We start from the raw sequence: 135,809 nt of genomic DNA, 5'->3' as shown, positions 1-135,809 counted from the left end.
ATGGCACCGGAGGTGATGCAAGGAATGGCGGTATCATATGCGACGGACATTTGGTCCGTCGGCGTGATAGCGTTCGTTATGCTGATGCGGCACCTACCATTCTCTCCAACAAACGACACACATACGTTGGCCAACACCTCGGAAAATCCCGTCACACTGGCGATGGCGTTCGCCGACCGTCTGCGCCAGCGCATGTCACCGCAGGCGCTCGACTTCATCCGTCGATGCACCATCCTGTGGGTGCCAAGGTTAGTGAGGTGGCCCACAGCGGGGCTCAACCTGCAGGGTTCAGTGTCAATTCAGTTCAATTGTTGTCGTTCTATTTTGCAGCGATCGCCTGACGGTCGAACAGTGCCTGGCGCACCCTTGGCTGGCCGACGCCCCGGACCCCTTGTGGATGCTGCGTACGCTGGCGGACGTCTGCGCTACAGCATCACCAGCCAGTGCCAACCAACCCAGATCAAGCCCAGAACAGGAGCGCCGCCCAGTAGCCGCACTAGATTTGCGCATGAGAGCGGCTACAGGAGAGCGCGACCGCGTTCGGGTAAGTGGCGGGACGAGCGGGATAACGAGCGCACTCAGGCAACATAGGCACCGGCGCGTGCGACGGTCGACGACATCAAATATCGAACCCCGTCCAGAGTATCCCGATACCGAGCCAGCACCGCTGTAGGAAGCGCCCTTTTCTAATGTTCTACCGATTTGTAACTAACAGCCGAGGCCCCTTCAGCATGACGCCGAGCCCATCACGCCGACGGACCAAATGTCCGTCGCACGTGACACTGCGTCTACTCGTACCTCCACCTCCAGTACCTTCTAGTCAGTGTCGATGGTCGCGTAGTATAAGGACTTCTTCGTACATCATTCGGGCGAGACGAAAGCAGCACTTTTTGCGGCTTGAGGTCGAGGTGGGCTATGCTCAAATTGTGCCGACTGCCAGAGAGCACGAAGAATATCGCGGATACACATTTTGACGTTCTGCTCTGGAATTATCGGCCGATTGCGGAGTTACCAGACGAATCTTGTGCGTGGCGCACGATCTGCTCCAAGTTGGAGCATAGCCATAGGATCATTTTTTTAAATAAAATAAATATGATAAATACATTTTAAGTCAATTTAAAAAAAGATAGTAACGTTCAAACGACGCAAAGTAATCTGCACACCACTCTGCTTTGCTCGTTTCAGTTACCAGAAGTTAATAAGAATTTCGCTACATGTCACAATATGTATATAAGAAATGATTGCTACGAAATATTTAATATTTATATTAAATTAAGCTTACCGTTACTAGCATCGAAAAGAAAATGCGAGATCAAAGGCAGTTGTTGGCAAATACTTTAGTATTTGCACATTTTCAGTTTTATATGATTATATCTGGGGAAAAAATGAATCACCTGAGCATTAGGTCGTTGTAATTTGTTCCCAAATGTTGATACAGATGCTTTATCTAGCACAAAACTTCAACTCTGACCCGCTCGGGTGCATAAATGTTAGCCTTCGCGAGCAGAATGGGAGAACTTACTAGCCGTTAAGAGTTTGAACATAAAGACAGCGCACAAGATGTCGAACGCCTGTGATTAAGAGGACGAGTACCAGGCAAAAGACAACGTACATTTTAACAAGGAAGACACTGAATACAATTCTCAAAATGATCCTCAATTTACACTGGAGAACACCAACAAATCTCGTCCTAAGCCTTGCTGGCTCGCAAAGACTATCGTTTGAAATTAACAAACTAAAAGAAGCCATAATCAACAGGTGCAATAATTCTATCCAGCCAACAATACAAGAGCTAATTATTTGAAGTTCTTATACTTAACTAGTTGTAAGATGTTGTCAGTTATTAGTTAGTCAGTTATGAACTTGAAACGAAGTTGAAAATGTGGGTGTATTCCGACTTTATTATGTCCATTTTATTACTCTATTCTATGACAATAAACAGTTTCTGAGACTTGCTACGGTAACACACACAAGTTGTTTTTATTTTGATACTTAGCTGCTGAGTCTTGAGAACGAACCTGCAACGCGAGTGGCAACACCCGTGACTTGCGTCTGTAAGCCAGCGCCAGTTAATGAGAGTTACAGTTATTATAATAGTTATTCTTTTTCCACACACACACACTTTGCTTTGCTTTGCTTTGCTTTGATTAGTGCGTAAATTGATACCTATAACATAGATCATCAGCCAAAGGACTTACCAAAATACTATTGGAGCAAACATACGGTGAAAACACCTTCCCTGCTATCCTGCTGCTACATGTTTACGTGTGAGTAACTTCAATTCAGGTTCCTTCCTCTTCCTATCCTCCTACAGCCCTCCAACAGAGACACTACTACTGTTGTTTTCACGTTCCTGTCTAACCATTTCTAGTGCCAATGCGCAACATCAGCAGCTCGATGGCAAAGGTACAGCACGCCAGCAGCAGACCGGCAAGGAGCAGCAGGTAGCTGCTGCTCAGGTGCGTAAGCTGCAGCACCTCCGCCTGGCCACTGTCGGCCAGGGTCGGCACCAGGAAGCGCGCATCGAGGTTTTCCGCGGTCCAGCGGGACATGAAACCGGTGGCCAGGATGCGGCGAATGTACCAGTTGAACACGCCCACCAGCGGGCTGGAGCGCTTGAAGTACGCACTGAAGTGGAACGTCAGCAGCTTCTCGCCCGCCGTCCGAAAGTTGACCACCGAGCGGTCCCGCTCGTTGAACTTGATGATCTCTTCGCGCGTGTACGCCACAGCGATCCGCTCACCGCTCGCCAGGATGCTCTCGAGCAGCCGCTCCCCGTCGGATGCCTCGAACAGCAGCAGGTGCGTCCCGTCCAGCTGGTGCGTCCCGGAGCCCTCAAAGATCCGGTGGTACAGCCACTCGGTCATCGCGAACCGGTACCCACCGGCCAGCATCACCTCGATGCTGCTGATATCGTCCAGCGGCGTCGCGGCCGTCAGGTAACCCACCAGCGATCCCTTGTAGGACTCGCGCAACAGCGTCGAGTGGATGATCCAGAGCACAAGCAGAAACCTTGCGACCGAGCGACGTGGCAGCACCGGAAGCGAGTCTCCGATCAGGGCCCGCCACACATCCAGGGCTAGGCGGCACGGGAGCAGGCCACAGCAGCACCACACACCCACCAGCAGCAGCTCCGCGGCGACCAGGAGCCAAATGGGCCAACGGAACGGTTGCAGTAACCGGCCGACGCCGGTCTGCGGTGCGAGCGCTTCCCGCACCGCCAGCACGATATCGCTGAAGTAGTAGCTCCGCGATTGCGTCGTCCTTGACAGCAGCTCCGGGTACGGCAGGTACCCACCGAGCGTCAGGTGCGCCGTCCCGTCCAGCAGCAGCTTCATGGCACCGTCGGCCGTTCCGTTGGCGTAAATGCGACCCCAAATCTGCCCATCCGGTGGCTGGACGATGATGGGCGTGAAGTTGAGTTTGACCGCCAGCAACTCCAGCAGCTTACCCTCGATCCCGGACAGTTGTGGCCGTCCTGCGCCGGCGGCGACGGCGAACTGCATGAACGGGACGCGCACGAAGCTCGAGATCCGGAGCGGACAGCCGTAGAAGTTACGCTCAAACCGAACGTACAGTGCCTGGCCAGTGCCGTTTGCTGCTCCTGCTTGCTGCTCCCGGTGCTGCTGCAGCCGGCCATTCACGCACCGGTCAACGACCCGTGGCCGGATGCACTCGCAGCACCCATCGGCACCGTACGGGCGGTAGGTGTACAGGTCGATGCGGCTCGCACTGCCGGCGTCCGCCGATCCACTCAGCCCAATCAGGACATTATGAATGCGCAGATTCCACAGCTCCCGCAGCGTCCGCTGGATGTCACGCTGGGTGTTGGCCGGGGCGGGCAGGAGCAGCAGAAAGTAGCCCCAAAACTCGACGTTCTTCGTCGCCAACCGCGGCACGTACTCGTCCGTGAACTGGGCCAACGAGTCGAGCACTATCAGCACCAGGTTCCGGTAGTTGTAATCGGTGGTCGCTTCGTACGGTGCCAGGTTTACGGTGAAGGGCGACGACGACGAGCCGGTGCCGGTGCCGGTGCGCTGCATCAACCGGGGCAGCAGGCGATCGAAGAGGTCGCGCTGGAAACGGGCTCCTGGTGCGCGCTGCTGGAGCGCGAACGCATTCACCTGGTGGCTGACCCGCGGCCCGTACCGGAGTATAATGTCCCCGGCACAGGCGGCCCACCGAGCACTCAGCGCCAGGTCGGCGGGTGCCGTGGACTCAGCAAGCGCGCCGAGTAGAGCGAGCGGCCACAGTACTCTGGACGCTAACATCTGGACCTGATGACGTCAGACCAGTCTTTGGAGTCACTGGAACACGGAGTCACGATTCTCGAAAAGAAGTGTAGTAGTTCCAACAACCAGTAGGTCAATCTAGCGGCACACTAGCATGCCGGCAGGATAGCGACCGGATACTGACTGCAGAACGACATCCGTCCACATCCGTTATCCTGATGAGGGGATTCGAAAAAATCGATCAATCCATTTCATTAACCCATTATCGCTGATCGCTATCGCGCGCGCCCCAGAAAGTGCAGACGTCAGCATTGCATGCATCGATGCAGTTAATGGACGCGTGATTACTAGCACCTCCCCCCCCCCCCACCCCCCCGCCACCCTCCCTCAAGGTCATGGGTTGCAGGATGCATTCCTGCAAAGGGGGTTAGTAATTGGCTCGGGTGACTCGGGCGTAGGGGCGTAGTTGGCGACGACCCGCCAGACGACGTCAGTCGGTCGTCGATTGTGGTCGGTCTGGACGTAGGATCTGGACGTAGCATCTCCAATCGATGTCGATGTCGCTCCCAGCTGTGACCTGGCGGTAATGTTAATCTCTGTTGCTTGGCGCGCCTGCTGAACGCGGCTTGTTGGCTCTATTGTCCGGGCCCGTGTACCCTTTTGTGTTCCACAGTACAATGAGCCGTCGCTAATGAGCCGAAGGGAATTGCCCTTCGAAGCGTTGATCCTGGAAACGGGGTAGCTTATTTGCGCAATGCAGTTGGAACGGTGGTTACCTCTAGTACCGGTCTGTGCTTTGCTGGCCGCGGGGACATCGCAGACTCGGCGTCTGCTACGGCCAGCTGAGCCTGCCGATGCCGTTGCCGAGCTAGTGCACGTTGTGGTACAGGTTCTGAGGGATCACTTTCGTCACCCATTCTATCCGGTACAGATCTACTGCGGCTGGCTGGACGTTTGCGGGCACTCCACCGACTTTCTCGACCACGTACTCGGCTTACTTGGCGACGATTTCACCGTAGTGTTGAGTACGCCCCTGAGTGAGACGACTGCCGACTACCGGGGTAGTACTGCGCCGCCGATGCGAAACCTGCTCCTGCTGGACGGCGTCGGAACCGTTGTTGGCAGGATGATGGAGGACTTGAGAAGCGACCCATCGGGCCGTTACCTGATCGTGCTGACGGCGGAAGACCCCGCGGCCGGCCGGCTAGACCAAATCTTCGCCGAGCTGTTCCGGAACAATATCATCAACGTGAACGTGCTGGTGCGCCAGGGCACCAGGGTGGCAGCGTACACCTACCACCCGTTCTCGCCGGGGCTCTGCCGTATCGCACGGACCCACCTGGTGGCGACCTGGCCACCGAACCCGGCCCGGGACTCGGTGGATTTGTACCCGGTGCGGCTGGCCACCTTCCACAACTGCACCCTCCAGGTTGGTTCGTTCGAGGTCAAACCGTACACGATGCTGCTCCCCAAGGTCGACGGCTACCTGGAGCTGGGCGGTTTCGAGGGTGACCTGCTGCGGGTGCTCTCGCAGCGTCTACAGTTCCGCGTCAACATTACCGAGTCTCCTGGGCAGGTCCAGTGGGGTACGATTGGTCCGCCGGGAAATAGCACGGGCACGATGAAGCTCGTGCAGGACGAGCTGGTCGACCTGGCGATCGCCTGTATGGCGGTGGACCCGACCCGTAACCTGTACCTCCAGTCGGGCGCCATCCACTACACCTCGCGGATACTGTTCGCGGTGCCCCCGGGTCGTTCGTACTCTGCCTTCGAGAAGCTGTTTCGTCCATTTCGGGCCGCCAGTTGGTTGGCGCTCGCCGGGAGTCTGGTCGTGGCCGCTGCTCTGGTCGTTGCGCTCGCCCGTTCGTCCACGTCAGTCCGAGGACTCGTGTACGGAAGCGACGACGTTCGGATGACACCGCTACACGCACTTTACGTGCTGTACGGTGGCGCGGTGGCTGCCGTACCGAGCCGCAACTTTGGCCGCACCCTGTTCGCGCTGTGGCTGTGGGCAACGTTGGTCCTGCGCGCCCTCTACCAGGGCTCGCTGTATCGGTACCTCCAGCGGAGCGCACATTATCCACCGCTGGTGACACTGGAGCAGGTGTACGAGTCGTCCCTTGACCTGCACATGATCAACATTGCGATGCGCTTCTTCACCGACCGACCGGAAGTGCGTGGGCGGGCCCGCTTCATACCGCCGGGCCGAGACACGCTCGGGGACATGGTGTCGGGAATGGCGGACCGGTATGGCGACCGTGCGGTGGTGTGCCCGGTGGACGTGGTGGCGTACTTTAACCGGCGGTCCAAGCGCGCCCACCGCCGGGCCCGGGTCCACATCACACGCGAACCCATCACCCTGTTCCCGGTCACCATCTACTACCACAAGCGGTCGATGTTGACGCCCGTCTTCGATCGGCAGATCCGCATGATTGTGCCGAGCGGGCTGATGCAGTTTTGGGTGAGCAATTACGGTGACTACGACTTCTTCACCGAAGGAGCCGGCGCCGGTACCACCACCGCCGCCGCCAATGGTCCCCGGCCGCTCACGAATGTCCATCTGGTCGGGGCGTACCAGGTACTGCTGGGAGCGTACGGATTCGGGCTGCTGGCACTGCTGCTAGAACTGCTGGCCGGACGCATCCGCTGGTTGGGTCAGCTTTTCGATTGCTGTACCCTTCGATACTAAAAAAAAAGAGGCACAAGGTTCCCAGCACACCTCGAACCAACGGGCGTCCTCACCAGGGCGGTTCATCGTTGGCTGATAGGGAACGGGAGAAAAGTTGAGTGAAGAACCAGAACCAGCACTACTCACACTCCAGGTCATTAACAACCAGGAAATAGACAAATTTGATAGCAGCGTGCAAACACAGTACACAGTGAACAGTACAAGTTGACAGAAAAGAAGGCAGTAGATTTGGTACGTGGCCAAACGAACACAACAGTTAGTCTCGCACCGGAGAAGAAGTACGAGGGGAAGGAGTGTTGGTTAATAGAGCGGTACGTCTTTACCGGTACCAGAGAAGCGATAAGTTTATAAGCGACAAACGATAAGTTTGATAACCGCTCTAAAGGACAGAGGGCGCTGAAGAGACGCAAGGAAAGGGTCACCGATCGTCCGTGACCGAGTGTCAGGCGAGAGTGAGAGGGCAGCGCTAGAGAAGAGCAAAGAGAGATGACTGGCAAAAAGGACGCTAACTCGCTCGTATTATTCCTTCGTGATACTAAGTTCGCAAATACTAAGTGCGTAATAAAAGGCGAATTAAAAATACACTCGTGCGGTGCGGTCTCCGAGTAACTAAATCCAACAGAGCGTTTCTGAGTTTAAACGTGGTCGCGCAGTAGCCTTCAATCAGGATCCATGTCAAAAACGTAAAAAACAGACACAACACCTAAGAAATCGTAAAAAATACCGAACATCGTATTGGAAAGTCATTTAATCACCTAACGAGATTTAGTATAAAACCTAGAGCCATCTCATTGAACAGTATAACCAATATTTTGACTGAAGTTTTGGGTTACAGAATTCTCTTAGCAAAATGGGTTCATTGGGAAATCCATTAATTAAACTTCGAATTGTTGGAGTATCCATACCGTATTTACTAGATTTGGCCCCGACTGACGACTTCCATCTGTTTTCAAACCTAAAAAAATCATGCGTGGAAAGCGTTTTTCATGAAACGATGACGTCACGATAGCTGCGGAGGCGTATTTTGAAGGCGTTCCAGTTTTTCACTTCAGGGATGGAATTTATGAATTAAAGTCTCCTTGAAACAAGTGTGTTGATGTTCAGGAAAGCCGTACTGAATAATAAATGGTGGCGCTAGGCGCTAGAGAAGATAAAACTGTGTCCTTCTTATCGATACAAAAAACTTTTTGAACAATCTAGTAAAGGTAAACATCTTCACAAGTTCCGAGCCGAAACGCTTTCGCAAGAGCAAAAAGCTCGAGCTTTTGCTCGAAAGCTTCTTCGCTCTGGCCGCCGACCGCGACCCGAGCTTTGGTTTGGTGTGAAAAGAGTGCCATCTAGCGGAGAAAAAGTGCAACCAATCTGCTGAGCATTGGAGTTCCACCGAAAGACAGGTTCGGAAAGGCGAAGTCAGGTTCGCGGGTCAGGTCCGTCGGTCGGAGCTCGAAAATCTGTTCCGTCCGGCGCGCTCGGATCACCGCTTTCAATCGGCTTTTTTCGTGTAAACTTCAATCGTGTTCGGCGGTGGACCTTTTTTCTGGAAAATAGAAGAAAACAACAGAAAAAAAAAATCGGCCTTCGCGAGAGAGCGGAATATAGCGGCGGCAAAACACATGCTTCCACAAATATTCCGTAGTTATGGCCCCGCCGTCGCCGCCGCCGCGTGGAGCTTGTAAAATGTGCCGCGAACTGAACCGAGAAATCCCGCGGAACTCTGGTTCTCTCTGGTGAATAATTGTGTGTGAAAGAATGTGTGTCGCTCGTCGGTGTTTGTGCATTCGCCCGCTCCAATTGAGGCCGTTGCCACCGCGGCGGCCGCTCTCGCTATCTGTCCCCGCTTCCTTCTTTAGTTAGTTAGCTTTTTTTTGTGCTGTTCGCGGCGCAACGCGGCACCGCAAACAGTCTGTCAACTTTGCTTTTTCCGTCCGTCTGTCTGTCTGTCTGCTCGTCCTGCCGTCCTTGCTGGCCGTTCCGGAGAAAGGCTGAAGCCCGGGGAGGGTTCGTAGCACTTTTTTTTTCCCAACCCATCGGAGCGTTTGTGTTTCTCGTCTCTCTGTGAGGTGTTTCTATCGTCTCTCCGTATACCGTGATCCGTGATTGTGCGTCCGATCGACCCGCGAACCAGTTTCCTTAACCCCCCCACACACCAAAACGGGAAAAAGAGACAGGTACTAATATAGTGTAATGTGGTGTGTGCATATACACTGAGTGCGCTACACACCACTTGGTGCCTTTTCTTCTTCTTCTTCTTGCCCGTTGGACGCCATAGGACTTGTCAATTAGACACTGCTGCTGCTACGGCGAGGGTAAAGCCGCCCACCTGCGAGACAGAGGCAGGCAACCGAGGCCGAAGTGCATTTGCGTGCGCTAGAGAGAGAGAGAGAGAGGGAGCGAGAGACAGAGAGAGAGCGGAACAGATGGAATGCGAGAGAATTCGATGTAAACGTTCTCCTTCACCGACCCACAGGACGTTTCAGGCAGGCGTTACGTGTTGAATCGTCTTTTCTTTTTTCTTACACAAACACACACACACACACTCGGTCGGTCGGTCTTTTTCTGTCCCACTAGCGTTGCCTCCTCTTTCCCACTGCCGTGTCGAACCCCGTACCCTCTTGTGGCACACGCTCTGCTGCGGTCCCTCGCCGTCTGTCGCGCTCGTCGTCGTCGTCGTCGTCGTAGTCAGTGGCCGAAAATTTGCTTAATAAATGTGCTGTTGTGTTGTGTGTTCAGTGAATCGCTGTTTCCATGCGCCGCTGGTATCCTTGTACCCAACCACCTAACCCCATCAGTCAGCCTGCCAGCCCAGCCGAACCGCTGTGCCCGTAATATTGCGATTTAGTGCGTGTGATGTACATATATATGTATAGTATACCGAAGGCGCGCGTGTGCGCAGGTTACTGCCGCCGCCACCGTGTCCGTTTGTTGTGATTTGTGATCGTGTAAGAGCCACGGCAACCAAACGGTAATATGATGTTACTACCATCACCATCGAGAGAACCCCAACAATAAACAACAATACCAACCGGTCAACAAGCACTGGGGCGCTACCTGCCGACGACCCGTAGACGGTCATTTTTTGATGGTCACGCAATCAACAACCAACGATAACCTTCTTCCAGCTTGCTGCTGCTGCTGCTGGTGCCTCCGGATCCGTTTAGCTCCCGAGCCACAGCACAAGGCCGAGAGGCAACGAGAGAGAGAGACAGAGGTGCCAGACCCGACCTGGACCATCAGCCGGACTTTTGCTTGCCGGTTTGCTTTTTAGGTTTTCCGATTGCGCTGATGCCTCTGATCCCTCCCTGAGCTATAGGGGCCACATGAAGCCTGAAACGGACCGTAAAAGCAATCAAAGGGGTTAATACGTCCGCGTACGACGTAAACCCGAGCGTAAACACTGTTTGCAGAAGGGTTTATAATACAAGCAGAGCAACAAAAGCTAACAAAAAACGGAAAAAAATATTCAGAAATCAAATTACCTCTTCGATTTCTACTTTTTCGGGCCCAAAAACACGAATGTAAACACGTTTGACATTTCGTAAACAAGTTTGACATTTCGATCCGACCACGTTTTTATATTTAAGGCCTGCCACACGAGAAGCGTAAACGGTTTTGGCATTACAGATTGCTTTTACGCTCCGTTTTACGCTACGTGTGGCCCTCGAGACCGGCGTGACCGGGGTGCAGCGCGGGTTGACGCGAAGGGGGGGAGGGGGGGGCCGGGCGCCAGCCCCATTGGTACAGAGTAAGCAATAGAGAGAATTAACATTGTCTCTGTTGCAGGTACCATAACACCAGAAGAAGCATCACTTATCCCACCGGCAGAGAGGATGCCCGGAGGAGAGAAGATTGCCGATGCTGATGCGATGAAGGGCCGGAGGGCGGAGATTAGACACTCCAGCTCCCCTTCATCGTGCACAAAAAAGGTGGAGGCATATGGCAATCAGCTGTTGTGGCGGCAGAGGCAGCCCAAGCGAAACAAGTTTTCGTCTGTCCCGTCCGGCAAATCAGAGCCCCTTCTGTCAGGTACACTGACGGACGTGGTGACCCGCGCGCTGACGTTCCCCGTGCCCTTTTGCCGCGATAGAATGGAATGCGCGATAGAGAGCCGGGAATGCGCAGCCTTTTAAAACGAATGATCGGGCGCGAAAAAGCGGAGCTCCCGCAAATGACGAGCAAAACGTGAACCTTCTTCATCGAGTGAGTTGGTCGTTGTGTTGTTTATGTTGTTAATTGTTTTGTTTTTAACGAACATAGCCACGATCCAAGGGTGCGCTGATAGAGTGCCAACTGACTGACTGGTTTTCTGTTGCCTCGGAAGGATCTGCAAGGCCGCCCTGTCCCTGTGGTGGTGGCCCCGTACGCGGCAAAAGATAACGTCGTCAGCCAGCCAACATCAGCATAAAATTGTGCGCCCCAAGCCCCACCCCCGCCAGTCGGCCCGCGCGACATTGTTGCGCAGGAAAAGTGAAATTAACAACAAATGGAAGAAGAAAACAATCAAGACACACATCGATCGATGTTGCAAAGCTATGCTAATGGTCGGCTACCGCGCTGACACTGCTGGACTGCCAGTGTCGCACGCATACATAAACATGCGAGGGCGCGCACGCACACACACAGCGGGCAGGCAGGCAGAAGAAGCTGGCGCAAACGCATTTAGCAACCCAACGCCGCCGCCGCGTGCGCCACTCCGATACGCGGCTTTCTCTTCTTGAATTCACACACCCAACCAACCTAGTCCTAGAGTCCCATGTGGTTGATGGGATGATAGAGAAAGAACAAGCGAAGAGATGGGTTCGGAACGAGGCGATGTTTTTTTTGGTGGTTTTACTTTTTGACAATATCTACGCGATAACCACCTACCCTCGGGCGGGTAAACAGCGAATAGAATCGAGAGTACATCGCGAGGATCCACTCCGCTCTTAAGAGATGAAAGAAGCTTCAAGCTCCAAAGTCTCTATAAGGATAATAACAACAACATCCATCGCGCGCGCGCGTGAAGGGCGATCGGGTGGCGCGGAAGCAATGCGATTTGAATTCAAAACGGAAAGTGCGGCACCTACCACCCTACCTACAACCCACCCTGGCACAAGCATCTAACCCCCCCGGGAGAGCCGCAGTCGATTTTTGGGGTATGTGGTGGAGTTGGAGAGAAAATTGTGCTGATTAATCGTGTATTGTACACACACACACACACGCGCGTGCGCGCGGCATGTATACCACCACCAGCCCCGGCATCGACACGAAACCGTCGCTAGCCAGCCAGCGAGCCAGCGGGAGAGGTAGTGGTGTAAGATGGCTCCCGATGCATCACATTTCGCCCCGTCTTACTCACCCCGTCGCGATCGCGCAACACAACGGGACGGTGTGGTGGGTGCAGCAGGGGGTTGCCGGACGCCCCGCTGACCGCCACCGCAACCCCACAGGCTGTTCGCGCAGGTTCTCGACCACGGAGCGCGCGCGCGCGGCCAACATCGCCGCCGCCGCCGCGAGAACGGGGCGCGAGTGAACGTAGGCGAGCCTGTGCGCGTGCCTGTGTATTGGTGGGCTAGTGTGTGCGCACCACCACCCGGGCGCTGGAATGAAATAGAGCGCATTGGAATGTAAGCATCCCCGCGCGAGCTGAGTGCGTTCGCGCGAATGGGAAAGTCAGAATAACGGTGTGTGCCTAGAGATTGGTGTGGTGTGGTGTGGCGGCGGGTCTAGAGCGACACAAAGAGAGACACGCGGGCCCCCGCGCGCGCGCGCGCATAGCTAAACCCCGTTTGCTCCCTTCGTGGCCGCTCCTGTGTTCGTTCGAATTCGAACAATTAAGCGACGACAACTCTCGATCAACACCGTCGTCCCCGTTGGACATATGTTGGGCGATATATATATATATGTTGCATAAAGAGAGCTGAGCCGCCCGTCACACCATATGCACAGTTATGCGCGCTGGTGTGGTGATCGGAGTGATGGCGATGGCGGCGTTTGAATGCCTCTCTCTGGGTTGGCAGCGAAGCGAAGCCTCGATTAGATACCCCACCATCACCCCCCGGGGGGACGGACACGTTGGCAAGGTGCGGCAGCGTGGCTCTCTAGCAGCAGCGCGGGCATCGGGTTTTAGTCGCACAGCCTGTTTGTGTGTGTGTGTGTGTGTGTGGTGGGGGGCTTGTAGCAGCAGCAGCAGCAGCAGCACTGCTGAGGACGGACGGAGGACAGATTCTTTAATTACTCTACGCCAAACCTGTCGTACCCTTCCACCCCCGGCTCCCCACACATACACACACACACGTGGGGGGGGATGGCGCAGTATGTGTTGCCGTGCCCCTCGCGCGCATACCTTTGTTAATTCCTCGTCGTCTCCTCACAGCAAGAGCTGTTCAAAGATTTAATTGGCCACAAGCATTCCGCTCGGCCTCGGAACAAGCACGCTTGCGGGGTAGGGTGGGCAGAAGTGGTTGAATATTTGGAGCAGTAGGAGGAGAAGGAGGAGGGTGAGGTGTGACCCTGGTCGCGGCCGGTATAGCACACGCCGTGTGGTGATTAAAACAAAGCCTTTACCAAGCAGCCAGCAGCCTGCTGCTGCTGATGATGATGATGATGTGGCGGTGGCGACGGGGCACCGGTCGTCCGTCGTCCTGCAAGCGGGCGGGCTGGTGGGCGAAAGCGCCGTGTGGGCGCCGATGTAGAGGCTCGGGTTCGGGGTGTCATTCCACTCTCGGGCAGCAGCGCAATCAACGCACAACCCCCCCACGTTCTCCTCCCCCCGGCGGGGGGTGGTGGCCAGCTTAGGTGCGTGTTTCATGTTTCGACGCACCGTAGCTGTGACGATCGTTTCGAATGATCGGGGCAGCCATATGCCAATGGTGTGCCTTCTGGTACTCCCCACCCTCTCCGCTTCATTCTTTCGCGTGCAATCCCCCCCTCTGAGGTGCAAATCATTGGTGTGGGCCGGTGTGTTAGTTCACATCACACGGCGTGCTGGAGCCGGCATTCCATCGGCCGGCGTCCAGAGAGTGGTGGTGGGGCTGGTCCGGTGGCAATCGGCAAGTAGGTTCGGCGCAACCCACCCAAAATGCGATGCTGCCTGCATTTCGTGGAATAATGAGCGCACAGTGAAGGTACACCAGCTAACGGTTAGGCTGTCCAATAAGTTCGTACGGCGGTCGATAAGAAGGACACATTTTTATGGTTTGAAATTCACTTTATTGTTCAGTATGGTCTGCCTGAACATCAATGCACTTGATCCAACGAGTCCCCCCAACTAATAATTTTCATCCCTGAGGGCAAAAACTGGAACGCCTTCAAAATACGCTTCCGCTGTTGTTATGACGTCATGATTTGATGAAAAACGCCTTCCGCACATGATTTTTTTTTTGATCTTAAAACAGATGGGAGTCGCCAGGGGCCAAATCTGGTGAATACCGTGGATACTCCAACAATTCGAATATGGATTTTTGCCATTTTCAAAATACTCTTGGGTACATTGCCCTGATGAAAGAGGATGTTTTTCTTCGTTCAAACCAGGTCTTTTTCCACAAATTTTTCACTTTCAGTTGGTCTAAAATGTTACAACAATAGTCCAATTTTTTTTTTTTATAAATCTGCAAGTAATCAATGCTAACAATGATTCCATTCGCATCTCAAAACTTTTTTTCGGCGATTTCGAAACGAAAACGAACTCATTTCGGAGCCGAAGAACCGAAGGTTCACGCCACTCCTTAGTCTCTTGTTTTGATTCAGGATCATAGTGAGAGACACAGGACTCATCCACAGTGATGATTAAATCCACTTTATCCCATCGAAAAAAACCACAAAATGTTGTCGAGAAAGTTGCATTCAAATGCGTTTTTGTTCCATCCTTTTGTTCCTTTTTGGAACCCAATATTTCAGTAAAAATATTGGTTATACTGTTCAATCAGATGGCTAGGCCTTATACTAAATCTCTTTCATTGATTCGACGATCTACCAACACGACATCCTGTATGTCGTCTACGATTTCTCAGGTGTTGTGTCTGTTTTTTTATATGGATCGTCTTGAAGACTACTACCTTCCACGTTACAACTCAGAAAACCCCCTTTTAATCCCCCCTAATTAAAGGTGAAGAGTCCTTATACACGTTCAACATTCGTTCATAATTTTCCTTTGCTTCTAAACCTTAAAAAAATCAATCACTGCACATGTCGATACTAAATGGCTTGTACAAAAAAATAATTAAGTGACTGATTGAAATGAAACATACGTCTCATGCGTTCAAATGAAGAGTGTACCAAAAAAATTAGGCTTGCAGCAGCGCCCTTTGTTACCGACCATACGAACTTATTGAACACACACTGCTAGTACATGCAACAATCAGCAAAACACGCAGCATACCATCGCAAATTCAACCACCGAAATTACACCACACCGTGTCGGTCCGTTCGGTTAGGGTGGTGTAGAGTGTCTTCCATCAACCCGGCGTCTGGCTGGCGCTAAATGAGAGCTCTCGAGATACGCGGCATGGAAAAATGGAGTTGGACAGTTCAAAAAGGCGGCTGCTCCGTCGGAATCGTCGGAACGCGGAATCGTCGGAACGCGGACACACCGCTAAGCACTCGGACGATTTCCCAATCAACCCCAGCAAACCCTCTGCCCGCCGCCCTGCCGATGGCCGAAGCGCTCCGACTCCCACGCATGGACGGCACTCGTGACGCGGCGATACATACCTTCGACTTCTCTCTCTTTCTCTCCCTCGTGTGTCTCCCTCCCTTTCTCGACGCCTCTCCTCACGCCCACCACCCGCCGCGCCTCTTTCTTCTGGTGTCTCTAGTCCGGTCCTCTCCTCTTACCACCACCTATTATGGTTGTCCTTTTTTTTTGGTGTACTTTAGCTAAAGATATCAGTACAAGATGTTTCCGCGGTTAATTTTTTTTTGTTTGGTGCGTTCGGTACGTGCGTGCTTGTGCAGCTGGATTACGAATCCTTGCCACGGGCAGAGGGGCAACCGCGGGGCCTCGATCGTGTCCTCGATTCGTGTCGAAGTTTTAAAATTTCACCGAATGCGACACCACACACACACACACGCACGCACACAGCCACCATACAGGGTGGTGTACCACCCCCCACCCCCCCCGTCACCGAGTAGAGTAGTTTCGTTAGTTTGTTATTGCATCTCCCGTCCCGTATAGCTTAAACCGGTTGCGCTGCTGCGCACTCAAATTGATATGCACACCCGCCCCCCCCACCCTGACAGAGAATGAGGGGGAGAGGGTTGGCGAACTGACTGACCGTAAATTCGGTCCAGGCGTGTGGACTGACTGTGCGTGCGTGAGGGCACGGGGAGGACCCACTCAGTGTTCGTTTGTTTGTTTGTTGCAAGTGCAGAAACTGATTGAGATTTTGTTTTCCAGCCGCCAACCGCCGACCACCGACGACCGACGACGACACGTCGCTTGAGCAAGTGCACTGCAGTTTCGTTGTGTGTGAAAAGGAAATATAAGCAAATAAAGAAGAACCGCCGGAGAGCGCCGAAGACAAGAGCCGCGCAAAATCGGTGGCGCGGAACAGGTGTTCTGCGCGTGCAAAAAAACTCTTCCTCTGTGACCGCGAGAGAGGTGAAGAAAAGGGCGGAAAAACAGCGAGCCAACCCCAGCAAATGAGCCCTTCCTCCCCACCCACCACCACCTACACAGCCCTCTAAAGGGTGGCTCCAGAGAGAGAGAGAGAGGGTCCAGAGTGGCGCGCGAGTGGTGATATTTTAAATTTTCCCGAAGAAAACGAATACGAAAAAGCGCGGCGGTACCACTAGGCGGTGCACGATCGCGCGCAGTAAGTGAAGTGTGAATGCAAACGAAAGAGAGAAAGAACGAGAGAGATATAGAGAGAGCAACACTGCTGGTGTAGTGGTGGAACAATTTTCAACTGCACCACTGCCGTTGCTGCTGCTGCTGCTGCTGCTGCTGCGTCCGAAGATAGCATCTGTTGCCGCCTGATCCGCGTTTCAAACGCCCCGGGGCGCACCCCCGTCGCACAACCTCTTTCAGCCCCGCTTCAGCGTGGTTTTGTGGCCGCGTCCCTTAGCTCATCCGCCGCTCGCTGCTCGCTGCACCCCCGATTAATCGGTTTCCAGAAAGCGAAAGACGTCAGCTCGAACCGTGACAACGCGCATCAACCGAAGAGTTCAAAACTTTAAGTTGGCGCTTAAACAATAAATAATCCATAACAGCGTGGCTTTAATACAGTACGGCTCGGTCCGTTCTACAAAAAACATAAAAAACAGTGTGGCGCGAACGTTTTTGATTAAAAGAAAAAAAGGAAACCAGCGGCAAACAGCAACGTAGCCCCGGCCCGGAACACACGTACAAAACAACCCACCCGCACCACCCACCACCCCTGTCACAGTGTAGTCTTGCTGCGCGTGCACGCCCACGTGTGCACGTACACCTCGAAACATTGAATTATGCCAAAAAGATCCAGCAATGCAGATTTACCACTCGGCTGGGAAGTTAATACCGACTACGATGGCAAGGTTTACTTCATCGATCATATCAACAAGAAAACGACGTGGATCGATCCCCGCGACAAGTAAGTGGATCCCCGCTCAAACGCATTCCTTATTTTGTAACACATTCCTTATTCTAGCATTTGGCTCTCCTTGGGTTGCCATGAGTTCAAATTTCTTTCCGCGCAAATGAGGTACGATGAGCATCATCGAGCGGTGTCGTTTGACACGGGACACGGGAAAACCGGTCCAGATCTGCTCTGCTCAGATCATTACATATTTGAGACGGCCCACCCACACACACACACTATTTATCAGCGTTTCAGTAACATTTGGTTATTGTGGCCATTAATCTGTGGCTGGTTTTGTGGAAGTCGGTGGAAGAATAGGATCAAATAGGAGTTCTTGCAATCTTCTTCCAACGCCATTTTGCTGCATGAATTTGGTGGTTGGAATTGGGAATGCCGGCTGACGGGCCTGGCTGACTGATGAGCCACAGGATATGTAGCGTAGATATGAATCTTCTGTATGAATGTAGATAGGAATCTTCTTTTTTTATCTCTAAGCCCCTTGAACGGTGTCACTTTCGCTTGGAGCAATAGACCCTTCCGGATGATAGTGGCGAGGGCAAGCAATCCCCCAGCTGAACTGAGCAAACAACATATTCGCAACAATGTGCGATTATACCATTATTCAAGCCGCGCGCGCGCGCGACATGTACACAAGATATCTTCGTCCTGTGCGCCTCGAAAACTCCGGTGAGCCGGTCCCGTGGATGAACTAAAGCCTATGAGCCAAACCAAATTATGACGAGGAGTGCCCCGCGGAAAGAGAAGAATCAGAAGGCAGCAGTGGACTACGACGGCCAACGTGGACATGATGATAGTGGCTTGGAGCTTAAGCTTGAGCGCAGTTTGTGATAAATCCGCGACCACACATTGACATTGCGATTGAGGGGTGGTTAGCGGCGGGGGTGTGTGATGGAAGCGTAGAGGACCGCCACAGGAATATGGATGTTGGATGTTATCAAAGAATGGGGAGCTCCGTTATCTAATCGCATGTAACATTCTTCGCATTCACGCGTGCTCTCTGTGCTGTGGCGGGGAAAAACGGGTCTGACAATAAGGCGGTGGGTGGGTATGGTGCGCGACGGGACGGAAGTAGCGCGACCGAGATAGCGCGAAGATGCCAACGTGTGTGTGTGTGTGTGTGTGTTGACGTTGAATGCCGATCGATTATGGCTATGATGCACAGCCTGTGTGATGGTGTTACGAGGTCTGCCTACGAGCCCGTATATATGAGTCACGTAAACTCTAGGAATGATGAAAGGCACAGGGGTACGCGGGCTTATTTTTTCTGGCAGCCCCGGGCTCTGCCGTCCTGAAAAATCTATTCACCCAAAAGGCCCGAGTTGCGCCGGCCCTCTCGCGGTCACTATTATCGCCGTTATCCTTTTACTAACCAACCGTGTGCGGTGTGCTGCGTTCCCTGACCTGCCTCACCATCTGGTGGAGTCCGAACCGGTGAGCAGCGGATCAGTGGTGTGGACGTTTGAACGGACGAGGGATCGAACGACGCAAGAAGCAAGCGCGAAAAGATCACGAAAAGGAGGGACCGCCGGGGGGGACCATAGGAAGCTCTCGCGCAAAGAAATGCCGAGGAGGAGAAAAAAAGACCTATAAAGAGTAGAGAATATGGCGAGGAGACTGCTGGGAGATGTCTGCTGACAAAGAAAGGAGCTTCACTGCGGCGCAACCCGCGTCTACACCTCCGAGATGCAAAATCCACGAACACACGAAGCAGTCAAATAATATTGCAAAAACTTCGCTAAAGTTATGGGATGTTACTTCTCTGTTGTTCTGTGTAGCTCGCCACGCGACGTTGGCATCCGGATGTTACTCGTTCGCGGTGTCAGTATTCAGTATTTGCACTATTTGCAGCTGTGTATATTATTTGTACAGTGCATTTGTAGATGGAACGATGGAACTGTATGACCAACAGTGTGAAACTCATCGATAATGGGATGTGTGGAAAAGATTAAACAAACGCCCGAAGGCGATAAGATTCCAAATTTTTATATCGGGGGATTCATTTTACAAGGGATAAGATTCCTAAAGATAGTGATTCCACCCTAATGCCCTAATTACTTACCTGCCCTTATCCGGCTACTAGCAAACCACCGAGCGGATACCGATAGAGCTGGTGGATAGTGATAGAGAAAAATAAGGAGGCCAAAGTGGAGACCGACCAATGGACGCAATTGCCTTGCCCCCCGCCCCACATTAATGGAATTCTTGAGTGTGGGAGGAGCCCGAAGAAGCGCGTCTACCACTGATCAGATTTTTACCACGCGGGGTAGACCCTTGACAAGATGATTGAGTTTCGCTAGAGCACTTACACGCTTTTTCATCGATTTCAACGCCACATATGTACAGAGTGTTCCATCACGATTCAATTATTTAAATGTTGAAGCACTCCGCTATTTGTCAGACGATTTTGATAAGTGAACAAGATTTTTTTAGGGTATAGGATGCCGCGTTTATTCATAATTTCCTCGGAGTACAATATCGATCAAATAACCGCCTCCATTGGACACACCAGAAGCGGCATTTTTCATTGTATTTGACAACATTTCGGTAATAGACAACGTAATAGCAGCAATTTCTGCTTGTGATGTTAGCTTTCAGCAATGGTCTTCGGTAGGCTCTGGCATACACCTTACTCTTCGAATAGCCACACCGGAAAGATGTCAGAAGAAATTGCACAACAATAAGCACCCACATTTTTCACCGTTGTTCCAATAGAATGATTACTTTCAATGTTGCTTAATTATTTTCACATACATTGACGTTTCAGAATTTGACGTTTCAATCTGGATCGTGATGGAACATATACAGGGTGTCAGGGATAGGATAGCCAGTGTAAAGTTGTAGGAGACTAGTACGAGACCACTAGTCCCGGTCGGCATACCGGCCAAATTTGCAAATCTTGTAACAATCACCATGGCCAGTGAGCCAGGACAAGCGCTCTCTAATTCCTGCTTCGCTACGACAACGCGCGATTACGGGAGATTGCGCAAATGACACGGCCAAGCTTGTTCTACTCTGTATGGCCAGCCAGATCTTGACCTGTGCTGATGGCCATACGTCCATCCATACGTCGAAGGCGCTCCGCTGTAGCTCCGACTTACACAGAGCAGAGATTGAGCAACCTGTAGCCTGTAGATACGCTAGAACGGCAATAGGGCGGCATACGTGAGTCGCCTCGAGCCTATCTACGGTCAAAGGTTAGCACTAACAACGACGCAACGATAAATACGGCTCGGTCCGTTGGTCTAAGATTAAAAAACCCACATAACGGAGGAGATTCGCGATGCCCCGCTAGGTCATTCGTGTTAGGTATATGATGCTAGGGCATGATATTTAGTATGCATACCGGTAGTGGTTTCGAGAAGCAGGATTGAATAGGGAAAGAGAGAAATTTACAGCTGAGAGAGGGAGATGGCGAGCGCGAGCGAGAAGACAGGCTGTTCTGCGCCCCAGAAGCAGCGGATCTGCGCACGGGGCTTGTAAATTGTACCACAATTTTGCCTAGTGTGTTATGTGGATGCCGTAGCGAACCGAAAGTATTGTGGACCAATGGGCCATTGCGGGGAGGGTGCCTGGAACTGGCGAGTGGTGGCGAAGGGGGGTGGCAAAACATGCCTCCCCCCCCGAGGTTGATAGAATGCCAAGGTCGTTCGGTTTAAGTTTGTTTCGGTTTAATCATAATTATTCCTTACCCACACCACACGGCGGCGGCGGCGGCGGCGGCGGCGGACACACACAACACATATCAGGGCCCCGGTGACGGGTTTCCGCGGCGACCCCACGGTGACTACTTTTTCGGAACTCTGTGTCGTGTGTTCAGTTCTGTTGTTTTTCTTTCCGCTTTTTCTTTTGCTGGCCCGCTTGCGGCGCAGTAAAAAACACATTTCCTCGGCTCTCCGGGCCCCATCGTGTTTGTGTTATCCTTGTTTTTATGTTTTTTTGTGCCCCGCACGCCCGCAATGCGAATGATCCGTTTACGAGTATTTGTCAAAAAGGATAACATACATAAGCTAGGGCCACACGAAGCGCAAAAGAAATTTGTAATCGTTCGTAGAAATTACAAATCGTTTACGCTTATGTCAAAAAGTTTATACGTCCGCGGAGACCTTAAAAACAAGCGTAAACACTGTTTGCCAAAGGGTTTGTTTACAAACAGAGGATAATGTAAGTTGTTATTTGTGATGTTTCTCTAAAATTTGAAAATGAATCTAACAAAACACAAAAAGAATTATTCAGAAATCATCTTACCTCTTCGATTTCTATTTTCTTGGGCCCAAAAACACGAATGTAAACACGAAACGGCATCGATTTGGCATTACCGATTGCTTTTACGCTCGTGTGGCCCCAGCGCTTTGCGCTTTGTGTGGCCCCAGCTTTACAATACAGATCGATCTCTTAATAACAAACTGAAGATGGCTGATTTGGCTTCTAATTCGGCACTACGTGTTACGGTTTGTTTTTTGTACTGATTGTTTGTCTTGCCTCGTAAAAAATATACAAATAATTCCTGGCACCTCTCTTCTCACATACCAATGGTACCATATTTATCGCATTGTTTCTGTTTGTGCATCTGCAAAAATGCTGAGTGTCAATTGTGTGTGTGTGTGTGTATCAAAAACAAGAAGTAAGAAGAAGAAGTATGATGGCACTGGCACACCATCCGCCGCCTAGAAGAGGAATTTATTCTCAAATTGGAAGATCGTTCCAATTGGTAGGAATTATCGTTCGATTGTGTGATGGGGGGAGGGTAGGGAGAGGGGGGGGCGTTATGGGGTATGCAGTATTGTTGGCTGTGTTGGCTGTGGTGGTGCCAGTAAAAGATTGTAATAAAACTTTTACGACCGGAGCCGCGCAGTCGCGCTCGTGTTGCGCGACTGCGCGACACATATTCCGAGACGATTCCCCGCCTGGAGACACCGGCCGGTCCCCTGCACCCCGAAGTTGACGGCCACGGGAATCATTCCCAAGGCTTTCATTCTCGGTTCTCGGCAAACTATCAGGAGGGCGCGAAACGTTACCCTTCTCCGGGGCGGGGGGCAGGAGCGAAGCAGAGCCGTTGTTTATTGCAACATAAAAATTACCACCAAACCCCGCTGTGCTGCTCATGTTCCCTTTTACGTCAAGGTTACTTGTGTCTGGTTTTTTTTAAGTTTGTTTGTTAAAAACCTCTGCGCCTCCGTAGGCGGAAATCATTACGCGATAGTTGCGGGGTTTCGCCTTGCCTCCGGTTGAATTTTCATCGCATTTCGTCTGGTGTTTGGATAAAAAATTATACGTATATACATGAGTAACTTACTGTGGAAGATTACAACCTTTCCCAAGAATGATGAAATACGAATAGTGATAAATGTTTCCTCTTTTTGTTTTTACACAGGCACACGAAACCGGAAACGTTCGCTGACTGCATTGGCAACGAATTACCGTTCGGATGGGAGGAGAGCTACGATCCACAGATCGGTACCTACTACATCAACCACAACATACAGTCGACGCAGCTCGAAGACCCGCGCCTGCAGTGGAAGAGCAAGCAGGATGAGATGCTGCGGGAGTACCTCTGTTCGGCCCAGGACACGCTGGAGGCAAAGAAGGAGATTCTGAACGTGAAGACACAGCGGTTGCACCTGGCGCAGGAGGAATACAACCACCTGAATGCTCTCGCGGCGAGCCGCACTAGCAGTAAGTAGTCGAGTAGCACACACAACGCCCCCGCCCGTTGGGGTAATCTAATAATTATTCAATCGTTTTTCTCGTTCTTGCCTCTCCATCACTTAGTCTGCTCATCGACGAGCTCCTCGTGTACCAAGTTTGACCCAGAACTGCTGCGGGCCGATCTGACGATTGCGAAGGAGCGTGTGTTTCGGCTGAAAAAAGAACTATCTCGAATACAGAAGGAGATGCGCAGCACCCAGAAGGGTGTGGATACACTGGCAAGGTAAGACGAGATCCGTTCAGGCGGCGTTCAGGTTGTGTTCAATTATTAATTTACATTTTCCCTGTTATACCACCCGCGTCTGTGTCTGCAGCGTGGAGCAGAAGCTAAACTCTCACGTAAACGGTTGCTACAACATCAGCGAGGCGCAGGCCATCATGGAGGAGGTGAAGAAAATCCAAAAGTCTCTGATCACCGGCGAGCGGGAAAAGAAGGAGCTAATGAAGAGCCTAGCGCAAGTGAAGGACGATTTGACGCGTTTGCAGCTACGCCAGGAGAGTCCGGACGCGTCCACCTTCAACCTGGCGCAGGACCGGATCTGCGCCGCGTCGCAAACCGACCTGTCGTGCGACAACTTTCCGATGGGGGCGCGCGAGATGGCGAAGATGCGCCAGCGGTACGATGAGTGGCGACGCCGCGTGAAGGAGATCCAGGAAAAGCTGGCGGCGCTCGAGGAAAAGATTCGACCGGGCGAGCTGGAGTCGGACCAGGACCGCTTGCTGCTGTTCCAGGAGAAAAAGCAACTGCTGCTGGAATACCGCAGCATCACGCCCAAATCGCGCTCGCAGTCGGAGATGAAGCGCATCCACAGCGTGTGCCGGCAGCTCGAGTCGGACCTGAACATGGCGTACGAAGAGTCCAACCAGTGCATCGCCAACCGGCTGAAGCTGCACGAGGAGAAGCAAGCCTTGCTGCAGCAACTGCTCGAGGCACTCAAGGAGTTTACGCACCTGGAGAACCAGCTGAAATCGCTGTCGGCCAGCACACTCTCGATCAGCAGCAGTTCGAGCCTGGGTTCGCTGTCGACGGCCTCGAGCAAGGGGTCACTGAGTGGGCTCAGCTTTACCGACATCTACGGTGATCCGCTGTCGTCCGAACCGCAGATCGACATGGTCGACATTAATCGGCGCGTCCAGCGGCTTTTCCATCCGAGCTCGGACGTCTCGCTGTCGCCGCGTAGCAGCCTGTCGGCGGAAACGCCACCAGCTTCGCCAATGAAGCTAGATTGCGAAGGTGGTAACGGTGGTGGTGTTGGTGGTGGAGTGGTCTCTACCGCCCATCTGTCCGGTCACGTTGCGGCCAAACAGTGTGGCGTGCTCCCTGCACACAGTTACGGCGGCGGTTTGCCAGAATACAGTTTCGACCGGCAGCGGCTCGAAGAGCAGCTGCAGGACTTGAAGATTCGCCAGCTCGGCATGGCGCCCCTATCGCCGATCTACGAGAAGCCACCGTACTTGGACATTGCGCCAACCATGCTCCTGAGCCGTTCGTCGTCCACCTCGAATACGCGCTCCGTCTCGACGACGGTGAGCGATGAGTCGGTGGCCGGTGACTCCGGTGTGTTCGAGGCGTCCCGTGCCCTGCTGCCGAACCGAGACTGCGCGCAGGTGCAAATCGGTATTCGCTACACGGCCGGCGACAGCACGCTGTGCATCACCATCGAGAAGGGCCGCAACCTGACCGCACTCTCGCTGCCCGACGACTGTCAACTGTTTATCCGCGCAATACTGCTGCCGCCGGGTGCAGCCGCTACCGCTGCCTCCCATTTCATCCGCACCGACACGGTGACCGATTTCACGCGACCGCTCTTCAAGACGATGCTGGTGTTGCAGTTGCCCCTCGAGAAGGTGTACACAAAGTCGCTGCACGTCAAGGTGATGGTACAGGTCGGCCAGTGGGAAGACTGGGTGGGCAGTGCGCAGGTTAGTCTGGCCGAGTTCAGTCCGACCGATGCGTCCAGCAAGTGGTACAACATTATCAGCCGGCAGTCGATGAGCGAGTCCGAGCTACTCGACGGACGACTCGCAGTTGGTGGTTGCCCGACCGAAGGAGGTGAAGGAGGAGGAGGCGGAGGAGGCGAAGGAGCAGACGGAGGAGTTAGTGAAGGGAGAGCTCGACTGGCGGGGATGATCAAAGAGGAATCGTCCGACGAGTCAACCATCATCTCTTCGTCACAAACATCGACCTTAACGCGTAACCAAGGCCAGGACGAGTTGCAGGCCGTACTGGAACTCACGTATGACGAACTGTTGCGAGACGAAGAGGCAAACGATGAAGAGGACGATGAAGAAGGGGACGAAGAGGACGACGAGGACTGCGAGGACGAAGTGATCTACGGAGAAGACGAGGAAGGTAGTGAACTGAGAGATGCAGTTAGTAGTGAGTGTAGGAGGCCAGTGTTTCTCACTACCTCAGCCAACGGAGTCATAGAGACCGAAGAGAGCGAAACAATACAAGAGGCAGACGATAGTGTTGGTGGACCAAGCGTAGGTAAGTACAGTAAAGCGCACAGCACAGAGCCAGGAAGTAACCAGTGCGAATCTAATACTGCTTTCGTTGTTCCCTTTTCGCTCGTTAGAAGCTACTGACCGAATGATACAGGAATACATGAATAGCGTGAAGGAGGCTGGAAAAGGTGGTAGCCGTCGTGCGGAAAGCGAGCGAGACGAAGTGGTAGTATTGGACGAAACGTTGACTGCCATCGAGCTGGCCGACAAGGAAACGAATACTGAGTGTGCTTTTCTGCCGGAGCGAAACCGGCGACGGTTTAACGATCCGGCTTATCGCGCCTCAACCACCACCATCGAAGAGGGTTCGGTTGTCGATGATCGGTTGGTGAAACGATCGCAAACTTTTTCACCAAGGTACCCGCACCGGGGCTGACCGGTGTTTTTTTTCGATTAAGGTTAAGGGATGGACACAACAAAAAACAAAGCCAAAGAAAAACAACTCAAGCATTAAATTTAAATGAGTGACATCAATTTGCTGTGGTTGTGTGTTTTGCTGTGTCCTTTTCCCAGTGTTTTCCGTGAGTCGAAACATTCACCCATACTGTTCTTTTTTGTGGTCCTGTTATTTTTGCAGTGCCGTAGCTAGTAAAACCAGATACATCTGCCGGTTGAACCGGAGCGACTCGGACTCCGCCATGCACTTCAACAATCCAGTGACGCCGCACCCTTTCAAGCGAGGTTCAGTCGAACGGCGTTCTTTGCGCTACCACAACCGCGTCTCGAAGATCTACCACAGTGGGTGTTGTTACGCTACGCGTTCGCCGGGTCCGACAGTGTATTACTTATTTATCTGTTTGCTTGTAGAAATGCACCCGGCTGTACCGCGGACCAGTCTCGATTTGGAGCTCGATCTGAAAGCACAGCAAACGAAACTGGAGACGCTGACAGACGAGATCAGTCGATTGCGTGAGCTGAAGTACCGGCTAGAGCAGGCGCGTGACAATAACGACGTGAAAGTTGCTGCCTGGGCACTTGAAAACGAGGACTTTTTGCGGCTGGTAAAGAATGTAAACGCCGTCACACCCGAGGAGCGACAGCTCGCCAAGTTGATGATGAAAACCTCGAAGGAAATCTACAAGCTGCGCAAGACGAAAGTCGGCAAGGGAAAACTCGATTCGATATCGTTTAAGTGAGTCTGCAGCGGCTAGCGATTTTGCTGATTCACAGCATTGCAACTAATTTTGTGTTGCTACTCCACTCCGTGTTTGCAGGGAAAAGATGGCATTCTTCACACGACGAGGTGTATCGGTTCCAGAGCTGCCTACGGAGATCTTTCATCAAAACGGGGAAGTGCACGGCGTGGAGACGATGAGCACCGGCGTTGGGTGCGGCGGGGAATCAAAGCCTGGTAGCAGCAAACCATTGTTAGGAACTTCGGCCTCTCAAACGCCCCGACAACGGGAATGTTTGCCCACGGATAAGGACTGTACTGGTGGTGGGGGCGGCGCCGGCGGCGGCGGCTGTGGGTCAGACGAGTCTGAAGGAGGTACAACAACGCCGACCAACTGCGAATCGGTGGAGGAAGAGAGTGCGATCGCGTCTACACTCAATAGCGAAGGTCCTGCTGACAACTCGTTCTCCTACAATGACGTAGATCGAACGTACGGCGTGCAAGTTTGAGTGTGACCAGCGGATGGCCGATCAGGCAAATCGTGCTCCCTCTTTTCTTGTATGCACCTCCTGCCACATTTGACACCTTACTCCTACGCAAAACTGTTGAACTCTTGAAAATGACCAAAGGTTTTGCATGCATTTAATTGTTAAGCTTAATTACGTTGTTTTATTGTTTTTTATTTTGTTTTTATTAACACAATCGCTGTAATCACCACTTGCGTGCGTTTCTTGGCGTAATTCCATGTGCATTCTTCTACCGCGTTCCCCGAACCGCCTGCTGTCTCTAGCCACCTCCCCGTCACCTTAATGACCACCTAGTAAAAATGACCAAAATGTAAATTAATCATATCGTATACATTAGCCAATCGAATGGGCTTTGGCAGTGAGATTAAGTTGAAGTTGAAAAGTTGGAAATGAGAAGTAAGGAGCTGAGCATAGAATATAATGAATTGAATGTGAATACGGCTTGACCTGCCCGTACATTACAACAAAGCAACAACAAAACAAAAACAAAATCGTAAGTTCGACTTCCATACAATAATTTGTCACGAATTAAAAGAAATCAAGACACGACGCTACGGCTTATGGCGTTTTGCGCAGGGACATTGCAATTAGTTTCACATGATCACGTTTCGTATGCGTATGTGTTCATTCCGTTGGGTCGTGTGTCCTACGTGATCGAAGGTGATGAAAGTTCAACAGTTAGAAGCTAGGTGCTCATCAATTCGGTTGCCGAGCGATACGCGAATCAGAAAGAGTTAGATTGACTAAATGTACCCAAATCGCGCGATTTTAAATTGAAATTTAAATTAAAGTCAGAGTGTTCGTTGAAAGCTGGGCACGTTACAGCGAGATTCTGCTGGACCTCGGAACAGTGTGTAGTTGCCAACACAATGTAACGCCTGACAAAAACAGGTCGGTAGTGAATAGTGTTAAAGATAATAGCTCGATGTTTTTCAACAGATCGAAACAGAAGATAAAATGAAAACAATAGGTAGAATGTGCATTAAAGAGAAAGAGGGGGAGAGTATTAAATGCCAGCCATGCCGCATGTAAGATGCTGCGACAATCATAAGCGAGTGCGATGCGTTATGCGATACGTGAAAAGATGGCCCAAAGAAACACGGCATGACAGGAAGTCGAGGAAGAAGACAAAACCGAAGGTAAAAGTCTAGCTAGGAAAAGAAAACCCGATACAGAACAAATGACGATGACGACCAGGACACCAACAAATTGAATAGATGGAACGAAGATGATAAATAGCCACCGCCCCTCTCACCCAACAATACTACAACTTAGACTCAGTCAACCATATTCGGTCGACAAAGACGAGTTGCGAGTGCTCATCTAACTGTTTGTTTTAAGAGTCAAATCCAAACGTGCAATAGTGACAATTTTCAGACAAATGTTGTTATATATACTTATTTTAATACTAATTATTATATTTTTATAACGATCATTATTAATATTAGTCATTACTATGATTATTAATATTATTATTATTATTATTACAACGATTCCTAATTCGCTTGAATATGACGTTGCTAGCGAGTATGCGGCGTTATCATTGATGTACCGCTTCTAATTCCTTCTCGGCGCCTTTTTGTTGCTTTCGTTGCACATCAATCCCTGCTTTCGTTCGGGTCATCCCTGCAGGAAGCAAACAGTGGTCAGCCACCGCATTAGCTCTCAATTTTATCGCATCGTAAACAAGCGCCGGTTGTATTTGAAAAGTGCCTTTCTCTGTGTTCACTCCCTTTTGATAGAGTGCTCATTTTCGTCACATTTGAATCTTAAATGTAATCTAATCTAATCTGATCATTAAATTTAATCCTAAGCAACGATAAAACAAAAGCTTTGGGTACAAATCAGTTGGGACAAGTCTGTCGCATCAGTGTTTAAAACCGTTAATATCTCATACTATATAAGGACGGGGGAGAAGAAGTTACTAGAACGCTGAGAAGAACGAGGAGTGGCCTCGACCAACCAGCCCTTAGTTAATCTTGTTGGATTTGTTAAAGCTTTGTTAAACAAATTGAAATAGAAAATAAAAAAGCAACAAATGCAAACGCGGAAGGACAGAGAAATCGAAGTGCGAAATATACGAAAGGAAAATGTTTATTGAAGAATAAAGGAGGCCAACCGAAACAGTGCAACGGCGCGGATGCAAGCAAGCGAACTGTAGATAGTTTTGGGTACAATTAAACATAATCAAGAAAACAATAAAAACAATGACTAAAAAGGAAATAAACTCGGAAAACTTATCCGCAAAACTGCGTATGCTCACGTGCAGCAAAATCAGCTATTTTAGCGTTAAGTAGTGGCAGATACAAGGGTTGCTGACAGAGCCGTTGCAACATTGAAATGTGCCTTATGGAAAGGAAAAAGTGGAAGCAAACGAAATGACAGCAAAGGAACGTTAAGAGTAAATTTTAGTTGCGTGAAGACCGGAAAAACGATGGAAAGTTGGTTTGTTCGTTTTTTTCTTCATTACTAGCCGATTCTAGTTTTTGATTATGATTTTACCATATTACTAGCCGCGAGTGTCGGATGAGCGGTGGATAAATGTTAGTTAGGTTTTTTTTTATTTCATGGCCGCTAAGGAAAGAAGCAAGGGAAACAATCCAAAACCTTTGTTGAACTTTCTTTAAACACAAAGAAGTTCCAATAGTTGCGTCTAGGTATGCGAAAACGCAAGTTGTTGAACTATTTTGCGACAAACCACAAACTATAAAACGAATTCATACACATTTTGAATTAAATTCATGCAACGGGACTCTGTTCGTTTTCTTGTCTCTATGTGTGTGTGTTTATATATGTTCATATAAATGCATAAGTGACTCAATGCACACCGAACCGTGCCGTTCTCTTATTGTACAATTCATAATATTCAGTCAGCGTTTTTTGGCATGATAAATAATATATATAAATATATATTCGCATTAAAGTGTCTTCTATCGCTCGCGCTCTCTACCTCAACGGGTTTCCAGGTTATTTATGCGTTTTTGCGACACATCTGCGTTTAGCAGGCATCTGAAAAGCACAACTTATTGGTAATCGGCATTGCAACTATGGCAATTCAGGTTCGTGCGGCTCGTCCGTAGATCATCCGTTTGCGATGTACCGGTTTGTCGGTTTCTAAGCGAGTAACTTGAGCAACTTGAGTGCAAAACTTTAAGTTGGTGCTGAATGCGGCTCTGCCCGTTTTTAGGGTGGCCCATTGAAGGTTCTGTTTTTTCATTTGGTTATAAAATAAAAATGGCTTAATATTTTTCGATGCTTGAATGGTTGAAGGTTGAAGGTTGATTGAAACCAAATGTCGGCTAAGTTTTCATCTTCAATTTTACCAACGAACCAATCAGCCAACATTGCTCGCTAGCGTACACCTTTGACGGTTCCGGCGGCTCGTTCTTCATTCGTTCATACGGCGGCCGATGATGCCGCCAGACCAAAATGTGCACCAAACAGTAACTGGTTTTGGATGCATAGGCTTCTCTTGCACAACGTGTGGGTTTTCCAAACCCCTTAAAAGCGACAATTCTGTTTATTAACAAAGCCACCTAGGTGGAAATGAGGTTTTCAAATATCGTACCGTTTGAGTTGAAGACCTACCACTTTGGAAAAAAGTTTATCATATTTCCGAATTTTCTGCAACCACAATTGTATTTTGGTGAAATAAATTTGGTGAATCAACCTTTCAAATAAAGTGTTCAAGCATCGGAAAGTATTACGCTGTTTTTCCAATAACCAAAAGGAAAAAGAAGCTAATAAATAATAATAATAATATGACAATTTATTGACCGTTGCACACCTGGATCTGGATACGTCTGAAGAGCACGATTGGTACGTTTTTTTCCGTTCCATTGCAGCAGGCACCGGCTGGTTTTTCCGTCCGTCGTCCGTCTTCCTGCCTCGTACACGAAGTGTGATCCTGTGCCCCCGCCGGTGTAGTGTCACTGGCCGTATTTTCGTGGTTTGTGACTATTTTTGGCGCTGCCAAATAAAGCATTTGAACCTTCGGCAGTGCATAGGCGTGTGGGGACACATATTGGACGAAACTGGGCGGCCTTCTTCCAGGTGAAATTAACGAAAACCATTAGCGCACTCAGAAGGGTGAGGGTTCGAACTGCCGTTTTTCGCATAGAAACCCATTAATCGGTGCAGCGCAGACGGATAGTTATCTGATGATATGATAATAGCGTAACATAGTCGCAGCTATAACTATAATTGGTTGCTTTAAGTCTAGAACGGTTTGTTCGTTGACTAGCAGACGTTTTGTGCTGGTTTCGTTATTCCTCTTGAGATAATTAAACAATGGAAAGTCTATGATAAATTTATCGGACATTCCTTTTGACTCACTGGCCTCATCTGCCAGTTACTGATTGCGATTAGTTAGGCAGCAATGCAAGTAACAAATTTTAGGCATCAACTAGAGGAGCAGAAATACAGAGCATCAAAGATTCGATTGCGTTTTGTTTTATCGTGATCGGTGCCCGTAGAATAATCTTTAGTAGTGCGGTGTGGATGTCCATCATCGTTTTTAATAACGGTGACACAGGGAAGTCACAGGGATCACGAAATCAAACGTACATTGTCCATGGATGGGTTCAGCACACGAACTTGCTACGGTGCCAAAAATTGACGATATGCGTGGGGGTTCTCTTTACTTAAATCGTGTCTTCTTCCACAAAAAACTCCAAAAGGGCCCCTTTCGGAGGACTACACTTCTAATGGCTATGGCGTTTCCAGGTGAGCCAGTAAAAGGTCCCATTCAATGACGCCATTTTAAAGTTATTTTGTCAATAAAAACGAAGAAGGAACACGGTGTTCTTACGGTGTTCGTTCGTTCGTGTGGATCGTGTAGGCCAGATCCGCCGTGTGGGTCGGCGGTTGTGGTTGCCGGCTAATGGCAGAGGAGCCAATCGTCGAGATCGTGTGAAGATCGTGTGGATCGTGAAAAAGAAATAATTCGGCCTACAGCTGTAGGGATGATGATGCGATGCGTAGGCACGCGGTGCTGAATGCAATGCAGCCCAACGACACGACTACCCGAGAGTCTGGGGCTTGATCGATCCTGATGCGCCGGCGCGCCGGCGCGCCGCCTACAGCGCGGCCGGCTTATTTTCCCGATTCCGTTGCCAGAGAATCCCTTTCCCGTATGTCTCTGTCTCTCTCTCTCTCTCTCTCTCTGTCTCTCTGTCATTCTCGTGCTCCTGATCCGGTCTGGTCTCGGGCAACCGCGTGTCCAGAGCGCAGTAGTAGTAGCAGCGGATCACCGGCGCTAGTCACAAGGAGTTGCTGTGTCGCTGCTGTGCATAACGCTTCGTTGCCCCAAATTGTCCTCCCCAACAAGCTGCGCCTCGTGGCTGCTAGTGCACAGTGAGTCGGCCGGATAGCGGATAGCTGTACACGGAGAGGAGTGTTGTAGGTTTGTAGCGGTTTTACCGGTTCGCCGTGTGGGTAACCCCGGGTTCCTGCCCATCGCTGGTCGGTCGGTCGGTGTAATGTTGCTGTCGGCCACCCTGCCTCCCCCTATCAATCCGTCCGTGTGCTGTAACTGATCGCTCAGCAACCTCCTGATCTTGACAATCAACCACCGCGCGTAATCAACCGCTGCCGTGCCGTGGAGGTGCGTTCGTGCGTGCGTGCGGTGCTGTGACAATCGGCAAAACACGCGTATAGTGGTGTGCCTGTGTGGTTCAATGTGTCCCCTCACACGTACTGGCCGGAGCGGCTAGGAGCCAACGACCGATCGGCTAGAGGTTCGGGGTTCCCTAAAAATAGGCAGTGTAGTAGTCGAGTCCGGCATCCAGTCCATAGTCGCAGCGAGGGAGGCGGGAAACCCGGACATGGCAGGATGTGGTTTCTTGGGAGGTCCAACTCCAACACTCCAACTGCGGCTAACTGCGGTCGTTGTTTAGACACGGATCCACACGAGCTGCTGATGGACTCCGTAGGCGATGAACTCCGATGCTGGTGATGCCCTTTCGGCGGATTCTTTCTTCTGTGCAGTCGTCACCGGCAGTCGGTGGATCACGCGGTTTAGCGGGGGGCTCGTAGTATGGGCTGGGGGGGTGGGGGCAAAGTAGAGCAAGAATTTTCTGGTCACAAAGCAAGCAGCGAACAGAGCGGACACACATACGTGAGCGCTGCCACACATTGACACACTGACTATTTATAGCACCTGGTTCACCGGAGAGAGTAGCTGCCGCTGGTGTTCTACACAATTCGCTCAGCCGTAAAGGTTAATAAATGGTGCGCGCTACGCGTTCGTCGTCGCAAAGCACACAAAACAGAGAGGGAGCTAAAAGGAGAGAGGGAGAAAGGGAGAGAGAGAGACAGTGAGGAGAAAACCAGGAAGCGAGGCTGGTTAGCTAGGAACGCACACGCCACCAGAAAAACACAACACTCAGGCTGCTGTGCCGGTTGGTTGGTTGGCCTGGTGTGAGATGAATCACTGTCCTTTGGGTCCCACGCACCGGTGCTGATGCGCCTGATTCACCTTCTCACCCCGTGCTGGTGATGGTGGAATTGGACGCTGGTCCCTACCCCGAGCTCCTAACACCCCGAACAGACGACGGAGCGAGAACTCCTGACACGAGGTTCTGCTTGGTTCATTTGCATTTGAGTAGCACGCGAGAAGCGAAGCAACTAGACTAGAGGCGCAGTAGTCCGGACGGGAGCATGTCGGACACGGAGGCGGACGCGAATGGGAGCACCAACGGGGAACCGGCGGGTGGCACGGCGGTTACCAACGGCTCCCAGCCGCTGCTGCCCTCACAGAAGGTTCTCGAGGAAGAGGAAGCGGAGCGGATGGCCGAGGAAGAACGAAAGCGCAACCGTGAGCCGCCCATCATCTTCACCGAGGTCGATGTAAGTCCACCCCGGTTTTTTTCCCGACCGACCCCTCCCTGTATCTCCCGCGTACTCTATATCTCTCTCCCGTGTCTCTCGTAGTCGAAGCTGGAGCTGGAACGGCTGGTGGACTTCGTGGACGGTAAGCTGTCGGAGGAGGAACAGGAAGCGGTCGACCAGCTGCACCAGTACCTGCTGCTGGGCGAGGGCGCCTGGACGTTCGGCGACTGCTTCCTGGTGTTCGTCGGGCGTATCTTCCGCGACCAGCAGTGCTTCTCGACGGACGTACGCGTCCACCTGCTCCGGGCGCTCGCCAATGCCGCCCTCAAGGAGGACATCATACTGCTGCTGCACCAGGACCGCAAGGACCACGTGCTGATGAACTTCGCCCAGGACATCGATCGCCATCCACCGGAGGAGCAGCAGTCGATCGCACTGTTCGTAAGTAGCCTTACTCCAAAAACACCACATCCGTTCCTTGCCACCCCGCCTCTGACTGACAACCGCCCTCGCTCTCGCCTGTGCAGATGTGCAACCTGTTCGAGAACAACAACGCGTCCGAGTGGCTGCTGTACATCTCCGAGTGGAGCTACAACGGCCAGACGACGTCCAACATCCGGGCGACGACGAAGGTGGCCGTCCACTGTCTGCTCGCCACCTGCCCCCGGTTGCAGGACATCGGTACGGCGCTCGTGCACAACGTTGCCTGCAAGGAGGTGAAGACGGTCGTGTTCGACGACGTGGCGGTCGAGATATCGATGGCGCTGCTCCAGTTCTTCAACAACGCACCCAACGAGGAGCACCTCTTCCGCACGATGAAGGCACTGGCCAAGTTCGTTCAGGTACCAGGACCCACCAACAGCAACACCACCACCACCATCTAACTTTTTCCCTTAATTACCCGCACCCTCAGGTCTCACCGGATGTGCCCCAGTTTGTGCAGATGATCGGACCGCACCCGAAGAACTTCAAGGGCAAAAGCGAACGGGTCGACACACTGATCGAGCAGATCAGCAAAAAAGTACGCTAGCCCACTAGTGCGGAGGAGCTGGAGAAGGAGGGGGTCCTGGGGTGGGGTGTTCGGTGGCGGCGGCGGCGGTGGTGTATTCCCGGTCCCGCATCTCTAGAGTCACCGCGCCGGTGAGCGGCGACGGCGAGGTGGTATTAGGGTGTTTTAGGGAGCAGGGACGGTCACGCCATTAGATCAGCCATCAGATACTTTCCCCACCGCAGTCCCCACCACATTAGATCAGGATCACTCGATGTAGTGATGGTGCTCTGATGATAGAGCAAGGAGCATTTGCCTACTACGGAACGGATAGGGATAGAAAAACATACATATCACATGCACTCAAATCCAGACACACACACGTACACACACACACACACAGTTATCAGACATTGTGTGCAATAACACCCGCGGAACACCCCCTTTACTAACTGACGAAACATACAGCCGACAGAGCAACAGTCGAGACAGAGAGAGAGACGCAATAAAATATACGTACAACCCAACGCCCCAAATGGTATCTGACGGTATTCGCGTTTCTGTGGGTGTTTTATTCGGACCGGGTCAAGTCGGTCGGAAGTGTGCTCGGCAACCGATGGCATGTACTAAACACTGTCAAAGCGAGTAAAGCCTGTCCCACTTAGAATCGGGAAAAGATGTGCGTCTTCTAGCAGCGGATTTCAAATGTGTTGACAGCTATGTCTTTAGTAAACATTCGACTTTCAGTGCTACGAAGAGGATCTGTCTACGAAGAGGCTACTGTTCTTTCCTTGCATGTGCAAGCATCCAAACAGGACACTTAAGGACAAAACCTAGTCGCTACAACACGCGCTGAAGTTGCAGAAGACTGGAAAGGTGATGCGGGATGCTGGCAAGAGATGGCGAGAGATTGGAACAAATTGGCCGCTGAGGACCTGACCAGAAGATGGCGCGCATGCCACAGAATGTTCGCGATTTCATCCGACAACCGACAAAATAAAGTTCTGAAATTCTTCTCAAAAAGCACAATAAAATACCTTCATTTTGACACGCTGACATGTTTCCTAAGTCAAACGAACCTCGAGATAGAGCCAATTCAATTGTTCCTGATTCTAAGTGGGGCAGTCTTTCAACAAAACTTGGTGTACTTCGGTGCTACAAAAACCGGCTAACATTCGAGTAACTAGTCCCGGGAACTGCCTGCTGGGAGCGGGAGGAAATGATGCGAAGCGTGTGTATTCCACAGAACACGCTGTTCGCGGTGGGGGGGGGGTTTATACCGAAATCTGGCGAAGTACCGCCAAATGGTGCTGTTGTGACGTCGCACGCCCCCCCTCCCCCGGACGCAAACTCAGTTGGGTAAACGCGATGAAGAGTAGGTGTAGGTGCCGACTCGCGAACACACTCGCGGGTGCAGACAAACATCCATTTAGCCTTATTCTATGCCCCTCATCATCACTATGAGATATGTGGTGGGTGAGATGATTGAACCGTTTCGTATTTCGAGCCAGACGCGACTGCACGACGGACTGCAAACATCCAATCTGGCACAAAGATAACCAAATGAGAATGGCGGCGACCTCATTGATAACACGGCAGATTCCCACAAGATGTTGCCGGATAGCTCTCTCTCTCCCGTGAGAGATGCCATCTCGCTGAACAAACACACGCAGGGCGGTAGCCCGGCACCCCGTCCCCACCCAGGCAAGGGGGGTACCTTCTGGACCACTTGGCTTGGGAACCACTCTGGTGACAATCGCGCAGCCCTTCGCTGCGATATTGAACGTAGTTCAATTCGAGTCGAGAGGAACTGAGCCTGGTCTTGAACTCTGGTTGACTTCCGTCGAATGTGCGTGTGTGTGTGTGTGTGTATGTGTGATTAGAAAGCTCACTATCCTCCGACGATGGCGGAAGAACCGGAAGAACTGCAAACTCTGAAGGGCCGTACCTTCTCCTACGTTGACCGGAAGTCACCGGATGCCACCGGTACTCCTCCCGGGGGGCGCTCCGTTCGGGGCGTGTGGAAAGGGCTTGTGGGGCGTTGTGGCCCAATCCAGCGCCGGCTACCGATACTGGGCTGGATTCGACGGTACGATCGGGCCGACGGTGTGGCCGATCTGATCGCCGGCCTGACGCTCGGTCTGACCATCATCCCGCAGAGCATGGCGTACGCGACCATCGCGGGTCTTCCGTCGCAGTACGGTCTGTACGCGGCTTTCATGGGTAAGTCAGCGACCCGACGACTCAGTCTGTGTGACCGTGACGACTGGTGCACGCTCCCCACGCTCCCCAGGATCGCTGGTGTACGTGTTTCTCGGCACCGTCAAGGAGGTGTCGATCGGACCGACCAGTCTGATGGCGCTGCTCACGTACCAGTACACGGCGGGCCGGCCTGCCGAGTACGTGGTGGTGCTCGCGTTTGCCGCGGGGCTCGTCGAGCTGGCGATGGGGGTCGGGCGGCTCGGGTTCCTCGTCTGCCTAATCTCGGTCCCGGTCACGTCCGCCTTCAGTTCGGCCACCGCGCTCATCATTATCGGGTCGCAGCTGCGCAACTTGCTCGGGTTGTCCCGCGGCACCGGCAGTGGCTTCTTCGGCACGCTGCTGGATGTGACCAGGCAGCTACCGGAAGCGTCCGGTCCCGATACCGCCCTCGGTGCGGTGTGCCTCGTTGCGCTCGTAGCGCTCCAGCAACTGCCCAAGGTACGCGGAACTGCCGACAGATGGCGTCGCACGCTTTGGTACGTATCCCTTGCCCGGAATGCGCTCGTTGTCCTTGCGTGCGCCATCGTCTCCTTCTACTGGACGACGCCAGTGGACAGTGACTCCACGTCCGGGGCCACACCCTGGCGACTCTCGGGGACCGTCGAGCCGGGCATCCCAACGTTCGAGCTACCGACGCACGTCACCAGCAGCGTCGGTAACCGGACCGTGGGCTTCGTCGAGATGGCGGTCGAGCTGGGCGACGGGCTGCTGCTGGTACCGCTCGTCGCCATCTTGGCCAACGTGGCGATTGCCAAAGCGTTCGGTGAGTCCCCGCTACCTTACGCTCACCCGCGCTCCTTTACTACTACTGCCCCCCTCGCCTCCGTATCAAGCCTCCGGCCAAGCGGTGGACGCCACGCAGGAGCTGATCGCACTCGGGCTGTGCAACATCATCGGTTCGTGTTTCCGCGCCATGCCCACCACCGGAGCCTTCACCCGGTCGGCCATCAGCCACGCGAGCGGAGTCCGGACGCCGCTGGCCGGTCTCTACTGTGCCCTGGCCACCCTGCTCGCCCTCGGGGTGCTGACGCCGTACTTCTACTACATTCCGCGCGCCACGCTGGCTGCCGTGCTGATTGCCGCCGTCGCCCCGATGCTTGACCTACCGATCGTGGCCCGCCTGCGGCGCACCGGGTCCCCCACCGACCTGCTCGCGTGGACCGTGTGCTTCGGCGTGTGTCTGCTGGCCAGCGTCGAGGTCGGGCTGCTGTGCGGGATGGCGGTCAGCCTGCTCGAACCACTGCGGGTGTCGATCTGGCCGCGCTGTCACTGCGAAACGGTACACGAGCCCCGCCAGCGGTTCAGCTTCCGGCGGGTTCGCCCCGAGCACGGGTTGCTGTACACGAGCGTCGATCGCCTCCGGACTCTGGTGTTGGCCGAAATGGCAGCGGCTGAGGAGGCGGCAAAGGAAGCGGCGGCCGGCGACGACGAAGACCCGACCGTGGCGATTGTCCTGGACTGTGGGCGGCTGGTGGCGCTGGACTATAGTGCGGCGAAGGCGCTGAAGGACCTGGCCGACGAGGTGACCCGGCTTGGCGCGACGCTGCTGCTCCGCGACGTTCCCGACCGCTGGCGGCATCGGCTCGGGCAGCTCCACGAGACGGAGCACGGTCTGACGTTCAGTCAGTGAAGAGAGAGAGTTTTTTCTCCCTCAACTTTGTCACACCTTTGTCACAGGTTTTGTGCAGAAAAACGAGGCGCTTCCGGATGTGAGAGAGAGGGGCGGCGGATAGTTTTTTTCCAACGGAATCCAACTATCGAAGATCGAAAGAAAGGACGAAAGCCCGCAACCAAGGCAATCGAGTGATCGAACCAAAGTAAACTTTCCCCTTAAATCGTGGATAGTTTTCAGCAAATTGAGCCGAAAGCGCTCAAGAAAAGCAAACTTTATTTCAATAAAGCCAAACTATTAGGTGTAGCAATTAATTCGTGCGATTTTTATTCGGCATTTATGATCTAGCTTCAACCACAAAACGTATGACTACCTGAATGAAAGTATTGTCCGTCGTTAGCTACTACTTTCTGCCATCTTTTAGGTAGTTGCTCCACTCCGTGTCGATAGAATTTCTTATCTTTAGGAGCGATCCAATCAAAGACCTATTCCCGTCCGATATTTTCCCGTCCGATATTTTCGGGATAGGTTTTGACCGGTTTTGCGTCTTATCAGCTCAGCTTATCAGCTTATCATGTCTTTTATCCCATTCTTATGGCCAAAGCTTTGCTTCAAATCATGCATTTATTGTTGTCGATGGGATTGTCCATCGATAATTTCATTAGGTTCCGAAAGCTCGTAGTGCACCACGCCTTTCGTATCCCACCGTATGCACGGTATAACCTTTCCGCAATGAATATTTTGCTTTGGTTGCGATGGACCTGGTTAGCCAGGCTGTATCCAGGGCTTTTTTGGGTTTAGGAACTCCCCTTTTCATCACCAGTAACGATTCGGTACAAGAACCTTGTCCTTCTTTCAATGTCTTGTTTTCCAATTCTCGTGGAACCCGTAAGGCATTTTAATATTTAATTCATTCTAACGGCATTCCCACGGCACTTAGACGATGGGAAACTGGTGTGTGGTCAACTCCTAACCGTTTCTGACGATCTGACATGCATTCTGATCGAGAAATGCTGCCAATTCTTCATCATCATTCTCTACTCTACTCTACTCTCTACAGAAGGGGCAGGGCTCCTTCTGATCTACTTTCAGCTTCTGGAGGCGCTTCTTCGTGTGGATCAACAGAGAGCTGGTTTGTCACCACAACCCAGGCGTAAACGCAGAACTCCCAGGGGCTATTGGCCCAAAGTTGGCCCAAATGTCCTATCGCAGCGCGCGCTGTTTTCACTGACAGGTGGCCACCGACCGCGACCGCCGACCGGTGTCCACTCTTCTGCTTTGGTATCGAACCTTCCGGAATCGGAATCAAGCCAAACCCGCAAGCCAAACCCTCTGTTCGCTAAGACTAGTTTGGTAGCGTCACATACTTCTGCTTACTGGGCTTTGACTTCTGAAGATATTTCGGACCCCTTTTCAAATCAATGCGAAACGTTGGCACACACATTGGCGGCGGCTCTGTGTTGCGATAACCCTTTCGCGGTACACTTAGCACAGCATAAAGAAAAGCCGCCGAACCGCCGAAAGGCGGAGGCGAAGGCGTTCCATGAGCAATTTCTCTTGCGGCGCACGCGCACTCATGCCGCCTGCCACACCAAATGCAATCCCGGGGACACGATTCGCAAATGCATCTAAGCGTGGAAAGCGTGGCAGTTGCAGTTGTTGCATTCCACGAGATTAGTGGGAGGGGGATGGGGGAATGGGGAGAAATGTGGAGGGAACCTGTGGCTCTAACGTCGTGGCTCACGACACGAGTGGGTCTTGTTGTTAGAGGCTCCCTCTCTCTCTCTCTCTCTCTCTCTCTCTCTCGCTCTCACTCTCGCTGGGCGCATGCGCATGTTGATGGTCGATCGATCGTCCGCGCAGAGTGGCTGGTTGGCTGGCTGTGGTCGGATTGGGTGGCCAATGGATCGCTTGCATTATGCATTATATGCGCTGGTGATGCAGCGCAAAGCCGTCATGCCACGAAACCCTTTTTTGCGAATCTGTGACCCCCGCACGCACGCACGATGTGTGTGTGCGAGTGTGTGTGTGTGTCGGTGTGGCTATCCTTCTTCTTCGGCGCCGCCGCCGTCGCCGTCGAAGGACCGGCGGGGATACCGGCGTACCGCACCAAAGACTGTGACGCAATCCCTCCGCAATCGCGTAAGCGCCAGCCGCACTTTTCCTTTCGTCGGTGGTGCCGTCGAACGCAGCACTTCTTCCCGTCCCGGTGGCTGAGGGGGCGGGGGCGGGACGGGACGGGGAGGTGGGGTTGCCTGTGGCCCCGGTGGACAGGCTCTACTCGGACCGCGGGCACGGAGCCCTGGCACGCTATAGCCCGCGCATCTATTGCGCATATGCGGGGTCCGCAATGGGCTAGGCGAGCACCACCCGGGGGCGGTGGCAACGGCGGTGGCGGCGGTGGAAAAACTGGTCTACGGAAAAGGCTTTCGGTTTCGCGCCCGCGCGCCCGCGCGCCCGCTGCGCCAGCACCGTGTGTGTCCTCCGAAGTGCTTGCACCTCAGGCAGCCTCTAGGTGAAGAACGCATCGTGTGTCGGAGTCGCCGACTCGGTCTGGGCCACCGTCCGGCCACCGTCAGTTGTCTTTCGGCACGCGCCGTAAACGGATCAAACGGAGCCAACGAGCAACAACCGAGGTTTCCAGCGGCACGACAGAAGGCGCCCCTACGCTACGCTGTGCGCAATCAACCTCTGCAACCTCTCCGAATCCCCGGAACTCCTCCGGATCGCTGGAGTTGGACGCTTGGGGACGCAACACCAGCTGGCCGGCGGGGAGGGTGGCGGGGGGAGGGGGTCTAAAACGGTAGCCGGGGCCTCCGCTCCACACTCCACACACACAGGACACGACCGATACCAGCTATCAACCGACCGACCGACCGACCCAACCCAGCTATCCCAGGCGAATCCCACCAGCAGAGGCCACTCACGTAAGTTACCTAGCGTCTACAGGAAGTGTCCCTCAGGAACACCTTTCCGCCTTTGGTCCCGTGTGTGGTCCGGAGATCATATCCCGGGGGGTCCGGAGTTTCGGAAGCAAGGTTCTCCAGAAAGTTCCAAGAACAAGAAGACGGGTTCTGTTTCGCCAGAGCCTGTGAAGGGAACTCAGCGGGGCCTGAAAACTCCGCGAACGAAACTCCCCACCCCCGGGAGACCCTCCAAGTTCACCCAGTGTCCAAGAAGTCCAAGATACCGCCGCCCCAAGTCCGCTCCCATTGTGTTCTGTGTGGCAGCGCGCTACCAACCGTGTGTTACGCAACATTGGCGAACGAACATGGATCATCTTTCATCAGATGTACGTGCGTGTGTGTGTGTGTGCGATTGTGCAGATTTTACGATACTACGGTGGCGGTGACATGACCACATCTCCGAGGGCCTCCAGAGTCCCCATCATTACGCAGCCTCCAACGCCCGGGAATGTGCCCGACTCATGGCGACCTCCTCAACTGCCTTACGTAACGTTGTGTTTGTGTGTGTGTGTGTGTGCAATTGCATCGTAACCAGGGTAGGATCTCGTTGCATCTGGCTGGCTGGCTGGCTGGCTGGCTGGCCAGGAAAGCACTTCTAATGCAGCCGCGCTTTGGCTACACCTACAAACACACACGCACAGACACGAGACACCACGGCACAAAAAACCTGCTCCCAGCTGGGTTGGGATGGGACAGGACTGGACTCCGGGATGGGACTGGGCCCGGGGACGAAGACTGGACCGGACGAACAAGATCGTAGATATATGGTGCCATTGGGTGGGGTGAGCTTGGCGAGATGACGGAGCCCCTCAAAGCCTTCATTAACTGCGCGCTATTGCCTGACCCCTCTCTATTCCTGATGCTCTTCCCACCCACTCTCACGCTCGCAGGTCCCAGGTCATTAGCGTGTCAACCGAGCGTAGCCAGATCCGATAGTAGGGCGATTGGCCATCAACCAGTGCGGAAATCATCATCGTCGGCAGGTCAGTCGGTGTTGGAAGCCTGGAGACACTACCTTCAGAACCCAGTTGGAACTGGACTGGCAAAGGCGCGCGCGCGATGATCTGTGCAACCCAACCATCTGGGGCGACCGAGGATGGTGTGGATAAACCCTGGCACAAGGCGGCACCGGTCGTGACCGATCTGAACAACAACGAAGTGCCGGAAGCTGGGCCAACCGATGCCAGCGGACCGACGGCAGGCTCGCTCCGGTCGTTCTACGACGGCCGCTGTGTGTTCGTGACGGGCGGCACTGGCTTCCTGGGCAAGGTGCTGATCGAGAAGCTGTTGCGAGCGTGCGGTGGACTGCGCACCATCTACATCCTGTTGCGCCCGAAGCGCGGGCTGTCAAGCGAGCAGCGGTACCGGGAGTTCGTGCGGCATCCGGTCTTCGATCGGCTGCGGGCCAAGACGCCCCAGCTGCTCGAGAAGGTGGTGTGCGTCGGCGGTGACATCTCGTTGCCGCAGCTCGGGCTGTCCGAGCGCGACCACCAGGCACTGCTGGAGCAGGTGAGCGTCGTGTTCCACGTGGCCGCCACCGTCCGCTTCAACGAGGCCCTGGCTGAGGCGGCCACCCTCAACACCGTCGGCACCAAGCGGGTGCTGGAGCTGTGCGCGGAGATGCTCCAACTACAGGTACAAACAAACCTCCTACTCCAGCCTGCAGGCTCCATCGAGTTACATCTTAACATCCATCCATCCATCAGAGTGTAGTCCACGTCTCGACCGCCTACAGTAACCCGTGCAGGAGCGAGGTCGACGAGGTGGTCTACCCGGCACCGATGGACCCGGACCAGTTCGTCCAGTGCGTCCAGATGCTGCCGGGCGAAGTGTTGAACGCGATCGCCAGCAAGCTCCAGGGTACGCACCCGAACACGTACACACTGACCAAGTCGATCACGGAGCAACTGGTGGCGGGCTACGCCGGCCGCTTGCCCGTCTGCATCGTGCGGCCCTCGATCGTAACCGGAGCCGTCGCGGAACCGTACCCCGGTTGGATCGACAACGTGTACGGCATTACCGGTAAGCCACTGGTGGGGTTTTGGTACTGACTCACTGACATTCAGACGCGATCTCTACACAATTCGCCCGACAGGCATCATGATGGAGATCGGACGGGGCACGATCAGCAGCATCATGTGCGACGAGCGCTGCACCATGGACGTCATCCCGGTCGACATCGTCTGCAACACGCTGATCGCGGCGGCCTGGGAGACCCAGCTGAGGTAAGCGACGCGCCCGGAGTCGCCTCTGACCCGACTCTGACCTGACCGTTCCGTTCCGTTTCCTATCCGCCTCGCAGTTGCCCGTCGGCACCGCTGCGCGTGTACAACTGTACGTCCGGCCAGATCAACGGCATCAAGTGGCACGAGTACGGCCGCCTCACGCAGCAGTCCGCCGTCCGCAACCCGACCAAGTACGTGATGCTGTACCCGGGCTTCCGCTTCCGGACCAACCGGGCCGTGCACAAGCTGGTCGAGCTGCTGCTGCACTTCCTACCGGCCTACCTGTTCGACGTGGTGATGCGGGCGCAGGGCACCCGGCCGATCATGGCCAAGATTGCGCGCCGGTTCCAGCGGGCCGCCGACACCGGCGAGTACTTTGCGATGCACGAGTGGACCTTCCGCAACGACAACCTGCGCCGGCTCGGTGCCCGGGTCGGGCAGGACGCGGACGGGGCCGAGTTCCGGACCGACGTCAGCGGGCTCGATTGGCCGGCGTACATCGAGGCGTACATGCTCGGCATCCGCCGGTACGTGCTGAAGGACGAGCTCGACAGCCTGGGGCAGGCCCGTGCCAAGCTGCACCGGTTGCTGTGGGTTAAGCGCATCCTGCAGCTCGCGACCCTGCTGCTGGCGTACTACCTGCTCAGCTGGGTTCTCTTTCGATGGCAGCGCGTCTAGAGCGCTGCGGCTGCTAGACGCGTCGGGTGTAGGGTATACAGTAGCGTACGCGAAGAAGCGGGGGGCGCGTGTCTTTATTATCACCGTGTTAGGGTTCGCTAGAGTAAAACGATACGCAGCGCGAGGCGATACGCACTGTAATTGCGCGCTGGCGAGAGCATCGTGCCACGAGCATTAAAGAACGAACCCTACCCGAAAGGCTGGCCAGGACTTCGGAGAGGCGCGTGTTACTGTCCGATGGGGCGAAAGCCACTCTCAAGGGGCGGTATCGCCGCTCGTCTCACTCAGTCTTCCACATGAACGGCTCCAGGCGGTCGTCGACGGCGAGCAGATTGTTCAGATACTCCATGTTCTCGATGTTCTGGTTCAGGATGTCGTTGCACCGGGTCAGCTGCTGCGACACCTGGCGCACCTTCGAAAACGTTTCCGCGTACGACGTGTACAGCTTCTGCTTTTGTACTAGCTGCGCCAGCGCGCTCGAGACCTCCTGGTCAACCTGCGCGCGTGGAGAAGGAGAAGAAAAAACGGAAAAACCAGTAAGGTCAGACACAACATTCGACGGCCGTGGTGGTGGTGGTGTACCTCCTTGATCTTGTTGGTGATCTGCTGCTGCCTGGACGACACCTGCAGGGCACAGGTGTTGAAGTGCGACTGCAGCCGGCTGCACATGTTGATGAGATGGGCCGGCTGGAGGCGCTCCAGCACCTCCGGATCCCGGTTGGCCGGTAGCGTCAGGGTGCCGCGCATGACCGGCAGAAACATCGGCACACTCTGCGGAGCGGAAGTGGGGTTTGATAATTAGACACCGTCACGGTTCCCTAGCTCCCTTCCCAATTTCCAAATTTCAACCAAACTTCGACACGCCATCAACAGCACCAGTGTCCCCCACCCCCCAGTGTGGCTCGTCCGTAGTCAACGTCCGTCGGTTCTAATAATAACCCCGGATGCCTCGGATGACGTAATGTGCAGGATCGGAGTCGGAGGGTTTGCTCACGGCCGTGGCGCCCAAATCTAGCCGCGGTGCCGGAGTGCAGCACCAACACCAGCTCGACCTCGGCGGGCGATGTTTGTTTTCCGCGGCCAAACCACACTCCACTTTTCGGGTTCGGTTCGGGGTTGCAACGGTCCCTCGCATTATTATGCAACGCACGCGAGCGACAGGAGGAAGCGAAATGGCTCGCCTCGCGAGACGAGTGGGATTCGTGTTTGGTACCGCGATCATCCACTCTGCCACATTTGTTCCGGGAAGGGGGCGGCGCGTGGGCGTGTAGCTTGCGTTACCTGTGGGTGTTCGCGTGCGCGTGTGTGTGCGTATTTACACCATAAACACTAGTTGGCCTTGAAGTCTGGTCGCCCAGTGACGCCGCCGCCGCGACAGCCAAACAAGGTCGCGAAGTCGCGCCGAAGTACGCGAACCATCCGCGCGCGCGAGTTCCGCGCGGATCCACGGACGAGAGCGCCGGTAAAGCGCCGCCGCCATCGATGGCCCGTTTTGGTGCCGGATCGGTAAGACTCACGATCCCACGGAGTGCGGAGTGCCACCAAATTGGGGTCTCTCGGCAGGGATTGCTCAACCGTTCTGCAAGAATGTGTTACCGGAACGAAAGCACCACGCACGCATGCGGCCAATGTAATAAACCCGTCACCACCCGCGCGCGCGCGTGTGTGGGAGGTTTGATGGGGGCCGTGGGCCTCCACCAATACCAAAACATGGGCGGTGTGGTGCGCTGCACATCGGAATACCCTGCAAGAGGCAGAAAATGTTAAAGCCGACATCGACAGGACAACAGTGACAAACTAACACCTGCGTTGTCCGCGGGTACTTTCCGGACGTTTTCGCCGGAACCTGTGCAGTGGAGTCACCGGGGTCGGATGCAGGGTGGAAAGAATGAGGCTTCCGAGTTCTTCGAGGTACCGCCGTGAGTAGGAGTAGTATAGGCGGCAGCCATCCGAAACCGCGACGGGTCTAAGCTTCAGCAGCAACAAATCAGTGCTGCGCCCCCTCCATACCGGTTTCGTCCTCGGCTCGGGAGAGGCCCGAAGTTGGCACCGGGCAGCCGAGCAACGTGCGCTGCGCCAGCTGGTCACTCAGGTGCGCATAGTCGAATGGTACGGATCGGTCCGGTGTCCAAGAGTCAGTGCTTCCAACCGTGGGCAGTCTTCGGAGATGTCTTACGAGTGATTCTGTCTGTCTGTAACGGGCGCGGGTGCGCGCACCATACCGTATCGCCGCTGTGTGTAGGTGTAGAGTACGGCAGAAAAAGCAGACCACTCGCGCTGCTGCATCGGTGCATATCGAAGCAAGTGCAAGTGTGCTCCACGAATTGGAGCGCGGAGTGAGCCGAATCGAACGCGTGCAAAACAATGAACCCTTCGTAGTGCGCGTCGTGTCGGTGAAAGCGATCTCTACGTGCCGCTGCTGCTGCTGCTGGAGGAGTTGAGCAGCGACCATTTTTATCCACCCAATCAACACCCAAGATGGCGCAGCAGAAATTTTTCAGCGGCCTAACGGAGGGTATGATCAACAAGGCGTCGTCGGAGCGGCCCGACCGGCAAAAGACCCACTTCTTCTGGCCCGATGAGTACGCACCGGACGATGCGCCCACCGTCAGTCAGCTGCAGCAGTCACCTGCGATCAACCGTGTGCGCCACCACCAACCGGGCCAAACGTCTCAGCCAAACGGCCAACCGGCGTACCGGGCCGGGCCGCCACCACTAACCGCCACCAGTGACCGGGTGCCGAATGCGGTGCGCCGTTCCAACATTCAGTTCTACGACGGGGTCGATTCGACGTTCGGCGAGCTGGAGCGGGTGCGGGCGAACGAAAAGCGGCGCATCGAACAGTTCCTGCGCCAACAGTCGGAGGAGGACACGGGCGAGGGGGCGCGGGCGAAGCGGCTCAGCACGATGCAGTCGGCGATCGAGTTCTACGACTACGTCGACACCGGCGGCGGCGCCGTCGCCGCCCGCCAACAGCCCGACCTTCACGGGGCCGTCAACGGGTGGCTGGCAACGGCCAGCGTGGGCGACGACACCGAGGAGCGAGACGGAGCGAGCTGCCGCTCGAGCGAACGGAGCTCAACCACCTACAGCGGCCGATCGTCCCCGAGCGGTTCGGGGCGGGCCGGCGGGGGGCTACCCGAACACAAGCGCCACTCGCAGCGACACTTGCGCTCCAGCATCAACTTCCATGGCGGGGATAGGGCCGGCGGCGCCGAAGATGGCGGTGCCACCCGAAAGCCGCTCACCGTCCGCGAGTCGGCAACGTCCCGCGTGGGCGTCGGTTTGCCTGATCTGTAGCAAGGCTAACAGGCAGCACACACCGCACACACACGCACCCATTCGTAGTTCCCTCGGCCTCCCTAATTAGCTCCCCCCCCCGCTCCTGTTCCACAATATAAACTAAGATAATGACCGCACCGCACCTGTAGCCGCACGATATCGTCGTCCTTTTCGATGCTGACATCGCGCACGGTGGCCGACTTTACGACGACGATGCTGTGGGTCCCGGCCCTGCCACTGCTGGCAAGCCGGACCCTACCGCGCTCCGCTCCGTCGGCGTGCTCCGGCGCGGACGACTGGGACACGGCGCCGGACCGGTTCATCACGATGGCACTGTTCGGTCGCGGTGTCTTTACCTGTTTCCCCTGCTGCTTGTTGCGTAGCTTGGGGGAATCTGAAAGAGAAGCGGTGTCGTGTCAGACTACTCACTACGCCCACCCCCACTACGCCCACTACGTACCGCCGATCGGTTTGTCCGTGTACGATATGTATGGCAGATCCGAGTCGGAACAGACGCTCATCGGCGGTGAAACGGGGCGCGAATCGCAGATGTAGGCGGAAGAGGGCACCGCGGACGGTAGGCCGTAGCTGCAGTCGGTTTCGTGCGGCACTCCGAAGCCGACCCCGCTCTCGGCAATCGTGTTGCCGCGCTGCAGCTTCCCCGCGGCCGTGCCGGCCATCGGCCCCGACCGGCAGCTTGTCGTACCGGCTGGGTACTGTCCCGGGTTCGGTGGGTGCCGGTGGAGACTTCCGGTGCGCAGTGCACCACCATCCAGTGTACCGGCGCCTTGCGACGCTGCCGCCTGTTGCTGCTGCTGCTGCTGTTGATGTTGCCGTAATGCCGAATGTTCAGACCCCATTACAAACCGCTTGCTCGGACAGATATCCCGCTGCCGGATTCGAGGTTCACTGGTTTTTTAGCTAGCACTGAACCACTGAAATGAGCGGATAAGGTTAAGGATCGGTTTAAAAGGTGGAATCCGGGCGTAGTGTTTGGTTTACAACCGCTCTAACCGCGTCGAGGACAACATGCAGAATAGTTTTCGTAGCTTTTCTTCACACTCTAGTGTCAGACAGTTGTCACAAAACATTCATCAAAATAAAAACAGCCCACAGTGTCTAAAACCCGAATGGGAATTGGTCTATGAAAACTGTGAAGGGCCAACACTAAAGCTAAGCGGGCCAAAGGACCCCATGAGAGGGCAAGAAATAGGTGGTGAGCACTAGATTGGAAAAAGTTATGGCTTCCAATGTCGCCTTCAAACACTGATCGTATTATCGTATTGATAATGTTTCCACTATTTTAATAATTGCACGCGATCATCGTCATCATTAGTGCGTTCAGGCCCAGTGTAGCTTCTGTCACACTCTATTGAGTAAAGGTCTAACCCCATCATTATTAACACTAGGACTAGACTTAAAACCTTTTTATACGTTTGGAGCTCAGCTACTGTCTAATACCTTAATAATGTTTTACATTGTGTTATAGTTTGTTAACCAATAAGCGAACCGAGGTGTGTGAAATGAAGCGCCGCATTAGGGGCAAAAGGTTTGTCATCAATAAATCAAGTTCAATGTTCATACTTTTCAACCATGACAGTAGACCAACTAACAACACCAGTCTGATCTTCGAAAGCCCAACACATGGTCTGCAGAAGACCGTAGCATATATTGCCGATTCTAGTGGCAACTCTTTGTGCTTCTTGTTTCAATGCAATGGAAGCCGGTTAAACTAGACTCGTCGTGTACTTTCATATGTTTGCTTTACAGCGAGAAAAGGTGACTAGCTATCGGTTTTTGGATAATTATCTTTAATCGTCATTCCTCACGCACTGTCGATCACCCTCCGCGGAATACCGCGGTGTTCGTTACGATCTGTTTCTTAGCTTAATGCTGGGGCGATGCGGAGAAAACATCCATCTCAACACAATACATTTGCGAAAGGCTACGGCATCGCTCTGCAGGTGTTGATAGGCCACTGGATCAACTCGGAACGCGGATTCGTCAGTGTTGGAAGCGCCGTGTGTCGGTGTGGAGTGAGCAGGGAAAAGCGAACGGCAGGGAAAAAATCAATACACGTGGCTTCTCTCTGGCAATAAAACACGAAACATTAGTCCGAAAATGATGTCGATCGTGTGGATTGTTTGGAGTGTGTTCCACGAGTACGGGTGCTTGTGCCGTTTGCACGGTGATGGTACCGGAAACGGAACCATGCCGCGGATCACCCAACGATGGGTGCTAAAGACGGCAACTAGTGACGGCCCTTACCAGCGCACCATCCATACCGAGGAAGCTCTTTTATCAAACAGCATACGGCATCGCTCTTACATCAACTATAAGCTAAACTATGGGCTAAGGTACAGTCCGCCAAGAGAAACAAACCGAGTCACGGTGCCGAGACAGCCTGCAACGGACTACACCGCCGACAATCACACCGATACAGCGAATCTGAAACCACTGAAACCGAAGCCATTCGCCGGGGCCGGTGCCAACACACTAGCGTATTACGATCATACCGAACCCCCGCTGCTCAGCCTGTTCAACATAATTTCCTTCGCCAATACACCCTGCACACCGCGCAGGGTGCCAGTCACCGGCCTGACTGGGATCTGCTACCGAGAGCAGGAGTGCCGCCAACGGAACGGCCTCACGATGGATGTATGTGCCGGAGGGTTCGGAGTGTGTTGCGTTTGTAGGGATGCTATTGCTACTTTGCTCCACATCGTATCGTAACAGACCGCGTTTCCGTGTGTTGCTTCTTTTAGTTCAATTTGGATGCGATGGCCGAACGGAACAAAATATAAGCTACTTCTACGCTTCCCTCACGTCGCTGGCTAACCTCAACACGGTGGCGCGTTGCAGCGGTACGGTTAAGCTACATCGCCACGTCCGGCAAGTGCTGTTGGAATTTGTCCTGTTCGAACTGCTGCCCCCCCAGCAGGGTAACTGCCGTGAGGACCGGTTCTTTATTTCCGTGCAAAACAGTAACCGGGTGTATCCCGTGCTGTGCGGCATCAACACCGGTCAACACAGTACGTTTCCTTTTCTTAGTATCAAGGGTGAGCACTGGAACAAGCAAAAAGGACCAACCATTGCCTAAACGTGTTTTCCTGGGTTTTTTCAGTGTACCTCGATATAGATGCCGCCTATTCGCAGCAACTGTCTCTAATGGCAATTTCTAATACCAAACAGGCCTCCGGCACTCTATTAGTAAAGATCACGCAGGTAGGTTTCAAACAGCCGTTCAACATCTCTCTTGATCATCGATGTGTCTCTCTATTCAAGACAGTGTAAGGAAGACGAATGCATAGGACGCGGGGGCCAAAGCCTCTGGGCGTCTGTTAAAAAACCCATTAAGATCTAGTCCCGCCGACTCATTTTTGGCATGCGCCAGCTTCGTTACAATGCTAACAATGAATTCCAAAACTCGCGGTATAAAGCAATCTCTTCAATCATCAACTACATTTTTGCAACTCTGGCAACTCTTATCCCACACTATCCATTCGTCTTTTTCACACTGTCTCTGCTCGGTATGTTTTGCAGTTTGCTCATCCGAAGTCTCCCGCAGACTGCCTGCAATTCCACGATGGTCTACAAGGGGTTGTAAAATCGTTCAACTACGACGATTACTCTACAATTGTAAAAAACGTAAAACCTAGTTATTTGGTAAGTATGAAACGTTGTGCGTCTGGTCAGGAATCACACACGGCGTAATGTAAATTGTCGTAAAATAAATATCTGTACAAAGAAATGGTGTGGAACTACTTTGGCTTACCAGTTTGGGTCCTCGGAACTCAGGATTGGACATCGGCTCAGCTACACGTTTAGTCTCTAGTTGTAGAAACCACTAAGTATTGCATACTGCACAAAACAACCCTTTTGGTAGCTAACGTTATTCACCAAACACTCGTTCGCGTTCATATGGTTAGTTGTACTGCAATAGAAATATGCTTTATTTTATCTTGAACTGATTTGTTTCATTCTATTCTTCTAATGCATGCCTACAGCCTACTAAGATAAGGTCAACCTTCAACGTCTTGCAACCTTCCATACAGCATATTCACGGTTTCTATGTTCTTGCTATTTATTCTATTTTATGTAGAACAACCTCAATTATGCAATATGCATCGAAAGGCAGAACCAATTCTGTTCCGTAGTGTTCAGAAACGAAAACGTGCTGGGGCAGGATAATAGTTTTCAAATAGTAAACATCGCTCCAGGTAAGGGAAGAAAGATTTGTGATTGTTGATCGCGCTATCGGCTTTATCGGGCATGGTTTTCTTTCTTTTCAAATAACGCGCCAGACGGAAGCAGCTTGGTTCCGCCCAATCAGGCGGGTGTAGAAATATTAAGCTGCCCAAACGATTTCATTGCAATCAACTATTTACGTTTGTGCGGCGAGCGCCTGAACGACGGCAGCATCGTGGCGGATTTCACCTTGAATGCACCCGTTTCCTACACAATTGCCGGTCCGGTCGTGATAGCGGTGCAAACGGACGACACGATTGTTGGAAGAGGTTTCAAGCTGTTGTTTAATCAAAATATTTGTGTCAATAAACTGGCTGAAGGCTAAATCTGTCGCCCCGTGCGTTTGCGTTTTAGTCAGAAGAAAACACTAGAACGAATTAAGAACATTCCCAACTAATCCAGTATCACAAATAACAACAATTCATATATCACAAACTATGGTACCAACTATTTAGTCCTTAGCGTTCAAGGTGTGATTGATTACACGATTGATTTTGCAACAACCTATGCCTTTTGTTGAACATCGAATTATTAAATTGAAAAGAATCTTACTAGTGAGAATCTGAGCGTCCGAAAACTTTGTTATTGTCACTGTAACGGGTCACTGTTTGACATATTCAGGTTTACATTTTATCATCGTGAACACCCTCTTCCTGCCGCGCCGCGCCAGTTGTCCTTCCCTGTGGGCGATAACCAAACGATTCGTGTAAATATGGCACCGTAATCATAGAAGGCATCTGCAGAGCATTTTTGCTGCATAGGCATCTGGGCTGGGATTCCTGATGTTCAAACTTCTACGAACCCTCGAACCGAATTGACGTTTGACGTTTCCCGATTTCGGCGACCAATTTGACATTTGCTGAAGATTGAAAACATTGACCGGATTGCATTATTTACGGCTTGTGACTATTTCGCTATATTTCGTACCAACAGAAACCCGGTGAGGAAATAGTTTTCGTTTTCGATTTGCATCGGGAGCTTGGGCATAGATCGCTTGTATCTTTTCCAGAGCGTAAGTTGCTGAGCAGATTTTGCTCTCGGAAGCTTTTCATACTGTATCGTGCGATTTAAGATCGGAGTATGCTATGCATTCTCAAGAGACCTCAATGTAGAATTGATTTTTTTTATTCTTTCCCTACCTCATCTTAATTCTACAGTGTTAACCAAAATGATGCGACTCGAGAACTGCAAGCAAACTATCAACCGGACCGTTCGCAATTTAGTTTTCCGTACCGCACAACCAACGGTATGGGCTGCACTCAGAACGACACCGAAATTCGCCGATTGTAAAACGGATTGGTCGAACGTGTCACGGAGTAGGAGCTCAGCGTCGATCATCCAATGGGCCAGTGGTGGCAGGTGCTACAAGCAGCTGAACGCCGAGCAACGGTTCGTCATGAGCCTCTTCTCCCGTATGCACGTAGTACCGTCATACAGCAGCTGCACCAGATCGTTTCACACGGCAGCCACACGGTGGAGTAAACAACCGCCCGATCCGCGCAACAGTGACCCAAATCGAGGCAAAAAGAACGAAGAGGACGAGAAAGAAAAGATGATGTCGGTGGTCACGAAAACGCTGATCTGGATGATTACCATCTACATGTTGGTTGGGTTTCTCTCGATGGTAATACCGTCCAAAAATCGACCCGAGTCGGCGACCCGCTACGTTAGCTGGCACGAGTTTGTGCACCACATGTTGGCGGTGGGCGAAGTGAAGGAGGTGGTGGTACACCCGGACATGGAGATGGTGACCATCATCTTGCACGATGGTGCGGTGGTGAAAGGGCGGCGGGTGCAGTCAACCATTTTCCACATGGCGGTGGCAGACGTGAACAAGTTCGAAGAAAAGCTGCGCCTGGTGGAGGAGCGCTTGGGCGTCGCGGAGGGTGTGGCGGTGCTATTCGAACGCAGCGGAGATGTCAGCGGTCGCATCCTGTTCACACTGTTCGCGACGGGCATCATCATCGCGCTGCTGAGCCGCATCCGGGGCGGCCGCGGGCCAATATCGATGGACAGCTTCACGCAGATGGGTCGCGCCAAGTTCACGCTCGTCGACCCAGTTGAGGGCGGGCGCGGCGTGTGGTTTAAAGACGTGGCGGGACTGCAGGAAGCGAAGCAGGAGGTGATGGAGTTTGTCGATTATCTCAAGTCCCCCGAACGGTACCAGAGATTGGGAGCGAAGGTTCCGAGGGGAGCCTTGCTGCTCGGTCCGCCAGGTTGTGGAAAAACGTTGCTCGCGAAAGCAGTGGCTACCGAGGCGGAGGTACCATTCCTTAGCATGAACGGGTCGGAATTTATTGAGATGATCGGAGGCTTGGGAGCTGCACGGGTGCGGGACCTGTTTAAGGAGGCAAAAAAACGGTCGCCTTGCATCATCTACGTGGACGAGATTGACGCGATTGGTCGCCAACGGGAGGGTACAGGGGGAGGCATGGCGAGTCAAACGAGTTCGGGTGAGTCAGAGCAAACACTAAACCAGCTACTGGTAGAGATGGACGGCATGGCTAGCAAAGAGGGTGTCCTGATGCTGGCGAGTACCAATCGTGCCGATATTCTCGACAAGGCGCTACTACGGCCTGGACGCTTCGATCGACACATTTTAATCGACTTGCCTAACCTAGCCGAGCGAAAGGAGATCTTTGAGAAGCATCTATCGGTGATTGCGCTTGAAGAAAAGCCGTCGAATTACTCGAGCCGGATGGCGACTCTAACGCCTGGGTTTTCCGGCGCCGATATTGCCAATGTTTGCAACGAGGCCGCTTTGCATGCGGCTCGCACCAACCAGCGCTCGGTGACGACGAACAATCTAGAGTACGCAGTGGAGCGGCTGGTGGGTGGCACCGAGAAACGATCCCATGCCCTGTCACCGACCGAACGGCGCGTGATTGCGTTCCACGAGTCGGGCCACGCGCTAGTTGGCTGGCTGCTGCCGAACTCAGATGTTCTCCTCAAGGTGACAATCGTCCCCCGTACAAGTCTAGCCCTTGGCTTCGCCCAATACACCCCGAAGGAGCAAAAACTGTACAGCCGGGAGCAGTTGTTCGACAAAATGTGCATGGCACTGGGTGGCCGTGCAGCAGAAAGCCTTATCTTCAACCGAATCACCACGGGCGCACAGAACGACCTCGAAAAAGTGACGAAAATTGCATACGCCCAGGTAAGAACACCTCCTTCGGAGTTCAACTTTCATTCCAAGCTTCTACGAACCCGTCTCGTTTCCAGATCAAACATTTCGGCATGAACCCTACGGTGGGTCCTATTGCATTTCCTGAAGAGCGTGATTCGGACCCATTCACTGGAAAACCATATTCGAAAAGCTTGGACAACCTGATTGACTTCGAGGCACGGAAAATGATTACCCAGGCATACGATCGGACCGAGCAGATTTTGCGTGACAACGTCGATAAGCTCAACATACTGGCTGAAGCACTGTTGAAGCAGGAAACACTGAACTACAACCAGGTGGTCGAACTGATTGGGCCACCGCGATACGACGACACCATACGCAAAATTGAACCTATCGAGTTTGAGGATGGTTTGAAAAAGTTGGCCGGCACTGGACCCGGGGAGAAGTGAGCAAAATGCGTGATGCGATCGAATGAGAGTAGTGTTTTTATTTAATTTATATAAACTAATTTCAAACATTTTCGGAGTACCTGTTACCGGCAATGAATAAACAAAAAAATAGGTATTGTACATGGTTAAGGATTGCTGTACAATATGTATGATACTTTAAATTTGAAACACCTTTCCGATTATTTCATTTTGTTCGGTGGTATATTTCACAAAACTTTATAAACCTGTACACGTGAAGCTCGAGTTAACTTTTACGTCGACCACGTTATATAAACTAAATTAAAACAACTTCTTCAATTCAAACTTACATGTTGAAAGTGTTGCTGAATCAACAAAGACAGTGAAACACCTTGGGCCACTTAATATAATATGTTCAATGTGAATACACGGTCTGCATACTATCAACGGATTTTAATTTAAAGAGGGAGACACCATGCAACAGACATTATTGATTGCTGCCAAATAGGACTTTGCCTTGGTTTTCTCTAAGTACAAGAATGCGTCATGAAAAGTGTTTAAAGTTTGATTCACATTTCTTACACGCACCGTTGATGGAAACGATCTGCACCGGAGCAATTCGGATCGAGAATCAGAAAATTTTCTTGAACAATATGCCGATGCAGCAAAATATCTATCCGTCACGTACGAGTGCTGTCAAAGTTCGGGTTTTCCACGACGACAGCACACCGCCGCAAGGGCTGCAAAGGCTGTGTATAAATCTAGGCAAGCATCCCTACCATTTGCAGTTTTCAGTCTCTTGTTCGCTAGTTATAAGGTGTGTTTGGTGCGTATGCATTTTGGAGCCTCTAAATTGTTTGCATTATTCCATGAAATCAGTGTCCTAAAAGTCTTCGCAAACGAATCTTTCGATGTCAAGCTGTGTTTATTGAAACTATTGCAAGAAAAGAATCAACAAAAGCTCTACGCAAGCATTGGAAAAAATGAAAACCACCTACGCGGACGAAAACGAACGGAGTTCTTCTCCGTTGTGTGTTTCGGCGAGGTTTTTTCCCGTACAAAATTGGGTCTACTTTGCTCCGACCACAGTACTGTCGAGAAAGTCGCCGGAAGCACCACTCCAGCAAACTAGGGCTTTCGTGGGAGCGTTTTCAGCGTAACTCCGAGTATTTCCGGAGATTCCGCTTCACAGCACGACCGGCTGCTACCAGAAACGGCGCCATCCAAATTCTTGGTCTCCGTTTTTCGGAGTCTCTAACTTGTGAACATAGTTTTGCTGCTCGGTACTACATTTTTCTTGCGTTTTTTCCTTTAACATTGTTGGCGACGACGATCCGCGAATCGATTGGTCAGTTTGTAGGCTCGTGAGCTTCTACATCACATGTGGGTGTATGTGTGTGGAAGCACCGTTGTGTTTAGCACCTTTTGCACCCCAATTTCTTTCTCTATCCCTCGCTCCTTTGGGTATCCTTTTTTCTTAATATTTCGGGCTTCGCTCGCTCTCTTTCTGTGTTGTAATGACTCAATGTGTGTTGGTTAAGGCATTGTGCATCGTTTTCGATTGAGTGCGTTGGTTACTTTTTTTCTTTCTTTCCGTGTTACGATTCCGGCTCCGCTTGGCATGTTTTCATTTTCAGAACACCGCAATGACCACCTATCAACAATCCATCTCTTTCGACCACCCAGAGAAAGCAGGCGGTGGTGTCCGCGGCCATCGCGTTTTCACGGCTCCGGCCTGTGCGTGGCACCAATTGGTATCCATTCGCGTCGTTCCCCGTTGCTTCGGGTTTTTATTTCAACTTTTTGCGATTGCCTCGCGTGCATAAACATACACACACACACACACACACACGCCTCTCTCTCTCTATAGACGCACAATGGTGAGAAGAAGCAACAGCTAACATCATCATTTGACTCAGCGCCCGATACGCGGATTCGGCTCCATTATGACGGCTGACGCCATCCATTGAGCTGAGGGAGGATGGCTGGAAAAATGGCCCGAATTTGAGAGCCCCATGATGCAACATATCGACGTTTTGTAGTGCTGCCACCGCGGAATGGGCTACAGCAATCGGAATCGAAACAACAAACTATATCGAGCGATTTTTTGAGGTGACACCTCCCCCCCGCGGGCTTTCTAACGGTGGATGCGCCGAGTGCGCATGAACGATAAAATTTTAGTTTGCTGCATGAATCGTCGTCATGTATACGCGCCACCTTCGCTCTGTACGCCCTCTCAGCATGTTCCGAACTGCTAGAAAAAATGATAGCCTACTGGGAAATTTTGCCCATTTGCCCTGCGAGTCGATAGTTCCACGGAGAAAGCAATCCCTTCTTAAAATCCACAACTATTCACGTGTAGCCACAAGCATGGTCTCGTGAACTTTTGACTCCGAGAATGTGGCGTAGTGTGATCACATCGTTTTCGATCCCTTCCCCTCATTCCTTATTGGTTTATTGTTTTTTTTTCTTTGTCAGAGCTTCCACAACCGACTGTTTTCTTCTGCAGCAATACGAAAATTCGATATGGATTTGTTTTGTTTTGTTGTCACACCCAAGTAGAGCAAACGTTGTTTTAAATGTAGCTACTAGCCTGAAGTTACCGGACAGAGGGTCCTGCATTACCCGATGCATCCCGGTTACTGGTTAGTGTCGTGTTTGGGGGGGGGGGGGTTTGGCAGCGCCAGGACCTCAGCGAAAGATCCTTCCGTGTCGGGGCAGCATAGAGCCGTAGTTGTCGGACCGATGTCGTGACTGAACATTTGTGTGGCTCGCAGTGTGTCCTCTACCGGAACGATCATAATCATTCTTTCTCCTCTTTTCCTTTTTTGTTTCCACCACAAAGCACCATCTAGTGGTTTTCAGTGCGCGGCTGGTTAGGTGTGTGTGTGTTTTGGGCACGCGTGTGTGTGTATGTGCACCACGGGTTGGAGATCATCGGAACTCGGAAAGCAGACGAAATCGCGAGGACTGTCCCTCGCCCACCTCACGCGTGCGAAAGTGTGTGAGTGAACGTGAGTGTGTAGCAACGGTGTAGTATTGTTTAGTGCAAGTATCGGTGTAACAGTTTAACAACAGTATGTCGGCGGTACGAGAAATTCCAGCTGAGGACAGCATCAAGGTTGTGTGCCGTTTTCGGCCCCTGAACGACAGCGAGGAACTGGCCGGGTCGAAGTTTGTGGTCAAGTTCCCGTCCGGGCCAGAGGAAAACTGCCTCTCGATTGGGGTAAGTGTAGCCGGCTGCTTCGGCCCGTTAAAAACAAGCCACAGGAAGCACACAGAGTGGTGCTGTACCATTGTTGTTACGCACGGGTTACGGGTCCTAGGAAAGCACTTCGTAGCATTGTTGCCTAATCTTTGATCGACCGGTCGACAAATGAGAAAACTTTGGCAATCGTCGAGTCGTGTTGCACTCGATCATATACTGGGCATGAAAATGTATGAAGTGGGAAACATGGGGAAAGGAAAGTTTAAACCACATTTGTTTCTAGTACTCCTCTGTTTCAACAACGCGGATGTGCCCACGGAACCACATGATCCACCCAAAACAGTGCCGTGTGATGACGGGTAGTATCACCACCACCACCGGCACCGATATTGATTTTCCAAAACTCTCTATTTTCACTGCAATTTCTCTCGCTATTCCTCTAGTTCCGGCAGCTCAAGGGTTTTGTATACGCACATGTGCCCAACCCAAGCAACACTTTGCATTGTGTTTTGACTTCCTCCTTGGCAAATGTATGGATGCAAAAGCTGTTTAAACAGAATGTTTGAATCAATCCAGAAATTTGTGCAATTGAACTAGGCACTTTTGGTAGATGAGCCATAAATTGAATTGCTCGTATCTTTTTCTTTGTAAAAAGTTACATACATTCCGAGAAAAGGGCATTCGATGCTCATAGCGATATTACCAGTAGTTAGTAGGTATTATCGCAAGAATATAAACAGTACCGGGCAGTGGTAATCATCCGAGTATTGACGATTTTCAGAGGATTCCGCAGAAGAGGAGAGAGAAAGGAAGAGAGAGAAAAGTAACGAAAGAAAGAGAATAGGAACAGACATCGTGAGGTTTATGAGGGAGAGTGAGAAAAAGAGAAAAGGTACTCTAAATACCATACCGACCATGAAATATCTGTAAAAAAATGATTTTTTCCCCAATCTGCTATTCATGCTATTTTTTGTTAAGGATTACACTTTTGAAGTAAAGTCAGCTGCCTACTACTTAGTTGATTAAAATTACATTAAGAATGTAAACCACACAACGACGACCTCACTAGCTGTACACGCACTTTACGGAGTTTCATGGTTAGAATAGAATTGATACCAACAGGCCATCGCCTTGCCGTTGTGTTGGTTATTTATTTATTAAAACTAAATTAATCATTCAACAATATTGACATAAAAAAATGAAACCACAAAAAATACGGCAGAATTTCTCCCCATCAACAAAACCTGCTCGACGTTCAAGTTTCCTCCTGTAACATTTCTTCGCAATGGAACTGCAAACTGGCCGGAACAATCAAAATTGTTGTGGAACATGGGGCACACCAGTGTGTGTCAGAAATGCCAAGTGAATCAATCAACCGAACCTTTGTTGGTCCTAATGCTTTCTGGATGGCGACACTTACCCAACGTGTTCAACAGGGTTCTTCAATCAAAAGCATTCAATTGAGTTACAGGTATACTACGTGGAAGGCTTGTGTGCAATTATTCTTGCGGAAGGAAACTGTCGTGTTTAGAAAGTTGGCTGTTGGAAGTTAAAAGGTGCATAGCAGAGACGTATACAGCGTTTTCTATTTACGTTGCGCAGTGCGACTGTTGTAACTGTTGATTTGTTAAATTTTCCCTAAAGAGCACTCTGTAAAGCTAAGCAAAAACACACGAAAAATGTCTCCCCTCCCAGGATGGGCACCGATGCATATGTAGGCGAATCTGTTTATGGATGTGCTGAATCACTCGGATTTTGATTGGAGTTCCGGTCTGGGGTTACTTCAGCGGTGGTTTGTGTGCGGTAGTACGATGCTTCGTAAGAAACTTAGGAAGGCGTTGATGTACTTACTTCAGAATATAAAACCAGCTCTATACAGAATGAGATAGATTAACCTACTGTTGTTGACTGAATAGTTCGCTTAATATCACAATGTTTGCCTATGAATTTCATATTTGGTTTGATACTTTTGTCTGTATCTTTCTCTGCCCTATACAAACACAACCACAATCTTTCGTACACTAACGCGCGTTGGGCTTGGGTACACCGCCAACCACCACTACAACCGCCAACTATTTGCGCGAATAAAATGGTCCATGTGTGAAGTTCAACGCTTTTTAATGGTTGATTATGCTATACACATGAACACCACGCGCATGCAAAAGGCATTATATTTTCTTATCGTATGAGCAATTTTATTTTGACTTCAATACTAGTCGAAAGGGCATTTTAACAGGCCAATTCGAATTCGGGCGACATTCGAATCTCTAGTCGAAAACAACACCAACAACAACGGCCACCGATGGTCGGAAGTACCTCAAAGTCACCGTCTCTCCTCCATCATAGGCACTCTTCCGCGACCGAAGATACACCCCTGTCGCGCTTTCCTTTGCTTGGAGGCCTCGCCCGAAGTTTCTCATCGGTACTATTAATGGCCGTTTTTTTTCTATCGTCTCTCTGGCTCTGGTTCGTTTGTCGGATTTTTTTGTGCTTTCCAGTTTTGAATTTATTATTAAGGAGATAAATTATTTTCCACATCATCATTTGTACCTTTAGTGTGTATCGTACACTCTTCTTGTTGCTTCATTGCGCTTGAATGAACACTGGCACTAACTGCTCATAAAACCTTCAATGCCCCAACACACAGAGCACAGACAGATATGTTTGTATGTTTTCACACACACGTGGCTTGATGCTTTTTTTTGCATTCTTACACTACCAACCGGTCGCTTAATTTGGAGTTTTGGAAGCTTTTCTATTTTTCGCTGACCCCTATTTGTTTCCGATATCATGAGGAACTTACATGCTGATACGTGCTGCGTTTGTTATTTAATGCTCGTATGTCATGATTTGACGATCCCACATGAGATATTCTAGCAACTTCACCATGGGGCTAACGGGGGGAGTGTTTTGACATGTGCTTAATTCCACTTCGTGGTACCTCTTGTATGAATGTAAAAACCAGAGCCTTAAACAAACTTTGATGCAGCAGACAAGCAAACAACATCTGCTTTCGTTGTATAAAAACATTTAGAATATATCGACTTCGAATGGAGGCATAAACGATGATTCCTTTTCCATATTTACAACGACCACTATCTGCATCTGCTATCCATACTACTAACCAATTTTCATATTACTACAAACCATTTTTTTTAAATCCGTTAGGAAATTTACCTTGATATTCTTTTTTCTCTTTTCTTCCATTTTTGTCGTCCTCCGCTGACCACCCGACCGACCAAATCGCGGGTGTTGCTACCAACGTTAATGCTGTTTCACCGCCGCTGCACAGGGCAAAGTGTATCTTTTCGACAAAGTATTCAAACCGAACGCCACACAGGAGAAGGTCTATAATGAAGCGGCCAAATCGATCGTCTCGGACGTTCTGGCTGGGTACAATGGAACGATCTTTGCTTACGGTCAAACATCGTCCGGTAAAACGCACACGATGGAGGGAGTGATCGGCGATCCTGCCAAACAGGGCATCATACCACGTATTGTGAACGACATCTTTAACCACATTTACGGGATGGAAATGAATATCGAGTTCCACATCAAGGTGTCGTACTATGAGATCTACATGGACAAGATCCGTGATCTGTTGGACGTCTCGAAAGTAAATCTGAGCGTGCACGAGGACAAGAATCGGGTACCGTATGTGAAAGGAGCGACGGAGCGATTCGTTTCAAGCCCGGAAGACGTGTTTGAGGTGATCGAGGAGGGCAAATCTAACCGTCACATTGCTGTGACGAACATGAACGAGCACTCGTCCCGCTCGCACTCCGTCTTTCTGATCAACGTGAAGCAGGAGAACATGGAGAACGAGAAGAAACTATCAGGCAAGCTGTATCTGGTTGATTTGGCCGGTTCGGAGAAGGTGTCTAAAACGGGTGCCGAAGGTACGGTGCTAGATGAGGCGAAAAACATTAATAAATCGCTTTCGGCACTCGGGAATGTCATTTCCGCGCTGGCTGATGGCAACAAGACGCACATCCCGTACCGTGACTCGAAATTGACACGCATTCTCCAGGAGTCTCTTGGTGGTAATGCGCGCACCACGATCGTCATTTGCTGCTCTCCGGCCAGCTTTAACGAATCCGAAACGAAATCGACACTGGATTTCGGGCGCAGGTAACAGCTCTTACACACGAAAAAAAGAATTCATTTATCTGTAGATAACGTAAACCTGCAAAGCGAACTTATTCTAACTTCTAATATCTCTTTCCAATGTCGTCGGCAGGGCGAAGACTGTGAAGAATGTGGTATGCGTGAACGAGGAACTGACTGCGGAGGAGTGGAAACGTAGATACGAGCGGGAGAAGGAAAAGAACACCAAACTAAAACTGAAGATCGACAAGCTGGAAGCGGAATTGGCCCGGTGGCGCGCCGGTGAAACGGTTAATCTTGAAGAGCAGCTCGATTTGCAGCAGGACGCTATGGAGGCAAGCACACCGAACGTGGAAGTGCTACTGGTACAGAACGTAGACCTACCAGTACCAGCTACACCCGGTGGTGGCGGCCTTCCGCTGTCGGTCGAGCGCGACACGTTAGAAGTGGAACGAGAGCGACTGTACCAGCAGCTGGACGAGAAGGATGAAGAGATCAACCAGCAGTCACAGTACGTGGAAAAACTAAAGGAGCAGATCATCGATCAGGAGGAGCTGATTGCGAACACGCGGCGAGATTATGAGAACTTGCAATCGGAGATGACGCGCATTCAGCAGGAGAACGAGAATGCCAAGGAAGAGGTGAAGGAGGTGCTGCAGGCGCTGGAAGAACTAGCGGTCAACTACGACCAGAAGTCACAGGAAATCGAGTTAAAGAACAAAGAGATCGACACGGCGAACGACGAGCTGTTGGCCAAGCAGACAACGCTCAACAGCGTGCAATCAGAGTTGCAGCAGCTAAAAGACATGTCGTCGCACCAGAAGAAACGGATCAACGAGATGCTAGCGAATTTGCTGCGTGACTTGTCAGAAGTCGGCCAAGCGTTGGCTGCTGACCAAAACGAGATGAAAATGAACGTTGAAGCGTCGGCCGGCAAGGTCGAGGAGGAGTTCACCGTCGCGCGACTTTACATCAGCAAGATGAAATCCGAGGCGAAGAACCTGTCGGCGCGTTGTGGCAATCTCGAGACGCTCCAACAAGACACCTGCCGCAAAGTGGCGGAATACGAACGGGATCTGAGCGAGTGCCGCCTGCTGATTTCGCAGCACGAAGCGCGCATGAAATCTTTGCAAGAGTCGATCCGCGAAGCCGAAAACAAAAAGCGCACTCTGGAAGAGCATATCGATGCTTTGCGTGAGGAGTGCGCCAAGCTGAAGGCTGCCGAACAGGTGTCGGCAGTGAATGCCGAAGAGAAACAAAAAGCAGACCAACTGCGCGTGGCGTTCGAAAGCCAGATGGATCAGCTACGCGATGTACACACCAAGCAGGTGTCGGCACTACGGGACGAAATTTCTGAGAAGCAGGACATGATCAACGAACTGAAGGAGTACGCATACAAACTAAAAAAACAAAAACAAAACATTTCCAATCAACGATCTGATGCGAGCAGTTTAACTGGAGCCACTTTTTTAATACAATGTTTTCTTCTTTTATTCCTTTTCTTTTTTCGCATAAAAACAGCACGAACCAGAAACTTACTCTCGCCCACCAGCAGATGACGGCCGATTTTGACAAGCTGAAGCAAGAGGAGCAGGAGAAGTCCACCAAGTTGCAAGCGCTCATGTCAGTATCGCGTGAAATGCACCTTTCAACAACACCACCATACCCTACTAACCGCACTAACCACGTCGATTCGAACAAACTCCACGAACAGTTGCTTCAACAGCAACATCAGCAGAAGAAGCACACAGGCGATTGGAACGTTTCTTCTTCCTCTCCGCCGTCATCGCCATCGGTGACACTCTCCCCAATTGCTGAGCGGTTGAACGAGCTTGACGGTTTCCGACAGGCCGGTATTGTACCAGCTGCGTCCGTGAAACGCTTGCTTGAAGCATTGTTCACTGATAACGGTCGGACTGGGTTGCAAACTTCAGGCAAATCGACCTGTCGGCGACTCACTAAGCGTAACAAGAATCGAACGAATGATCGAAAGGCTCGAACAACGCACCACAGCGACGAACTACGGCAAAATGCACGGAAAGCTCTTCCTGACCATCTAAGATGCCGTTTGGCCGAATCAGGTCTCCGGCAATCTAGAGCTCAAGCTTCAGCTGTCGATAAGATGAGTGGAACGAAGGGTTGCCTCCCTTCTTCTATCGTCGGTTGTGGTTGGCGCGCTCGTTTAATTAATACGCTAATGACAAAGGTCCCTCAAGCAATGCCTACGCTTCAGTTGCATTTGCTCATTTCGCTGACAATGGTCCTACTTACGCATCGTTGCCCCGAACTGATGCTAGTACTGTAAGTTGCCAATGGCAACGTTAATCGTTTTGATCGTTTTTTTTTTTGTTGTATCCTTCATTGGTCGCTTCGCAAACGATTACTGATTCGCAATTTCATGAAAACAAAAGAGAAAAGAGATACGGTCAATGAAAATATTCATTATCCATCATTTCTTCTAACTTTGTTCAATTCTGTCTATTTTCAAGGGAATTTGCAGTACTGCTTAAAGGAATGGTTTGTAATATAATTGTTGATTAGTGTGTAGGAATATAAAAAAAAAACGATTGATAGTGGGAAAAATGGTTACAAAATGGTTTCAGGTGCAATCGAAATCTGAATGATAAGGGAACCCAAAACGTTTTAAATGCCGTTTCCGTTTCTAAGTTCACTATCATTTAGTTGTTTGCTAGCATCGATCACCTGCGCCTTATACCAAACGCCTTTTGCTTCTGTGATAGTGATTAAAGTACGCGTTGCGGCATTGTTTGATCATTATATTGCAATCCACACGCGCTTTAATCAAAATGGTATGCTTGTCTTTATAAATTATTGTTATTTACGTTGTTTTTTTCCTGGTAATGTTAATGGGCAAGGATAATTCGGTATGAGAAATATCGATTTTTATTTTTTTTACTTTTTAAAATTCAATTATCTGAGTATAATTAATTGTAACACTTATTCAGCGAACATTTTAACGTGGCGCTTGGTATGTAAACTAGCATAAAAAATTAATACTTATTTGTGTTAGTTTTGGCCAGAAACAAATCATTCCCATGGAATACTCTTGCCAATGCATAACAATAGCAGGGTAGAGGGATAAAACAAACAAAAACAACAATGTGAATTGTTGATACCGTATTAATATTGAAAAGCTGTGATAAATGGATAAATGGTAGTTAATGCGAGAGCTGGAACATTAATGTATTTCACAAACATGAACAGCGATAGCTAGCTATTCTCTGCACATTACCGTCAAGTAGTGTTGAATATGTGTATACTTGTAACGACTACATAAACGCGTATTTTTCCCAAGTTCTGTTTAATTTAACACAGAGAGACTTCTATAAGATAGCATCAAACATGGGCAATGTCCGTGTTTTCAAAAGCTGTGCGCCTAATTCATAATCGAAATTAATTCATTGCTCTGATATTTTTTTTAATTCAAAGAGTCCTGACGGTAATCACTTAACACACGCTGTACAAACACATAACACTAACTGATCGTATCTAACCGTTGACTTGAATAGCTACAAGAGTGTTCCTACGTTCAGTACTGACGCCCAAAATTTATTGCTACACTTCCAGTGATCATGTTTCCAAAACTCAAATTTTTCAGTGCTTCTGCTTCAAGTGGCTTATTTGTATTTTCTTTTTTGTTTCTCCTATGTTGTATCCCGTATGTTATTATGTTTCTTCCATAAAAAAACTAAAACGATCTGAGACACGTCATACTTTCCTTCACGTTTAGTTTTAGTTGATTTTTGTTAAAATGTGATTTCCGTGTTGGGATGGAATTACATTTGCTGCAATCATTGCTTAACCGACAGTGAAAAAAAGGCTTCCGTTGCGCCAACGTACCAACCATACCAAGCGCTGGCGCTTAACGCTAGATATATGAATTGACGAAGATACGTATTCGTGTTACACTCCTTCTAGCTACTGCGAATGCATTATTCGTTTATATTTTGTTGGTTCTATCGAATTGAACTTTCAATATTATACAACGAACAGCGAACAATTTTCGTTGTTCCAGGTGAATACTGGAGGAAGAAGCTCACATAATTTAAGAGTAAGAAGCAAGGATAATGATATCGTTTATTTTTCAGTTTAATTCGTTTTCTTCCGTAATTCCTACGTATGTTATATATTCTAACCTAATTCACTAATCTAACCTTCAACGAAGTAACACATAATAATTATTGTTAGTAAATTTTCTATGTCTTGTATTCATCAACTTTTATTTATCAATAATACTAATCAAAGCACAGTATTTTTACTGCAAATTGTAATAGTGTGCTAACTTGTCAATGTTGTAAGGTTTTTGAAGACTCTTCTTGGCATTATTGACTTGGCTTATTCTTCTCAAAAGCCACCTTGGAGACGAGCAACTAGCCATATTTATTTATTTATTTATTTTTCATGGTGGTGAGAAAGCACACAGTCTAGTCACTGGGGAAGTTAAATCGGATGTACTTGAGTTGAATCGAAAAATGATAGTAACAAAACCTGCTGATGTCCGTTTCTTCAAAAACAGTCTGCTGACATTTGAAGAAAACTGAATCATGGATGACAGTTAAATGTGAACTGTACTAAAAGCTGTTGGAGACAAATACTGCGGCTAGTGGAGTTTGGTTTCGATTCGAACGATCCAAATCTACACATTATAAATCCCCATATTTATTACCGAATTTAACCACCAATGAGAACACATGTGTATGTTGAACGCTATAAACAACAACTTTACTGATTATAATGTGGACGTATGGTTCGATTTGCGACAGAAATCAGACACTAGGTTCACAGGTATAGAGATATTCAAATGATCAAGTCAGATAGGTAACGAAGTATTGAAAAAGTTTATCAAACACTGAAAACCAGATCAAATTAATGCGTTTTTGCGTTGTAAACTAGATAAACGTATATCTTGCTCCAAGAGAACTTTCTGTAGAATTCCTTTATTATTTCTTCTTGTTGACTTATGAGTTAGTGTGCCTTAAAAATATAACAGCAAGGAAGGAAACACGAAAACGGCATCGGACTCGTACACAAATCGTGTCCTTTATGCCTATGTTCAGTTAATTTCTATTTTACCGTAGTGTTCTTTTTAATTAGTTTTTTTGTAACGCAATATTTCAATTCTTTGTCCATCCTTTACGTTTTTAAACTTTATTTTGCGTCTCTTTTTCGTTAGAAGGTTAATTTGTTTTATCCTTACACTTGTATTATAATCTAAGACCATAGACCACTTAACAACGGACCTTTTACACAACATGATGTTCACACACGTTAAAAGCACACCCATCACTATCGCTCTTTCGGTGCGAATATTTGTTTTATCTTACAAATTATATCAAATTTCATGTAAATTGTTCCAATTGTTTGACAAGTACTTTACATTTTTTTAAACTTTCAAAGCAGCGGTTCACAAAATATTCTTGATTACCTATATGGGATAGTGATACCCCGTTTCAGAACTGTAGCATGCTACAGAATGTTGTGTCAAGGATCTCTGCCTTGTAAAGCCGGACATAAAGCCAGCCCCATGCAAATCAGTTCGCACATACGTCTGTGCGGTTTGGTCGAAACCGAACTTCTAAGCAAACGCCTGTCGAAATCGAACAAAGTCGAATGTACTTTCATCGTAAGCTGTTTCGTTCCAGCATCGGAAGACAAAGCTAAGACTAAGCTTATAAGACAATAAAATAATGAACTTTGAAGAAAAGATGCTTTCAAGGCCATTTTAGTAGCTATCGTTCAGTTTAGCTAAACAGATTTATTATAATAGGCTTTCTCTTCGAGGCATTCTATCGATTGACGCAGACATGAGCGAAAGATGTATTTAATTTCTCGAGCAATAGATAAGGGCCTACTGTTGGAGTGTATTTGAATTTAACATCAAACATCAAGCTGAAAGCTGATAGAAGCCAACTCTAATAATGCTAAAAATCCCTAGCATAAGATCTTGTGTATAGTGTGCAACAAAACCATGTAAAAGCTAAGTGTTTTTAGTGTTTAAATTAGTAAGAGAAGACTACAACGTATATATGACAACAAAGCTACATTGTAACTGTATTTTTGTAAGACGATTCGCGGATATAAATTTGAAAAAAGAATTGGCTAACAACGACCAATTCACTGATCGATGCGTACTCACAAACCAAAGTAGAAAAATTACTGAGATAAAAACGCGAAACTATTTAAAACCCCTAACGTACACGTATGTTCTCATTTGGTTTTAAGTGTATAATTCTATTTTGCGTTAAACACATACATTTTATGATTTTAAATATTCATGGAAGAAAACATATCTTGTCAACAAAATTTCAGGCTAACTGATGAAAGACGCGAGCAAGCACGCAAAGATCTCAAGGGCTTAGAAGACACGGTGGCAAAGGAATTACAGTCACTGCACGCATTACGAAAATTGTTTGTTTTGGACCTTCAGGTAAATAGATAGTGAAAATTTGCAGCATATACTTATGCGCGTGATTGCGCGTATCTGAACTAATTTTAATTCTCAAACCCATCACCATCAGGCACGTATCAAGAAGTCGTTGAACTCAGAGGACACGGAGGATGATGGTGGTTCGTTGGCGCAGAAACAGAAGATTTCTTTCCTAGAGAACAATCTCGAGCAATTGACAAAGGTACACAAACAGCTCGTTCGGGATAATGCTGACTTGCGTTGCGAGTTGCCAAAGCTAGAGAAACGACTTCGTACCACAGTCGAGCGTGTAAAGGCACTAGAGACGGCACTCAAAGAGGCGAAGGAAGGTGCAATGCGCGACCGAAAACGCTACCAGTACGAAGTGGACCGTATCAAAGAAGCGGTTCGCCAAAAGAATCTAGCACGTCGTGGACCGCAAGCACAAATTGGTGAGCATCATCTGTCGTTTAATCTGTCGAGCATCAATAACGTTTAAATATTTTCGATTTGCTCGTTTTCTTTCTCTACTCCTCTATCTTTAGCCAAACCGATCCGCGCTGGACAAGGGCAATATTTATTTAAGAGTGGAGCAGCAGGTGCCAACGCTCCCGGTAGCACCGCTATTACTCTAAAGGCAATGTCAGATGAAAAGCGAAAGTCGCAAATCAAAGGTGATTCATTTTGTCAATCCTCTCACTAACTACGAACACTAATGGTATTTATCATTTTTTCAATAATTTATTTTTCAGATATGGATAGTTGAATTAATAGCTATTACCGCTGAGCGCGTTAAGCAGCAAGTTAGCCCGGTGGCTTCACGAGATTAGATGATGATCTAAAAAACAAACGATTATATGGCTTAGGGCGAAGCTCGGTCGACAACTAATTGCCGGCGACATGCAACAGTTCCAAACAGTTTGACACAAAACAGTTCCGCAAAAATTTTACCAGTTCGTTGCAACAGCACAGGGATTTTTTAGCTGCTTCAATCCAGGCCGTAAAACTGTGAAGTTTCACATTTTTAGATATATACTTTTTTCATCCGGATACAAAACCACCCATCTTTGGTATGTAACGATGATATTTGGGTGCTTGGCAACCGTTGGAGAGTAAAAGTGCACGAAATGTGTGGAATCCTATTTTTTCATCTCTGAACTGTAACGTCACAAATAAAAACAAAATCATCATAACGAAACCACAAGTATGCATAATGATAGCATAATAGGAGATAACACCACACACACAAACGTTTGTTATAATGTACGCTAAAAAGCTGCTATTTAGTGTAGGAGGTGTATGAGAAAACGATGTGAACGGATTCGCTTGTGGGAAAATCCCAGGGATGTTTACAAATGTCTCAGCGTCACCTTGCCCAACACTATCCGCTTTTCATCTGTATAGTTGCTTCGCAGATGAAAATTAACATAACAGTAGCACTAGCATGAATGCAAAACTCAGTTAATAAAATTGAAGCGAAGTGAATAACGAAGAGCAGTGCGTTAGTGAACAATAGCAGACTGGTTTGGCTTCAAAACTCACAGCGCGAAGAATAATACAGTGACATACTCCTCTACGCTAATAGCGGTAAATGGAATACGGCACAAGCTAAATTTGCAAAATTTGTCAATCGCTAGTTGAAAATATGTTCAATTGATCAATGGAAATTTAGAACTGCTTCCTACACTGGATTGCATCACTGCTTACTTTTAATGACCACAAATATAACATTGATGATAATTCATCAATCTGTGTATGTGTAGGTGTTTGTTTTTTATTTAATTTCATGATTTTATTTCATGATGGGATTGAATCAGAAAGGTTTGATTTTGCTAGTGCTACAACACTTGTGCTTAACAGGTCTTAGATATTTATTTGTCGGTTTTCGAGTACTAGATTTTTATTATAAAACAAATCTTAATAAACTTTTCAATTACCGTTATAAAGCTTTCGTCATTTAATGAATAATTTAATAATTCTATCTGATCACGAAAAAAGTAAGTTTCTACTAGCACCGTAGTACCTTACCTACATAAAGTAAAGAAACCTAGTCGTGGCTTCTCTGTTCCTTCTGACGTGGTTTCGTTAACATTTAGTAGTTTAAAACGGTTTGAGCTGTCAATTGCCAAAGAACAAATGCGTTCCGAAAGCCCGTTTTTCTCTGAGAACGTCTTCGCAATTTGATATTCAAACAGAAAAGCAGCGTGTTCAAGACATATACTTGAGTATTTGGGAGTTCCTCGGAGCGGATAGCACGCATATTGGCCCGTGTTTCGCGGTTCAAACCTCGAAAAACATTCCTCGAATGAATTCTATGTTTTCGCTTGTAATTGCTGGAACTCCTGCGGCTTACAAACTGTTTCTCGCTCATCCTTTGGCAGCTTAGGTGTTAGGATTTTCGCCGGCTTCAGTTTTTCATTTTAGATTCGGCCGACCAGTTTTTGATATAATAGTGCTGGAAAGTGCTGCGTCAGAGTGGACGTTTGAACTCTTTCTCCTGATGGCGTTCTGTACGTTCAAATGCAAAATAAATTTTACTCTTTGAGTGGTTAAACCATGGCATTGTATTTCGTTCAAAACCATCCTGTGCAGGTGATGCGGTCTATTCGTTCAATCGAAGTAAAAAGTTCTCGCAGCGTTGTACTTAACAATAGCTTTCAAAGATTCGATAATTCGATCAGATAATTCGGCAAAGCCACCGAATTTAAAAACGGTCATACAATTGAATACCAACACTCTAGTGTTGGTATTACAACAATTTGTTAGAAACTTTTTTTGGTTTAAAAAAAAAATTCAAAAGCCAGCTTGATGAAAGAGTTATGTTCCTTAATCCTCCTTAATTAGAGTACGTTCTTCTAAGTGTATTAAAACATGCTGCTTTCAATTAAGGAATGGAATAAATGTTAGGAATAGTAGGCGTCGACATCATCGGGATCTAATTGCGTTGAGCAAATAAAGATGTGCTATACAAGTTTTCAAAAATGCATAGAAATGCATAAATATATTTCAAAATATCAGCCACCGTTCTGAAAACCGTTTAAATGTTAACTTTAAGGCCAATAACAGGAGAAACATAAATATGGTCCGGTTCGTTCTTCTAAGATTTAAACAAAAACAGGAGAAACAACGAATAGAACAGTTGTACGTTCGAACTGGATAGCTTAGAGTTCATAAATACCGGCACAAACACTTGTAGTGCGTTTGGTTTTGCTTGAAGAGCCGAATGTTAGCTTGAAAGCTCAATAACAACAGGTTTTTCTCCGGAAAATGCATTAGGCATAATGGATGTTTTCCACATTAAAAGGAGGCACTCAGGGAGCTTTCTGACGTTTATCAGTGCTGGAGAGTGCTGCTGGAGAGTGTCACTGGAAAGCCAACGTTCAACGGTTATTGCTTTCGCGCAGAGTGTGTGAGGTGTCACTTGGTTACGGATGTGTATTCCGGATTTCCCGCAGCAAGAGGAAGGATTGTACGTTTTCGTTTATTCATTTAATAGTTTTTTGTTCAACCGCAAGTGTATACACTTTCCAGAGTTCACGGCAAGCTGTGTTTCAAGGTGAAACATTCCGTCTTACATTGGTTTCCCCGTTCAGTGCCTGACTGTTACCTAAACTGTAAAGTTCAAAACCTGCAACTTAAGAAGTAACTAATGGAAAGCCGAACCGGATAGCTTAGAGTTGATGAATACCACTACAAATAGAGCGGTTGGCTTTTCTTTGGAAAATGTGTTAGGCATGCAATAGAAGTTTTCCGCAGTAAACGCAGGCACTCAGACGGCTCAAGCTCTCTGACGTTTATCAGTGAGTGCTGCTGGAGAGTGTCACTGGAAAGCCAACGTTCAACGGTTATTGCTTTCGCGCAGAGTGTGTGAGGTGTCACTTGGTTACGGATGTGTATTTCGGATTTCCCACAGCAAGAGGAAGGATTGTACGTTTTCGTTTATTAATTTTTTAATTTTTCGCTCAACTGCAAGTGTATCCACTTTCCAGTGCTCACGGCAAGCAGCGTTTCGAGGTGAAGCGTTCCGTTTTCGATTAGTTTCCGCGCATTAGTGTACTGACTGTTGCCTCCGCATAGGTTATGGTTTTTAGGCATGGTTAAGCTCTATTCAAGCCATAACCTGTATTCCGGGATGACGAGACGGCCCTGATGCTTAACATTTATGTCAAGTGACGAGGAAGAGTGAGATAGAGTTTAAGAGAATGTAGCTTTTCTTCCAGCAGCGGTTTTTTTTTCGTTCAGTCGCGTTGAAAAGTGGAAAGCAACCAACCAGTCATCGCGAATAAAGGCAGTTGCCGGTCCGCACCGCCGCACCTTCGCTGTGGAAAGCATAGGCGCATAGAAACCATTAGAAATATAAACAACATAGTGACAGCGATAGAGTTGATACTGACAGCCCTCGCCATGCAGTTGTTTATATTTTCAGTGGGATTTTTTCACGAACAAAAGGGCCACATGGCAATGCATCTCCTGGTCTTTATAAAGCGCAGGTGCAGGCGGCCAATTGTTGTTCATTGGCCCCACGGACCAAATTCAAATGTCGAGTGTTTTCCGGACCCCGAAAGTACGGTTCTGTGTGTTCGAGCATTTATTTCCCGTGTGTGTGTCCCAATCGGGTGCCCGATTCCATACGACGCCCCTTAGGTCGAAGGAGTTGGCTTGCGGAGGAATTCCCTGTATTACTCTGTCTAGCTTCCATTAGGCTCTATCGTTTCCTTTCGTCCTGTTTCACTCTATTTCCCCATGTCTCTCGCTTTGTCTGTTTGATTTTCTTCTTCACTGTTTTCCATCCCTTCCCGCTCCGTACAAACAGCATTCCCATGTTTCGCGTAACAGGCAGGCTATTCGATGGGCTTTCGTCGGAAACAGACCCACAGTACCTTCACTAACTAGCCCGTCTTTCGTGTGAGAGCAGAGGTAACAAGTGTAACGTGTACATCGATACCCAGAAGGCGATCCACCCAACCAACGATAGAGTTGTGCTCTCTAAAGCATACAAGCGTAAATGCACGCACGCTTCCTAACCTGTCCCGACAAATAATAACGACTCCACTCACATACTGGGCTCGTACTCTAAATTCACTGATACTCTCTCTTTCTTTTTCTCCGTCTCTTTCTCTCCCTCTCCCTGTCTATCTCCTTCACGAGCTTTCTCTATTGCTATCGAAATTTATTGTGTCTCTTTTTCTCGCCTGGCCCACAAACAACGCTCTTTGCTCTTGTATTGTGTGGCACATTGCACGAAGGAATTTTCCCACTACAATGGACAGAGAGAGAACATGTGTCCTATACCGTTCCGTTTTATACACCGGCTGACCGACCCATCGTGTGCCTGTTGTGGCTGTTGACCGGGATATACTGCCGAAGAACAATATGATAGAAGTGTAGTATATGGGCCTTTACAATCCGTTACGGCGCAGGGGACAGCCAACAAGGATTTTGGAACTGATTGGAATTTTTGAACAACATTTGAACATTTCGCGTAACAACATCTTCTTCTTTGTCGAACGTTTCAGAGCGATTTGAGTTTGGCTACAATAAGCCATCAACAAATTATTCCATAGTAATCCGTCTACGGTGGAATATGCATGCCACTACAGACTCTTGCGTTATTAGTCCTAGCAGGAGCGTCTGTTAAGTTAATAAATAAAAACAATTCGGACAGGTAGAGTTTGTTCCAAAAGGCAGATGATATGCAGAATCCATGAGCAATGGTGTGTTTGCTTAGAGTAAAGTAGCCAACAGTTCGTATAGAAGATATAAAATTGATTTACAATATTTATCCAATGTCCTTTACCTTCCTTTGCAAAAGTAGAACAAGGTAAAAATCGCAGAGAAATTGTACCCACGCTCTGAGGAAACCAAAATCAACTTGCATTTCGCAAAATGCGCGATGTACCATGAATCCATACTCATCCGCAGTACGTGTAATGTTTTTCTCATTTTTTCGTTTTATTTCATGTGATGCATTTCACCTGTTGCAGACAACGCTAGTATCTAAACGTAGTGACGCACAGTGAACCCGACTAACAGTTGCCTAGTGCAGAGTGCAATTCGATAAGAGTTGCCTTCGGCTGCACTACGCGTTGGTGTGTGTTTCTCTTAGTGCCGCGCCCGCAGTGAGTTGTAGTTGGTATTGATTCCGTAGTAATCGTCAAAATCTGGCTCCACACGCGATTTAAACAGTGCGAGGTTAGAGAAAGTTAGAAGCAGTTCAACAGAGCGAGAGAAAGAGAGAAGACGAAATCAAACAAACCATCATCAAGCAACCAAACCGATCTTCCCCAGCGCACTAGAAATCAGAGGCTGTTTCGGTAAGTAGTGGTGTGCTTGTATGTTTATGCTGTAATTGTGCCTTGTGTGCATCGCCCGAAAAATGAAATAAGAGTAAGCAAAACGAAGCGTTTGCGGCATTGTGCTAAAAGAACAAAAAACCCTTCAAATTCGAATCATCCCAACTTGCAGAAAGTGTGAAAAACTTCGTTCGTCAATCAACTTTCACTGAATGGCTAAGCTCACCTCTAACTAACGTGGTCTTCAAACTTCCCAATCAACCGCAGCATACCAACTCCCCACTCAACACTTTTTTTTCCACTGAACTTCTGTAAGACTTTGTATGATCACGTCTGCCAAGCGGAACTTGATCGCTTGTTCATTCGTTGTGTATGCTGTTGGTCTTCCGTTTCGTTGACCTGTAATCGCACATCAATAAATACCTCTTTAGCGTTAATATCAGAATCTATTCTCGTCGGAACATATATTTTCAATGACATTGGCAGCTTGATTCATTTATGCCAATGATTTCCTCGAATCGAGTAGACAGTGCTTCATAATTTGATCATTTTTGAAAAAGCTAGCTGGAGGTTATTGCTTTGTTTAAAATGTAAACGAGTAACGCATACACAGGACCGTGATGGGGGAAGGCAATCCACATCATCGTCACATGCCACAACAGATTAAATTACCCGTGTTCCATCGGAACCATTTAAACGGATTGATCTCACGTTCAAACGATTTAACGATTCAATCTCATTAATACACACCAAGCAGAAGTCAAGCGTTTAACGGGGGGAGGAAAATTCAACCGGGGTCGCACCCTTCCGGTTGTTCCCTTTTTTTCGTTCTAACGCACTTTCTCTTTCTCTCTCTAAGGTTTTTTATGAACCTTGGTGAACAATAGTAAACCACAAGTGGTAGTGTCGCGCACACAACGATCGCGAACGTAGTGTTTGTGCCGTAAACCTCTACTTTTCTACTTCCCTAACCACCACCTCACAGCATAGCAACTTCCACACAGGTGGCCGGAAAATTTTATTTAAAAAAAACATTGTTTTGGCTGTAGGTTGGAGAAATGTGATTGTTTTTAGTTTACAACACTTTAGGAAATTTTAGTACTATTTAAAGAAATCCAAATTATTTTACGAAATAGCGAAAACAAAGTGACAAATACATAACAATAGTTGAAGTTTTAAATTAAGTAAATACTCAGCTATAAATAATGTCTCTTAGACCCTATAAATGTATTTTTATATAGCCACAATATTTTGAATTTCAAAAGTATATTTATTTAACCTGATATAAAGACGCTACTATGCAGTGCGTGAGGCTAAAGAACGTTGATGGCCATCGACACAAAAGTATCGATAACAGACGTTGTTTCGGCCCGCTCAATTTCGTCGCCACTAGCATACTATAAGTTACCCTAATTGTTTTGGACATCAAGCATTAGCCGTGGTGTGTAATCTCGCGTTAAATTTCAGTCTCAAGGTATTAACAGCACAGCACAAGTAATGTCAGCAGTAACGAAAAACACTGTCCGTCACTGTCCGTCCTCCCCACAGAATGTTGTAAGACTTCCGTCACCATTGCCTACATAAAGTGATGCCCTGTTTTCTTTTCCTTTGCAGACTATTCCCTGCACGACGTAGTAATTTGCTTATTGCTGTTTCCATCGAGCACACATACGCATATTCAATTTAGCCGCAGTGACAACAAAATCAATCCGATCAAAATGCCAAAATCGGTGAGTAGATAGAAATTAGCATGAGCTTAACTATTTGACATGTTTTTCTGCTGCAGAGCGCAATCTACACTTTAACCTTGGGGTGTAGGTATCAGAAACATTGAAATTCATGTCCTTCAATGTCTTTATGTCCTTCCGTCAGCAAAGCGAACTAACTTTAACTTATTCTTATCGCAAGCCACTCGATTTGCGTAATTTTGTCCAACAGCCGAGCCAAGTATGGCATCGAAAACATCTTTTTTTTCTTCTTCTGAGCAATGCCGTAACGTGCAGCGAATACCGAAATCGTTTACACATCACACTGTTTCCGTTGTTTGTGTCGTTTGCAAATTTTCCGTGACCTTCGGCAGCAGAGTCATGCTGTGCTCCGTCACCGTCCTGTTGCCTCACGTGACGGGTGCATGTATGGTGATTGGTACGCTTTTCTCAGAACTACTGTCACCGGGTATATGGTGGCTGACCGGTTTCGGAAGCCGCGGGAGTGTGTAGATTCGCTCTGGCGACGACACGGGCAGATAAACATTGGTAATGTAAACAGCCCACCATCACCGGGCCAGGCGTCAGACGGCCAATCGTTTTGCTAAATGCTATTGCCGCTCTGCCATCGCTCGGTCACCGCAGATGTGAGGGGAAACGTCGTAGGAGCTTCCGTAGGCCATCGCCAGGAATCGCCATCGTCGCCCTGAACGTCCGGAAATTTACAGTAAATAAACTTTTCCCTAGTATTGAAAAAAAAATTGACCAAACTCCGAATGCCGTGAACGCTGAAGTCCATGCTGATAATGACATCAATATCGGCCTAGTTCGTTTTTTCGGGTCTCGACAAACAGCAAACGCATCATCGCATCTGCATTTGTGCTGTTTGTGTTTGCTTCTTCTCGCTCGTCGTCGTCGGCGTTCACCACTGTCCCATGATGTCATGGTTTTTGCGATGTTCAATCCCGGTGTGATTTTCTCGCTCCCCTCAGGTGCAGGTGCATGAATGATGATCCGCCAGTGTATCTGCATCTGCCTCCATCTCTCGTGGGTATCATATATTATTCTCTCGCTCATACCCTTTAGGTACGAAATCACTGTTCGAACGCGAATCAGACACGAGGTCACGGCCAGCGAACGGGGGCTCATCAACAAAGCAATTCTCTTGAACGCGCCCTCACACGACATCTCCCACCCGTCCCGCGAACCTACCATCCGCTTTATGGGCCACAGTAAAGGCCCGGAAAACACCACCCACCCCCCCCGCGCTCTCCCGTCCCCGAGCCGACGGTATGCTTTCTGGTGGTGGTGGTGGTGATGTAATTGTTTTTACATCCGCGCTACTGCAGTTTATCCTACCCGTTTTGCCCGATGTCTGCCATATTTACAATAATTCATTGCAGTTAAACCCCCTCACCACACACACATACACATACAAATTGAGTCACCGTTCGCGCCTCTATCGACAGATGAAAGTTGGCAAAATGTACGGATAACAACTAGAAAAGTATCGGCCCCGTACGGAGGAGCCGTTAACATAGCGTTACCTGTATGACGACGACGTTACTTCGGTGGAGAGTGGTCCACCGCGTCAGGCTCCGTTGGGCTGATCCTGTCATAGCGGGACGAGGAAGAATCAGCCCGCAAAGTGAGCGCGCTCGATCGTGAGCAGCGGAGAGAGTCTGTGTTGGCCAGGCAAGGGCCAACCAATCGGCGGTTTTATTAGTTAGCGAAGGAACCGTATCGCCTGGTGGTCACATAGACAGGAAAAAGCTTCGACAATGCATGGCTTGATTTGATATTTCTGTTACGTTACAGCTTCTGTGGATTTACATATTGTGGTTTCGGTCTCCGGCTCCCCGGCCCCGTTTCAGGCAGTCTGGGTAGATCAGACCCATCGCAAGACGAAACCGTGCGCCGATGAAAAGGCACTCGTGCCTGAAACAACACACGGTTGTCGCAAGCCAACATCTCCTTATCGTCGACGCGGCACGGAGTTGGGGCCGATAAACCGCCCTTGCCGATGCCGCAGCACCTTCCTTATCTCTCGGAAACGCCTCGGAAGAATTTAGCGGAGATCGGTCGTGTGTGATTGTGTCGCCCAGGGGGCGATGGAATGTGGTGATGTAGGACAGCACACCGCGCTGGCAAAGAAGATAAGGAGCAAACCAAGGTGCGCGGTGGTACACCATCTATATTACGGGGCGCTAGTGGGCATCGTCTCGCACACAAAACCAATGGTCGCCAGATTTTTACCCCAAAAAGTCTATCGTGCACACAAAAAAAAAGACCCTGAAACTGTGCGGTGTGCAACTCACAACTCCTCTGGTACGTAGGCGCCGCGCGAAGGAAATGACTCAGAGTGCTCGGCGCAGATGCGTGAGATATCAGCATGTTGGCTGAAACACTGCAGCATGTATTTTCTAACACACTATACACGCTTCCTATCTTATCGCAGCTCTGTACACCATGTGTTGGGCCGGGTGGACGGCGGCCTGTTGTGACTGTTGACTGGGATTTCTTTTCCTTCTCGTGATCGTGATGGTAATTTGACTTTATGCCCCCTCCCAGCTACTACACCATTAAAAAGGGTAGCCTTGGTAGTAGCCTGTTATCTGACGCCCACACCAGGACCCTATTGCCACAGACACAGGTTCGGGCGACTAATTTTTGGCACGTCCGGCACTCATGCTGTCAATCGAGCGCGCAGCACATATGCATAGCGCGGTGCGGCTTTCACGACGCACAATCGCAGCGAAATCCGCACAAACAAACGCTGGCAAACGTGCAAAGTAATTACAATTTCAAGTCAAACAAACACAAGCCGTGTGCTGCGAGCGTCTTGGCATAACCCTCTTGGGGCGGCACACGGAGGGAAGACCGGACGGTGTCCAGTCTGGACCGAGTCGGAGTAGACTAGCGGCAGACAATCCATTTGGAGCAACGGAAATGTGCTCAAAATCTTGCATCAGGCAAAGTACTGGCGTACTGAAAAGTACTGCGGTTGAAATTATCCGCAGCTAGAGGGCGCTGGGGCCAGTTGTGAAGCTATGGCGCTCCGGACACACGGTTACGAACCGCACGAGTTCGTATGCCAGTGGCGTGGCAACAGTGTAGCAATTATGCACTATTCGACAGAGAAATTGAACACTACAAGTTCCAAGCCAGCGTACGTCCCACACGGTCCTCTGGCGCGCGCAGGGCTTCCAGAGCCTTCCGGGGGTTTTGTCCGAAAAAGGCGAAAATTTAAACTAGGGAAATTGTGCATGGTGTTTGTGGTGCCGATACTCTAACCGCTAGTAATGTGCCATTTTTAGTTTCGTTGACCCGTTTAAGTTATTTTTTATGTTAAAGTCTAGGCAGACACGTGATCGAAAATGTCGATAAAATCACAGAAACAAACAAAGTTGATCGGCATGTTAGTAATCAGAGCATCGGCCAGGACCTATAGATTAAGCATCAAACCGTTCGAGGTCGTTTGCGCACAGCTGGATTTGGAAAGAAGCTCGATGTTTGGGTGTCACATCAATTGACACCGAAAAACATCATGGATCGAATTGCCACCTGCGAAGTTTTTGCCAAACGGAACAAAATCGACCCATTTCGTAAACGAATGGGTACTGGGGATGAGGAATGGGATGCACACGACAATACTGTCTGAAAATGATCATGGTCTGAGCGTGGTGAAGCATCTTAACCGATGGTCAAACCAGGACTAGCGGCCAGTAAGGGTTATACTGGGGTTATGGTGGAACTTGAAAGGAATCGTTTATTATGAGTTGCTTCCGTGTAGCCAAACACTAAATTCAGATCTCTACTGTCAACAACTGCACCGTTCGAGGCTAGCGATCGGCCAACGGAAGGGGTGTTGTGTTCAGTCTCAGGACAACGAAATGTCACGCACGTCTTCGGTGACTCGCCAGCAAGTCCGGGAGCTAGGTTGGGAAGTGTTAATGCATCCACCGTATAGTCCGGACCTTGCACCAAGCGATTGACACCTTTTTCGTGCATTACAAAATTTCCTGTGTGATGAAAACCTGAGATCAAAAAAGGATTGCTGGAGTTTTTCCCCAAAAACGACCAAGAATTCTATGAGGGAGGCATGATGAACCTACCTTTTTATGAACATAACAAATTTTCCAACAAAACGATGCATATTTGACGTAAATCGGACCATTGGAAGTATCTTAAATAAAGTTTTGAATTTTACCCAAAAAACGTCGATGACTCTTTCCCCCAGCCTTATACAAGTATTATGCGGTGGCGGTGGTGGATCTTGGGTGGACCGAAAACACACTTCGTGTACCAGCAAACCGCCAAATTGGACACAGGGAGACCGGGCAGCCAGCCAGCCAGCCAGCCAGCCAGGGCTGGCCGTTGTAAGTTTTTGCATTCAACGGCGGGGCGGGGTGTGAAGCGATCTGCGCGCGCACCACACTGGCTATCTGGCTGCGAGACGACGTGTGTTCCTATAACCTCAATTGGGATCACGAAGTCACGAACGGCGCGTCAGAGTTGGTTGGATTTGTTTGTATCGGCGCTGCGCGCTCACACGGCGGGAATCGGCAATGGTAATGATGAACGCTAAAAGCTTCGCCCGCGTGGTAGTGGTAGTTCACGTGTGCACTACCACTGTCTCATGACGATCATCGTTATCATTTCTAAAGCCGGCCGGGCGGGGGTGGGCCAGTGGCCAGCGCGTGAATGCACAGCGACCGTGAAGAGCAATCATCGGGCACAAGGAGAAATGTCAAGCCGGGCGGGGTAGCTCTCATCAGTTGGGACTGGGGATGGCTGGCGGCTGGCGGTTGGACCGTTTGTGGAGATGTTGGGTGGTTGGCTGACGGCCGTTTGGCGCGTGCGAATGGTTTGCTGTGTCACGGCGCTGCGAAAAACATACCGAAAGCACTGCTTCACAGTTAAACAGTTTTATTTTTAGTGTAAACCCCTCTCAGCCACCGCCAAAAGCTTAAAACACTAAAACCCCCCAAAGTACAATCTCCCTACATCGTTTCCAGGGACGCGCGTAACTCCGTCGAAAGATGTGTGCTTTTTTTTGGTTGTTTGTTTTATCTTTTATTTTGATGCCTCACCACAAGCGTCATTGGGGATCCGGTTGGCGATGATAGCCCTGACTGACCCATTAGCAGGCAATTTTCGTTCATCATCAACATGGCGGCGGCGGCGGCGGCCACGGCGACCCGACCCGGGGTCTGGTCTCAGAAGTTTTCTCAGCACGACGATCCCCACAACACCACCGTACCTTGTGGTGATGCACGACACGAGTGTGCACGCGGTGGTGCGATGGGCGGGGCGGCTGCTGTTGTAAATGGTCGTCAACTGGTCCCGGGGAGTATGTCACGTGTCACATTACCACAGAGCCGGTACAAGATGAGCACATACTGCCACGTCCTCACACATGTACACTGGCACTGGCCAATAAAATAAGTAAAAGAATTTACGCTGCATTCACAGGTATTACAATGATAGCACAAGATAGTAGTTCTAAAAATAATATGAAGATATTCTAAAAAAGGTCAAAAATGTTAGGATTTCGCTTCGCTACAATAGAAAGCAGTGAAAAGTACCTCCAGTATTGTCCAGCTAACTTTTGCTTCCCGGAGGTATTCCACAAGTTTTCAATATGGTTTACGACAGGAGACTGACTTGGCCAACTGGCAAAACTCTGACACATTATTGCCATCAAACTACGAACTTTCACAAGCTTCGACGTATGCTTGGGATCCTTTTCTTGTTGAAAAACCCATTTTAGTGGCATGTGGCATGGTTGTTATATACTTGAGAGCATTCAAGGTGTTCTTTATTCTGAAAAGAGGACCTATACCAGATCATGAAAAATAACCCAACCTTCCCAAGAACGGTATTGAGCAGCAAACTGTTTCCTGATCTGCAATTTTGTGTTGCTCAATAGTGGCACTTTTCTTGCAATTCGCCCTGGAAGATTAGCTTCTTGCAACCGCCTATGGACAGGTTTTGGGCTAATAATGGTTTTTTATTATTGAGTCTGCAAATGGTTCTGGATGAACCAAACGGACGGCCGCTTTGGCCTAAAATGATTTGCGACAGGATCACTGTTCGTTGGCTTAGTTTTTCTTGGTTTACCTCGCGTTTCCTTTGTTTCCGCGTTTCCCGCATTTTTCCACAACAAAGCATTTCTCACCAAATTTACTGTTCTTCCTAGTACTTCGTTGCGCAGATTCTTCACAAACTTTCTTTCCTCAGGGATCGCAATTGCAGTGCTTCTGCGCCCATTCTGGATGTTCTATCAGAAAACAACGATTTTTTTTGGATTCACAATCGAACATTCATTGCAGCAAGATCAAATAGACCAATTCCTTTCAAGAAGTCGGGTTAAATTGCAGCGTATAAAACGAGATACCTATTTTATTAAGCAGGCCATATCAAAAGTGTGTATCTAGTGTATCTACAGTACAGTATCAGTTTGGTAATCATTGGGTTACACATTTACCTATTTTATTGGTCAGCAGTGTTGGCTGTTGCAATCCGTAGTAACCCCCCCATGCCGCATTGCTGCCCCAATGATACGAGCAGGCAGCAGGGTGTTAGTGGCACCGATCCCGAAGATGAAACATCATCGTACCACAACGTGGACGAGATGGGACTCGGGTGGCGGCTTTTAAAAGGCGCGCCGCACACCACACCAAAATGCACCAAAAGCCACGTACAAATTAAAAACGTTACAGGGTGGTACGCGTTCATGATGAGTACAATAGCAGCAGCAGCAGCAGCGCCCTCGTAAGTGGGTCAACAGAACACGACGCGGAGGTCTAGGAGGTCAACTATGGCGGTCGTTGTGGGGTCTATTAACGTGTAAACCCCAAAAAGGTTCAACCGGCCGCCGCCTCCACCGAAGTGTGGTGGTGTTCCCTTATCGCACGGCGGCGGCGGCGGCAGGCTTCCCACAGAACACGGTATTGAATGGGTAAAACTTTTCAAACCTCAAGTAGGAATAATGATGATCGCGTGATCTATTGTGCTTTTTAATAGTAATTTTCCTTCCTTCCTGGCTTCCTTCCGACTGTCGTCTAATGACGTAGCACGTGTTTGGGGACAAAATACAGTCCGCGGGTGACGAATGTGGTGATATCACCGAAGGTGGTGGATAGATAGAGAGCCTTCGCACGTTTTCGATGATAACCATTTCATCGCTCAATTGCTCTCCAGCATTCCTCGCTTTATTTATGGTTTGCGAGGAGTGCCGCCGCGACACCACCAGCGACAAAGCGTTTCGTCCGCGGCAACATCAAGATTAGTAATCGTTCTCTGCTGCTCTGCTCATCGGGCTCCCCATCTGAAAGCTACAAATCAACCGATTGCATAACTGCGTGTGCAGCTTTCAACTTCCTGCTGTGCTGTGCGCGGGACCCGATGGCCCGAGTGGTGAGCAATCGATAACCGTTTATCGCGGCCGGCTATTGCTGAAGTGACCTTTTTTCCCCACACTATCTCTTTGAAAACACTTGTACCTACGCCCCTCTAGTGGGGATGGGTGACAAAACCTTACGTACGCGGGTGCGCTATGTTTAGTCACCACATCCGAAATAGAACAGTACGTCACTTGGCTGCTTTCCACATCATTGCACACATCCCGGGTTGGTGGCTTGCTGTTGTGGCGCAGTTTTTGGTTTTGCGATGGTGAGCTGTGAAAACGGCTCGCACATTTTCCTTAACACACCACATTGCCATCCATGTTCTGTGACACACTGTACATAATTGTGTGTGTGTGTGTTTTTTTTATGTTGGTAGCGTAGCAACATCTGGCCGGGCTGGCTGACTGGCTCGGGGGGGTACCATGTGACAGGCGTTGTTGGGCGGTGATGCTTACCGGTGTATGGATGGTGATGACGACGCCGATGATGTTGACCATAATACACTGATGATGATGAATGTGGTGGTAGTAGCGAAAATACAGTCGCCTAAAGTCGGGACGTCAGTCAGTCAGTTCTGTTCTGCAAAACTCAAGAATATTTAGCGTGTAACACTAATTGAAAAATAAAAAAAAAGGTTAAATTGCGCTACATAACGTTCCATAACTTCAGCCCAGTTCTCGAGTGGGAAATGAGTTCCACAATCACCAGACAGAGACTGTCACAGACAGACAGACAGATTGATGATGCTAAATCGCAGAAACACGTTAATGATTTGAAGAAGAAAAAAACGCTCTAACGGCCGGCCGAAAAGGGACGAAAACTGGGGAAGAAAACGAAATCCGTCGTCGTCTGCATCACTGGATAAATAAAGGCAAGAAATATCAAACGAAGAGAAGAGCCTCAGACTGTGAAGTGTGTGTGCTGTGGCGATGAGCAATCGCTGCGCCCGATCGAGGCGCCCGCAAACTCTCGTAATCGTAGCGTCAAGCAGCCGTTCGCTCCTCGATTCAGTTCTTGAGTTGCGTTCGGAGCTGGCAGACATCATTTTTTTGTTGTTGTTGTTGCTAACAAGTGTTACCGAATATTCCTTAGGATCCCGCGACACTGCGCCAGACAGCCAAACGTGTGTGCCCTTTTTGGTGTTGTTATTTCGTAGATTCTCCCCCTATTTGTCCTCTGCATCGTAACTACGGGCCTACGGGACTGGGCCCGCGGGAGACTTACCAGCACGACGGAGCGTTGCGTTCGTTCGTATGACTCGAAAGGGTAGGGCAAAGGGAATGAAAGCGAGTCCGAACCGCCGAAGGACAGAGAAAGAGAGAAGAAAGGACATTTTAGAGCCTCTTCCCTTTTACCACCGCCGTTGCCCAAACCGGTTTTGGACCGCCGGCGTGTGCGTATGTGTGTTTCCGTTGGATTTGGTTTAAATCTCGGTTCTCTCGGTATAGTGAGAGCCCGTCGTGTGACGGAATCCATCCATCTCCAATCCTACCACGGCAGCTGCGTCCCTCTATTTGCAGCGTGTGGCTGCGTACTGCTGCCGATGCGTTGGCTGCGTTCGTTCGGCCTTTTTCTGAAGTCCGAAACTGCTGCGCGATCTCTGATCTCTGATGCCCTCTCCCTTGCTTTCTCAAGTTTTCCATTCTCCCCTTTTCACCCCTTTCTATCGCTATGGCTATGGTTTGCATCGAACGAGAATTTGGAGAACCGAGAATCGACGTGAAATCCCCAAGTGGGAATGCAATTTACCTGCCTGCCTGCCTGCCTGTGTTACCTGTGAGGGGCTAGACACGCGTGTCTGTGTGCGTGAATGAGCTGTTGAACAATTTTGCCGAGGCCGCTAAGCTGTCTGCGTGCGGCGGCAGCGGCGGCGGCCACGAACAAACACCTGCGCTTCCGTGCCGTGTCTTCTCGCGTCCGTGTGCCAGTCTTCTGTAATCATTTCGCTCGAGTAGTTCTGCCTGCCGCACCGTGTTTCATCCACAGCCTCCTCCGCTCTCTCGTTCATCGCAGCAGCGACACTCATAGATCCATCAACAACACCACTATCAGTAATCTACACCGAATCGACGACGACTGCGCCAGAATTTCTTGTCGCGCGCCTGGTGAAAGAAGTATTATCTCGCCCGGCGGAACCCTATATATCATCTCTCATATATGCGTTAACGCACCACAGAGTTGCGTTTGAGTGGCTTGACCGTTCCCGACGCTACGAGAACAAGTGCTCGCGTATGTGTGTTCGCTTTGTTCCTGCCTCAGAAGTGCCACATTTTTTCGCAAAATGGTTGCCAGCAACAAAATGGTAAGCAGCGCGTTTCCGTAACCCTTCCCCGCCTGATAGATCAGATCAGATTCGGCCGGCATGAACAGATTTATTGCAGCTCCAGAGTTTCTTGGCAGCTTCTTGGGCTTAGCAGAAGAATTCGTTTGCGTCCGTCCCAAGCCGCGTATGACGGAATATAGCATCCCGTTTCCTGGTGCCCCCCAGCGATAAGGATAAATGCGATAATACCGCGCACACGAATGATCAATAATGAAAGAATGGTTGTTTCGTTCGAGCCCGTGATTGGAAACCGCTCTGAGAATGACACAACTCGTCGAAACACACACCGGGTGCTACGCTTCCAACTTGAGCGGGGTTTTGGCAATGATGGCTGCCCGCTCTGCGCTTGCTTTCCCAACATGGAACTCCAGCTTATGATTACGGACGGGGTGCATGTGCAGCTTTTCACAACCGAACGCGCGTTCGGTCTGTTCGCATGTTGATGAGTTTTGCAGTAAATAAGATTCTTAAATACCAAGTGACCGCCTCCCTGTGATCCACGTATCGCAAAAGTACGAATTCAATAACCTCTTCTTCGGGCCCTATCACACGTGGTTTTGCTACTGTTCAATCGAACAATTTCAAGCACAAATGTAGGATACACCTTGATAGATTTGAAACAAACGAATTTTTGCTAGTTTATCATCTGTTCCTAGGTTCGGTGGGTTCGTTGCGCACGTGTTTGCTGCTAATTAGATTAGGGCCCGCTCATGCGCCAGAGTTTGCGTAGAGAAGAAGCGGGTACATTTCTTGATGTCACTAGCGTGCAATCAGATGAAAGCAAAGCACCTTCATATATGAGGTAAATCATGCCATCCTATTGCTTCCTGGGATCTATCAAAGTTCTCTCTCTGTATGGGACCTTGCTGCAGTGCTGCATACAGATTGTGCCAATTGAGCTACTCTTACCAAACTCGTTACACGTGCCTAAACCGAACTTTGCATACACTATTGATAAAGCTTGTTGCGAGGTAAGGTGTTTGCGGCATCAGCTCAAGGGTAAACTATCCTACTCCCCCGTGGGGACACTAAAAACGTGTCGGACAAACAACAACCTCGTAAACGTTTTTTTTCATTGATACAACCATGACTCATTCACACAGTCACTTGATGGATGGAGGATGCTTGCCTCAACGAAAAGTAATTTAGTTTGCAGTGATAGAGACCAGTTCGTTTCATTACTTTTATATATATAAATGTGTCAAAAAAGGGAAATGAATCAGCTCATCGGAATGAGTCGTTCGACAAGAATGCCCCCGCTGCTGTTCGTAGCATTGCCAATTTATGCATTTTTTTTTACAATATTTCATACGTGACCCATGACATACGGGTGACACGTTGGCGTATGAGTCACGTGTCACGCGAATCCTAGTAGCGACTGTACGACGTTAACCGGTGCCAAGTCGTAAGAGACAAGACGAAACAACCTTATCGCGGCGATTCAATTGCTTTGCACTGTTCTTTGCTTCGTATGAAAATGTAGTTTCTTCTTTCTACATCACACGTATTTTTATTACTCCGATCAGACTAAGGGTACATTTTGTAGGATGTTCACAAGTGCTGAAAATATGACCTGTAGATCACGATCAAATATTCCATTGAATGTCGCATACCTTGCCCATCATACTACGTTATTTTACCGTTTACTATAACATAGCATCAACTCAGCTTTTCTGCGGTGCGTGAGTGGAAGAATCGGATCGGAATCGTACTATGAATGACACCTTCCCCCCTTCATCGGTGCAACACTACCTTTCTTATCGCATCTACAATGATGTTTTTCGGGTGATGTTTCTCTCTTCGGAACCCCTAACCCTTTTTAATTATTGCACTTCAAACATATCATCTCCAAATTGATACCCATACATTAATAAGGTGACGTTATTGCACTGCAATAATTAAACGGCAGTATGCCAAACGTTTATAGGTCTTTATCTGATATTGTTACAGCCTGCAATCCATGTGTCCATGAACCTATGGCTTTACTGACTTTTGCCCGCTTGCGATTGACCAGTAGCATTCAGAGAAATAACCCTGTGGAGCTGTGCAAAGGTGCTACTTACTCAATATACTTACGTTTGGTTTGTTCCGTTTGTTCCGACTTTTCCAGATGAACGTACGCGTCACGACAATGGACGCTGAACTTGAGTTCGCGATCCAGCAAGGAACCACAGGCAAGCAGTTGTTCGACCAGGTTGTGAAGACGATCGGTCTGCGCGAGGTCTGGTTCTTCGGGCTACAGTATGCGGACTCGAAAGGCGACAACACCTGGATTAAGCTGTACAAAAAGGTAAGAAACTGTAGTGTGTAGCTATTTGTTTTGGGTTCAATAGAAACATGCATAGTGTATATTATGTATAGCTTATCTTCTCAAAGTAAAGTGCTAGACACTTATTGCTACAGTAAGACAGTGAGGTTGTTGTACAGTTCACCCCCTGTAACGGCGCCTCCATTGTCCCACCACGCAGACAGGGACAACAAGTAATCTAAGCATCGTCCGAGAGATCCATGGACGAATTTCCGGTCGGCGGCCATCGGTAGTTAATGCGTCATCCACAAGTGGAGCAGGGCTGCTGATGCTGCCTTCAAGAATTTGACCTCTGCAGCCTAAGATTGTCTACTGCTTGCTCTCAAGCCTTACGTGAGCCCGAGATTACCGAGCTGTAGCTATCCATCTTACATGGCTCGGCATGATTGGTTTGGTTGGCATGGGATGGTTTTCGCTATCCAAATTTTGACCGTAGAATTCAATTCACGAACATATTGCAATGATGTTACCGAATTTAGTATTGTATGCTTCCTTGCTTCCAAGTAGCAGCTTCATGTAGTTGAAGATAGATTACAGGAGATCGAGGGAGAGAGAAAGAAAGAAAAGAACGAGAGAGGAAATGAAAGAAAAAGGAAAAGTCAATACACCAAGACCAATACGTAACCATCTGATGTGTGGACGCACGTGTGTACCATCTGGTTTCTGGCAAGGGTAGAAATCATGGTCGGTCAACGTACATCTTTTTACAGTAGGTCCCCAAGGTGATGGCGATGGGATAAAAGCGTTACTTTAAACCGTTGCCGGGCCCAGCATATGAGTTACACACCAAACTCGACCTCGACTAGGCATAAAGCACATAGCACACACAAACCGTGCTCTTAGTTGCTGACCTGCTGCTTGCTCAACAACATCGTTTATACATTTCCACCCCGCAGGCCGGGTTAAGCTAGTCGTACGTTTGATTTTGCTGACTGACTGAATGCTCGAACTCTGTGCGTATTATCTAAACTGAAACTGCTAAGAACTGTAGCGTGTAGAATCTTGTTTATTATTGCAACGAATCATGATCAGCGACTGGGATGCTAATTTTGGTTAATCTATGGTAATCTTCATATTATGGCATTCGTCCTGATGGGCTCCGGTCTTCGCCTACGCGAACTGTTTACCTACTAATGACTGTAACAAAACGAAACGAAATCTACGGAAAGCCGGAAAACATCGTTTGTAAGCATATGAAAAAGATAGGCAAAATAATCAAGCGCAACATCGAGCACCATCATCAACGTTTACTCCGCACCCCCACCGGAACCGAACGGAGCGGAGTCAGCAACCAAACGGACGCTGATGCCGATGCCGCTGGTGCAACGATAAGCAATGAAGGCTTCAAAGCAGGTCGTGGACCAATAGAAGACTCTGACTCGGACGACGACGATTTGGTAAGAGAACGCACAGAAGAGCGGTGGCGTCCACTGCACTTGTTCTAACTGACGCTACAGTATTGCTGTCAGATCCCTCTTATTCTTACGCGGAAGGATAGAAAAGTTCCTTATTTTCTCGTATCCTTTTCAGCTCTTCGGTTTCGGCTTTACAGAGCTCAAGAGTCGTGTCGGTTGCCTATGGTTGCGCTTTCTTATGTGGATCGGATCTACCATCCCGATCTACCCCGTCCTCCTACTGGAATCCATAGAAATCATGATGAGGCTTGTGTGAGCTCTCTCTTAAAAGCTTTCAAAAACTTTGAATATCGGATTTTGGTTTTTGATTGTATTCGCAAAATGTATAAGGCAAGGCAGGCAAGAAATGTTCATCCCTCTCTGCATTGTCACCAATCTCTATATCGATGTTTTTTCGAAAGCAATTGGCGAGCCAAAATTCTGGTTACGGAGCAGAACGGGGTAGACAGCCAACAATGTGGAGTGAGTGATGGTGAGATAGAGCTCATCTAATCTTCTCAGAACACCATCGGAATCTCCCTTACAGTCCAGTTGTGAACTTTATTCACTTTTCACTCACTTCGAGGAAAGGACTTGGCCTTATTTATCACAGCCCACACTCGTAACGGCCAACTTTTTCACCTGAACAACTCATGAAAGCCACAGATACTCTTGTGCACTGTGTGTGCTAGCTTGCCTTTTCGGTATCTTAACGTCGGTGCCAATAGACGGCAAAAACATCTCGGCAAAATGGAACTTTGTCTGTTATTTTGTTTTCCACTTCACACACCACACCAGCGAACTAGCATATATTTCTTTCTCTCTCGTTTTTCTTATGCTGCATTAATGAAATTTGCCTCGTTCCACATCGATTGAACAAAATACCAACGAAAACTGCGCGAGGCAGACAGGATCGACACCGTTCTCCAAATGGGTAAAGCTTGTGTGTAGAATAAGTTCCTGAGAAACGGGGTTGAAGGTTAAAAAAGTGTTTAGCATCGATTAGCACACATACACCTAGTTTACAATAAGAATCGACAGTTAATTTCAGCCTACAGCGCGCAGACATCAACCAGCACTGCTGTGCACAACTTGGCTGATGATAATTACATCAAAAGCACCACAACTTCAAAAAGCGAAATCAAATAAAAACTAATCTGGATCTTTTTGTATCGCCCTCCGGTCATTCTTAACAGGTGATGAGCCAAGATGTGCAGAAAGGCGATCCGCTGTTATTCAAATTTCGCGCCAAATTCTACCCCGAGGATGTAGCCGAGGAGCTGATCCAGGATATCACGCTCCGCCTGTTCTATCTGCAGGTAAAGAACGCAATCCTGTCAGACGAAATTTATTGCCCGCCGGAAACGTCCGTTCTACTGGCATCGTACGCCGTTCAGGCGCGCCATGGCGATTACAACAAGGGAACTCACGTGCCTGGCTTCCTGGCGAAAGATCGGCTACTTCCACAACGGTAAGCGTTCAGCTTCGGAATGAAAGACGATTCCGTCGCCCGAAAAAAGGTGTGCACATATTGCTGTTATTCTATCATTGCCCTACGTTTTCCTATCTTTCACTTATCTGCTCAGCGTAATCGACCAGCACAAAATGTCAAAGGACGAATGGGAGAACTCCATCACGACCTGGTGGCAGGAGCACCGTGGTTTGCTGCGTGAAGATGCTATGATGGAGTACCTGAAGATTGCACAAGATCTTGAAATGTACGGTGTGAACTATTTCGAGATTCGCAACAAAAAGAGCACAGAGCTTTGGCTCGGCGTCGATGCTCTCGGTTTGAACATCTACGAGAAGGACGACCGCCTCACTCCGAAGATCGGTTTTCCGTGGTCAGAGATTCGTAATATATCGTTCAATGATCGCAAATTCATTATCAAGGTAAGCAAGCACAACCGCCGCTGGAACTTTCGTCCAAGCTGACGATAAATGAGTATGAACGTACTTCCAATCATTCGCGCTTTTGCTTTTCTTTCCATGCCCTCTTGCCATCTGCATCTCTTCTACAGCCCATTGATAAGAAAGCACCGGATTTTGTGTTCTTCGCGCCGCGCGTCCGTATCAACAAACGTATCCTAGCGCTGTGCATGGGCAACCATGAGCTTTATATGCGCCGCCGCAAGCCCGACACGATCGATGTGCAGCAGATGAAAGCACAAGCGCGTGACGAAAAGAATGCCAAACAGCAGGAGCGCGAGAAGCTGCAGCTAGCGCTGGCCGCCCGCGAGCGAGCTGAAAAGAAACAGCAGGAGTACGAGGATCGATTGCGTTCGATGCAGGAAGAGATGGAGCGCAAGCAAGCAAATTTGAGCGAAGCCCAGGACACGATCCGCCGGCTGCAAGAACAACTGAATCTGGTGCAGGCAGCAAAGGAAGAGTTGGAACAGCGGCAAAACGAGCTACATGAGATGATGCAGCGCCTCGAAGAAACAAAGAATATGGAGGCCACCGAACGAGCGAAGCTTGAAGAGGAAATACGCATTAAGCAGCTCGAGATGCAAAAGATCCAGGAAGAAGTTTCCCTGAAAGACTCAGAAACCAAGCGGCTGCACGAGGAGGTTGAAGAGGCGATAAGGAAACAGGTAGTACCAGGCAGAGTATGTATCGCGTTCCTTCTGCACTCCGTCTCTTTTGCCTTTTTTGTCACGATTTTCAATTCACCATTTGATATCTTAACGCAGCAAGTGTGTCTGAATGGCTGGAGTGGCTGGAAAATGATGGAACATAAATTAATAGAAAAACATCACACAGATTACCGGGAACACACCACCTACTACTAATACATTTTCATCCAAGTAATACTAAGTAATTTTATAGCGTAGTGTACCTTTCTCGTAACGTTTCATCGCTGTATCCTAGTTTATTACTTTTGTACCGTTTCACTATGAATATGATCTATTCATTACAATGCATGGTTTAGCTTGCGAGAGAAATTTGAAAAGTAACATTTATCATTAATCCATTACCATGTAACACACGTTCGTTCAACTCAGTAAGATGTCACACCTTCTTTCTTGAATGTTTTTTTTCTATATAAAAGGCACATGGGGACTGTGAGTGGGAAGGTTCTGCGGCCGTTTCGTGACTTTACTAGATTGATTCATGGCCACAAAAAGTAACTGATACTGCATACATTTTGTGACTTTACACTTACTTTACTTTCAACAACAACAAAACTATTTGCTGCTAATACTGCTGTTGCACCGTTACTGAATCATACAAACAATTGTTTTCCACATATTATTTTTCCTCACTATTACAACGAATGGCACAGAACGAAGCGGCGGCGGCACTGCAAGCAGCTACTACTACCCCCAAGCATCATCACGTAGAGGAGGAAGAGGATAACGAAGAAGAACTGACCAATGGTGAAAACGGTGAACAGGATTTCTCCAAAGATTTCGACACGGACGAACATATCAAGGACCCAGTTGAGGAGAGACGCACACTAGCTGAACGTAATGAACGTTTGCAGGATCAACTCAAGGTAAATGATTTTTACAAATTCTGCATTAATTATTCTATAATTTACTTATTCTTTCTCACGCTTACATACTTCCATTTTCGGCATTACACCATCAAATCGCTATAGGCCCTTAAACAAGATCTCGCCCTGTCGCGCGATGATACGATGGAAACGCCCAACGATAAGATTCACCGTGAAAATGTTCGCCAGGGAAGAGACAAGTACAAGACGTTACGCGAAATCCGCAAGGGCAACACCAAACGCCGCGTGGACCAGTTCGAAAACATGTAAAAAAAGTGTGCAACGGGAAAAGAGGCGCCAAGTAATGCGAAATAGCAGCGCTGCTCTAGGCCCTTGCCGTGCCAAACCAGACAATTTGTATAGACATTCTGCCGCCAGCAGATTGATAATTTTTTTGGGAAACAGCTAAGCACATCTGAAGCCTGTTTGACGTTTTTGTTCGTTTGGTAAAGAGACGCCCCTTTAAAACAATTCATACAAACATTCTAAAACGTTGATTCAAGTTATCAAAACCATTTCGATTCCATGGCAAAGGGTAAGAAGGGAGATAAAAAAGAAAGAGAGAGAAAAAGAGAGAGAGAGAGGAAACGTGGAATCGAAGCGAATGTTTAAGAAAAAAAATCCTCTTTATTCCCTATGTGTATGTCACAATCCTTAACGAATGGCGTTAGGGTATAGCATCAACATACCACATACCCATTGAATTCTATTCAAGCAATCACTATTCAATTCTATTCAAGCAATTACCTCCCACATATACTAACAGGGCAGAAAGCTTCGGTTCTATCGTTACACATTTTCTTTAGGTTAGAATTGTACGAAAGGCAGGAATCGAGACAGGACCGAATAAACGGTTTGTACACGACGATGGGTAGTGATCTATTTCGAAAGCTATCAGCCGTATGGGAAGTTGTAGTTTTTTTTTCAATTTGGAACCTATTAGTGTCTTACACAGCATGAATAACACACGGTATGAGGTACGCAGTAGGTTATCGAAGGATGTTGTTTTCCGTTATGCATAAACGTTAGTTTAATATGTGTCTTTTTGCAATTGTTCACAAACGTGTGGTGGAACATAGGTTACGTTTCGCAGGTTGTTTTTGATGTATTAGTCCGTTCTGGCGTTCAGGGTTCGCTTTCCCGATTTTCATTCACCTTTGTTATGAGATAGCGCCCACAGTTTTCTCATTTGTTCAAATATCACAATGCAATTGGAACAAGCGGTACACTTTTACAATGTGTGATTTGTTGTTTTTCTTTAACAATTGAAGTGGATATCTGTTGCTGTTAGGCGTCCTTCCATTAACCAGTAGTAATAAGGTTAGACAGAAAACAGATTACAGCGGATGAATATGGAACAGTTGCGAAATGATTTTTATTGTTACAATTGATATACATGAAAGCAAGGTATTGAAAATTGACTTGTGAGCAAGCCAAGCGAAGGAATCAATTAACAAGAACATCGGGAACAACTTACCATAGCCACAAGCGCGTTTTACAACAAAAAAAGACAACAAATCAAAAAACATTGAATTTGGTCGCTACGCTGAAGGAGAACTAAGCATCAATAAAGCAACGTCAATAATAGCAACGCAGTGCAGACACAAAAAAGGGAGGAAACAAGCTTTTCCACATCTTCTCTACTACATTTCCCGCCTTCTTTGATTTAACACAATGAATCGGACGGTTGTTAATAAAACGCAAAGCCGTTGCATACACTTTTGATTTTTAGATTTATTACATTTGATTATTAACCGATTAAATAAAATGGCGATAAATACGGCCCGGTCCGTTCTTCTAAGATTAAAAAAAAATGGGCGATCGGCGTTGTGCATCTATAATTAGAAGAATAAGTAAAACGCTGGTGAAGGAGGCAGATGTATAGGACGAACAATAAATGTATTAGGAAAGCAAGCTTCTTTGAACAGAGATAAACAATAGCAAGAAATAAACAGAGCAGCAAAAGGCAAACAGAGTTTGCTGCAGCAATCTCATGTTTTGCCTCGGAAATTCTTTGAACTAGGTCGAGCAGTTAATTAGAAGTTGAAAAGCAGCGAACAGTAAAATCATCTTTGCAGCCGACTTAAATTATTTTTTTACAAGCAATTTGATTGAACTCTAGTAGGCAATCATACATCTGGCACATATAGATATACTTATCATTCGTACGTTGTTTTTTTATATGTGTTGGACAGATCAAGCTATGTGCTTTCGAGCAAATGGCCAATACGAAGACGTTCTATGATCGATACTGGTAAAAGTTTGGGTTAATCACTCACAAACATTCTTGTGTGCGGCAGTTTAGCAGAAATATTCTTTTAACCTAAACCGAGTGTATCTATTCATACTATTACATAATTTTTTATTATGTGAGTGGCCACTTCGTTTGCGAACGTTGGCTGTAGAACAATCTGCCTCAGAGTCAAAATTTAAGGATAGGACAGAGGTTAATGTTGGGCAAAGTTTTTAGTTTACTCTCGGGTGTTATTGTCTATGTTTGATTCGTTCAATATTGCTACAGTTCACTTCACTTGTCGGTTCTTTTTTTGTCTACTTTCTTCCTCGTTTGTAACCTATTGAAACTGTGCGTTCGTTCTTAATTTTCCTAATAAAATATATGATTTTATTACATGTATTATGTGTTTGCTCTTCCTGTACTCCCCAATATCCTTCTACAGGTATTCCTTCATGTTATGTGAACAGCCATACAAATAAATATGACCATAGTTTCTGTTAGTACCTATTAGAAAAAATAATGCAAGCAAAAACGAAAAATATGCATGCGAGACACGTGCAAATCTCACATCGAGTAGTCCAAACCTATGTCGATAGCAAAGGGAAAAGTAACAAATGCAACGAAGACTAAATCCGCCTAAGTCTACAGCAACATTAACATTACTATTAATATTTACACTATAATTACCAGCAATGTAGCGTTAGCAGGGAATTGACTAGGTTCAGACAGACAGAAATGGGCAATTGGTATCAAAAGCCATGCTCAGTAGCAAGGCAATGCACCACGTTCCATAGAACGAAGATCAAAGTAACATTATTATGGCCGTGATAACAACAACCGAACTCAGGAGTAAAACTCCATCATTTTTCCCCTACTGCTGATGTCTTATGGCAGCTTATCTTATATGATAGTCAGGGATTTGCAATCAATATTGAAAGCAATTTGTTGGCGTGAGGCAAATTGAGATTGTATTCACCATACCGCCCTTGCGCAATGGAATCCAGTAAGTAAGCACCAATATATTTTTTGATAAAAACAAAACCGTTTTCTACGACAAAGTTGATTACAATATGCCTTCGGTAAGCTCTTCATGTTCTTGTGTGTCCATGTTTGAAAGTAGCTTCGAAATAAAAAAAATACAAAGAATGATGACGTTCGAAGGAAATGCATACCCATACAGGGCAGGTATTTTGGCATTTTTTGTATGGAAAAAGCAGGTCCCCAAGCCACCAAAACAGCAGAAGGGATAAACTATGAAAAATACACGAGATAAAATATATGACTAGATTGTTAAATCTATGAATCAATTCAACGGTAGTAGTCAACGGTCTAGCGTTATCTGTGCAGTTTTTAGTCATCTCCGTTTTCATAGGTTGAGAAAATATTTGTACAGTGTGTAAATATATATATGTTCAATTTCACATGGAACATTTTGTAGACAACCAATTGGATGGAAGTTGAAAGCTGTTTCATTGCACGTTAAAAACATTGAACTGATCTTTGGCAGAAGCCTACTTGTAGAGTATTTGAAAATCACAATCTATCATGCCTCGAATATAGTGCAAAGCACCGTTCTAAATTTCTCAAAATGCTTTTTTTTAAACGTTCCATTCCGAAGTTCCACTCCGTAGCGAATGAGTTTCTCTCGATTGAAACAGCGAGTTACTTACTTTTCTGGGGGGGTACAGCCGCCGAGAGATCTTGGGGTCTTGGAAACAATGTTCACCTCTGTTGCATGACTTTAAAACGTTGTGTTTTTACGGGCGGGGTTGTGGACCGTGCGCCAGTCAACCCCCGGCCACCCCGAGGTCTCGGGAATCGAACGCTGGCCAACTGTGTGACAACGACGAGCGTTACCCATTACCCTATCGGACGTGGCCGCGGGCCGCACAAAAGTGTTTCGCGGGCCGCGTGTTTGGTTAAGCCACTGGGTTAAGCGATGTGGCGGGCTGGTCAATAGAATTTTGCCAAAAGTTCATAGTCTCTAGCGACTTGCTCTCTAGCCCTGCTAGCTAGCCAGTATCAAAACTAGCAAGCGAAGAAAAGCTTATGAGAAACCACCAAGTGCAATTAAGTGCAATGGGGCACATAGTAAAATTTCTAGTATAAGCTGAGCGATTCTATTAATACATTGTTTAACTATTGGTGCCAATAAAGGCCGATGAACAATCGCTTTCTTGTCCATCCGGCCATACCAAGGGATCAGAACCGGGGAGGTTTGAAGGGCATAAGGAGGTTTCTCGTATTGGAAACAAATCCGAAAAAGTCGAAAAGTGTTTATTGAATTTATAATTGTGAGGTTTTTATGCTAACCTTGATTGGATAGTCACGCCGTTTATGGAGATGTACTAGAAAAGTTTCAAAGATGAATGATCAAACTGTGACTAATGCCGATGCCGATTCTGTAATGCATCTAGATTTCTGGGAGTCTTCAACAGTATTTCTTTGGTTGCGTTTAGACATTAAATCTATGCCACTTTCATAGATAACATACCTAAGATGTTGTACCTTTGTTTAATTTCTACCGACTGTAACTTGCGAATCAGTTAGTTTATTATAAATACAAAAATATTCGTTGGTTACATTATGTTACACATAGTTTGAAAATATCAGTATATATTTTAATATCAGTATTATATTTTATACATACTACTAAAAGAGTGCAAATCATTGTAAAACAGCAAAAATACTGACAGAGAAACTAAGAGTCAAAGTTAAAAGAAACTAACAATTGGTTTAAAATAGATTGGCGCAATAAAAACGGGAACCGATAATAATTCAAATGAACAAAAACTCTGGGTATAATCATCTGAAGTTGATTTGCAATTTGGAGCCAGAAAAGAATTTTGGTGAAGTTGATAGCAATGGTTTGTGAAAGAATATACACATTTGAGTAAAATATAAAACTCCTGCCGACCATCGAATAAAACTAACCCTGCATCGCTCTCCTAGTGGCATCCGTACCGGTCCTAGGTCGAGGACGCTAAACTTTCTACTACAAACTTTTCATTTTATATTATTCGCTTCGTAAATAAAACAACAACGATTCAACATTTCGCAATCGGAACAGGGAACAACGCGATATGCTGCAAATCTTTTACGTACGACACTAAGTATTTTAAGATATCGACAACGCGATTTTACGAGAGCAACAAAACAGAAAAAAATGCACGTGAAGTGCAGCCAAAGCACATACTGATTTTCAACAAATAAGGAAAGACGGAACCGCTCCTCGCAGTTTTCCAGTATCCTTCTCACAAGTGGAAATGTGCGTAGGTGATCGGAGATTATTTTGTTTTAACTGTGGCTGAAAATTGCAGTAAAAGAGCTTAACCGAACAGGTGGCTAAAGAGATTCAGTCAAAGACGGAATTTTCGGGCAAAGTGCACAAATACTAACGATGCTGATACTGATCAATATTTTCTTTGTATAGTTTGCTTGTTGCAGGCTATGGGCAGATGATGGAAAGTTTGTGCGCGTTTGTTAAACTTCACACAAGCGTAGCTCACGAGAGATCCGACGTAGGTTGCGCTGTAACGTCATCTAAATCTGTCTCGGTTACCGTCAGGCCGCTACGCTGTTGATTCATCAGAGATTCACTCTGTTGTTGCTGTTGCTGTTGATGCTGCAAATGGCGCTGATTGCGCTGCAAACGTTGCGGCTGGTTGCTGGCTAGATGTGAAAACTCGTTCATCACCGCAACGTACGTTGAGTCACCACCGGTATAGCTTTCGCCGTCCTCACCCGCTCCTATCTCATCGTTCAGCAAGGTCAACCTAAGGAGTGTGACGATGTCTGCATCCTCCTTCTCCACGGCAATATCGATTGGTTGGCGCCCATCGGCGTCCGTCAGATCGTACCGGGCCTTATGCTTCAGCAGCAAATAAGCTTGTGCCGCTGACCCCTGTTCCGTAGCTAGATGGAGTGATGTACGACCGTATCGATCGACCGCATTGATGGCGGCACCGTTGAGGAGCAAAAACTCACACGCCATTACCGAGCCAGATAGGATGGCAGCGTGCAGCGCTGTTCGGTCTGCTTCCTCGCCATTCGTCCAGTGCTTGTCAGCGCCGAGTGCCAACGCATGACTCATTACCGGCAGATTGTGGCCGCTGGCTGCCTTGTACAGCAGATAGTTCGGGCACAGACGCTCGAGGTCCTCACATTCCATGATGGAATTATCTTCCTCGCCACTAGTAGATTCCTGGTCTGAATTCAACAGCAGCAGATCTTCATCCGGTAGATTGTGATCGTCGGTAACGACGCTGGAGCCGACCAGTAAAATGTCGGTAAATTGCTTCGGTAGTCCCTCGTTCACATCCTTTTCGTCCGCATCCGGGCTCGTTCCGCTTCCGATACTATCACCAATCTCGGCGGTGGCTTGCTCTACCTCCGTATCCACGCCACCATCAGCATCGGTCGGATCAACACCCGGCACCACTCCTCTCACCGTTGACAGTGGCTCTTGACCACCCCCTGCTAGCGCCAGGTGCTTCCCACCGGCTCCTGCAGTGTGCTTTGGTCGTAATAACTGCCGGTAGCTCCGACGGCGGAGCTTTTTTATGCTCCATTTTTCCGGAAATTTCGAACTATCCGCCCCGAGGCTCTTAAACGACAAGGTCGACGAAGAAGTGCTAGTGTTGCCTTCTTCGGTCGGGCCTCCCCATCCCGACCCGGTGCCCATGAGACCGCCATCGATCGGCGCTACAAACTGTCGTTCAATGTATTTCGCACGGATCCAGGCTTCACGCACCGTTATCTCGCAGTTGTCCGTCGCGCGATCAAAGCGTGCCACGCGTGTCGCATTGCCTTCGTACACCCGGTTGATGACGTCGTTCCCAAGCTCAATCATCACGCGCAGTATTTCAGGCTCCCACACATCTAGCGTCAGCGAGCGAACTTTGCTGTGGTGAACGCCAAGGCTACGGTGTACGCCCGAACACGCAATGCACAGCGTTATGCCTAGGTTTATGGAGGCCCATTTTGGATCATTGTTACCGCAATCGGCACATCTTGCGTTGCCCGGGATTTTCAGCATTTGCGTCCAGTTGCTACACGAGGTGGAAAAACAGTAGACTTTAGATAAATATAATAAAAATACAACCTAAGAGAGAAAAGAAGCCAGCTCTTAATCACACATGGGCTTGGGCTTGCTGCTTGCTAAAAAGGATGCTTTAACTATTTGAGTAAATGATTCTTACATTTTTTTGTATCCTTTTCTACTCCCTTCCGAACTGCAACCAGCAGCTCCTGCTCGTGTACCTCTATCACTCGATGTCGACCCCGAAGCGAACACGCTGCGCCCTGCGCCTCCATGGCGTCCATCTTCACCGCTTTGTCCGCTTCGTTCGCGGCCCCGCATATCGTTACTAAACGGACTATTGTGCTGAATGGCGGAATCGATGCCTTTCTGCAACGCTTTGATCCACGCAACCATCATCGTCTCTGAATCGGCTTGCAGAATGTGCGATCTAGGAGCGTGTTAGTGAATGAGGTGCAGTTATAGACTACGACAGAGAGGTTTTCTTAAAGTAATAACCATCAGATGGGGGACATGCGCTTACTTGGTAGGAGAAATAACTTCAAAACAGAAACGTCTGTCCGAGTCGGCTAGCGGACGAACTGTACAGAGCCGAAGATCTTCCTCCATCACCGTCGGTAACTCTTCGCCCGTGCGCTTGCGGTAGAAGAGTTGATTGTCGCACATACAGAACCACCGGCGGTTCCACGTTTTGAACGCGTTCGAGGTGCGCTTGAAGAGGTAACCTTCCATATAGCTCGGTAATCGGCTTGAGACACTCTCCCTACCACCGTTAGACAAACCGTCCTCTGCCGCCGCCGCCGCCACCGACGATTGAGCACCGAGACATGTGTCGCCAGCCTCTCGCTCACCCTCGACGTTCCGTTCACCCAAATCGCTTGCTCGCTCGTTGACACATGTGTGGCGGTTCTGCATCTGCTTATCGAGCACCGCGTACTCGTTTCGCATCGTGCCAATCTCATCGTCCAGGCCCTTAAAGAACGTTCCGTAGTCTTCGCACAAATCCGATCCCTGGTGGAAGTACGTACTGCACGCCTGCAGGTAGCTCAGCAACGTGGCCAGTATTTCGTGTCGCTTACGATTCTGCAGCAGCGTGATATAGTTGACATAATCGAGCGCCGTGTGATTGAAGCAGCTCTTCGTTGCCGACAGCAGATTTTCTGCCTCGATCACGTCGGCCGGCCGGTTGCGGCTAACCTGCGAATTGCGGTAGACGGAGGCGTCCAGGTTTTCCGATACCTTAGCGAAGATCTGCCGGTACTCTTTCACCTCGCGGATATCGCGCTTCAGGAAGCTGGTCAGGTTCTTCAGCACGGTCCGGTTGGCCTGATCCAACAGGGTCGTATGGTATTTGTTCATCTCCTGCAGCAACTGGATTAGCTGGGCGAGCGCGTTCGTCGAGTTTTTGTCGTCCTGAAAGTGCTTCTGCAGATCCCAGAGCGACGTCGCGAACGTACTCTGGTTGCGGATATACTCCTTGCCACTGTCGACCGCCGCATTGCACGCCTTGATGATCTTTTCCAAACGCGCCTCAAGATGCTCGATTTCGGTCTCCTCCTGCTCGAGCCGCAGTCTAATCGGTCGGTCGGATCGGATTCCACGGAAGGAAATGCAAGATGGACACAAACATTATTACATGATGATCGGCATCGACCTGTCATACGGTTGAATCCGTGTGCTGGAGGGTGACGCGCAACACGTCTACACAACCCCTTCCTCAACACTTTTCATCTCACCGAAGGCGCTTACGGAACTTACCTGAAGCTCGGCGAATCTTTCAGGCATTCGCCGAAATCAATTCTGCATTGTGCCATCGGAACCTTGAAACCGAACTCACATCCGGTCCGGTGCGCTGCCTTGAACGTCTCGAACGAACGTGAGTGATGCTGTTTATTGTCGTCGTCGTTTGATGGTGCTTGCTTGTTGTTGAATGTTGCCCGTTGCTAGATTGTGGATCTGGGCCTCGCTCTAGACGGTCGTTCGGGTAGTTCTGTGGACCACAGGGAGAACGGCACAAAAGAGCATGTGTATAGGCGTTTCAGAGGCGCAAAACTAGGAGATTAGAAAGCGAACAGAGGTGCTGCACTCAGCCGAAGCTCGAAGCCGGGAACTGTCGACGCGGTTCGCTGGCTTCAAAACCGATGTCGTGGTCGGGCATTAGCCATCCAGAGCGGACGGACAACTCATCACTATCTCTCTTGCCTTCCTCTCTTTATCGTTGGCCCCGTTGGATTATGTATTTCTCACTTGCTCGTTACCGTTCACCCGTTCCCGGAGTTTCCAGCTGCTTCTCGTTCTTGCACGTGTCTCGCGGCAAAGCTCGCCAAAGGCAACCCGTTTCACACGACGTTCTCTGTCACTCTTTTTCTCCTTTGTCTCTGTACATTTCAACCCCTTATTTTACTCGGTTGCAACCGCTATAGCAGTGCTTCAATGTGTGTGCACCTTGCAAGGAGGGCTGACATACCCACACACGCTTTCTTCGCTTCTAATGGGCCGCACCCCATTACTTGCTTCGTTGCTGCGCGCCTGCACACGTGTGATTGGCCGATGATTCGAACCGATCCAGCTGCAGTTTAATGTCGATCATCACCACTAAATGCACTATCCGTGTAAAGGGCTGTTAGCTCTTCGGATCGGCACACCATGGCTATAGAAAGTCCGGTCGATGTCCAGTCGTGAGCCCTTCGAAAACTCATTACAAACAACAAAACGGCAACCTCACTCAGCAATAAAAAAGGGTTTAAACAGACACAGCAATAAAAAAGGGTTTCGGACAGCCATCACACCTTTCGGTAGATCTATTAGCTGGCTGGCAACACGGACTCGAGTTCGTTCGTTGGCAAGCAATGTGTCATGGATGAGGTGCGTTTCGAGCACAAAAGCACTCAAGATTCCAGCACTTTTGACTTATGCAGAGCACTTGCACTTTGAACCGGTAACATGATCTACAATTTATTACACACATATCATTGGATTTAACACATGAAATTCACTAGTACTTACATTAGTTAGATATTACCCACCACTACTGATTGGATTACTAATTCGATTCGAAGTGAAAAATGCGAACAAACAGCTAGTCATTTTTACAAAACATATAGTAATGATGCAATTGCGAAGCCACGTTTCTCTACCAAGGCAACGTTTTCCCATCGTACTGCAAAAATCCCCCGTTGTGGGATTCGTTCAACGAGAGCAGTGTCCGTACGATGGCATCGCAGCTTTCGTCCACCGACAGCGGGGCCTTTGAGCCGCCCATGTCCGTTTTTACCCAGCCCGGGTGTAGTGCCACCGCCATAATGCCGCTCGGCCGAAGATCCAGGGACATCGATTTGGTGGCCGCGTTTAGGGCCGCTTTCGAGGTCCGATAAGCGTACAGACCACCTTCGCGGTTCTCCGCGATCGAGCCCAATATTGAGCTCATGTTGACAACACATGCGCGTCCCGGACCGAGCGGCGCATCCGGTTGACGGTCGGCGGCCCGCTTTAGTAGCGGAAGCAGCTCCTTGGTTAGGATGATGGGTGCCACCGTGTTGGTGACAAATGTGTCGACGAGGTCATCTGCTTTGGTGAAACTAAGGCGCGTCGATTTGGGCGAAATTCCGGCATTGTTAAACAGGACGTTCAAGCCTTTATCCTTAACGATGGACTCGACTTCGTTGACCAGCTGCTCGTACCGTTCCAGGTTCGTTACGTCTAAGGGGGAGGAAAAATAGGCGAAGTACAGTAAAAGACACATAAACGATCGTTGAAACATTCAAAATATTGCCCCCGTACGTACCAGCTAGAACAGGGACAACGTTCGCGTTCTGTTTAGCAAGCGCAAAGAGTTCCTGTGAAGAATTGACATTGCGGTTATCCGGTTTGTTTCTTGGATCGGAACAGCGAGCACGTGAACCGCTCGTGCAGAGCGCCATCTGTACGTCAAGATTAATCCATAGCAAACGTAAACGGCGTAACGGCGGTTTTGTTGAGTGAGTTGAAGGTGGAACACTGTTATGTTATTGGCCCCGGTGGTAGGTAAAATATTGCACAAAACATTGTAAAATATGATGTTAACTATGAAGAATGCGGTATCGTTACTCACTCATTTGTCATCTCTAAAGATAGACAAGAAAAACAAAGATAAGGTCATACGTAGAAAAAAAATCATTTCGAATCAGTTCAGTGACGGCATGAGTGTTCCACTTTAGAGCCATCCTAAACACTGCTCGACGGTGCTGCTGACAGCATAAATACATCCTCAGTCAGTTGAATGCAATGAGTTTCAGTTTGTCCAAAGACGTCAATCGAGCAGCTACTCTCGAGCTTTAGTGGTGCGAAACGCTGTCCTTTGCTTGGAATACATCAGACAGCTAATTAGCACCATTTAATAATTCACTTGAATTAAAAGCACGGTAGACATCGTTAAGCGACGCATTCTTCAGCAAACCAACGGCTAATTACTCAGTGAACGCGGAAATGGCTCCTCTGAATCGTAAGTCGCCTTGCCGATTCCCCTGTGTGTGTGTGTGATTCCGTTTCAGATTTCGGCGTCTTGGAAACATCTTCGATCGTCCCGCGCGCAATGATTCCTACCTCTGATTTTTCCGGAAGCCGGTATGTCGCAATGATTTGTGTTTTCTGCAGTACCTGCTGCCGGATGAGGGTCTTTACGAGCCCCAGTCCGAGGCCGCGGTTACCGCCTGTAATTAAAATGCTGTTCATGGTTGCCGGTCGGCTCGATGTTGTGCTGCACGGCGACGGCGTATGTTTATAGCTGCCTATTGTCCGAATAGAGAAATAAGCATTGTTGAGTGAAAATTGTGACATAACGAATGGAATTATGTCTCTTTTCACTTCAAATGTTCGACCATCAAACCACTCTCACCGTTGCTTCCCCTTTCCGGAGCCGGAACTAGCGTCGGTGTGTGATTTTGAGGCGATTTGCCGGACTTAGCGAGATACTATGTGTAATAGTGCTTCGAGTAACACGCGCGCTTCCAGTAAAAACTCAGATCGTCCCTATTGACTCTGACAATCTAACTTCGCCGCTTCGGTTTTGCCAGTTCGATAGCGCGTACGGTGTGCTTTGAGTCTCGCTACCGGCCATGCCAGGCTAAGCACACCAACACACAGGTGTGGGGATCAAGGGAACAGTGTTGCCAGAAACGATAAATTATTCGTTCATCGTGGTTAAATTTTTCTTAACAACTATCCAACCATGGACAACTCCATATGAATTTTCGTTGGCAAGTAATGCCTTCATTTGCTTCTGGTGTATTTCGCATTTTACATTTTACTGATGCACGTACTGATGTACTCTGTAACATGAAGTGTCTCTTATGATGCTCGCGTACACCTTGATAAACGGTATCTTAGCTTCTGATAAGTCGATGCTGATTGTATTGTAAGAAGCGGGCTATTGTTGGTCATCACCTTATTTCATCATTTATACTACAGCAATGAGTGTGCATTAGTTTTACATTGATTTTCAGTACAAGACAGAAGGCATTAAAAATGCATGCTTGGATATTTCTGATACGCGGACTATTCTTGCAAGGAACGAAGGCATCTGCTGATGGCTGTTTTGGTGCCAAGTAACAACTTAGCTTAATAAATGCAGCCTAGTCCGTTTATCTAAGATATAAAAAAGGTATTGTACCATACCTACACGCAATTTTGGATGCTTTGTTTCGACAAAAGCCACATTACAACGAGCAAACAGCTAATTGTAGCTGGCACAGCATCGAGGGAAACTAGAAATGGAAAAAAGAAAAGAAGAAACTTGTCATAAAAAGTAGCAAGTCATTGCTACCGGTTAGCACGGTACATTGCTTAGCTGCCGGTTGTTAGTTCGAGACATATACTCTCTCACAACCGTCCAGTGATTAGAGAAACCAGTAGTATATTTGAATGCACTGCTCCTTTTGCCGCAGCCTTTTGACAGTGTGTTCGTGCGTACGACCAACGCGCTTCACTGAGATTGGTAGCGTGGAACATATATTTTTCAAATTACAAGAATAACAGGAGAGGGATGTTATTGTAGTACTGATTGGTGAATCCGGTATTTTTTTTTTGACACTTCACAGTTCGGCAACTACAGGAAGAAATGTGTTCCACATTCATTTAATTTCGGGCATAAGAACTATCAAAATATACGTCCGCACTAGTGAAGTGTTCACCGTGTTGTCTGTTGGTTGTTTGCAATTTGCTGAAAAGATAAAGTAATATGCACCGACGTTCTGATGATTACGCCTTCAAATAATGATGAAATAATCGGTTGTCTGCTGCAACCAGTGCAGTGGAAAGTTGCTTATGACATAACTCTGCGTCGTGGTGGTGCGTCCTGCTGTTGAATCAAACGATCTAGCTGACAAGAAAGACAAGATCCTCCAATTCAACTGTGCATGTTGTTGGAGGAACAGCTGCAATTGTGATATTTGTACTGTTGAGCCGTAAATGAACGCGACATACCGTGCATCGATTGCCCTTCAACGTGTCTAGAAGCAGCAACAGTCAGTCAGTCACCGCACTATGGCGTTGGCCGCCGTATATGTGCGTCAGGCGCGGAACTTAATAAATGTGCGATATGCGCGCCTGCTCTGCACTAAAGTCATTTCGCCACCGTTATCAAGTGAGTGTTGCTCATTTCTGTTATCTGTTTCTATTTTCTGGGAATGTCATCCAACTGCGGTTTTATTGAAATACAAGTTCCACAGCGCTAAGTGCTGATTGGGCATTCGTCTATGTGACGACAATTGTCTTTCCGTTCGAGCATCGAAGCCACATTCCGTCCACGTGCCATGCGAGCGGCAGCTATGATGCTCCAGCTGTTCCAGCAGCTGCTTCATTCTCTTGACCCATCGATATGCTTAAGCGATTCGAACGTTATCACACACGGATGTGGTTGTGAAGAGAGGTTCATAGGTCGTGCAGTACTATATGGCTTCATTTCTATAGGACGTACTCGTATTAATATTTGTCTTCTCTCACGCTCTGATTACAGAAGAAAATTTCGACTACGATCTGGTGGTCATCGGTGGAGGTTCCGGGGGTTTGGCCTGTGCTAAGCAGGCCGTCCAGCTTGGCGCCAAGGTGGCGGTACTGGACTTCGTGAAGCCGTCGCCACGCGGAACCAAATGGGGCCTTGGCGGGACGTGCGTTAACGTAGGCTGCATTCCGAAGAAGTTGATGCACCAAGCATCGCTGCTGGGCGAAGCTATCCACGATTCGCAACCGTACGGGTGGAAGTTTGCTGATCCGAGCTCGGTGCGGCATGACTGGGCCACGCTCACCGAATCTGTGCAGAACCACATCAAATCGGTCAACTGGGTGACACGGGTCGATTTGCGCGACCAAAAGGTGGAGTACATCAACGGTCTCGGGTACTTCAAGGATGCGCACACTGTGGTGGCCCTGATGAAAAATCAAACCGAGCGGGAGCTGCGCACCAAATACGTCGTGATCGCGGTTGGTGGACGGCCTCGGTACCCCGAGATTTCCGGTGCATCCGAGCATGGCATCACTAGCGACGATGTGTTCAGTTTGTCCGAGGCTCCAGGCAAAACACTGCTCGTCGGCGCCGGTTACATCGGGCTCGAATGTGCCGGTTTCCTGAAGGGACTCGGATACGACGTGACGGTGATGGTACGTTCGATCTTGCTCCGGGGATTCGACCAGCAGATGGCGACCATGATTGGTGACTCGATGGTTGAGAAGGGCATCAAGTTCCACCACAAGACACGACCGCTGGCGGTCGAGAAGCAGTCGGATGGGCGACTGCTCGTGCGCTACGAAACGGACGGTGCCGGCACCGGTGGCGAGGAGTCGTTCGATACGGTGTTGTTTGCGATTGGTCGCCAGGCCGAGACGGGCACACTCAAACTGGACCGCGCCGGTGTCGTAACGGCCGACGGTGGCAAATCGGATAAGATCGACGTGAACGGCGTGGATCAGACGAACGTGCCGAATATCTACGCGGTCGGTGATGTACTGTATCGCAAACCAGAGCTGACTCCGGTAGCGATCCATGCCGGGCGCATCATCGCTCGACGGCTGTTCGGCAACTCCGACGAAACGATGGACTACAAAGATGTGGCGACGACCGTGTTTACGCCCCTGGAGTATGGGTGCGTCGGACTGAGCGAAGAGGATGCCGAGGCTGCCCACGGCAAGGACAACGTCGAGGTTTACCATGCTTACTACAAACCGACCGAATTTTTTGTTCCGCAGCGGTCCGTCCGCTACTGCTACCTGAAGGCGGTGGCGCTTCGCGAGGGCGACCAACGTGTGTTGGGGCTGCACTTCCTAGGGCCGGCCGCCGGCGAGGTAATTCAGGGCTTTGCGGCTGCTTTGAAGTGTGGGTTGACGATGAAAATTCTGCGCAACACTGTCGGCATTCATCCTACGGTCGCCGAAGAGTTCACGCGTCTCGCGATTACCAAGAGCTCTGGACTTGATCCTACACCGGCCACCTGCTGCAGTTAAATTAAATCAATCAATCCATCAAACAACTCAAATATGCGACGCCGTTAATAATTGGCCGGCCGTTTGCCATGAGGTAATGTAAAAATTCATCAATGAAATGTAATAAAAAAAATGTAAAAATTCATCAAAAAACCCCCACACATACACACCCACAGTAATTAGGGTATGTACCCAAGATGACCATTAGAAACGTCAAAAGACCTTCCAAAGCGATTTGATTGGATGTAACTTTCATTTCCGTGCGCAGGTTTACTATTTACGATTGAAATGGTATTGTTTTAATTGTTTTAGAATGCAAAATTGGTTCTGGTCATAACCAAAAATAATTCCTCGCTTGGTGTGTCTTGTTCCTTTTGGACGCTTTCGTTTTTTGGCTCCCTAAGTCAAAATAATTTTTATTTCGGAAAATCAAACAATGGATATTATTTTTTTTTGCAAAACTAATTGATTCCTCATCTACGAAAAATAGGTTCAGCGTTTTATCTCACCCTGAGTCGGAAAAAACGGGTGAGGCTATCATTATGAAAAGCAGTGTATATTTCAGTATGCTCTGATAAATTTCTTACTCTTCTCATCCGGCAATTACAACAGTCGAGCGATCTTGGCCTGCAAAAGAGACAATGTTAATCTCTGTTGCTGCTTACTGTAACGTTTTTACGGGCGAGGTTATTGGCTCCGAGCCAGGCCCCTTGTCACGTCGGTTTCTGGAATCCAACCCAGACCCAGAGCTGCGTGACAACGACAAGTTTGCGTTATCGACTATTCTATCAAATCAATTTACCATCATGAAATTAAAGTATTACCACGAATTCTTTTATACCAGCAGAACCTATATCCGTTATTTAAAGTTATAACAACATTAAATTGTGTAGGTTTGTCTCTGTCTTTATTTTGCGTATCTTGGGTCGGGCTCGTGTACCAAGACTTGTGTTGTTTATTCATAAGTAGTACATTAGCTTTCTTATCGTACTGTACGTGATAAATTGGCTGACCACGAAGGAGCCAACCCGTGTCGTTCTTACACTCAGTTGTTGGTTGTTTCTCCCTCTTGCTCGCTCCCTTACGAAGCTGTCGCTGGGCTGTCCGCCCATCTTTTGTGGATAAATAAGTATTTCGCCCGTCACCTCGTGAAAGGGGAGTTACGAAATTAAGCAAGCATCCTTAACTAAGATTCATGCGTACTAGGACCGATTGTGAATATGGTCATCGTTCCCATTTTTTTCATAATATTGTTTCCATTTTTCATCATCTTGGTTGGTTAATGGGCTAACCTTAACCCTCTCGAATCGCGCTCGAAACATGTGTCTCATAACAATAGTTAAATCTTGATCAGTGCTATCGCTATCACGGCGTTGCATTCTATCATTAAAGGACAAAAGTGGAAATGGAATTACAAAATGAACGCTAAGACTAGGGAGGCATATCATCCACAAGAAGGTGCACTCCCTAGTTGATCTAGAAGTACATGATTATGAAAATACATAAAAATAAAAAAGCAATAAAAAGATTAAGTTCACCTCTGTACACGTAGATTCACGATCGCGAGGTGTGGTCTTAAACGATACAAACACGTGCTGCTCACAGGCACACATGCGCTCAAATACAAACTTTTTGTACAATTGGGATAAAGTGATCGTGTGTGTATGTGTGTGTCTCGCAGTATTACCCGGACGATTGTTTTGTTGCATTTCGATTCCCTTAGAAATTCAGACGTTCCAGGCACATAGGATGGAACTTGACTGCTGAAATATCCGATCACTTCATCGGGATAAGACTATTCCTTATCATCAGCACTGATGGATTGTTGATTGTATGATGATTGCGGGCCTTTTTGTGGAGGAGGAAATGACGGCTTGGGCCAATCCTAGTCTGAGAGGATACTTTCTCTTAGCTATACTGGTAATATGCATTTACTCCCGTTTAAGCCGTTTCGGTGCACTGTCGCTGCCCTGCGAGTTGGAGTCTTCCGAGAACATGTTCGAAACAAAGTCCGTGGCGCCTTGGGAATCGCTGACGATAGAAAAACCTGCCAACACCGAAAGGAAAAGCAATATTTGTATGTGAGAAAAACAAGCTACAGACTTTGAAGCATAGATCATCGCAAATGGCCCATATTCAGGATCGTGTACTTACAGGTATTGGAGTCCTCGGCGAGACCGAAGTTAGAGTTCGAGTTGGAGTCGGTTCCGATCGGCTTTCTACTGTTCTCTTTGTTTTCACTGCTATTGCTGTTGCTGTTGCCGTTGTTAGTGACGTTCGGGCCCGCCTGAGACGCAGGGCCACTGGCTGTTCCACCTGTACCGCCTCCATTGTTACCGGTAGGAACACCACCGATGCCAGTTTTGGTGAGCATTGCCTGGCCACCGCCGAGCGATGTGGCACCCACAGTGGCGCCCACCCCTCCACCGCCCACTCCCACGGCACCGCCACCTTCCGCCGACGAAGCTGGCTTTTTTTTGTCGTTCGTCGAAATCGGCACCCATTTGTAGATCTTCATCGACGTCTCCCCAATCGTGACCCACTTTTTCTCCCAGTGCCGGACGCGGTCCATCGACAGCATAAGCTTCTTGACATCGTCCTTCTTGCTAGCGCGCGTCTCCGCGCGTACGCTGCGCGACATGTTCGAACCGCTGCTGCTACCACTGCTGCCCTTCTCCTTTACCGTCACGCCAACCATCCACGCTCACTACGTTGTTCTTTGCTGGAAATAAAATCTGCGGTTCGGCCGCCCAACTTCCCAACTGCTATTCCGACCGACTACGCCACCAGCTGATTCCTGATGTATAAGAGGAAGAACACGACTGCTGAGGCGATATATCAGCTCACTTCTTGCCCACTAAAACGGAACGTCGTTCAGCAGAGAAAAATAAATAGAGCAGGAAAAAGTAGAAAATTATTAAATGGCTGAAGAGAAGAGAACCAAAGCAAAATGTTACACTATCGAGGCATCGATAAACAATGGCAGATAAGCGACGGCCGGATTTGTACCTGAGGATCTAGCACAGCATCAAAAAAGGAATTTTGGCGTGTACCTAGGTAACGTGCATTAGCGAAAAAAAAACCTGGTATCGATAGTATGAAGTTTTTTTTTTTCTTTTGTATTAAAGAGCCTTTGAGCTATAATAGCCTAGCATTCGTCTCTTTTTAAATTTAATTTCATTCAACTACCAGTTGTCAATCAGGGTTCCTGGGTGTTTGAAGCCCTGGCCTTTCCATAGTATGAAGTGATTGTTTGAAAGGGACGAGTCAAGGTGCATTATGGTGCAGATCCACGGTACTGATCAAGCAGCAAGCAGCAAAGACCCTCGGTTCGAATCCTGTGCGATGTGCATTTGATGAGAAACTAATCCGTGCCCCCCCGTATACCCCGTATTGTGACCCGAATCGCAGAATATCTGCCCCTAGCTCAACGGATGCGCTTGAATCGAGCGTATCGGTAATCCGAAAGACGCCTAAGTTCTTCCCAATATCGTAGAGCTTGAAAACACTAAACCGGATATTGGGTACAGGTTATTTTTCTTTTACCCCCCGTAGGATTTTGCGGCTGGCGTCCCGCCGTTTGCAGCTTACCTTTACGCGTCGCAATGACTCGCAGTTCCGTTTTTCCGCTAGCGCTCGGGCACGGGAAAGAAATCTGGAGGACCCCGACCCCGTCACACGGATGCAACTATGCGATGCGGCGGCGTTGATAGGCGTTCGGGGTGATTCGTTTCGCTAGACGGTTGTTTGGTTGATCGGTTGTCTGCCTCTGGCTGTCGCTAGAGCTCATTGGCCCCCTGGAGTATAGGCCCACAATGGCAGCTCGGAACGACGACGACGACGTAGTCAAACGGGCGATAATTTGGGGCCACCCCTTTACTCTCGATCCTGTCTCATGGCGGTCCAATCGACGATGGCGAAAAGGAGGCACGGTCTCCAGCGGGCGAAGGTCGTATGCACTTGGAAACGTTTGCACCGTGCGATCCCTATTGCGGTATGCGAGTGTGTGGTGGAAGCAAAGTTAAAGATGGAGGCTTCACGACGGGCCTATCATCGACGCACAGCACTCTCGGTTCGATCAGACCTGCACGAGGACGGGACGCCGTGGTCCGTGGTGTGTCTCGCTCGTCACACCTGATTACGCACCCGCCTATCGCTCGCGCTCGCTCCCGCATGTTGTGATGCCGCGCAAGTCGATGCTGCGTTTGTGTTTGTGGTGCTCACGCTGAATGCGCTGCATTCAGCATTCAGACTGCACTTGCTGAGTAGAGGTTGCGAGTTACCTGAGCGCGAGTTCCCGCACACAGAGAACTCATTCTCGGCAATAAAGCGAACTTCTTGAGCAGATTATGCTGGTTGACGGTTGGCTGTGTCGACATCATTTCGACCAGTAAACGAACGGATCTGCATGATCCGCTTAAAAAGCAAGCACTATAATTTGTGGTTTATTAACGCACATGCCCCCACAGAGGAAAAAGATGATAACACTAAAGAGGAATTCTACTCCTTGTTAACCAACGCATACGACTCACTACCCGTAGGGGATGTCAAGATCATGATGGGAGATTTTAATGCTAAGGTGGGCAGAGAACTATTACATAGAGAAATAACCGGGGGACACAGCCTGCACGAAAACTCAAATGACAATGGACTACGTTTGATAGACTTAGCAGCCAGTAGAAACATGATCATCAAATCTACTCAATGCCCCAGAAAAGATATACACAAGCAAACATGGGCGTCACCAGACGGAAGAACATTTAACCAGATCGATCATATAATAGTAGACAAGAGAATATCCAACAACATACTGAACGTGAAAAGCAGCAGAGGGGCCATTATCTCAGATCATTACTTGGTGAGATCACAGTTTCGTTGCCAAATAGCACGAAACTATTATAATCCAAAAATAACCGGAGAGAGACCTAAGATGTACGACATCGAGAAACTAAAAATAAGAGAAATGTCAGATAGATATAGAAGTTTAGTGAACCAAGCACTAAGTAAAAACCACGACCATCTCTCAGTGGAAGAAATGTGGGCACACATCAAATCCTCAGTCGTCGAAGCGGCAAAGGGCTCTATTGGTTTTAAGCACAAATCAAAAAACAAAGACTGGTTCGATCAGGAGTGCAAAAAAGCAGTTGACAAGAAAACAGCTGCATATACAAACTACCTGCAGATACCAACCAGAGCCAAGAAAGAAGCATATGACAATTTACGAAGAACGGCTGACAGACTGTGTAGGAGAAAGAAAAGACTCCTGGCCGACAGACAAATAGAAACAATGAATACCGACTTCCAAAACAACAACGCAAGACGAGCCTATAAGACCGTAAATATGTATAAGAAGGGTTTCACACCTCGTACAACACTGTGTAAGGACGCAGATGGAAATATCATAGGAGACATGGCCAACATAAAAGAAAGATGGGTTGATTATTTCGCAGAACTACTAAACCCCAACTACAACACTGACATAAACCATCGGGAAACGACCATAAACAGGGACGAAAACTACGAAACCCCAACGGAAATAGAGGTAGGAACGGCCATAGCCCAACTTAAAAATAATAAAGCCGCTGGTATGGATGATATATCTGGGGATCTACTCAAACACGGCGGTAACAGTCTAGCCATCACGATGCACAAATTAATACTGGAAATATGGGCCACAGAGTGCATACCCGAAGAATGGCGAAGAAGTATTATAGTACCAATATACAAGAAAGGAGACCGCCTAGACTGCACCAACTACAGAGGGATAGCTCTATTATGTGCGGCATACAAGGTGTGGGCCAAAGTGCTGGAGAACCGACTACGACCAATAGCGGAGACCATTATAGGAGAGTACCAAGGTGGCTTCAGACCGGGAAGATCAACAGCTGATCAAATATTGTGTGTAAAAAACATTCTCCAGAAATGCTGGGAATTCAACGTCGACGTCCATCAAATTTTCGTTGACTTCAAACAAGCCTACGACAGTATAGATAGAAACAGCCTATATACGGCTCTAGTAGAGTTTGGTATTCCCAACAAACTAATCAGAATGATTCAGCTATGTCTGCGCGATACCTCGGCATGTATTCGAATAAACGGAGAACTATCTGCGAGCTTTCCGACAGATAGCGGTCTAAAACAGGGAGACGGGCTGTCTCCTATATTGTTCAACCTTGCCCTGGAACGAGTGATCCGCATGATTCCAGTGGACACAAAGGGGACACTCTGCACTAAACTGACACAGATAGTTGCATATGCGGACGACATTAATATCATGTCTCGATCACAACTGTTGGCCACAGAGACCTTTCAGCAACTGGACAGAGCTGCAGAACAGGCAGGTCTCAAGATAAACAAGGATAAAACAAAGGTCATGACACAGTCCCGCAGGCAGCGCTCCCAAAGACAAAGACAAAACAACAACACAGCTGCCGATCACAACCTCGAGAATGTCGAAAATTTCGTGTACCTTGGGACCAACCTAGCAGATGATGGTAGTGAGGAGGGAGAGATAAGCCGGAGGATACAAACAGCCAACCGGACATATTTCTCAATATTACCCATACTAAAGTCAAAGATAGTACACAGACAGGGCAAACTAAGGCTGTACAAAACAATAATCCGCCCTGTCCTGTGTTATGGCTCAGAGAATTGGGTCCTAACCCAGTCCCAAGAAAACAAAATTAATGCCTTTGAGAGAAAGATCCTCAGAAGGATACTAGGCCCAGTGAAGGATGGAGAGCACTGGAGGATCAGGCATAATAGTGAAATCTATGCAGTGTTCGATGACCCAGAGGTCTCCACCATGATAAAGAAACAAAAATTGCAATGGGCGGGCCACATTATACGGATGAACGAAACAAGGATACCAAAGAAAACGCTATTGGGAACGGTACACGGCAGGAGACCAGTCGGTAGGCCAAGAGCCCGATGGGAGGACAGCGTCCGTAAGGCCAGCGAGGACCTGCTCGGTGTAGCAGACTGGAGAGGCAGGGCAGTAGGCCGAGACAGCTGGAGGGTCTCGATACAAGCGGCCATAGCCCGAATCGGGCGTTCGCGCCACCAATAGATAGATACGGTTGGCTGTGTGATGTTTTAAATCATTCGTTTCGCAGTTTGGCAACCTTTTTGTTTCGACCCGACCCGAGTTCCATTCACTGTGCCACGAGGTTTGTAGCCTTCGTGTCGTGTCTTCTGAAACCCACACGTCGTGCAAGAGAAGCCAATGCACCCCCTACGAGTGACTGTTCGGTGCGGATTTTTGTTCTAGCCCCATCATCGGCCGCCGTATGATCGAATGAAGGAGCCGCTGGAACCGCCGAAGGCGTACACTAGCGAGCGATGTTGCCTGATTCGTTCTTTGGTGAAATTGAAGCTGAGAACTTGGATTATATTTGGTTAAAACAGGACGAAGCTATCTGCCGTACAGCGACAGCCACGATCGATGTTTTGGGCTTCGGACAGCGAACATTCAGCCTGAAATGGTGATGTGAATTGGGCTCCAAGACGCCTGGGATTTGACACCATTGGACTGTTATCTTTGGGAAGCGGTGAAAGATAAATGTTATGCGAACAAACCATTAACTATCAAGACCGAAGTTGCCATTGCCATTGCCGAGTTAGGACCGAATGAGCGACTGCGAAGCCAGCGGTGGTGGACATTTGAGCGAAGCCGGTTTTCATACATAAATTTGAAGAATCAACCTTTCAAATAAATGCTTAAGCATCGAAAAATATTTAGTCGTTTTTTGTTTTATAACCAAACTAGCAGATCCCGGCGCGCGTCGCTGCGCCTCATTTCATCCTTATTTCTCGATTGGGAGGCGTTTTAGAGGACTTCTTGGTGGGGTATCCGAACAGCTTCGCTTTTCGCTTCCCGTTACTCATACTTTTCAAACGATCGGGCTTCCCGGTGACGTATTCGTTCAATTTCCCTTCCCGCCTCCCGTTACTCCTCCGTTTCCCGGTGACGTATCCGATCGGCTTCCCGTTGCATACATGTCAAAACTCGCACCACCTGAGTTTGGCTGAAATTGCTTGAAAATTATCCGAGCTTTGCTGACATTAACCCAGATTTTGTATGGGTTAATGCCCCTCTCCCTTTAAACCCCTCCCCTCTTTACAAAAAGGGTCTTTGTAAAGAGGGGAGGGGTTTCAAACATTCACCAGAACATTTCCCCTTCCCCAAAACTCCCGCCTGCCGAGTTTGGTTCGATTTGTTTGAAACGTTTGGACGTAACGTATGGGCGTTACGGTACGTTACGTTTGTATGGGAGCCCCCCTCCCCGGAGGCGTGGGAGGGTCAAACTTTCTTATTCACAATCCGGGGTCACAAAACTACGCTGTGCAAAATTTCAGGCGGATTGGTTCAGTAGTTTTGGAGAAAATGCGGTACAGACAGACAGACAGACAGACAGACAGACAGACAGACAGACAAACAACCATTTTTATATATATAGATGAAAGAACGCCGTTTGGACCACCCTATATTTGCCCGCCTAATTATGACAGCCCGCACTCAGCAGCGACATCTGTCAGCAGCGCGTGAGTTCCGCCCAGCGAGCTGAGCGAACGGAACGGAACGGCCGGGCCATTCGCGCGCGGGTGGTGTGAGCGAGAGCAAGCACGCGTCCAGTGGCCGTCGAAGAGGTGCGAGGTGCGTACGACAACGACGACGACGACACACACACTCACCACCGCTCGGCGCATCATCGTAGCCCCCGTACACGGAGCAGGCCGTGTCAGTGTGGCGGCCATTAAAATTTTTCTCACTACACATCCAGTGTTCCGTGTGGCAAACCAGAGCGGAACGACGACGACGGACGGGCGCGGTGTGACTTGCAGCAAAGCAGAGCGTACGGGACGCGGCGACGACGGGTTAACGAAGGGGGCGAGCTAATTGTCATTGGAAAACCGAACCTCGAGGGCCGTCCGCGTGTTCCATTGGCGCCTAGAGGCATTTTTTGCTAACGAGCTGCGGTTTGCTGCGGCCTGGCCAACGTACAGACGGACGGCGGAAGTTGTGTGCGAGCGCGCGCAGCGCGGTGTCTGTCTCTGCCGAAGGACCGAAGGACCATTTAGCGAGGGTTAAAAACATCGTTGCTCAGCCGTGAAGACGTGAAGTGTGTGGTGTATGGAGCAGCCATCTAGCCTTGCTTTGACACAGTGAGCAATCGGGTGTGTGTGTGTGGTGAAGGTGGACAGTGGTGTCCACCACTCTGGCGACTCTGGTACTTCATTTGCGTCAACAAGACCGCTAGGTTCCGCGGTGAGGTGAGGTAGGTGGGAAGCTGGAAGTGTCTGACTCTCTGGCAGCAGGGCGCCGCGAGCACCACGTCCAACCCCCCCTACGAGCATTTCGACCGAGCCGACCGACCGACGGGGTCCTACCCCGATATCAGAGTGTGTAGAAAGAAAGAGATGCGTATATGACACACACGCACGCACACAACACGCTGCCTGTCTGAAGCTGACCTGAGCGGTGGAGGATATATAGTCCGTGGTCACACCCGGGAATCCCTCCCCCGGAACAGACAGAGGGTGGAAAGGCTCCCTGCGGCGGTTCTCCCTGCGTTGGGTGCGTGTCTTTTGCTGCTGCGGTCGATGGTGTGTTGCAATTCGTGTGTGTGTGTCGGGTAGAAGAAAGGTTTAACACACGGGGGGGGGAGGTGGTACGAAAGGGCAAGCGCACGCGCGAATTTGCGCCCCGTCTGCTTGTGATACGCGTACGGTACCCCGCTTTCTTTCGTTCACTTTCGCTCCAAATCGTCCTCGTTGTGATCTTGCCCGTTGCCCTCTACTCCGCCGGATACCGGGAACCATCGGGCCGATACGAGGGAGGGCCCCGCTTCCAATGCCAATCGACGACGACCATCAACAAACGCTTTGGGCAGGCTCGTGCGGACCAACAGAAAAGACCACACGCGCATACCCCGTTTGAAGAATCCTTTGCCTCGCGCGCGCCTGTAGGTGAGTTGGTGGCCACTGGAACGTTCGCCAGTCAAGTGGCGCGGAGGCTTCTAATCTCTCGCACCGCTAATGGCCCAGTCGAGGACAGGTGCGCGGAAAGTAAAAAGAAAACACCACACAATCAATCGCTGGACGCTAAATCAATCAACCACGACGACGACGACGACGACGGTGTAGATACGGTTCCGATAAGTACCGCAGCTAAGGTGCACACTGTGCTGGTGCTGGTGGGTGCGAAATTTTACATTCCGGTGTTCCGGAATAGAGGGGAGGCGCAACGACTCAACGACTGACGGCCTCTTCTGTGCCGGAAGGCAACAAGTAACAGGAGGCACAGCACCCTCTGAATCCCGACGAATCAACAGCTGACGGCCGCTCAGCTGTCTCTTCTCAACTTCCACCCGGGGCGTAGCACCGGAAACCGGCGCCGAAATGCCGAAATGTGACGTAAAAACTAGATACATCCCAGCCACCTTCGCCTGGACGCTGCTGCTTAGCACCACCTTCCTGTTCTTCTGGTATCCGTGAGTAACACACACACACACACACACACTCAATTCTATTCTAAGTAGAAGAAGTCGTCCAGCAATGTTGAAGAACCCATCTAGACTCCACTAGCTTCGCCCGGTTCATCGAATCAAATGTCCTGCGGCAGAAGATCTTATCGTCCAATTTCTCGGTTTGCCTCTGGGTTCGTTTCAGATGTCGCCAGTACTACATTCATCGGCACCCTTGGGTGCCGGCGTACCAGGCAGTGATCACGTTCTTCGTGATCGCTAACTTTACGCTCGCCACGTTCATGGACCCCGGTGTCATACCAAAAGGTGAGAGGGGGGAGTGATAAAGGATGTGGACCTTTTTTTTTTCTATCGCTTGCATGTTTACAGCCCCACCGGACGAGGATCGTGAGGACGAGTTTCGGGCGCCACTGTACAAGAACGCCGAGATTAATGGCATTACGGTGCGCATGAAATGGTGTGTCACCTGCAAGTTCTATCGTCCACCCCGTTGCTCGCACTGTTCCGTCTGCAACCACTGCATTGAGGTACGGGCAATATGGTGGTGTTGTTGTTTTTGTACGACTTTTCACTTTATCTGTTCGACATTCGACAGACGTTCGATCATCACTGTCCGTGGGTGAACAACTGTATTGGCCGGCGGAACTACCGGTTCTTCTTCTTCTTTCTCATCTCGCTGTCGGTGCATATGCTGAGCATCTTCTCGCTGTCGCTGGTGTACGTGCTGCAAAAGGAGAAGGACAAGCTGACGGAAGTGGAGCCGATCATAGCGTAAGCTATCTGCTTAGCAACGTTAGTATTTAATTAGAGAGCACATGCATTGACGTAAGTTCTGGGTTTGGTGCCCCACAGCATGGTGCTGATGGCCATCGTAACGTTGCTGGCGATCCCGATCTTCGGTCTGACCGGATTTCACATGGTGCTGGTATCGCGAGGCCGTACTACGAACGAGCAGGTGACCGGCAAGTTCAAGGGTGGCTACAATCCGTTTTCGCGCGGCTGCTGGAACAACTGCTGCTACACACAGTGTGGCCCCCAGTACCCTAGGTATGCTATCGATCACCATTCACCATTGGACCTCCCCTGGCTTCCCCGTTCTACTGCTTGTCTCTACCCATTACCATCCGTAGCCTGTTGAAACCACAGAAGTACGCCGCGCGGCGTTCGAACAAAGATAATCAACCAATCAGCACCATCACCCATGACGCGGGCGGTGAATCTGGCGGTTCCAGCCACCGCCATGCCCCGGGAGGGCCGTCACAGCAGCACCCACCGCACGGTCAGCATCAGCAACAGCCACAGGCAATGAGCCAGAGCGGTGGCGGCATCTATGATAATAATCGGCACACGCAGGTAAAAACTTATATGGATCATGGGAATGGTCACGGTATACGTACGGTTGGATCCAGTCATTACAGTAAGGTGCGTAGAATGTTTGGCTTCTTTTTTGTTTTTGTTTTTCATTATAATTGTATGTTATGTTAAGTCCCGTATACCCCCCAATCCGTTTCTTCAACCTCCACCTCTCGAAAGCCCCAACCCAACCCAACCCAACTCAACTCAACTCAACTCAACTCAACTCACTCACTCACTCACTCACGGTCAATTCGGTTACACTCCCGCGCTATTGTACTCGGGTGCTCTTTTGTGTGTTGTGGTGCGTGTCTTCGGTGAATCTGTGCATCTGCGCGTGCCTGTGTGGTGCCTGAACCTGGGCTGATAGTTTCTGCGTAGGAAGTAGGAACCGTTCAATCATTCAGTCTCCCTCTACACACCTGTGGTGAAGGCATTCAACATGGTGAAGAACGCCACCTTGGGCAAATCGTTAGCAAACATTCTTGTTAGCGGACACACTTTGGGCACAAACCATCAAAGTGCATACGTATTGCAGAGTTACGTGAAACGCAACGGGCAGCGCGTAAGCGCTTCGATGTCTCTTCAATTATTCGATACTCGAAGGGGTGCTGCGTCTGCCGGTGCGAGATACACTAAACGCTCGGCTGACCGTATTCGAAACCTAGTTTAGGGGGTCGCAGTCGCAGTATTGTCAGCTACTTGGGGCGCCGTTGATTGATTGTAGATAAGGCCAGTTAACACGCGAACGATGCATTGTCCCAACACCAACGTCAAATTCGTATTGTATAGTTTTCTATTTTGCTTCTTCCGTTTTGGCACCTCTGTTTTGCTTATTTATAGTTTAAGTATATTTATTTTTGTTTAGTTTATAATCGGTCTTCTCTTCGAACTTCGCACTCTCCGATTTGTTTAGTTTTGGTTTATAATTTTGTGTGTTCTTTGTTTTGTTTCTCTGTAATGTTTTCTTTCTTTTATTTTTATTGACCGCGGATTGACGGACATCATCTTCTTCACTAATCTGTTCCTCGCTCCACCTCCATCCCGCGCTCCCACCATACATTATCCACCTCCCCCTCCAATCCACTTGCTACACCATCTACTCTTTCCAAACGCAATCACATCATCACAATCATCCATAATGCGCTGGGTTGGGTCCTTGAACGTGCATGCTAACGCTCAGCTGACGGAGCGATAGAGGCGCAGGGGGTAGGATGAACCCGAGATGCGCTAGCTATAGGCGGTTCAACACTCAGCTACCGATACCCGTGCACCGACGTAGGGGCTGTAAGCTAATTCAAACGTATCGTCTCGAATTTTGTCTCGTCTCGTTGTTGCCGGAAGTAGTTTTGCATTTTCAGCCTAACATTCCAATAGTTGTTGGAGCTGTGTGTGTGTGTGTGGATGGTAGTTAACAAACCGTTCGGTTGTGGCCTATTTTGGCGAACCGATCGCTGCCCTTCACAACCGACCGGACCGAGTCAGCCTGACCTGACTCTAGAAAAGGCTTGAGCTTAGAAAAGGTTGGACACTAACACCGCTCAAAGATTGGTCCCAGCCTTGTGACTGATGTAAGCTTAGCAGCGGCCCCTTTAGCCTGTGCCAGTGTTGTCCTTTCACCACCAGCAACCAATGCGAAACCGTCCGATGCCCCTTTGTAAGCGCGTGCGTGCGTGTGTGCGCACGTGAAACTAACATAACCGAAATACAACCTAGTTTTGATCTCTGTATCCTATTGTGGCCCTTTCATTACCATTGTCCCTCGACCTGCCGTCCCGGGGCCGACGTGTCCCCCCCTTGACGTATTTTAGGAAGCGCCGCAGTCCTCCATCGTCCCCTTATAGTTTGCGCTATCATCGTTGGCACTATTTCACTTGTTTTTTAGGGTGCGCTTTCTGCTTACACTTCTAGCCTCTATTACAGCTACTAACACGCTGTCTAAACTATGAACAATCAGCAGCAACAGTTGGGAAATATTTTTACTAATAATATCTTTTCCCTCCTTCTCCGTTTTCGACCCCGTGCGTTCCTCGACGAACGTACGCACTAACACACACACGCACGCACACAAATGCACACAAATGCACGCATCCTTCCTTCCTGTGGCGTGCCCAGTGTGCATCGAACTGCGCTCATCTCGCCTTCTCTCGCTCTGTTTCACCCCCGATCCTGGCGCATGGCACCAACGAGGTAATGTTCCCCATGTTTCGCAACGTTCCTTGCTGTTGCTTCGCAGTTATTTCCTGTTGCTTCGTGTTACTTTTCCGAGGGGGGGAACGTTTGCATTCGTTGTGTTTGGTTGGTGTGCGCGTGTATGGCAGATATTTCCCTTTTTGGTTGGTGTGTTTTTTTTGGGGCATGCATGTGTGCTTATTTCGATAATCTGGGGCAATAATTTGGGGCCTACCGTTTGTTGGGCTTGTTGTTGGGGCAATCGCCTGCGCCTGCTTTGCCTGCGAAATTCTGTTGCTTCTCTGCTCGGTCGGACGGGGGAGACTAACATTCATCTTCAGGGTTACGATACGATTTGCACAGATAGACCTATTGACTGTTGCTTCGCCAGTTGATGTATAAACGCAGTACGGCTTCAATTCAATGGTCAGTATTTGAAACAATTTGCCAGTTTTTGCCGTTGTTCTAAAATTGGTTTCGCGCTCCTGGCTCTCATTTATTGAGGCAAAAGGCCGACCGAATGTGATCCACCACAAGTAGTTCTTGGACGATAGCGTCAAATGTGGCCGCTCTCACATTTCTATCATGCGCATATTACGTACTGTCAATCGTTCAAAAAAGACGAACCGATGGGCGCTTTGCATTAGCGCGCCTTATCTTCTTCGTATAAAACAAAAGTCAAAGCCTCGGTGTCCGGAGATCCGCGTATGTCACTCTATATGTTAGTAGAACATCGCGAGAGTCTTGCGAGAGACTTACGGCGGAAACTTTTCACCATTCGATATTGGGTGTGCCGGTTTCCTCGGGTCACTGCAATCCACAGCACTTGCCCAGTTTGGCTGATGGGGGCTGTGTCAGGAGCTACCAGGAGTCTGCTACAGGTGGTCCAGCAGTTATGTAGAGCAAACCAAAAAGGGCAAAAAGAAAAATAAAATCCCCGTGGGTGGATCCTACCAAAAAGGTAAGTTTCTCTGTTCAATGCTACAATTGTCAGTACGCCGAACCCGGAACGTTTGTCTGCCGTGATGCCGTTTGGCGTGTGTCCGTAGCAACATTCACTTCACCAACTTACCAGTTGCCCCCCACCCCTGTGTTTTGTGTGTCGTTAGGTTGACGCTGACGTGCTAGGATATGTTGGATTGTGTGTTCTTGTCCGTAGTAGCACCTTTGGCTCACTAGAGGCTCTGTCACTAGGGGGACTTTCTACTCCTCACTACTTGGCTGTGTGTAGCGGGTCGTTGCCTAGCTAGAGTAGTTGTGTAGTTCACAGCCCAACGGATCGACCCCTTGGGCTTGGGGTCTGAGGAAGACACACTAGCAGCAGGGAAGCAGAGTGGAGGAGGTTAAAGGAACGGAGAAGAAAAAGGGGTAATAGAGGGAGGATAAAAAGAGAGAGAGGGCGAGAGAACGAAGAACGTCCTGCAGATAGTCCATCATTGTCATCCCCCGCGCGGCCAGAGACACCCCGATGCTGATGAAGAAACCATTGATCGACCATATTTTTTCGCGTTTCTGTGTCTTTTTTCCTACCGCGCCCACCTTCACCTTCCCCTTGCAACCACCACCATCCACCAACACCACCACCCACCACCTGTCATCCTTTGTTGTTCGCGTGAACCAAAACAAAAACCTACATCTATCCATCTATGCTGCTGGTCATATCTCTGTATCCCTGTTACCTTCCTCTCAACCCTGTGCCCGATCCGCCGATCCGCCACCGAACTCCGCCACGCAGCTATCGCCGGGCCGTGAGTGCTCCGACATCGACATGGAACCGCAGGCATCGCAGAGCCGGGACTGCGAGCCGACGCCCCCGCTGCAGCGCCACGGTTCGAAGAGCAACTTCTTCCTGCCCCCGCTAGACGTTGGCATGCCCGGGGGCGGTGGCGGCAATGGCGGAGACTCCCCTCGCCAGCAGCAGCAACAACAGCAGCAGCACATACGAATGTACCATCCCCGGCACAGCCCGCACCCCCGGCAGCGTGGTCTTGATGCGACCCGCAGCTTCACCCCGGAGGGACTGTCGCCCGATCAACCAACTGGGCTGCCACCAATCATCACGATGCAGTCCCAGCAGCAGCAACAGCAGCAATCCGGCGGAAGTGGTTCGCGTGGCGTCGTGGGACCATCGTCCGTCGCGACGCCAACGATGCAGCAGCGCATCAAGGCACTCGGTGTAGCCACACCGCTCGCCATGTCTAGTCCGGTACGGCGGTAAGTATAGCAGTCGGTGAAAGGGGGGTGGGGGGGGGATGGGTTGTGCCGACGACAGGACAGTTGACAGGGTTTTCTAGGTTTTCTAGGGCACCAATCTCTCATGCGATCCCGGTCCTGACTGTTGCATCCTTGCATGAGACGTTCCGAGTTCCGTTCCCCCGGATGAACGGACTCGCGACAACTCGGCCAGGTCGGCAACAGTTGGGCGGGCGGGCGTGTAGTAGGTCAAAATTCCCACCGCCACACCCCGGTGCTTATCGTTTTCCATTCGTTACTTTCCGTTCCGTTCCGTGCTGCTTCTTCCGCTTATCCGGGTGCTTCACATTTGACGGACCACGCACCACGTAAACTGGACACACATAGGTGGACGTGAGGTTGCGGCGCAGCACTGGAAAAATGTACCGCGATCCCGCCAGGAATGCTCGGCCGGAAAGTCCTCGGCAAACCGACACATCAACGTGATCGCAACGATCACACCACGATCAAGTTCCTTCCCTAGTTCACAATATACCAGACACTCCCATCCATTCTTACATGCATCGATACATCTGTGGCATAGACCCTGCCAGCAATCACTGCAACATGCACTCCCTACATGCACTATACAGAGCCCTGCAGAAGGGGGCGCCACTTGCAAAAAAGGGTTGCGCCTCAGCCCGTTGGTGCCCGTTCAAGGTATAGGTCGCCCATTGTTAGCACAAAGGCAATCCCAACATCGAATCGAAAAAGGGAACTACATCCAAACACATCCACACACCCTGTTTTCCTTTTATATAAACACGCACGAGCGCCGCACGCAAAGCATCCAAAGCATCAAAGGACGCACTCAGCGATCGGGATCACGCGGGTTAAGTACCACACACACGGCACCAAGTAACCATGCTCAACCATTCGGCACAGTGCGCGTTCTCCTTCGGTTGGTCTTGGGTAGCAGAATCGAGCGGAACTGCGTTGACTGCTTCACGTTGTGGCCGTTAGTGTCGTTGTCTTGCGTACTGTTGCGTTTGGTTTGCGCTTTTGGTTGCTAGACATTAGATGGCTAGAGTTTTTCCTTTTTTCGTTTTCGTTACTCGTCGCCTCTTGCCATTTACTCTTACGTACGTACGTACGCGATAGATGCGTGTGGCTTTTATAGTGGTTTTCCTTACCTTTTGCACTTCGTCGTCGTTACCATTTTTGGCGCCCATCGTGGGTTCCATCTTCAACGGCGACTCTTTGGCGACCGAACATCCAACCATTTTGATAGCTTAAATTCTCGTATTTTGCCTGGATCAAAGTGAAACACGATCATTCTGTGCCCCAGTGTAGGGAAAATCTTTGCCCATCAGAAACCACAATGTTATAAACAAAGTGCCGGCGCCGATAAATTCTTCGTTGTGGACAACAAGTGGCACAGATGGCAGGGGACAAGACTCCTACACTTGCATGCCAGCAAAGCATCGACGTTCTGCCATGTGATGAAAGCCATCAGAAGATTCTCGCCATTCACTACTTGGACCCAAAAATCGGCGCCGTATTTTGCTGGGATCCCCAAGCTTCCATAATAGCTCTTTTTCCATTATTGCATTATTGTTTAGTTTTGGCTACTGTTCCTTGCGTTTAAAAATTTGGCAGTATGGCTGGCTTTATGGTTGGCTAATTGAAAAAGAAACAGATGGTTGACCATATTGAATGCTACTGTTCGCGCTAGGCTCCCCCCGAACGTGCTAGGCTACGTTGGTAGGCAGTTGTCGCATATTGTTTGTCGGTGGCTTCGGTTTTCTGAATTTTAATCGAGGACTTCTTACTCTCGTCCCTTATTCCGTCCGTGACAGGTCCAACCCAGGTACGCCGACGCAACCGAGACGGCCCGAGTTCATCAGCGTTGGGCAAGCAACGGTGTCGCAACAACAGCAGCAGCCACTCGTGGGGGGCAGCAATGGCATCTCCGGCAACTATTATGATTTCCCGCTGCAGCAGCAACAGCAGCAACAGCAACAGCAGTCGCCGCCGATGGTGCTGCACCAGACGTCGGGACTACCACCACATCACCCGTTCCACCAGCAGCAGTATCCGATGGCCCACCACAATGGCGGGCTAGCGGGAGGCGGCCAGCAACAGCAGCAACAGCAGCAGTCTGTGGTGCCACCGCAACAGCAACAACAACCTCGTGGCGCGTCCGTGGTCTACCACCACGGTAGCCCGCAGCGTCGCTACCTGTCCGAGGGGGAGCTCGTCCGGCAGGGTGCTGAATTGTCGTACGCCCGAAACAACCAGACGTCGGACAATATCCGCGAACTGGCGGGGAGTCCGCAGCGGGGCGTCTACCTGTGGAAGGACACGTCTCCCGGTTTCAGCCAAACTTCGGGCGCTACTGGAGGAGGCCCACCGCCCGTTCTAGGCAACAGTCAGTCGGTGTACCAGAACACTCCCAGTCCCACCGCCGTTCCCCAGCACCATCTGCAGCAGCAACAGCAACAGCAGCAACAGCAACAGCAGCAACAACAACAGATGGCCACCTTCGGTACGGTGAGCGCTACCCGCTACCAGCTGCAGCAGCAGCAGCAGCAAAGCGCACTCGCCAACAGCATGGTCTACCATCCGGCCCTGCGTGGCGGTGTACCCGTGTTTCCTCCTCAACCGCCGCCGCTCAGCAGCACGGTTGGCAATGGACCGGGTGGAACGGCTGGCGGCGGAACTCAGGCACCATCCCCGTCGATCAAGCGCAAGGCCGACGTCCTTCGTCCCACCCGGCCGATGTCGTTCGTGCGGGCGCTCGAGATGACCGACTCGATGGAGATGACGGCGGTGGCACCATCGGGCGGTGCCGTTCTTGGCGACGGCCTGACGACGTCCGGTGCGGTGCTCTCCTCCCTGCAGCATCCCGGAGGTCCCGGGGTGCCCGGACAGCCCGGCGGTCCTGCGGGGCCCGGTGGTCTGCGTGGCGGCAACATTCCGACTCCGCCCGATCAGCGGACCAGCGTGTACGACATGAACTACGAGATATCGGTATAAGGGCGTTGGTGGTCGATGCAGTAAATGTGTATAGGCTGCTCAGGCTGCTCGAGGCAACTGCTCTGATGGGGATGGGGTCCAAAGGGCACCAGGGAAGACCAGTGCCGATTGCGCAGATAAGCACGCAGCCAACCGAGCCCACGTCATCACATCCCTCCAATTGCTTTCTTTCTCTCTGCTTTCGCCTCGCCTCAGTGTACTTCCGCACACTTCCGTGGTGAACCCAGAGCACCCGAACCCCGTGCCTGTGTGGCATACGGTTTTTATGAAGTATGTTCTGTTTGCTTCCGGTTTTTTCCCTCGTTTCGTTCTCGACTCTCGACATCATTCGGACACTCAGTATCGATGTACAAACTCGCACGTGTCACATTAGCTGGTAAAAGGCTAGCTGTAACGTCCAGCACAACCCCCAAGCCCCCCCCTTCCGGCCCGCGGCGCTGTTCACCCTGTTCTCTGCGATACGCTCCTGAAGTTGCCAGATGCAGATTAGGTCGCGGCATCCATCAGGGTTTGCGTCCCCCAGGGTCCGGGGTCCTGCAGGGTGTTGGCGTGCGAAGAACCGAATCAGTTGTCCGGCAGACAACCATGCAATGGGAACAGCCAACTCTAATGTGCCCAAATTCTTTTGCTATTACGTGTATAGTCATTTTACATTTATACTATAAGTACTATATATAGTGGAGATAGGAGGTATATACCATTAAAAACTGGGGAAGGCAGCGGGAGAAACTTTGTAGCGTACCGTCTCGAGCCCTGTGTGCACTTATTTATCACATCATTATCATGCGGACACACTGACTGACACGCACCGTTCAGACTGACCTGCATCATCGCCCCCACAGTGCGTTCTTAATTCCGTGTGTTTGCCGAACGGTTCGTGGATTGCAGTGAAAACACCGCAGTACCATCCGCCAGTGCATACGACGCATCGTTGAGTTGTTGTTATCTAGTTTTTAAGAACTTTGCATACTGCTCCAGTCTACACTTCCGCCCGCTTGTTGTTCACACCAGTTAATTTTCAAGCCAAGAAAATCCTGGTAGCTAGCTTGTTTGTCGTGAACGTTCCTTTTTACTCTAACTTTTTTCATCCAACCTTCGAAAAACCCCACACAAATGCACTTACTGTGGCTCACTCAAGCAGCTAGCAGCTCATTGCAAGCTGTTTTCGAGAAGCAAACGTAAACCAAATGCGCGAAATCGACCCGGCCATCGACCGGGCAGAAAAAATGGGTGAAGAGAAAGTAATAGAAGTAAGGAGAGGGTGTGCGAAACGAATGGAAAAAGGGCGGGAAAAAGAAAGAACGAGAGAGTGGAAATAGGAAGGAACTCGAGCAGACCGAAACCAAAAACAAAAAAACGATGCAGCTGTGGAGCGGAAGCTGCAACACGAATGAAATGTAATACAAAAAAGCAAAAGAGAGAGAGAGAGAGAGAGAGAGAGAGAGAGCAGAGAGACAAAGAGGGTGAAAGAGAGAGAGAAAGATTGAGAATGTACACCCTTCAAATGTAGCTTGTTGAGCTAACTAATGAGTCTAATAAATAAGTAACAAAATGTGTGACTAGTGCAGACCTATGTAGAGTGTGAAAAGAGTGTAAATACAAAAGAGCAGAAGAATGCAAGAAAATGAGAAGCGAGAGTTCTGGCAAAATAAAGTCAGTTGACTACTTGAACCACACTGCATCTTACTGCTTACAATCAAGATCGGGAGATACTTAGTATCACCCACATTTTATGCACAGATAAGATGCGGCGGTGCTAGTAGACACCTGACTATGGCAAACCGAGAGCGGGGCTCTCCTTCGATCGTTTCTTGGTCCTAGCTGTGCGCTGCCCGATGACCTATAGTGTATCGAAAGCATGTAGTCCAGAAGCATGGGACAAAGGGTCGATTTTGAATGCAAATGTCACTGATGAGCTCGATCGGTCGGTTTAAACATTAATGCGTGGTCCTCCGGGAGCTCGGTTATCCCGCTGTAGACCTTTAACAGGAAAACAGAGCGGTCTCGGTATTAAGCGGACAGTAACGGGCACTACGGGTGCAGTTGGGCGAGTCTTTCCCGATTCGAATCATTCGAGGTAATACCGCAAAGCAAATGATACAAGACGGTCTGCGCCTAGGTCTACGTCGTTTGTAAATGTGGTTTACTTTAGATTTTTTACCTAGTATTAAAAGTAAAACTAAAATCCCTTCGTGGTACAGGAGTGGAAGAAATGGAAACGGTCACCGTTTACGGGAGGATGGAAGTGCGAGACCGATGGCGATGGCGAATTTTTGTTACATCTTTTCGGTGGTCTCATGTCACCGGGTCCCTGCGCGGGGATATGTTTTCTCGGTCGCCTCCCCCGATGGTGGCAAACGTGTTTAGAAATATGACGACGATATTGTTTAGCAAACGGATTCGACACCGAGCAGCCGCTTGTGTCGGCAACATGATGTTAACTTATTATTTGTGTCAAATAAAGCAAGCAAAAACCAAACCAATTATTCGGATCGAGAAGCCAGAACAAAGGAAGCGTGTCGCGTGTCCACGTAGTTCGTGTGAAGCGTGTGTTTGTGTGTTTATGCCCCGCATCCTCCAGCATCAGCATTAACAGCATTTCGAATAAATCACGTACCCTTACGATGCATGCAACATGTGTTTTACTGCGCTTTGCTGTCCTGGTCCGTCCCACGTTTGACGATGTTTGCATGGATAGTTACATAAGTTAATAAAATTTAACTCATGTTGTGATGTGTTGAACTCTTTTCAGCAGGGATAATTTAATAGCAGAAAGCTTGTGTAGAATAATACCCCGCCCGATGCGCTGAATGTTCCTGCGATCATCGGCACTCCAAAATTAGCACCAGAAAGCGGGATGGAATGTAGCATTCGCTGTTTGGCTAAATATTAAACTCAATCAGGGCTGACCAGGCTGTTCAAGAATTCGTAGGTCCAAGCGCATTGCTCGCATTGCTCCAAGGATCAGCTCGTAAGCATTACCGTGAAGTTCCAGTGCAATTGGCAGAGGGGGGGGGGGGGCCCCCCAAAGACGAAGAAGCAAACCGCATCCACAGAAAGGATGTAAGTTTTAGCGATGACGATAGAAACAGGATGCCATCTTAAGATCACCAGTCACAGGCGTCGGTGAATTGGATTTTTTTTTTTAAGGAATTCAGGTCCTTCACGATTGAACCATTGGTAGCGGCCCTGGCGACTACAAAAGAAGCACCAATTAACAGCGGTCGTGACCCGGTCCTCGAGAGGGACCGGAAGTCCAAGACCGAGACCGGGAGACCGGGGGCTACGGAGTCTGCGCCACGCTGACTAGAGAGCGAGTGAGAGAGAGTGCACGAGACGAAGAAAGAGGCGCTACTTTCGAGCCGGTGTATAGATTACGCCTGCAACACAGAGTGCACATAGTGGTTTCAGATGCGAATCGTTTGCTATCCGGTTTTCCATACCATTTTAAGAAGGTGCCTGTTTGTTGATGGGTCTCTGTTTGGTGTTTGACGGCAACTGGTTCTGTCGTTGCTCGGGTGTGTCGCTGTCCGGGACAGTCCGGGTGCTGAGGATTCGGTAAGGTGAAGCGTAGCACCCAATCTGGCGAACGTTTCGTCTGGAACGGAGCCACCGGACCCCGACGTCGTTGTTGTTGTTGGTCGTCTCGTGGGCCTCAAATTGCCTAAACACACCGGGCCGGCCGTAGACGGGCAGCTTTTGGGGCTAATATTCATTCATATCTTCCGTTTCGTAATTTCTTTCGTATTTTGCTTCATTTGGAGGTGGGGTCTTAGGGAAGGCCTGGCTGGTGCACCTGGTTCAGTTCGGCTGCAGCGTTACCAGACGACGCGCAGACGTGACACATCCTTTGCGTGTATGTGTGTGTGTGTGTGTGGTGTACTTTCGCCGTCGTGACAAGGAGTGTCAGTTTCCAGTTCCCTTTTTCCCCATCACTCGGTGTCAAGTAATGGTCAAATGCAGCACTCAGCAGGAGACAGACTGCCGTTGTGGCTGTGGTTTTTGGTTCCACTCTCCTTTTTTTTCTTCGCAGGGCGCACCCTACACCACCTTCCATCCGTTCTGTGGGCTTTGAATCTCTTCTGGATCTACACTTTCTAGGAATGCCACCCGGAGCAGGGACCTACCGACTCGTGTGGACTGGACTGGACGTGTGTTACGATTGCGGAAGAGTTGTGCAACCACCACACTGTGTCCTTTGTTTGATACCCCCTCCCTTGTCCACCCTCCTCATTTCCCGGAACTGTTGGAGGGAGAAACCTCCGCGGTTGGAATCTCGGCCCTGTCTGAGGGCTCTTGCTGCCGTTACTTACGTTACGTTACTCTCTCTATCACTCTTGTCCCGCACGCCCTGTCTCCTGCATCTCCAGATGAGCTCGGCAGTGGGTTGGGCGCGCCGCGGGCCAACACTAGCCCCACGGTACACCCACTGTTCGGTGGAGGTGCGTGCCGCTGGCCCGGCTGCGAGCGGGTGTTCGACGAGTTCAACGACTTCTACAGCCATCTGCACTCGGACCACATCAACGGCGACTACTCGGCCGCCCAGGCGCGCATCCAGATGGAGGTGGTCTGCCAGCTGCACCTCCAGCTGCAGAAGGAGCGGGACCGGCTGCAGGCGATGATACTGCACCTGAACAAGAAGAACGAGCTGATGCGCGCCCCGGCCACCCTTTTCGGCAGCCAGTTCCTGTCCCAGCTCGCCCCGGTGCCACCGCCGCCGCCGCCGCCACCGCCGCCAACACACCACGTAGCACCGCCACCACCAGTGCCGCCACCACAGCCGACGACTGTCGCAACGGTGTCGCAACCGCCGACCACGGCCCAAGCCGCCAGTCCGTTCGAGCTCATCGCTGGCCTCCGCTTTCCGGCGGACGTGACGGCCACCGAGCTGGGAACTGCGTCCGGCGCTACCCTGGTCCAGCCTGGATCGCCCTTTGGTAGCAAATTCGCGCACCATCATCATCACCACCAGCACCACCAGCACCCACAGACTGGACAGACTGGAGCTGCTTCAGTGGTGGCGGTGTCCCTTTCGCACCCACAGCACACCGTCGGCGGGTCCGCCACCAACAGTCTGCAGCATTCACCGGGGGCCACCCCGGTCTGCACCGGTGGTGGTGGTGGCGGTGGGTCGTCCGGCTCCGGGAAGGGCTCGAAGGGTGGCGGCGTCCGACCGAAGTACTACTCACCTCCCGACAGCGAAGGTAAACCAGGCGGCGACGAAGGCGAGGCTTGCCGAACCTAACCGACCACTCTTACCTTTCCCCTTCAGAGCTCAACTATCCGGACGTGCAAGATGGTAAGGTGTGCTGGCTGAGGTCCACTGCCGGACATACGCACACACGCGGTAATCCATAGACCTGTTCTCCTTCATCTCATCCTCCGTCTCAACAGATGTGCACAAGAACCGCGAATTCTACCGCAGCCACGATGTGCGCCCTCCGTTCACCTACGCATCGCTGATCCGGCAGGTGGGTACAGGGCACGGTGGTACAGGGTGGTCCATCTAGTGTTTGGATCCGGGGCGTCCATGTCGAGTTTTTTTCCGAGTTCCCAAATACGACAATTCTGGAAGCCAAATGTTTCCGAAATGTTTTCAAAAGTCAACTAGTCTCGGTAGTCCCCAAAATCCCCAAACACCAGATGGACCCCTACTGTATCGCCCAACTCGTGCGTCTAGAAGCTATATATCTGTGTGGTTGTGGTCCGGCTGTGCGGTCTGGCTTTCTTCCCACAATACAGTCCATAATCGAGTCGCCCGAGAAGCAGCTGACGCTCAACGAGATCTACAACTGGTTCCAGAACACGTTCTGTTACTTCCGGCGCAATGCGGCCACCTGGAAGGTAAGTCCGGTTCCGTCAGGCCACAAAAAAGGGAACCACACATCCAAGAATTGACACAACGGGGGCCCGGGAAAAACATGAAACGAAAAGGGATCCCGGGATCGTGGTGAAGGTGTTTCCCATACAAATATTTACGTACCACCAATACGCACACGCAGAATGCCGTTCGTCACAATCTGTCGCTACACAAGTGCTTCATGCGCGTCGAAAACATTAAGGGCGCCGTGTGGACGGTGAACGAGGCGGAGTTCTGCAAGCGGCGGCCCCAGAAGCTCGGCATCATGCAGTTTAAATTCCAGCAGCAGCAACAACACCATCACCACGGTCACACGGGTCACTCGGCACCTCACCAGAGCAACATCGGCGGGAGCGGCGGCGG

General features: G+C 49.3%; 19 protein-coding genes across 23 annotated transcripts in view; 14 read left to right on the top strand and 5 right to left on the bottom strand.

Moving 5' to 3' along the window:
- LOC128269758 (calcium/calmodulin-dependent protein kinase type 1-like) overlaps positions 1–820 on the top strand; it is an 847-nt gene extending 27 nt beyond the window's left edge. Inside the window, exons 1-3 of the mRNA XM_053007165.1 lie at positions 1–248; positions 331–544; positions 716–820. The exon at positions 1–248 is cut by the window's left edge and continues 27 nt beyond it. Coding sequence (XP_052863125.1) covers positions 1–248; positions 331–544; positions 716–820 — 567 coding nt within the window. The remainder of the gene's footprint in view (positions 249–330; positions 545–715) is intronic.
- A 1,537-nt stretch (positions 821–2,357) lies between these two features.
- On the bottom strand, positions 2,358–4,271 carry LOC128269748 (uncharacterized). Its single transcript, XM_053007153.1, has one exon. The coding sequence runs from the start codon at positions 4,269–4,271 to the stop codon at positions 2,358–2,360; it is 1,914 nt and encodes a 637-aa protein (XP_052863113.1).
- A 715-nt stretch (positions 4,272–4,986) lies between these two features.
- LOC128269737 (uncharacterized) lies at positions 4,987–6,921 on the top strand. The gene has a single exon (XM_053007142.1). It carries the CDS (start codon positions 4,987–4,989, stop codon positions 6,919–6,921), a length of 1,935 nt encoding a protein of 644 aa, XP_052863102.1.
- A 10,422-nt stretch (positions 6,922–17,343) lies between these two features.
- Positions 17,344–28,011, top strand: LOC128267153 (protein kibra). The gene is made up of 9 exons (XM_053003945.1): positions 17,344–17,468; positions 22,849–23,150; positions 23,247–23,406; positions 23,498–25,215; positions 25,297–25,674; positions 25,763–26,048; positions 26,269–26,429; positions 26,499–26,823; positions 26,906–28,011. The coding sequence occupies exons 1-9, from the start codon at positions 17,344–17,346 to the stop codon at positions 27,312–27,314; spliced, it is 3,864 nt and encodes a 1,287-aa protein (XP_052859905.1). The 3' UTR covers positions 27,315–28,011.
- Positions 28,012–32,590: 4,579 nt separating this feature from the next.
- LOC128267844 (uncharacterized) lies at positions 32,591–35,231 on the top strand. Its single transcript, XM_053004794.1, has 5 exons — positions 32,591–32,736; positions 33,941–34,181; positions 34,266–34,604; positions 34,691–35,005; positions 35,077–35,231. Exons 2-5 carry the CDS (start codon positions 33,993–33,995, stop codon positions 35,191–35,193), a joined length of 960 nt encoding a protein of 319 aa, XP_052860754.1. The 5' UTR covers positions 32,591–32,736; positions 33,941–33,992; the 3' UTR covers positions 35,194–35,231.
- Positions 35,232–37,055: 1,824 nt separating this feature from the next.
- LOC128269729 (sodium-independent sulfate anion transporter-like) lies at positions 37,056–39,043 on the top strand. Its single transcript, XM_053007131.1, has 3 exons — positions 37,056–37,374; positions 37,445–38,176; positions 38,247–39,043. The coding sequence occupies exons 1-3, from the start codon at positions 37,056–37,058 to the stop codon at positions 39,041–39,043; spliced, it is 1,848 nt and encodes a 615-aa protein (XP_052863091.1).
- A 4,007-nt stretch (positions 39,044–43,050) lies between these two features.
- On the top strand, positions 43,051–45,007 carry LOC128269721 (putative fatty acyl-CoA reductase CG5065). Its single transcript, XM_053007117.1, has 4 exons — positions 43,051–43,626; positions 43,698–44,013; positions 44,087–44,216; positions 44,294–45,007. The coding sequence occupies exons 1-4, from the start codon at positions 43,051–43,053 to the stop codon at positions 44,892–44,894; spliced, it is 1,623 nt and encodes a 540-aa protein (XP_052863077.1). The 3' UTR covers positions 44,895–45,007.
- On the bottom strand, positions 44,953–49,040 carry LOC128274038 (uncharacterized). The gene is made up of 4 exons (XM_053012126.1): positions 48,637–49,040; positions 48,320–48,570; positions 45,477–45,665; positions 44,953–45,390 (listed from the first exon to the last, which is right to left on the bottom strand). Exons 1-4 carry the CDS (start codon positions 49,034–49,036, stop codon positions 45,175–45,177), a joined length of 1,056 nt encoding a protein of 351 aa, XP_052868086.1. The 5' UTR covers positions 49,037–49,040; the 3' UTR covers positions 44,953–45,174.
- LOC128274049 (uncharacterized) lies at positions 46,767–48,204 on the top strand. Its single transcript, XM_053012138.1, has one exon. It carries the CDS (start codon positions 47,373–47,375, stop codon positions 48,192–48,194), a length of 822 nt encoding a protein of 273 aa, XP_052868098.1. The 5' UTR covers positions 46,767–47,372; the 3' UTR covers positions 48,195–48,204.
- Positions 49,041–50,749: 1,709 nt separating the features above from the next.
- On the top strand, positions 50,750–51,890 carry LOC128269710 (uncharacterized). Its single transcript, XM_053007105.1, has 5 exons — positions 50,750–50,868; positions 50,942–51,208; positions 51,301–51,401; positions 51,720–51,815; positions 51,873–51,890. Exons 1-5 carry the CDS (start codon positions 50,829–50,831, stop codon positions 51,888–51,890), a joined length of 522 nt encoding a protein of 173 aa, XP_052863065.1. The 5' UTR covers positions 50,750–50,828.
- A 1,865-nt stretch (positions 51,891–53,755) lies between these two features.
- On the top strand, positions 53,756–56,131 carry LOC128278964 (paraplegin). Its single transcript, XM_053017690.1, has 2 exons — positions 53,756–55,581; positions 55,647–56,131. The coding sequence occupies exons 1-2, from the start codon at positions 53,821–53,823 to the stop codon at positions 55,998–56,000; spliced, it is 2,115 nt and encodes a 704-aa protein (XP_052873650.1). The 5' UTR covers positions 53,756–53,820; the 3' UTR covers positions 56,001–56,131.
- Positions 56,132–58,834: 2,703 nt separating this feature from the next.
- LOC128272388 (kinesin heavy chain) lies at positions 58,835–71,620 on the top strand. Its single transcript, XM_053010192.1, has 8 exons — positions 58,835–59,184; positions 62,459–63,297; positions 63,407–64,660; positions 64,795–64,896; positions 69,604–69,721; positions 69,813–70,152; positions 70,246–70,374; positions 70,453–71,620. The coding sequence occupies exons 1-8, from the start codon at positions 59,038–59,040 to the stop codon at positions 70,464–70,466; spliced, it is 2,943 nt and encodes a 980-aa protein (XP_052866152.1). The 5' UTR covers positions 58,835–59,037; the 3' UTR covers positions 70,467–71,620.
- A 1,554-nt stretch (positions 71,621–73,174) lies between these two features.
- On the top strand, positions 73,175–97,940 carry LOC128270678 (moesin/ezrin/radixin homolog 1). 4 transcript variants are annotated; one of them, XM_053008108.1, is made up of 9 exons: positions 73,175–73,256; positions 75,685–76,014; positions 77,608–77,723; positions 89,545–89,724; positions 92,333–92,607; positions 92,723–93,029; positions 93,158–93,745; positions 94,423–94,635; positions 94,741–97,940. In XM_053008108.1, the coding sequence occupies exons 3-9, from the start codon at positions 77,712–77,714 to the stop codon at positions 94,903–94,905; spliced, it is 1,740 nt and encodes a 579-aa protein (XP_052864068.1). In that variant the 5' UTR covers positions 73,175–73,256; positions 75,685–76,014; positions 77,608–77,711; the 3' UTR covers positions 94,906–97,940. The 4 variants fall into 4 exon arrangements, with proteins under 4 accessions (XP_052864068.1, XP_052864061.1, XP_052864053.1 ...); XM_053008101.1 differs by lacking the exon at positions 73,175–73,256 and adding an exon at positions 73,628–73,714; XM_053008093.1 differs by lacking the exons at positions 73,175–73,256; positions 75,685–76,014; positions 77,608–77,723 and adding an exon at positions 87,136–87,413.
- A 1,594-nt stretch (positions 97,941–99,534) lies between these two features.
- Positions 99,535–103,976, bottom strand: LOC128269064 (arf-GAP with coiled-coil, ANK repeat and PH domain-containing protein 2). The gene is made up of 4 exons (XM_053006450.1): positions 103,671–103,976; positions 102,436–103,485; positions 102,073–102,342; positions 99,535–101,922 (listed from the first exon to the last, which is right to left on the bottom strand). The coding sequence occupies exons 1-4, from the start codon at positions 103,724–103,726 to the stop codon at positions 100,377–100,379; spliced, it is 2,922 nt and encodes a 973-aa protein (XP_052862410.1). The 5' UTR covers positions 103,727–103,976; the 3' UTR covers positions 99,535–100,376.
- Positions 103,977–104,998: 1,022 nt separating this feature from the next.
- On the bottom strand, positions 104,999–106,912 carry LOC128272314 (C-factor). The gene is made up of 4 exons (XM_053010102.1): positions 106,786–106,912; positions 106,494–106,678; positions 105,697–105,748; positions 104,999–105,611 (listed from the first exon to the last, which is right to left on the bottom strand). The coding sequence occupies exons 2-4, from the start codon at positions 106,620–106,622 to the stop codon at positions 105,046–105,048; spliced, it is 747 nt and encodes a 248-aa protein (XP_052866062.1). The 5' UTR covers positions 106,623–106,678; positions 106,786–106,912; the 3' UTR covers positions 104,999–105,045.
- On the top strand, positions 106,212–111,801 carry LOC128272299 (thioredoxin reductase 1, mitochondrial). Of its 2 annotated transcripts, none has more exons than XM_053010090.1 (2): positions 106,212–106,392; positions 108,904–111,801. In XM_053010090.1, the coding sequence occupies exons 1-2, from the start codon at positions 106,377–106,379 to the stop codon at positions 110,382–110,384; spliced, it is 1,497 nt and encodes a 498-aa protein (XP_052866050.1). In that variant the 5' UTR covers positions 106,212–106,376; the 3' UTR covers positions 110,385–111,801. The 2 variants fall into 2 exon arrangements, with proteins under 2 accessions (XP_052866050.1, XP_052866042.1); XM_053010082.1 differs by lacking the exon at positions 106,212–106,392 and adding an exon at positions 108,080–108,531.
- A 6-nt stretch (positions 111,802–111,807) lies between these two features.
- LOC128272323 (B-cell CLL/lymphoma 7 protein family member A) lies at positions 111,808–114,428 on the bottom strand. The gene is made up of 3 exons (XM_053010114.1): positions 113,955–114,428; positions 112,518–113,220; positions 111,808–112,410 (listed from the first exon to the last, which is right to left on the bottom strand). Exons 2-3 carry the CDS (start codon positions 113,059–113,061, stop codon positions 112,295–112,297), a joined length of 660 nt encoding a protein of 219 aa, XP_052866074.1. The 5' UTR covers positions 113,062–113,220; positions 113,955–114,428; the 3' UTR covers positions 111,808–112,294.
- A 6,336-nt stretch (positions 114,429–120,764) lies between these two features.
- LOC128278848 (palmitoyltransferase ZDHHC8) lies at positions 120,765–129,661 on the top strand. Its single transcript, XM_053017578.1, has 8 exons — positions 120,765–120,856; positions 121,035–121,156; positions 121,220–121,377; positions 121,446–121,621; positions 121,703–121,897; positions 121,981–122,272; positions 126,111–126,589; positions 128,407–129,661. The coding sequence occupies exons 1-8, from the start codon at positions 120,765–120,767 to the stop codon at positions 129,584–129,586; spliced, it is 2,694 nt and encodes an 897-aa protein (XP_052873538.1). The 3' UTR covers positions 129,587–129,661.
- Positions 129,662–134,129: 4,468 nt separating this feature from the next.
- The window catches only part of LOC128269701 (forkhead box protein P4), a 1,954-nt gene continuing 274 nt past the window's right edge, over positions 134,130–135,809 (top strand). The window contains exons 1-5 of the mRNA XM_053007093.1: positions 134,130–134,790; positions 134,859–134,885; positions 134,981–135,057; positions 135,329–135,430; positions 135,589–135,809. The exon at positions 135,589–135,809 is cut by the window's right edge and continues 274 nt beyond it. Coding sequence (XP_052863053.1) covers positions 134,145–134,790; positions 134,859–134,885; positions 134,981–135,057; positions 135,329–135,430; positions 135,589–135,809 — 1,073 coding nt within the window. The 5' untranslated portion in view covers positions 134,130–134,144. The remainder of the gene's footprint in view (positions 134,791–134,858; positions 134,886–134,980; positions 135,058–135,328; positions 135,431–135,588) is intronic.

The sequence above is a fragment of the Anopheles cruzii genome, chromosome X, assembly GCF_943734635.1.
Source record: "Anopheles cruzii chromosome X, idAnoCruzAS_RS32_06, whole genome shotgun sequence".
NCBI classification, from domain to species: Eukaryota; Metazoa; Arthropoda; class Insecta; order Diptera; family Culicidae; genus Anopheles; species Anopheles cruzii.
This window is presented reverse-complemented; position numbering and strand designations above follow the sequence as displayed.

What these genes read in the sequence shown, in the direction of transcription:
- LOC128267844 (XM_053004794.1), top strand. Translation starts at nt 33,993, where the DNA reads ATGTCGGACACGGAGGCGGACGCGAATGGGAGCACCAACGGGGAACCG. An exon ending in TCATCTTCACCGAGGTCGAT is followed by an intron (nt 34,182 to 34,265) that starts GTAAGTCCACCC and finishes TGTCTCTCGTAG; the next exon opens with TCGAAGCTGGAGCTGGAACG. An exon ending in AGCAGTCGATCGCACTGTTC is followed by an intron (nt 34,605 to 34,690) that starts GTAAGTAGCCTT and finishes TCGCCTGTGCAG; the next exon opens with ATGTGCAACCTGTTCGAGAA.
- LOC128278964 (XM_053017690.1), top strand. Translation starts at nt 53,821, where the DNA reads ATGAGCCTCTTCTCCCGTATGCACGTAGTACCGTCATACAGCAGCTGC. An exon ending in CGAAAATTGCATACGCCCAG is followed by an intron (nt 55,582 to 55,646) that starts GTAAGAACACCT and finishes TCTCGTTTCCAG; the next exon opens with ATCAAACATTTCGGCATGAA.
- LOC128269748 (XM_053007153.1), bottom strand. Translation starts at nt 4,271, where the DNA reads ATGTTAGCGTCCAGAGTACTGTGGCCGCTCGCTCTACTCGGCGCGCTT.
- LOC128270678 (XM_053008093.1), top strand. Translation starts at nt 87,393, where the DNA reads ATGGTTGCCAGCAACAAAATG. An exon ending in AACAGGTAGTACCAGGCAGA is followed by an intron (nt 93,746 to 94,422) that starts GTATGTATCGCG and finishes CGAATGGCACAG; the next exon opens with AACGAAGCGGCGGCGGCACT. An exon ending in GTTTGCAGGATCAACTCAAG is followed by an intron (nt 94,636 to 94,740) that starts GTAAATGATTTT and finishes AAATCGCTATAG; the next exon opens with GCCCTTAAACAAGATCTCGC.
- LOC128269729 (XM_053007131.1), top strand. Translation starts at nt 37,056, where the DNA reads ATGGCGGAAGAACCGGAAGAACTGCAAACTCTGAAGGGCCGTACCTTC. An exon ending in TCTGTACGCGGCTTTCATGG is followed by an intron (nt 37,375 to 37,444) that starts GTAAGTCAGCGA and finishes CACGCTCCCCAG; the next exon opens with GATCGCTGGTGTACGTGTTT. An exon ending in GGCGATTGCCAAAGCGTTCG is followed by an intron (nt 38,177 to 38,246) that starts GTGAGTCCCCGC and finishes CTCCGTATCAAG; the next exon opens with CCTCCGGCCAAGCGGTGGAC.
- LOC128272314 (XM_053010102.1), bottom strand. Translation starts at nt 106,622, where the DNA reads ATGAACAGCATTTTAATTACAGGCGGTAACCGCGGCCTCGGACTGGGG. An exon ending in GGCTTCCGGAAAAATCAGAG is followed by an intron (nt 105,749 to 106,493) that starts GTAGGAATCATT and finishes AATTCTTCACAG; the next exon opens with GAACTCTTTGCGCTTGCTAA. An exon ending in CGTTGTCCCTGTTCTAGCTG is followed by an intron (nt 105,612 to 105,696) that starts GTACGTACGGGG and finishes CCTCCCCCTTAG; the next exon opens with ACGTAACGAACCTGGAACGG.
- LOC128269737 (XM_053007142.1), top strand. Translation starts at nt 4,987, where the DNA reads ATGCAGTTGGAACGGTGGTTACCTCTAGTACCGGTCTGTGCTTTGCTG.
- LOC128267153 (XM_053003945.1), top strand. Translation starts at nt 17,344, where the DNA reads ATGCCAAAAAGATCCAGCAATGCAGATTTACCACTCGGCTGGGAAGTT. An exon ending in CGCGGCGAGCCGCACTAGCA is followed by an intron (nt 23,151 to 23,246) that starts GTAAGTAGTCGA and finishes TCCATCACTTAG; the next exon opens with TCTGCTCATCGACGAGCTCC. An exon ending in CGTCTCGAAGATCTACCACA is followed by an intron (nt 26,430 to 26,498) that starts GTGGGTGTTGTT and finishes GTTTGCTTGTAG; the next exon opens with AAATGCACCCGGCTGTACCG.
- LOC128269710 (XM_053007105.1), top strand. Translation starts at nt 50,829, where the DNA reads ATGGATGTATGTGCCGGAGGGTTCGGAGTGTGTTGCGTTT. An exon ending in CATCAACACCGGTCAACACA is followed by an intron (nt 51,209 to 51,300) that starts GTACGTTTCCTT and finishes GGGTTTTTTCAG; the next exon opens with TGTACCTCGATATAGATGCC. An exon ending in TATTAGTAAAGATCACGCAG is followed by an intron (nt 51,402 to 51,719) that starts GTAGGTTTCAAA and finishes TATGTTTTGCAG; the next exon opens with TTTGCTCATCCGAAGTCTCC.
- LOC128278848 (XM_053017578.1), top strand. Translation starts at nt 120,765, where the DNA reads ATGCCGAAATGTGACGTAAAAACTAGATACATCCCAGCCACCTTCGCC. An exon ending in TTCCTGTTCTTCTGGTATCC is followed by an intron (nt 120,857 to 121,034) that starts GTGAGTAACACA and finishes GGTTCGTTTCAG; the next exon opens with ATGTCGCCAGTACTACATTC. An exon ending in ATGTCTAGTCCGGTACGGCG is followed by an intron (nt 126,590 to 128,406) that starts GTAAGTATAGCA and finishes CGTCCGTGACAG; the next exon opens with GTCCAACCCAGGTACGCCGA.
- LOC128272299 (XM_053010082.1), top strand. Translation starts at nt 108,432, where the DNA reads ATGGCGTTGGCCGCCGTATATGTGCGTCAGGCGCGGAACTTAATAAAT. An exon ending in CATTTCGCCACCGTTATCAA is followed by an intron (nt 108,532 to 108,903) that starts GTGAGTGTTGCT and finishes CTCTGATTACAG; the next exon opens with AAGAAAATTTCGACTACGAT.
- LOC128269064 (XM_053006450.1), bottom strand. Translation starts at nt 103,726, where the DNA reads ATGGCACAATGCAGAATTGATTTCGGCGAATGCCTGAAAGATTCGCCG. An exon ending in AAAGATTCGCCGAGCTTCAG is followed by an intron (nt 103,486 to 103,670) that starts GTAAGTTCCGTA and finishes CCGACCGATTAG; the next exon opens with ACTGCGGCTCGAGCAGGAGG. An exon ending in GAAGTTATTTCTCCTACCAA is followed by an intron (nt 102,343 to 102,435) that starts GTAAGCGCATGT and finishes ACACGCTCCTAG; the next exon opens with ATCGCACATTCTGCAAGCCG.
- LOC128272388 (XM_053010192.1), top strand. Translation starts at nt 59,038, where the DNA reads ATGTCGGCGGTACGAGAAATTCCAGCTGAGGACAGCATCAAGGTTGTG. An exon ending in AAAACTGCCTCTCGATTGGG is followed by an intron (nt 59,185 to 62,458) that starts GTAAGTGTAGCC and finishes GCCGCTGCACAG; the next exon opens with GGCAAAGTGTATCTTTTCGA. An exon ending in TGTTTGTTTTGGACCTTCAG is followed by an intron (nt 69,722 to 69,812) that starts GTAAATAGATAG and finishes CATCACCATCAG; the next exon opens with GCACGTATCAAGAAGTCGTT.
- LOC128272323 (XM_053010114.1), bottom strand. Translation starts at nt 113,061, where the DNA reads ATGGTTGGCGTGACGGTAAAGGAGAAGGGCAGCAGTGGTAGCAGCAGC. An exon ending in CGCCGAGGACTCCAATACCT is followed by an intron (nt 112,411 to 112,517) that starts GTAAGTACACGA and finishes CGGTGTTGGCAG; the next exon opens with GTTTTTCTATCGTCAGCGAT.
- LOC128274038 (XM_053012126.1), bottom strand. Translation starts at nt 49,036, where the DNA reads ATGGGGTCTGAACATTCGGCATTACGGCAACATCAACAGCAGCAGCAG. An exon ending in CACGGACAAACCGATCGGCG is followed by an intron (nt 48,571 to 48,636) that starts GTACGTAGTGGG and finishes CTTCTCTTTCAG; the next exon opens with ATTCCCCCAAGCTACGCAAC. An exon ending in TCACCAACAAGATCAAGGAG is followed by an intron (nt 45,391 to 45,476) that starts GTACACCACCAC and finishes CCACGCGCGCAG; the next exon opens with GTTGACCAGGAGGTCTCGAG.
- LOC128269721 (XM_053007117.1), top strand. Translation starts at nt 43,051, where the DNA reads ATGATCTGTGCAACCCAACCATCTGGGGCGACCGAGGATGGTGTGGAT. An exon ending in CGGAGATGCTCCAACTACAG is followed by an intron (nt 43,627 to 43,697) that starts GTACAAACAAAC and finishes TCCATCCATCAG; the next exon opens with AGTGTAGTCCACGTCTCGAC. An exon ending in GCCTGGGAGACCCAGCTGAG is followed by an intron (nt 44,217 to 44,293) that starts GTAAGCGACGCG and finishes TCCGCCTCGCAG; the next exon opens with TTGCCCGTCGGCACCGCTGC.
- LOC128274049 (XM_053012138.1), top strand. Translation starts at nt 47,373, where the DNA reads ATGGCGCAGCAGAAATTTTTCAGCGGCCTAACGGAGGGTATGATCAAC.